Source organism: Callospermophilus lateralis, chromosome X, assembly GCF_048772815.1.
Source record: "Callospermophilus lateralis isolate mCalLat2 chromosome X, mCalLat2.hap1, whole genome shotgun sequence".
Classification (NCBI taxonomy): domain Eukaryota; kingdom Metazoa; phylum Chordata; class Mammalia; order Rodentia; family Sciuridae; genus Callospermophilus; species Callospermophilus lateralis.
The window spans coordinates 47,907,173-48,041,332 of record NC_135325.1 but is presented as its reverse complement, the minus strand read 5'-3'; the positions used below and the strand labels follow the sequence as shown (position 1 = coordinate 48,041,332).

The following is a 134,160-nucleotide window of genomic DNA, read 5'->3' as shown; positions in this document are numbered from 1 at the left end:
AACCTATTTGGGTTTACATTTAATCTGGGTTTCTTATAAGCAGTCTAAATTTGGTCTTGCTTTTTAAAAATTAAATGTGACAGTTTCTGACTTTTAATTTGGATGTTTAGACCATTCATTTATTTATTTTTTTATTCTAAATTGTTACATATTACAGCAGAATGCATTACAATTCATACTACACATAGAATACAATTTTTCATATCTCTGGTTGTACACAAAGTATAATCACACCATTTGTGTCTTAATACTTATACTTAGGGTAATGATGTCTGTCTCATTCCACTGTCTTTTCTACCCCCATGCCCCTTCCCTCCCCCTCCCTCCCCTTTGCCCTATCTAGAGTTCATCTACTACCATGCTCCACCCCCCAACCCCATTATGAGTCAGCATACTTCTATCACAGAAAACATTTGGCATTTGGGTTTTTGGGATTGGCTAACTTCATTTAGCATTATATTCTCCAACTCCATCCATTTACCTGCAAATGCCATGATTTTATTCTCTTTTAATGCTGAATAATATTCCATTGTGTATACATACGACATTTTCTTCATCCATTCATCTACTGAAGGATATCTAGATTGGTTCCACAGTTTAGCTATTGTGAATTGTGCTACTATAAATATTGATGTGGTTTTGTCCCTGTAGTATGCTGTTTTTAAGTCCTTTGGGTATAGACCAAGGAGTGGGATAGCTGGGTCAAATGGTGGTTCCATTCCCAGGTTTCCTAGGAATATTCATACTGCTTTCCACATTTGCTGCACCAATTTGCAGTCCCACCAACAATGTCTAAGTGTATCTTTTTCCCCACATCCTCACCAACACCTATTGTTGTTTGTATTCTTAATAGCTGTCATTCTGACTAGAGAGAGATGAAATCTTAGAGTAGTTTTGATTTGCATTTCTCTAATTGCTAGAGATGTTGAACATTTTTCATATATTTATTGATTGATTGTATATCGTCTTCTGAGAAGTGTCTTTTCAGTCCTTGACCTATTTATTGATTGGGTTATTTGTTTTTTTGGTGTTTAGATTTTTGAGTTCTTTAAATATCCTGGAGATTAGTGCTCTATCTGATGTGCGTGTGGTAAAAATTTGCTCCCAAAGTGTAGGCTCTCTATTCACCTCACTGATTGTTTCTTTTGCTGAGAAGAAGCTTTTTAGTTTGAATACATCCCATTTATTGATTCTTTATTTTAATTCTTGCACTGTAGGAGTCAGGGTCTAATCCAACATAATTGAGATTTGGGCCTACTTTTTCTTCTATTAAGGACTCAGTGTCTCTGGTTTAATTTCTATGTCCTTGATCCACTTTGAGTTGAGTTTTGTGCATGGCGAGAGATAGGGGTTTAATTACATTTTGTTGCATATGAATTTCCAGTTTTCCCAGCACTATTTGTTGAAGAGGCTGTCTTTTCTCCAATGCATGTTTTTGGCACCTTTGTCTAATATAACTGTAATTATTTAATGTGGTTATTAATATGATTGTTTTTAAATCTACCATCTCACTGTTTGCCTGCCTTCTATTCTTTATTCACTTTTCTCTCCTTTTTACCTTGAATTATTTATGATTCCATTTTACCTCTTGATGACTTATTAGATATAATGCTTTGTTACTTGGTTCTTTTAGGGTTTATAGTATACACCTTTCATTTATCATAGTCCACTTCAAGTATAAGAACTTAAAATAATGTTCTTCCATTCCCCCTACTAGCCTTTGTGCTCTTTTTGTTGTATATTTCATTCCATACATATTAAGCCCTATAATGCTTTATTTTTGCTTTCAACAGTTATTTTTTAAAAAGATACAAAAATAAGAAAAATATTATTTAATTTATTCATGTGTTTATCATTTTAGTGCTTTCAATTTTTGTATAGATCCAGATTTCCATCAGGTATTATTTTCCTTCTACCCAAGGGACATCCTTCCTATTTCTTGTAGTGCAACTCTCCTCCTAGTGATGAATTATTTCAGTTTTTGTATGTCTTTTTAAAAAAGAACAAAGTCATTTAAAAAGTCAATGAAATGTTTTTATTTCACCTATGCTTTACAAGGATATTATATTATCATAGGATTTAGATTGGCAGTTTTTTTCTTTTATTACTACAAAAAAGTTGCATTAAATCTTTCTTGCATTTCTTTGATGAAAAAACTTGTTATTTTTCCACTTCCATTTAATTTAATTATTGATAAACTAGGATTTATATCTGCCATTTTTGCTATTTGTTTTCTATGTCTTTTCTCTCCATTACTGCTTTCTTTGATGTTAACTAGACATTTTCTTTTTCCTTTCTTGGTTACTGGGGATTGAACCCCTAGGAGTGCTCTACCACTTAGCTATATCCACAGCCCTTTTTATTTTGTTTTGAGATGTTAAATTTAAATTGCCCAGAGTGGTCTTGAATTTGAGATCCTCCTGCCTCAGCCTCCCTAGTCTCTGGGATTATAGGCATGTATAACTAGGTATTTTCTTGTGTATCTGTGATGGCGATCCTCAAGACTACCTCCAAAACTCATAGGACTCAGAAGTCATTATACTCATGGTTTATTACAGAAACCAGATACAAAGCAAAATTAGTAAGGGTTTATGGGCATGTGGGGCAAAGTCTGGAAGAAACCAGATGCAAGCTTTCAAGAGTCCTTTTCTAGTAGAATTTCACAGAATGCACTTAATTCCTCTATCTACAACATGTGTGAAATATGGTCTTTCACATAGCTCACTTGAGCCTAAATATTCCAGAGGTTTTGTTCATGTGGGTGTCCAGTGCCTGCTTGATGGATTGTAGTTACCAAAACCATCAGAAGGAAAGCAGTCGTTCCCCATAAATCACATTGTTTATGCACACCACAACAAATTGTTAGTGTGGTTCAAAGCTCCAAGTATGCAAAATAATCTTATCAGAATTTTCAAACGCCTTAATTCCTACTTCCTAGACAAGGGCCATTTGTAAGAACAGATAACTCTGGGAATGTGTAAGGTGTGAGCAAATCAGACTTGCTGAGTCAACTCTTTGCTGTAAGTCCACCCAAAATAGGCAAAGACTTGAAGAAGCAACTAATTCATCCTATCAAGGTATTATATATAATATATATATATATATATATATATATATATATATATATATATATATGTGTGTGTGTGTGTGTGTGTGTGTGTGTGTGTGTGTGTGTATCCATATTTGTATTAATTTGATTGTTTCTTCCCTTGGTCTACCTTTATACTTTATGATAAATACATCAAGGTATTTAGCAATTAATTAGTTGATGGTTAACTTGATCTGGTCCCTCCTCAAGCCAAGCATTTTCCATTGATATCACGTCCTGAGGAAATTTTAGTTACATTTACTTTATATATAATTATCAATATCTGAATTATGTCTTATTTACATAAGGTAATTGAATCTAACCAGCAAATTCTAACATTACACCATATTACACAATGGTTATAGTACTGTTATGTATCATTCCACAAGTAGAATTAGCTATTTGTTATACCTTCCCAACATAATTGGCCCTTGACCACATGCCAGATGTTCTTTTTTTTCATGCAAGAGAACTTTATTAGAAATAAAAATAAAGTAAAAGTGAGGCTTAAGCAAAAAGCATTCTCAAGAGAGACAGTGGACCATCTCCAAGCTGAGAATGACAAAGGAGACAATGCTGTCCCCAATTTTATTTCTGTTTGATGTTTACCAGGAGAACTGGGAGCCACCTTCTGTGCTCTTTGCCAATCAGGTGTTCAGCTCCTTCATGTCAGGTGGTGGAGTTTTTGACCTTAGTTGGTCTTCTCCGGAACTGTCATGGTAGCCATCCTATTTAGGGGGTGCTACCAGATGTTTTTATAGAAAGGTGCTGTCACAATTTACCAGGATTTGGATACTTCCAGGTTCCAAATTAGATAGTATATTGGTTTGCTTGGACTGTCATTACAATATACCATGGACTAGGTGGCTTTAACAATGGACATTTATTTTGTCATAATTCTGGAGGTAAGTCCATGATTAAGGCATTGGCAAGTTTGGTTTCTTCTGAGGTCTCTTTCTCTCTGACTCTCAAATGACCACCTTCTCATTGTTTCCTCACATTGGTCTTTCCCCTGCATAATAGATCCACGGTGTCTCTTTATATGTCCAAATTTTCTATTATGGTACCAGTCAAATTGGATTAGGCCCTACCTAATGGCCTCATTTTAATGAAATCCCCTCTTTAAAGACCTATCTTCAAATATAGATACTAGTGGTTAGGGTTTTAACATTTGAATGGTGGGGGAGACACAATTCAGCCCATAATATATGGGGCAAAGCTAGTCATCCTGTCTCAATTCACATGATTTTACTAAGACAGTTTTCTTTGTGTGCTGTTATGTAGCAAGGCCCATCTGTTTCTTATGACAAGTATAAGGGTACAATTTAGAATGATTTCTACTGATAATTGCTGCAAGGTACAATTTATTTGATTCATTCTTGGGTTGAGGGTAAACAATATACATTTATGTAAATTAATTTTGCTTCTAGAGAACTTAGAAGTTTGGAGGTCAATAACATTTCCAGAAGTGTTGATGAAGGTCATTACCTATGGTGAAAGGTATTAACGTATTTCTAGTTCAGGATTTGTCTGTTTTAAAAGAGTCAGAAGACCCTCTTGGGTCAGGGTATAAGCCCTTTCTGAGCACTGAGTCCTAGAATTCTGCAACATTTTTCAATGAATCTGCCTGACTGAGTTTGCTAAAACTTCACCGTCTTTCTAGGCTGATTATCATCCTCTTCCTTTCTTCTGGAAGTGTATCCCTTCTAATTGGTTTATTCTACCTAACATCTTTTTTTCTTGTAAATACCATGCATTAAATGAGAACTCAGTTTGATCTAGCAAATATCACTACTTGTTATATCTCCACATAAAATCAGTGTGTTCAAGAGACATCTTCACTTCCATGTTCATTGTGGTACTATTCGCTATAGCCAAGAAATGTAAACAATCTAAGTGTCCATCAAATGACTAAAGGATTAAAAACATTGATACATATACACAATGCAATATTATTCATCCAAAAGAATGAAATCCTGTCATTTACAACAACATATATGGAACTAGAGATCATTATGTTAAGTGTAATAAGCAAGGTACAGAAAGACAATTGCTTCCTGATCTCTTATGTGGAATCTAAAAAGCTTAATATCATGGATGTTGAGAGCAGACATGGTGCTTAGCAGAGGCCAGGGAGAGTAGTGAATAGTAAGGGATTGGGGTTGATCTGTGGATACTAAGTTAGATAACAAAAAGTCCTTGGCATGCTATTTATTGCATGGTAGGGTAACTATAGATAATCATACTGTACATTTCAAAAAGCTAGAAGAAAGTATTTTAAAAGTTTTCACAATAAAGAAGTCATAAAAGCTTGAGAAGATAAATATGTTTAACCCAATTTAAACATTATACAATGTATACATCTATTGAAACATCACATGATACTACATTAATATGTATATTTTTATGTTTTTATATATTGTTAAATAAATGAAAAAGGATTCAAGTTTATCCTTTGATGTTTAAACTTGGCATCTATTGCTCATATAAGCTCTTTTCTGTCTTGTTGGCCAGTATTTAATCCATCAAGTGTGTGGTTGCCATCATGTACAAATTGCTTGAGTGCAATTAGGACACATTTTGTACCCCAAAATGTTGGGTCTCCATACAGAAGTTATGTAGCTAGTAATCACACTTACATGTAATTTACTCTTGAGTTTGACATAAAGGCCTTCCTTGCCTCAAGGTGGAGTCAATTCCTATGGGAATTTGAGCCTACCATGTGCTGCCTACTACCTTTCCATTAGAAACTCATTGTTTTTTATTTTATTTAATAGCTTTATACCCACAGAGACAAGGGTGAATTGCATTTATACATAATACACTTTGTTTTTAAAATATGTATGTAAATTTAATAATGAAGCTATAGGAAGTTGCAGGAGGTCTAAACAAGAAGCAACTAACTACTTGTAATAACAGAGCATCAGTGTGGTATCTCAAAATACCCTGGAGCCTCCTGAGGTTTATACATAATATGCTTTGACATCATGGGCAAGTGACTGTGACATTCTGTTCAAAATAACCAAAAACTTTTCTTAAGTATTTAGTGATCAAAGTTTGCAATTACACAGTGATCTGTGTGTCAACTATAAACTGCATGGTTCGATGATTTGACAGGGAGTAATTCCTAGAAGATTATTCTGTAATGATACTGTTTTTAGTATATTTAACATGAATTTTAAGAATCAAAAGATATTACTAGAGACCCATCAGAGAACCTGACCAGAATATTTCCCAGCATGATTCCCATTAGGGCATCTGATGTAACTGTGGTAAGAGAGAATTGTATTCTCTTTCTCTGAGCCTTGCTTGAAGAACTAATGTAATATTGTATTTCCCTCATTGCATAGTGGAAAGGAGCAAGAGGGCAGCTGAGTAAGATCTTCCAGTGATCACCCCTGTAGACACATCAAGTCAAACAGCTACTCATGCACCAAAGTACCTTCACAGAGCTAAGGAAATCAGATGAGAGACCATATTGCCTGCTTTTTGTAAAACAAAATGAAAAGACAAGAAGGCAGAAAGGAAAGAGTTGACCACGTAACCCCTCCCTCAACTCCAAGCAGCCCAGCGTGGAAAGAAGTGCCTCCTGCTTGGAGGGAGAGGGAATTAATTCCCTCATTGTATAATCCATCTATCTGTTCTTTTACCTGCAGCTATATTTCTTTTATTTGTCATTGATTTCTTTAAAAAGATTTTAATAGTTACTGATGCACCTGTATTTACTTATTTGTTTATATGTGGTGCTAAGAATAGAACCCAGTGCCTCACACATGCCAGGTGAGCACTCTACCACTGAGCCCCAACTCTAGCCCCTTGTCATTGATTTTAACCTTAAATATTTATCTTTGGAGGACAGAACTGACCCAGATTGATGGCAGCAGCAATGTGAGTCTAGTGAGTGCTTCCATTTTAGTCCATTCCTACCTATATAGAGTTACATATATATATATATATATATATATATATATATATATATATATATATATATATATATATATAACTAATGGCTTATCTTGATCACTGGGCAATACAACTGCTACCATTGTTGATCCCAATTTTATAAGATGGGTATAAAGTTTAATCCATTCCAAATTCCAATAGTCCCCCTCTTATCCAGAGGAGTTGAGTTCCAAGACCCTCGGTGGATCTTGGAAACCACAAATTTAATGCCTTTTTCTATTTGTCATGCTGTGCCCATATTTTTTTGCAGTTTAAGATGTGACAGCAAAACTAGCAGATTTCCTTTTCCTTCTTCACCAATTCACAGATACAAGATTCAGTCTTAATGTAGATCTTAGCAATTTCAGCATACAGATTTTTCCACCTTAAGTCAAGAACTGTCACCTTTTCATTAAAAGAAGCACTTTATGGCTTCTATTTGGCATATTAGAATTGCCAACATTTACTCTTGCACTGTGGGTCTCTTGGTAAGTATAATAAGGGCTAGTTGAATGTAAGCACTATGATAACCTGAATACTCCATCTGATAACTAAGAGAGCTACTCAGTGATAGTGTATATAGCATGGATAAAATGGACAAAAAGATAATTTATGTCCTGGGTGGGACAGAGCAAAACAGCATAAGATTTCATCACAATATCCAGAAGAGTCACATTTTTATTTATTTGTTTATTTTTTTTATAGTGCTGGATGTTGAAACCAGAGTCTTTGTACATGCCAGGAAATCACTCTATCACTGAGCCACATCCCTAGCCTAACTCCACATTTTTAAGCCTGTGAATTGCTTTTTAAAGAATTTTCCATAAATTTTTATCACTGCTTGTAACTTGAACCACCATAGAAAGCAGTGTGTTAAGGGAGAATGTTGTTTCTTGCTTAGGGATCAACACTGCTTTTCACAGGCATAATTGTATCTCTGGTCCCAAAATCATTACCTCAGGTAGGAAATAAGAATGGTAGGGTAATGTGTGGAAGAATGATATAGTTGTAATAGTATTCTCCCTGCCCTCAATACCCCATATCACCCACAAAAGTGGAGGAGTCTATCTAGTGGGTGCCTTTCTTTGGTCTTTCTCAAGTTGAGTGTGAGCACACACTTATAAATGGAAACTTTCATGCCTTTGTCTCCTGCCAATATTTTAGAGAGAGAATTAACACACCATAAAGTAAAAGCTTTAAAGTGTTCAAGTGGATGATTTCTAATATATTCACAAACCTAAGCAACTATCACAATCTAATCAAAGAATATTTTCACCAATTCAGTAAGAAACCCTGTATTCATTAGTAGTCATGTCCCATTCCCCCTCCCCCAGTCCCTGGCAACCACTAATCTACTTTCTGTTTCTATGGATTTGTCTATTCTGAGCATTAGTTATAAATGGAATCATATAATGTGTGATTCATTTCAGTTAATTTTCATGTATGATACAAGGAAAGAATTTAACTTTATTCTTTTGCACATGGATATCCAGTTCTTCTGGCACATTTGTTGAAAAGATCATTGATTCCCCCATTGAAATGTCTTGGCATCCTTGTCGAGAATCAATTGGCCATAAATATAAGGATTTATTTCTGGACTCTCAATTCTATTTCATTGCCCTGTGGGTCTATCTTTATGCCATTTTATTACTATAACTTTGTAGTAAGTTTTGACATCAGGAAATATGTGTCCTCCTATATCGTTATTCCTTTGGAAGAGTGTTTTAGCTATTTGGGACCCCTTGCAATTCCTTATGAATTTTAGGATCCGCTTTTCCATGTCTGCAAAATGAACCATTGGGATTTTGATAGGGATTACAAAGAATCTGTAGATCACTTGGAGTAGTAGTGACATCTTAATATTAAGTCTTCTACTCCATAAACATGGGCTATGTTTTCATTTACTTAAGTCCTCTTTTATTTTTTCAACAGCATTTTATAGATTTTAGGGTATAAGTATTACACATTCTAGATTAGATTTATTATTAAATATTCAATTTTTGATATCATTGTAAATGGAGTTGTTTTCTTTATTTTCTTTTGGATTGTTAATTGCTATTGTATAGAAATAGTGATTTGTGAGTTGATCTTACGTCCTGCAACTTTGCTGAATTAATTTATTAGTTTTTTTGTGTGTTTATTCTTTGGGATTTTCCATATATAAGACCATGCCATCAACACACAGAGATAGCTTTACTCCTTCCTTTTCAATTTGGATATAATTTTTTCTTTTTTGCTTACCATGGCTAGTAATAATGTTGAATAAAAATGGTTAAATTAGATGTCCTTGTCTTATTAAAGGTCTTAGGGAAAATAATTTCATACTACCATTATTGGGTACCATAAAATGTACCTTTTTATCTCCATTAACATTTTTTTGTCTAATGTCTATTTGAGCGATAATAGCACAGTTATTCCAGTTTTCTTATGGGTGTTCTTTGTCTGATACATTTTTTCAACATTTTGCTTTCCATCTATTCTCATCTTTGAATTTAAAATATCTTTCCTATAGACAAGATATAATTGGATGTTATTTTATCTACCCTAACAATCTCTGAATTTGTTGGATTGCTTGATCCCTTCACATTTAATATTATTATTGATATAGTTGGATTTATGCCTGTCATTTAGTTTTACTTTTCCATATATTTCATGTCGTTCCTGTTCCTCTGTCTTTCCTTCTCTACTTTCCTTTACATTAAGTGAATATTTTATTCATCTTAATTATTTTTCATTATTGTAAAGTTATTTTCTTATTGACTACTCTAGACCCTAGGGGCCTTACCATATGCAGATGTTCCTCAACTAATGATGGGGATACATTCTGATAAATTGTCAGTTGAAAGTATTATAAGTTGAATTTACATTTAATACATCTACCAAACATACATTTAATACATTTAAAACACCTACCATATTGAATATACCAAAAGTACATTTAATATATTACCATACATCCTAGCTTATAATACAGTAGACTTCAGAGTGTGGGTTGTTCACCCTTGTGATCATGTGGTTGATTAGGAACTCTGTCTCCCTGCCCAGCATAGTGAGAGAGTACTGTAGTGCTTATTGCTAGCCTTGGAAAAGATCAAAATTCAAAGTATGGTTTCTACTGATACATATCATTTTTTCACCATTGTAAAGTTGAAAATTTGTAAGTCAAATTATTATAAGTTGGGAACTGTCGGTGCATTTCCACTTTAGATTCTATTAGCAATAAGAAAAACCAAAGTATTTTTACTACTCTCAGACATCCAATGCAATATTTTTGATATACTAGACATGTGGGAATTTCTCACACACCAAGAAATCATTTCTCCCATGGACACTTGTGGAGTGTCCTCTAATGCAATTCAATTCTGACACTATCTTACCTGGAAATAGCACCAGATCCCACAGATTAAGGGCTCAGTTCCCACAAGACTGCTTCCTACTTCCCACTTCTCACTTCATGATGCCAGTTACAAGCTCCAGAATGTATTATCTATTTCTGACTAATGAGCTATAAACTGAGGGTTCCCAAGACCCCATCTTTGGGTTTGATTAATTGGCTAGACAGCTCAAAGAACTCAGGGAAATATTTATGTTTACTGGTTTATTATAAAGGATATTACCAAGAATACAGATGAACAACCAGATGGAGGAGACACATAGGGCAAAGTGTGTGAAGGGACATGGAACTTCCAAGCTCTTTCCAGGCCTTCCACAGTTCAGAACCTTCACTTGTTCCAGTCTGGATGCTCCTTGAACCTTGTTCTTTGAGGTTTTGTGGAGGCTTCATTGCATAGGCATTATTGATTATATCATTGGCCAGTGGTGATCAACACAACTTTAAGCCTCTCTTCTCTCCCTAAAGGTTTGGTTGGCGGAAAGTGGGATTGAAAGTTCTAACACTAATCATATAGTTGGTATCCCAGGCAATCAGCCTCTATCCTGAGGCCATCCAGGATTCCTTGGATATCAGTCATTTTATTAGCTTACCAAAGGACAAGAGATTCTAAGGGCTTTAGGAACTGTGTGCTAGGAACCAGAGGCAGAGATCAAATATATGTTTCTTATTGCATCACAGTATCACAGATTCATACTAACTTAATCCCAATGATATATAAAGACATTACCCTCTGTAGCTCTATTTCCTCTTCTTCCTCTTTTCACTGATATTATTATGTATATTATACCTATATATGTTAAACACCAAATAATATACTGTTACAATTTTTACTTTATTTAATTTTATGTCTTTTAAAGAACCTATGGAAAAAATAACAAGTGTAACAGAATGTGTTAGTCAGGTTGCTGTTGCAATGGCAAAATACCTGAGAAAATCAACTTAAAAGGAGGAAAGATTTATTTTGGCTCACAGTTTCAGATTTCAGTCCATGGTCACTTGGCCTTATCACTTTGGGCCTGTGAAGAGGCAGAACATCATAGCAAGGAATATGCAGTGGAGCAAAGCTGCTTACCTCATGATGGCCAGGAAGCCAAGAGAAAGAAATGGAGGGAGAAGGGCAGGGGCCAATGCCCACTTCATGGGCATACCCCCAATGACTGAAATTCCTTTCACAAGGCAGCATCTCCTGGAGTTTTTGCCACCACCCCATAGCACCTCAGGATGAACACATATGCTTTCAGAGGACATTCACTATCCGGACCATAATGCAGAAATGATTATATTAACTTATTTGCCATTTCTTGGTATTTTTTCATTGTTTATTGTGAAGTTAATATCATTTCCTTTCTGACTGATACAGCTTCACTCCTTCCTGTCGCGACCCCTTGCCCGCAAGGAAGACGCAACTCAGGAATCTTCTTTCAGCAGTTTATTCAGGCCCTTGATATTTCTTCTAATTCCTTTCTCTGGTCAGATGCCCCTCCCAGCCTTAATAAAGCATCCCAAGCCCCAATGCAAAGCTGCCACGTGGAACTTTCTCACAGGGTGCTGAGAAACCATGCACCAACTCTCCCAAACAAGGAGTTGTTTGTTACAGACCACAGTGGAGCCAGCGCCATCTTGCAATGGCGACCATAATCTGCAGAAACGGCTCACCACACCTTCCCACCACCTTTTTTTAAAAAAATGTATTTATTCTAATTTGTTATACCCACAGCAGAATGCACGTGTGTGTATGCATGCATGCATGTGTGTGCGTGTATGCTGGTAAAATAGGATAATAGGCCAAAGATGCATCTTACAATAGTTCTTTTATAATTTGCATGTGTCTCAATGAAGCTTTTACCAAAAAGAATCTTTGATAGAGCTGGATAAGATTGAAAAGGGAAAGAAATGTGAAAAGTGTAGATCATATTTATTTATTTGGTACTGGGGATTGGACCCAGGGGTGCTTTATCACAAAACCTCATCCCCCTTTTTTTAAAAAAAATATTTTTTAAGTTGTTGATGAATTTTTATTTTGTTTATTTATCCATAGTGCTGAGAATCGAACCCAGTGTGTCACACATGCTAGGCAAGTGCTCTACCACTGAGCTACAGCCCCAGCCCCCATATCCCCTTTTAAAAAAAATTATTTGTTCCTTTTAGTTATACATGACAGTAGATTATATTTCGATAGATTTATATAAACATGGAGTATATATTATTCTAATTATGATCCCAGTCTTATGATTGTATATGATGTAGAGATTCACTGTGATGTCTTTTATTTTTTATTTTGAGACAAGGCCTCACTAAATGACTGAAACTGTTCTCAAAATTTTGATCCTCCTGTCTCAGTCTCCTGAGTTGCTGAGATTACAGGCATGTGCCACCATGCTGGATAGTTCTCCCTCTTCTTTTGTGCTGTTATTGCCAAGTTAATTTATTTATGTTATGAGCCCAATGATACAATATATACTTATTGTTTTATAAAATCATTTCTGAAATCAGTTAAGAAAGGAAAGAAATGGTATGAATTATACTTACCAGTTATATATAATTATAATTAATAATAAATAATGGTGTTTATAATTTATATACATCATATAAATATAATATACTATATTAACCTTTATGATGCTGTTTGATTTTTTCATGTGTGGATTTGAAATACTCTCTGGTGTCAGTTTTTTCATACCAAAGAAATTTCTTTCATATTTCTTATTAGGTCATATTAGCATATTCTCTCATGTTTTAATCTAGAAAGTTACTTCTCTTTGGTTTTTAAATACCTTTATCTATCTGTCTATCTATCTATCTATCTATCTATCTATCTATTTATTTATTTATATGTAGTGCTGAGGATCAAGCCTAGTAAGTACCTCACACATGCTAGGCAAGCACTCTGCCATTGAGCTGTTTTTTGTTGTGATAATACATACACACACACACATACACACACACATACACACACACATACACACACACACACAATTTGCTATTTTAACCATTATAAATGTACAGCTCAGTGTGCAATCGTCTCTATTATCCATTTCCAAAACTGAAATCTATAACCATTAAGTAATAATTCTTCATTCTTTCCTCCCTCATGCCTTTCCAGTTTTGTGTTTACTTTCTATCAGTATGGATTTGCCTAGTCTGAATATTTTATATAAGTGCATACAATATATGTCCTTGTGTATATGGCTTATTTCACTTAGCATTCTTCCTTCCTTCCTTCCTTTCATCTGAATGCTTTCATTGGTAAAATTTCATTTCTTTTTAAAATTGCTTTTATTTTTGTAAGTACATGACAGCAGAATACATTACAATTCTTATTACACGTATACAGCACAATTTTTCATATCTCTGTATATAAAGTATGTTCACACCAATTCATGTCTTCATACATGTACTTTGGATAATGATGTCTATCACATTCCTCCATCATTGCTAACCCCCTGCCCCCTCCCTTCCCCCCCACCCCTCTGCCCTATCTAGAGTTTGTCTAATCCTCCCATGCTCCCCCTCCCTACCCGACTATGAGTCAGCCTCCTTATATCAGAGGAAACATTGGCATTTGTTTTTTGGGGATTGGCTAACTTCACTTACCATTACCTTCTCCAGCTGCATCCATTTATAAGGAAAACTTTCACAACCAACCTTTATAACTTACCTAGGCACTTTGCTGAGATATTTCACACCAGTTTCTCACTGAATGAGTATCTTTGAGTAGTATGTTGCTATAATCAGCTCCGTAAATACCATTTGATGAATCTCTCACTGTATCCATAATATAATTCAAGAGTTCTTTACATTTTAGCCTGTGTACTCTCTTTGTTGCACATTTGAGGAAGCATCTGACCAAACTACTGATTTCTTGGAGCTTTTTCTGTATGGAGGTTTGTGTTGGGGCTGATACATTTCATTTTTCTGTTCTTAGACATTCTATTTCTTTCTGAATATATTTCTGTTAAAATCTAAAAACAGCATCCCAATTCAAATATTTTCCTTGTTTGGAATCTGAATGTCTATCTAAATGTTGAGCTGTTCCAGGATCCCAAATCAGACATTTACATTTCTGAACTTTTTTATTTCATTCTGTAGCTCTATCATGTTCTAGTTGTCAGAAGCAAATAATCAGATCATTAAGTGCTAAACTTGTGGTTTTGATTTTAGAACATATTATCTCTTCTTGCTTCTGGTTTAAATGTGGTATGCTAGCACAATAATTTCAAGGTTTATGCACGTTGTAGTGTATATCAGGGCTCATTCTATCACTGGTATTCTATTGTATGTATATGCCATATTTTTAATCCATTCCTCTGTTGATGGAAAATTTAATTGTTCACACTTTCTTTTGCTTATTGTTTGATTTTTATTTTTTTTAGTGGGGTCTCACTATGTTGCCAAAACTGGCTTCAAAACCAAAACACTTTCTTGCTATGGGTAATAAGGCTGAACTGAGCACTGACATACAAGTATCTGTCAAGTCCCTATTTTCAGTTCTTTTGGATACATTTGTAAGAGTGGAACTGCTAGGTCATATGGCAATTCTATAGTTAAAGGAATTGACAAAGTGTTTTCCACAGTGGCTGTGCACCATTGGATATTACTAATAGCAAAGTGTGAGTTCTGATTTATCCACATCCTTGCTAACACTTTCAATTTCCTGGTTTTCTAAGAATGTATATTGAAGCATTTCTAGTAGGTGTGAAGTAGTATCTCATTGTGGTTTTGATTTACAATTTCCTGATAGTTAATGATTTTGAATTTTTTTTCTTTTTTGAATATTTTTTCATGTATTCATTATTCATTCATAAATCCTCTTGGAGAAATTTTATTCTAGTTTTTGTTTTTTCCTGTTTTTGCCCATTTTTAAATTGGGTTGTGTGCTTGTTGTTCAATTGAAGAAGTTCTTTATATATTAAACCCTTATCAGTTATGTGGTTTGCAAATATTGTTGGTATTGTGTTGACTATCTTTTTGCTTTCTCAATAATGTTCTTTGATGCACAAAAGCTGTTACATTTGATGAAATCTGATTGATGTATTTTGTTGTTATTGCTTGCACTTTTTGTATCATATCTAAGAATATATTGCCAAATGTAAGGTCACAAATATTTTCCCTATGTTTTCTTCTGGTATGGTTTGTATGTGATTTGTAACTCAAAGGTTCATGTGTTAGAAGGCTGGTCTCTAATGGGATGATGTGATGATGGGAGCTTAAGAGATGGAACCCAGCCTGAGGACAGTTTGGTCACTGTGGGGAGGGGGAGACACTAACTTTGGAAGGAAATAATGCTGATCTTGCAGAATGAGTTCATTCTCTTAAGAATAAGTTGATATAAAAGAGTGAGATTGTTTCCTATCCTGTCTATGTTTTCCTATCTTGCCATATGATGCCTCCCTATTGCATGCCCTCCCTCTACTGTGATGCCATTCACCATGAGATCCTCACCAATGCTGAGCTGATACCAGCTCCATGCATGTGAGCCTCCACTATTGTGAGCTAAATAAAACTCCTTTCTTTATGAAGTACCTGTCCTCAAGTATTTTGTTATAGTAACTGAAAATGGATAAATACATCTTCTAAAATTTTTTGAATATAATTTTATGCTTAGCTCTTTGATCCATTTTTGAATTAATTTTTATATGTGTAAATTCAGTTATACCAGCATCACATTTGAAGGAACTATTCTTTTCACATTGAATGGATTTGGCATCCTTATGAAAAATCAATTGGCTACAGAGATATTGTTTATTTTGAGCTCCTCCTTTCAATTGCATTTTATGTAGGTCTAATGTGCTTTTAGTACACTGTTTTGATTATTTTAGCTTATTAGTAAGGTTTGATATTTAAAAAGATGTGGATAGGGCTGGGGATGTGGCTCAAGCGGTAGCATGCTCGCCTGGCATGCGTGCGGCCCAGTTCGATCCTCAGCACCACATACAAACAAAGATGTTGTGTCTACCAAACTAAAAAATAAATATTAAAATTCTCAAAAAAATGTTAAAAAAGATGTGGATTTCCTTAATTTCTTCTTCTTTTTTTAATACTAGGGATGTAGCTCAGTGGTAGAGTGCTTGCCTAGTAGGCACAATGCCCTGAGTTTGATCCCCACCACTGCAAAAATTATTTTGGCTATTTGGGCCCACTTAAAATACACATGAATTCATGGATCAGCTTTTCCATATTTGCATAAAAACAGCCATTGTGACACTGATAGAAATCACATTGAATATATAGATTGTTTTAGGTTTGTATTGCCATGCTAATAATATTAAGTGTCTCTGTGTGCATTAGATGTCTCTATATTTTCTTTTTTTTTTAAAGAGAGAGAGAGAGAGGGAGAGAGAGAATTTTTTTAATATTTATTTTTTAGTTATCGGCGGACACAACATCTTTGTTTGTATGTGGTGCTGAGGATCCAACCTGGGCCGCACGCATGCCAGGCGAGCGCGCTACCACTTGAGCCACATCCCCAGCCCAGATGTCTCTATATTTTCTTTCAACAATGTTTTCCAGTTTTCAGTATGGAAGTTTTTCATCTCAGTTAAATTTATTTCTAGGTATTTTCTAGATATTATTGTAAGTAAAATTACTCTATTTCCTTTTCAAATTATTAATTGCTGATTTAGAGAAATAAAACTGATTCTTTTGTATTGATCTTGTACCTTGCAATCTGGATAAATTCCTTTATTAGTCTAATTGCTTTCTTATGGACTCTTTGGGATCTTCTCTATATAAGATCAATTCATCTGTGATTAAGGATAGTCTTATTTCTTCCTTTCTGATTTGGATGCCTTTTATTTCTTTTTTGTCTAATTACTATGGCTATCCAAATATGACCTAGTTTCCTTTATGATTTCTTCTTTGACCCAAGGGTTATTTAATAGTACATTATTTAATTTCCACAAAATTGTGAATTTCTCTTTTTTTCTGTTATTAATTCCTAGTTTCATGACCTCGAAGTCCTTGTTAGACTCTTTGGGCTACCACAACAGAATACCATGGACCAGCTGCTTAAACAGACATTTGTTTTCTCACACTTCTGGAGGCTGGAAGTCCAAGGTTAAGGTGCCAACAGGTATAGGCAGGGTTGTTTTTTGGCAAGTTCTGTCATCCTGGCTTGCAGTCAGCCACCTTCTTTCTGTGTATCTTCTACTTCTTATAAGCACAACAATCCTGCTGGATTGAGACTCCACTCTAGAGGCCTCATTTAACTTTAATGACTTTATTTTTTCTGTGGTGGTGCAGATCAAACACAGTGCCTTGCACATGGTAAGCAAGTACTCCACAATTGAGCTACATCCCTAACCCCCTTAATTACTTTCTTAAAAGTCTTATGACCAAATACAGTCAGATCAGTGTTTTATAGCTTCAACCTACAAATTTTGGGGGTACACAATTTAATCCATAACATCAGGGTTTTCTGGTGTTCTGTTTTGAAGGCAGTAGTAGTCCTTTTGTTTAGTGACTTTTACAAACTTTTTTGTATAGACTGTATTCCTTTTTGGATGTGGTCAGTGAAATCACTATTTAGCTCATGTCCAACTAATATTTTGACAGACATTCATGAATAGCAATAGCTTAAAATAGGAAAAAACAAACAAAAAACTCCAAAAGAAACAAAAAAGAAAACCAAAATCAATGCCCCTATACCAAAACACCTCATTTAGTCTTTGCAGATTGGCTCTGGGCTAAAGCAATCCTTCAGCACTTAACCAGGTTTGTTCTGAGCCTAGGGATAAGCACAACATGAAAGTTTAGATTCAAGTCTTTTCTGAGCATTCATCTTGCCAAAGGCATGCACCTGGGTTTCTAAATTTCTTCCTATATGTGGATGCTTCTGAATGCTTTATTTTTTCCCAACAATTCTCCCCAGGTTTTTCTCCCAGACTTTAGATGGTCTATTATCTCTATCTTTTGCTTCAGGTGTCTGTGGATTATTCTCTTTACAGTATTTTCCAGCAATACACACCACTTTTCCAGCCTGAGTTCCAAGTTTGGAAAAACAGAGAATAGCACCTTGCAGTAATCTTTCATGTTGCTCTCAGACAGGTTAGAACAGGCATACACAACAATTTGTGAATAAGCTTTGCTCTGCTCCCACCAGAATCAGAGACCAAGATCCTACACTGGGAACATGGTCTGCTGCCACTTCAAGGCACAAAGCTTTCCGCCATTTTCAAGTTTGCTTTTTCTTCATTCATGTTTGGTTGCTACATACATGTGACTGTTTTCTAGATTTATGACAAAATTGGTCCTGACAGTTTTTGCTTTTTTCAATATTTCTGTAGGGGACAAAAGAATGGAGCTATTCTGTAATTTTGTTGATACTATTTTTTCTTTTTGAAAGATAGTTTTTCTGCTCTTAAGATTGTGATTCTGCAATCTTTGTAATGTTTTGAATAACCAATAAAAAAATAAAAAAAAGATTGTTGATTGATAGTTTTTTTTAGCACTTTGAGTATTTCATTCTGCTGTCTTCTGGCCTATATTGTTTCTGGTAAAAAAAAAAATCAACTGTTATTCTTACTGAGATTGTCTTTCAAGTGATGAATCATTTTTTCTCTGTTTCTTTCAAGATTTCCTTTGCCTTTGGATTTTGACATTTTGGTGTGTCTAGATCTCTTGGCCTTATCTACTTTGAGTTCATTAAAATCATAAAGTTTTTCATTATATATGAGAGGTTTCAGTCATTTCTTTGGACATTTTTTCCTGCTTCTTTGCTTCTCTCCTCTCATTCTGGTACTTCCATTGCATTTATTTGTTGGTGTGATTAATGATGCTCCACTTTACATGACTCTATCTACTTTTCTTCATTCTTTTCTTCTCTGTTCTTTGGATTCCATAATCTTCATCATCTGTCTTCAAGTTTTCTGATTCTTTCATCTTCCAGCTCAAATTTACTATCAAACACCTCAGTGAATTTTTCAATTTCTTTTACTTTTCACCTTGAGTTTTCATTTTTTAAAATATCTGTCCATTTATTGGTTTTCTTTATTTGATGAGGAATTATCATCATACCTTTGTTGCTGTAAGCATAGTTTCCTTTAATTCTTTGAACATACTTACTGCAGGTGTTTGAAAGTCTTTGTCAGCTAAGTCTGACTTCTAGGCCCTCTCAAAGGCAGTTTCTGTTATGTGATTTTTTCCCTGTGTATTAGTCATTTTTTCTTGTTTCTTTGTATGTTTCATATTTTTAAGTTGAAGTTTCAACATTTCAGATAATATATCGTAGCAAATTTGGATATCATTCACTTTGCCTTTTGAGCCTGTTTTTGTTTTTTGTTTTTTTTTTTAGCTTAGAAATTCAGCAGGACTATTTTAGTACAGTACAGTCTATTTCCAATGTAATGTGAACATATGATGTCACTCTTCAGATTCAGCCTTGGGCATGCACACAGTCCCCATGGGATTATATACATTAAGCAAAGCTCTTTCTGACTGTGTCTTTCCCTGATCTTTCTGTTAAGCTGTCTGCCTCTGTTAGCAATATACCCAACCATTAACCTCTACTAATTGCTGGCTGATCGCTCTATTTCTAAATCTGTGACTTGAGCAATAAATTGTTTTACAATCTGATCAGTTTGGGCATTTTTGCAATAGCAGTCTCTGGTGCAATTTTTGGGAGGGTGCTGGCATTGAACCCAGAAGCTTAGACATGCTAAGCATACCCTCTACCACTGAGCTTTGCCCCAACCCTAGCAGTAATCTTTGAAACAAATTCTTGAAGCTTGTTTCTACCACAGAAGGGCTTTTATTCACTCTCTGATTTTCTGTTAAACATCTATGATTTAGCTTGTTGCTCTATTGATGCTAGAGTCTTCTCTTAATTGATTACCACCAAAATTTTCATTGTTTTTAAGAGCACCCTTACACTTGAATTCCCCTATACTCTGTTCTGAATAAATTCTCTTCTTTTGGGAGAACTTTGAACTACCTGTTCCAATGGTCCTGCCTCTCCCTTTGGGCAAAACATCTGCATAACTCTTCAGAACAGTTCACACGGAAAGTGCCCCACTTGTCTGGAGTGAATGCCCTGCTTCATGAGGAGGGGACTGCTTTGGAATTGTAGCCTCTGGTCTTCCTTTTCCTCTCCTGTTATGCAACCATACTGAATGAGCAAGATTGTTTGAGGGTGACTGAGACACTGATATTTTCAATCTGTCTTGCCTTGGATGCAACTTCTGCCCCATGGCTATGGGCTGATGGATAAAGGGTCCCAAAATTACAAGTCCCTTTTGGCTAAGACAGAATTTCTGCCACATGAAATTAAAGGGATGGGATGAGAAATGTTAGTGGCCTGCCTCTCCAGAGCAGATCCTGGAGCCTTCACTGGTAACTGGAGGGGGAGAGGGAGCCCTGTGCTGCATCCATATGAGGAAGAGCTTGGATCATGCTAAGCTGGGGGTAGTGCAAATGGAAGGAGCAGGCTGTGTTTCAAATGCTATATATTATCACTGTTCATAGTGAGATTTCATAGATTTTCTGGAATCATTGTATGCTCTTAGAACAATTTCCAGAGATTTCAAATGGTTGTTTTAACTATATATATATATATATATATATATATATATATATTTTACCAGTTATGGTTCTTTTGCTGGGGAGAGCAAAAGATGATATTAACTCCACCATTCTGGAGTTAATCTCCTTTGGCCATTATTTCTTCAAAATATTTTTTTGCTTTCTCTCCTTCAGGAATACAATTACACTTATGTTAAGCAAAATGAAGATGTCCCACAGTCCACTGTCTGTTCTTTTTGTCTTTTTTCCCCTTTTCTGCTTAATTTTAGATAGTTTCTAAGCTACCTACACTTTCTGTGTGATAAAGTTCACTGATCATTTTTCTGCAGGGTCGAATCATGTGTTATACCATCAAGCAATTTTTTTATCTGTTATCTTTTTTAACTCTGGAAGTCAGTATTTTAAAATCCATGTTTCTTCTTAACATACTGAGGTTTTCTTCTACATTTTTGAACATATGAAATAAAGATATAATAACTGTTCTAATGTTTTCCTACAAATTTCTTTATCTCTGCCACTTCTGGATCTGGTTTTCCTGATAGAATTTTGTTTATTGGTTGTATTTTATGGCTCATTTGAACATCTGATAATTTTTATTGGGTGCCAGATGTACATTTCACCATGTTGCACAATACATATCTTTGTTACCATTAATATTGAGTTTTGTTCTGGGACACAGTGAACTTACTTGTGAATAATCTGATCCTTTTAATATTTGTTTTCAAGGTTTGCTGGGCAGATCCAGAGCACCGGTTAGTCTAAGCATATTTTTTCCAACCATTCACTGCATGAAATCCTTGTGAGTATTCTAGCCCTTCATCCACAAGCTATCAGGTTTTCCCACTCTAGCTGGATGCAAAATAGACTGGTTCTGGACCTGTGGGTGGGCCAGTGATTGTTTCCCCTGCTCCTTTTGTGTGGTTCTTTAGGTTCTCCACTTGGAGAACCACCATTGTGTAGCATTAGTTTATACACAATTAAAAGAGATATTAAAATTTTAGGCATGCAACTTGTGAGATCTAATAAATGACAAAGAGTTATTGAGTAAAAATGCCTGTTATAGAAAATTCTCTTTAAAAACCTATTTCTGACATTTAAAAACCAATGTCAGTATCACTAAAAATAACACTGACATGAGCTAAATATTCCAAGAGCTGTCATCTTAAGATTCATTTAATTTGATGAGAAGCATTTGGTCCCCTGTTGTCTGAAGAGAGGACTTTATATAGTACCTGCTGTGTACACAGCCCATCTCTCTGATATCCTTAGCAACAACCATACTGCTGCTCACCCAACTGCTTCGAAGCCTCAGGTAATGGGGTAGAGGATTATGGAAACAGAAAATTCTGAAAATATAATAAGCTCAGCAATAGACTTCGGATTAATTGGTAACTTGTAGCCAAGTTTGATTATGTAGCACAGCGTCACATCCAATTACACTTATTTGATTTGATGATTGTATAAAAGTGGAACACAATTTAAGGTAGGAAGTTCTTGTGTGTGTGTGTGTGTGGTGCTGAAGATCAAATCCTCCTATATGCTAAGCATGTACTAGCTACACCCCAGCCCCAAGTTAAAAATTTGAAACTAGGATATGTAAATGCATTAAAGAGCCTCTCAAAACCTTCTGAAATTATAAAATTTGTTACTTTATGTGGAGGGTGTCCATAGCTTTTTCCAGATTCTGAAAGGACTGTCTGACCAAACTAAGGTTTAAAGCAACCTCAAATGATTTTTTTTTGAGAGAGAGAATGTTTTAATATTTATTTTTCAGTTTTTGGTGGACACAACATCTTTATTTTATTTTTATGTGGTGCTAAGGATCAAACCCAGTGCCCCGCACATGCCAGACAAGTGCATTATCACTTGAGCCACATCCCCAGCCCTCAAATGATTTTAAATATTGTCCCTCTCTTCTTTCCTACCTCCTTCCTATTCCTCCTTTCTTTCTTGTCAACAGTGTTCACAAAGATGTTAACTTTTGGCAGCGAAAATTATTATGAAGAAGTCTATTTAAAACTATATTGGTAATCCCAGCAACTCAGGAGACTGAGGCAGGAGGATTGCAATTTTGAGACCAGCCTCAATAGCTTAGAACCTAAGCAACTTAGACTCTGTCTCAAAATTAAAAACATTTAAAAATGATAGGGATATGGCTCAGTGGTTAAAGGTCCCTGGTTTAATCCCTGGTACCAGCCTTCCCCTGACCAATAAAAGAAAGAAAAGAAAAGCTTGATTGGGCAGCACTAGAAAGACTCCACATAATAAATACATTTTTAAATTGATCAACCACGACAGTAGTGTCTGCACTCTTTGAAAACAGTCATATTAATGCAAAGTTGTTTTTGATAACTTTGGCTGAACTGAGTTTGTCTGAAACTTTAAGATGAATAAGAAGTAGAAAAGTTCCTATGTTCATGATAAATAAAAGTAGTTAAAAATGTTTAGAAATAGGTGCTCCATGTGATTTCTGTTAAGATAATCAGAGTGATTGTAATTATGAAGTCATCTCTGGATTACTCAGCTAATAGGATAGTTATAGCAGAGGTGAATTAATGTTACTCTTGACTAAACTGCAAATTTTATAGACTAAAAATACCTATCTATAGTATGCTGTTTTTAAGTCTTTGGGATATAGTCCGAGGAGAGGGATAGCTGGGTCACATGGTGGTTCCATTCCCAGATTTCCAAGGAATCTACATACTGCTTTCCATATTGGCTGCACCAATTTGCAGTCCCACCAGCAGTGTATGAGTGTACCTTTTCCCCCACATACTCACCAACACTTTGTCTTCATAATAGCTGCCTTTCTGACTGGAGTGAGATGATATCTTAGAGTAGTTTTGATTTGCATTTCTCTGGTAGAGATGATAGAGGTGATGAGCATTTTTTCATATATTTGTTGATTGATTGTATATTCTCTTCTGAGAAGTGTCTGTTCAGGTCCTTGGCCCATTTGTTGATTGGGTTATGTGTGTGTGTGTGTGTGTGTGTGTGTGTGTGTGTGTGTGTGTGTTTTGGTGCTTAGCTTTTTGATTTCTTTATATACCCTAGAGATTAGTGCTCTATCTGATGTGTGAAGGGTAAAGATTTGCTCCCAGGATGTGGGTTCTCTGTTCACCTCACAGATTGCTTCTTTTGCTGAGAAGAAACTTTTTAGTTTGATACCATCCATTTATTGATTCTTAGTTTTAATTCTTGCACTATAGGAGTCTTATTAAGGAAGTTGGAGCCTAATCCCATATGATGAAGATTAGGGCCTACTTTTTCTTCTATTAGGCACAAGGTCCCTGGTTTAATTCCTAGGTCCTTTATCCTTTTTAATTTAAGTTTTGTGCATGGTGAGAGATAGGGGTTTACTTTCATTTTGCTACATATGGATTTCCAGTTTCCCTAGCACCATCTGTTGAAGATGCTTTCTTTTCTCCAATGCATGTTTTTGGTACTTTTTTCTAATATAAGATAACTGTAATTTTGTGGGTTAGTCTCTGTGTCCTCTATTCTGTACCATTGGTCTACCAGTCTATTTTGGTGCCAATACCATGCTGGTTTTGTTACTATTGCTCTGTAGTATAGTTTAAGGTCTGGTATAGTGATGCCACCTGCTTCACTCTTTCTGCTGAGGATTGCTTTAGCTATTCTGGGTCTTTTATTTTTCCAGATGAATTTCATGATTGCTTTTTCTATTTCTATGAGGAATGCCATTGGGATTTTGATCAGAATTGCATTAAATCTGTATAGTACTTTTGGTAGTATGGTCATTGTGATAATATTAATTCTGCCTATCCAAGAGCAAGGTAGCAGCACAATTCACAATAGCTAAACTGTGGAGCCAACTTAGATGCCCTTCAGTGAATGAATGGATAAAAAAACATGTGGCATATATACACAATTGAATTTTACTCAGCAATAAAAGAGAATAAAATCATGACATTTGCAGGTAAATGGATGGCATTGGAGAAGATAATGCTAAGTGAAGTTAGCCAATCCCCAAAAAACAAATGCTGAATGTTTTCTCTGATATAATGAGGCTGACTCATAGTGGGGTAGGGAGGGGGAGCATGGGAAGAATAGATGAATTCCAGACAGGGAAGAGGGATTGGAGGGAAAGGGAGGGGACAGGAGATTAGCGAGGATGGTGCAATGTGATGGACATCATTATCCAAAGTACATGTATGAACTGGTGTCAACATATTTTATATACAACCAGAGATATGAAAAATTGTGCTGTATACATGTTATAAGAATTGTAATGCATTCCACTGTCATTTATTAAAAAAATAAATAAAAAAGAAAATACTTATCTAAAAAATAGAAGGCTTCACATTTAGAGGAAATGACAATCAAGGAAAATAGGTTAACAATGTTATTTCCTATCTCATCTTGCTATTCTTTTTTTTTTTTAAATACCTTTATTCATTTGTTCATATGTGGTGTTAAGGACCAAACCCAGTGCCTCACACATGCTAGGCAAGTGCTCTACCACTGAGTCATAACTCCAGCTCTCCTTTTTGTTTTTCTAAAAATATTTTTTTTCTAGTAGATGGACGCATACCTTTATTTTATTTATATGTGGTGCTGAGAATTGAACCCAGTGCTTCACATCTGCTAGGCAAGCGCTCTACCACTGAGCTACAACTCCAGCTTCTCCCTCTTGATTTTTTACATCTTATAGAACCCTCAACTCTCAGAATCCAGTAGTCTGACATACATATAGTTTTTGTGACTCAAAAGCAATTTCAGGTTTGTATTTGTATTTGTTCCCTTGGAACCACATACTCTAATTGTCCAGGTGTGACTTAGATTGGTAAGAATAACTTAATGGCTTTTTAAAAACTAATTTATAACCTACATTCCTATTGTTCCAATAGCAAAACTTTTGTTTTCCCTGTACAGTGAACTGTTTTGTTTTCATTGAAAGTCTAGACATGCAAGAGCAATACATATTAGAGCATTGTCAGGATAAGGGTTTGAGATTGTGCTCATTTGTAAAATTGATTTGAGTACTTCATTTAAGGCTTATGAGGAAAAAGATTTTTCAAATATACTTTTTTTTTGGGGGGGGTGGTATTGGGGATTTAGCCCAGGACTTTGCACATGCCAGGCAAATGCTCTACAACTGAGCTATATACCCAGCCCCCAAATGTACTTTTTTTATCATAAAATTTCCACCCCTCTAGAGTTGGTAGTCTAAACACTGAAATGTGCTACTGTGTGAGAATATTTTAATATTCGAAAAGAAACTGACTAGTTTTTCAATGTCACCGCATATGGTGAGAAAATTAGATTTGAAAAATTCTGTTTCTTATAACATGAAGAAAATGCTTGTCAATATGTTTACATGTTCCTGTATAAAGCTTTATACATATATCTTTTTAATATCTATAAAGTTTCTTTTTAAATGTCTATGCCTTGAATTTCCTTGGTAACTTTAACTCAAATAAGATTATTGTACAAAGGTTTTTTTCTTTTATGCCTTTTTTAAAATCTAGAAATTAGTTGTTCTTTGTTTCTAGTATGATAGGAATATCTTTTTTACATTGTGTTTGTGATGCAAATTAAAGCTGTTTGTAGCTAATGCAGTAGAATATATTAAAAAGGATGTTCAACAGTGATATTTGAGATTTCTACCTAAGACAAAGTAAGCACTTTTTAAAATAAGCTTAACTGGAATAAAAGATTTCTTTTAGGTTTTGTGTTAAGCCTGACCTCTATGGGTTTGGCCTCTCTTACGTGATTTAAGTTCTCCATTATTATTTAGTCAGATAGTCACAGATGACTTTTCTAAACTTTGGTTTTCAATATTCTGCATTTCTAATGACTTCTGCCTTCTTGGCTGGCTAATTGGGGAATTTCTCCATTTTGTCTGTAAAGGACTTTTGTGCAAATAATACATCTATTGCAGGAAACCTTATTTGGGGATTACTTACTGAGGGTATTTTCAAATATTTCTCTGAGAGTAATGTATGATTTAGAGGCAAGTGGGCCAGAGTGTTCTTTTCTCAGGATCACTGTATGTTTTTTCAGGTGACATGCATCTAGATAAATAGTAAACATAATTTTTGGTGTTATAAAAGCAAACCAGGAGCTAGGGCTGTGGCTCAGTGGTAGCTCACATGCCTGGCATGTGTGAGGCACTGGGTTCGATTCTCAGCACCACATAACAATAAATAAATTAATTAAATGACGTTCTATCAACAATTGAAAATATATATAATATGTATTTATTAAAAAAAAGCAAACCAGAGCCAGGCACAGTAGTGCACACCTGTAATCCCAGCAGCTTGGGAGGCTGAGACAGGAGGATCGCAAGCTCAAAGCCAGCCTCAGCAAAAGCGAGGCGATAAGCAATGCAGTGAGACCCTGTCTCTAAATAAAATACAAAATAGGGCTTGGGTTGTGGCTCAGTGGTCAAGTGCCCCTAAGTTCAATCCCTTGTAGCCCCCACAAAAAAGCAAACCAGAGTTCACATCACCCTTAGACCCCTAATAACAACTCCTTCTTTTTCTTTTTAGTTCTCAACAATGACAGAGTGAAAGTCAAAAATGTGTGAGACTGTGCAGAGACTGAACATGATTAAATGTCATTAGACTGGTCAGCTTTCTATGTAAAAGCCATTGCTGTTAATTTTCCAACTCACATTCATGTAGGAACTAAGAGAGAAATACTGAACACATGGGACTGGGTGTTCAGAAGATGAGATGTTACAGAAGAGTCTATATACCACACATGCCAATCAGCCGGGGAGTGAATAATCTTCACTATACACCATGACATGAGATGTATACGCTTCCATTGGAGCAGTCTAAAACTTCAGGCTTTGCCAACGTTGTTTAACAAAACCACAACATAGAAAAGAAACAAAAATTTTATGCATATACTTTTAATAAGGACATAGGAAGATAAAGCTAGACAGCATTTGTCAGTATTTCTGCAGCAAGACACATGGTTTTAAGAATACTATATACAATCACTTTGAACAGATTGGTGGAAAAAAAGATTTGTAGCAAATTGGCAACTTGAGCTTAAATGCTGAGGTCCCCAGTGCCTTTCTTTTTCTGGTTCTCCAATACATTTCACATATTACCAAGACCCAGTCCCAGCTTTCCTGCTGTGTTCCTTTGCTGATTTAGCCAGCAGGGTGAAAGCAATTATTCCTTGAATGCATCTTATCTTATTGTTTTTTTCCCTTTAATGCCACTCCCTACTAAGAATCTATTTCCTGATATATTGAATCCATTGTATGTTTTAACTCATTCTGCTGATGGCTGTGTTCCAGGCTGCTCCAAAGAACACATTTAATGATTTTGAACACTGTGCAGGACACAGCTCTAGCCCTTTTGGGGACGTAAACAAGTCATGGGTTGCATGCTATTAGGAGCCACCCATTCATTATTATATTACATAATAGTCACATGCAAAAGACTATAGTTTAATATGGCACATTGTAGCTATGGTTAAATGTGGATGTACCATACCTCATCAACCATTTCCTACTGATTGGATGGAGCTCATGAATTTTCTGAGAACATGGAACTTGTGAAAGGGTCTGACAATCTTGTTAGATATTCTCTGTGCCTCTGCATAGAACTTGTCTTTTACGCCAACTGAGTCTCAGCCACTGTGAAAGTGAGGTTTTAGAATGTATACATGAAATGTTCTTCACTTTCTGTGATTATTAGACATGTTTTTAGAAGTAGAATCACTACTTTAAGGTATTTGCTCCTGATGACCAGGCAGCCTGCTTTGGAAGGAGTGTGTGTGTGTGTGTGTGTGTGTGTGTGTGTATGTGTTTATGTAGATATATGTGATTGGAGATGAAAGAGAAACGCTTTGATACTGTCATATTCTTATTAATTGGGGCTTTGTTAAATTTCAGGTATACATTAAATTAATGTATAATCAATATTCTTAAAACATACCTGCTAGCATTGTGCTTAAATCTCCATTAACCTCAATGTCTACACTTCATGTAATTTGGCATAAACATGGGGGAGCACATTATTTTCCCTGGCAAAGCAGCCCCAAAACTGGGCCTTATGGATGCCATAGGAGATTATGACACTGGCTGATGCCATGTCACATGGGGCCAATGGGGGAAAGAGGCACATAGTGCATTAGAAAATAGGAGTTGTATAAATTGCTTACTTAAGATTTTGGACAAAGTGCAACTCTTCTGGAATGTACTTCTGTCCTAATTGCTCTAAGCTGTTCCATGGTGATTTCAGTGCTACAAAGCCAAATCACTCTGTGTATTGGACATGATGACTGTGAGCACATCCATGTGCTTTTGGGAAGCATTTCATCTATTTTACATTTATTTTCCCCTATTGTGGAACAATAATTTACATTCTCTTTCCAAAGACATTGTTAAACAAATGGAAGAACATTAACAAAATACTCTAAGCTATGCAATAAAAAACCAGCAATGAAAGTATAGAAGAAAGAATGGAGCATCTTGGTTTGCTTAGAAATACTGTCATGGTTAAACTTTTCATTCCAGTCCTGCAATTAAAGACATATAAGAGCACTAGGAAGTTAACATAGCACCTTTTGACTGTAGGATCTTAACAATGTATATCTTCATTTTGCAAATGGGGGAGAAGAGTACCAGAAATTGGAAAATGAGATCCCACAGAGGATATTGGGCAGGACTCCAAGGAAAGAAAGCAAAGGAGCAAGGTCAGCATATGCTAATTATTAAACAAAAAACTGTCTTCTTGATCAATAATCAACCAGATATTTGACTATGTACAGTAATCAATTCCCTTATGATCTACAAATAGGGATAATATCAGAGTCTATGAACTAGTGGGATCAAGGTGCTAACATAGGAATAAGGTTTCTTTTTTTCTCAAGCCTTCAGGTAAAACCCTGAATCATTTGGCCTTCTGAAGACATTAAATAGTCTGTTTTGCATTATAGCTCCCCTGAGCTTTACCCTTCCAGAGGTTCCCTGTAGTTTACTATCATTTGTGACCTGATTTCTGTGAGAGCTGAGTGCTAATACAATCTATGCATCAAAGAAGTTCTTGTTGCCTTTCCTGACTCTAAACATAGAAAGCAGCTGCTCTGCCTAAACTCTTGGCAGAAGATGACAGACAGGAAAGGGGAAGATTGCTTTGAGGCCCACTGTACTCCATTGAATATTACATTTGTATAGGAATAGAAGGCAAACTTGTCCATCATAAAACCATGTGGATGGCCCAATAAGCTTTCAAGAGAAACCTAAGCAATAAAAGTGTTGTAGAAGAGTGGAAAGGGAAAAACCTTCCCGTCTGAACATGTAAGATCTCATCATGAAATCTAGCGTGCATAGTCTTTTGGGCTGCTTCATAGCTTCTGAGTTTAAGAAACAGACCCTGGCCCCTGGCCCAAATAGATTTAATAATGCCTACTATTCTCAAATGAAATGCTGACCACAATCCATTTATTTTATGCTAAAAATCTCACTTTGGTAAAAATTACAGAGGGGGTCCAAATTAACAGGTTTTGTCATTGCTTTATGTAGCTGAATTGCTCACTGTCTCAGTTGCATTAGTGCCTCAACACTGATTTATTTGTAATAGGCAACTCTATTTTTTAACTCAAAAAGATTTCAGGGAGGATAATTTAGTGAACTTAACCATCCCACAAGGAGCTCAATTCCTTGATATCTGTAAGATGCCTCTAACTCCCACTGATCTCTATAAGAGTTGGGGCTTTTATTGTCAGCAGCTGGGCACTAGAGTGCTGGTTGAAAAATGAAAAACATCAATACTCTTAGGTATTATTATTATAAAGAAGCAGCATTAGTGTCCATACTCATTGATTCAGGCACTAGGACTGAAAGAAAGACTGATTATAAATAAATGGGGAAATGGATATAAACTATCTTAATGGCTGAGCTACCACTGAGGCTTTAAAAAAAGGGGATTGGCATATTACTGTTCAGTTATCACTATCTGTACATTAACCCCTGCTGTGAAAATACAGATCTTTAGTTAATCCTCAGGCTAATGTCAGCTGTGAAACTTCACCCTTTGAACAGTATTGTAATTAAACCTGAAAATCACCCTAAAACCCTTTACAAAACTGATGGCCCATAACTTAGGCTGCTTATAATTTTTCTTTCATCATAACAGTACTTTATAAAAGCTAAAATAAAACTAGAGAGCAGAGAAATGAATAAAAGTAATTGGAGAATTTTACCATAGCCTGACATTAAAACTCTTTAAAACACTAATTGTTATGTTTCATAAAGTGGAAGTCTGATCTGATCTAATCTGATCTGATCTGATCTGATCTGATCTTTTCTATTAGCTGGGGTGCTTCCAGGAACCTCTGTGACAGAGAACAGGTTTTACATTATTGTTTGATTCTCAATTTGAGGACCTTGATCATAGTGTATTGAATCTCCCTCTCAAATTTGAGACATTTGATATATGGATGATTCAAAGCTCAGCAAATATTGAAATTGCTATTTAGGGAAAAGGCATGATTAATAAATCCTCAGGCTTTTTTAACCTTGATTTTTACAACTTTACAGCAGAATTTTGTATAGATATGCTGCACATATACATGTTTATAAAGGCACATGCACCAAGCAGCCAATGTATGCTGATTGCCCCCAATACCAAAAAGACCCTTGTAGATATAACTAATAGTTTTTCTGGGGGAATTAAAGATTCCAAAGAAGACATCTGAATTCCCTTTTACCTGACAAGATGAATGTAAAGATATATATCTTATATTTAGGCTTTCATCAATTGGGAGAGGATAGGAAAGGAAGAAAAACTGGCTTGAAGTTATTGTTACCAACTACAGAGCAGTCAGTAAATTAAATAATTTGTAAAGTCCTGAAACATCTGCACAGCAAGTATTTGATGCAATGCTTTCAAACTGTGAAGCTTTAAATCCAACATGGTGGCTTATTTTGAGAATGGTTCCCAACATTGAACTCTGTAAGCCTCATGAGAGATGGTGAGTCCTGGGAATAAAAAGAAGAAATTCATAGGTGAGCTGAACAACAGTAAAAATTCACATGGAAACACCCATTTAACAATAGTATGTAACTGTTAAAATTATGTTTATGAAGAATATGGATTGTACTGGAAAGTGTAAATTGAAAAGGATGAAATGCAAAATTAAATACATAAATTAGAGTTATTTTAACCCCCAAATTGGATGTGGAATAAAAGTCTGAGAAAATTCACTAAATTGTTGTAAGTGGTTGACTCATAGGTAACATTTTTATATTCTCTACTGTCTACTTGGATTTTTTCATATTTTCTTTAGAAAATATGTAATAATTTGTTAATTCAAAATGCTTATTTTTGAAATCTACAAGGAAATAACATGAGCTTTGAAATTGAGCAATTCCAAATTAGAATTCTAGCTTTGTCACTTGTTAAGTCGGTGACTCTAGATAAATTGTGTAAATGGACCTTAGTTTTCTCATCTGTAAAATTAACATAATAAAATCAGACTAAAGGAATAGAATACAGGATATCCTCAAGTAGCTATTATTAGTATAAGCTTTCTGGAAAACAATTCAACCATATACATTGAGTCTTAAAAAGTTCATAACATAAATTTGCTTCTAGAATCCTATCCTACAGAAATGGTTATAAATGAGGGGAACAGATTTCTGTTCTGCCTTATCATAATACTGGAAAATTAAATAAAATCAAATAAATAAAAATTAAATAAAACCTCAATGTTGGACAGCAGAGAAATGGTTAAATAACAATTGTTGCTTGATATAACTGAAAAATTACTTTTGGTGTAACTGAAAACAACAGAATTCAAAACAGAACACAATATGGTCTCAATGTTTAAAATATATCCATAGAGCCAGGGGTGGAAGTGCACCCCCATCAACTTGGAAGTCTAAAGCAAGAGGACCACAAGTTTGAGGCTAGCCTCAGCAACTTAGTGAGGCTCCAAGCAACTTTGCCTCAAAATTAAAAAAATAAAAGGACTGGGAATGTAAATCAGTAGTTAAGCAACCCCAGATTCAATCCCTAGTATATAAATATCTCCATAGAAAATGCTGGAAAGGATACAAAAAAATGTTAACAAGTTATCTTTAGGTGGTAGGGTTATACGTGATTTTTTTCATAGTTTTTTTTCTTTTTCAAGTATGCTTAATATACTTTTAGAATTAATTCAAGCATATTATTATTTTCTGGTTATAAAAGCAATACATTTCATCATAGAATACTTGGAAAATATAGAAAGAGAAAAAGAAGAATAGTGACCTCTAATCTTATAGACTGTTGCCCATCTTCTCTCCTCATCCATTAATCCAGTAAATATTTACTGAATACTTACCCCATGCCAGGTATTTAGCTGATACTAAAATGTCAACAAGACATAATCATTGCCTTCAAGGAGTGTACAATTCATTGTGGACAGCAGATAGGCAAATAGACTATACAACACAAAACAAAAGTCTCTTGTAACAGTATTATGATAGCATCCAGGAGGGATATATAGTTTAGTTGTGGGAGTTACTCAGTGATATCCTAAATAAGTGATGTGGAATGTGAAACCAGAGGATAAATATTATTTAGCCAGCTGAAGTAGAGCTGGGGTGGAAAATGTGGGAGTTGTCAAGAAAGAATTGCAGTCATGCAAAATAGTAGGGGCATGTTTGAGAGACTGAACAAAGTACAGTATGGTTTAAGCACATAGTTTGAGGATAAGACTGGTGGAGAGGAAACTTCAGGGTTGAGAATAATGAGAGATAAGCCTGGAGAGAGGAGTATGGGCTGGATCATGAAAGGAGTTGTAAACCATGTTAAAGAGTTCAGACTATTCAAAGACCAGTAAGGAAAGCTACTAAAAAGATTGAGCTTTTCACCATTGTAGTTATAATACAAAGAATGGACTAGAAGGGGACAAGACTGAAGACAGACCAGTGAAGAGGCTATTGAAGTAATACACGTGACATATGATCTAGCGGTCATGATAATTAAAATAGAGGAAAGTGCACAGCTTCCAGAAATATTTAGAAATTGTAATCAATGCACCTTAGTGATTAATTAGAGAAGGGATGAGGTGAAGCAGAGAGAACAAAAATGGGAAATTGATTTTTTGTTTTTGGAGGGAGTAAGGTTATTCAGGTCTGGAGCTCAGGGGAGAGTTCTGGGCTGGAGATGCATATTCAGTAAGCAGTATATATACAGTCTTTAGCCAAGAAATGACAAAAGGAATAAGTAGATTTATGTGATGGTCAGGAGAAAGCCTACAAAGTTCGGGACAACATTGTTTTAGGAGATTTCTGATGGTAGAGGGGAGGAAGGAGGGTATAAGAAATTTGAGTGTAATGGGAGAGAAGGTTTTTTTTTTTTTCTTCTTCTTCTTCTTTTTTTTTTTTTTTTTTTTGCAGTGCTGGGATCAAACCTAGGGCCTCTTTCATGTCAGGCAAATGCTCTAGCACTGAGCTATACCACCCATCCTGATTTAATTTTTTAATTTTAAATTTTAAATGCAGTAAAATTAACTTTTGTTTGGTCTACAATTCTGTGAACTTTTACACATGCATAGAATCTTGTAACTGTCATCACAGAATGCAGAGCCTCCCCTCACTCCTAACCCTGGCAACCACTGACATGTTTTCTCTCCCTATATTTTTGCCTTTTCCAAAATGTCATATGAATGGAATCATGCAGTATTGTAGCCTTTTGAGACTGAGTTTTTTTTCACTTAGCATAATGCATTTGAGATTCATCTATGTTGTTTCAAGCATTAATGGCTCATTCTTTTTTATTGCTGAGTAGTATAGTTTGTTTACCCACTCAAAAAGACTTGTTTTCCAGCTTTAGACTTTTGTGAATATAGGTGCTATCAATATTCATATGCAAACTTTTCTGTAAATACACGGTTTCACTTCTTTAGGGGAAATATTTAGTAATAGGATTACTGAGTCATATAGTGTTTAATTTTACAAGAAACTGCCAAATTGATTTTCAGAATAACTTCACAATTTTGCATTCCCAATAGTAATGCATGAGATTGAATTTTTCTGCATCCCTATCAGCATTGGTATTATTGCAATATTTAAATTTTTTTCTCATTCTGGTATGGGTGTAATAGAATTTTCTTATGGTTTTAATTTGCATTTCCTAATAGCCAATGATGTTGAGCATCTTTTCTTGTGCTTATTTGCCATTTGTATATCTTCTCTAATGAAATGTGCATTTAAACACTTTGTGCATTTTTATTATGTTGGATTTTCTTACTTATATGTAATGAGTTTTAGAGCATTTAACATATTATGGATATAGTGTTTTTATCATATATGTCTTTTGCAAATATTTTCTTCCAGTTAATGACTTATCTTTTTATTTCCTTACTAGTGTTTTTCATACAACAAATGTTTTTAATTTTGTTGAAGTCCAATTTGTAATTTTTTTCTTTTATTGTCACACCTAAATCCTTTTTGCCTAACTCAAAGTGAAGAAGATTTTCTCCTGAGAGTTTAGTTTTACACTTCTATTTAGGTTCATGATCCATTTTGCATTAATTTCTGTATATGTTGAGGTGTATTTTGTGTGAGGATGTCCAGTTTTTCCAATACCATCTTTTGAAATGATTGTATATTCTCAATTGAACTGACATTACACATTTGTGTAAAAACCAATTGACCTTCTTTATGTAGGTCTATTTCTGTATTTTATTCTGTTCCATTAGTTTATGGGCCTAAACTTTTGCCAATGTCACACTCTTTTGAGTCCTGTAGCTTTATAATATATCTAAATTGAATAGTTTTGAGTTCTCTGGTTTTGTTTTTCTTTTTTTAATTGATTTTTTTAAAGTAAATGACAGTGGAATGCATTACAATTATTATTACACATATACAGCACAATTTTTTATATCTCTGGTTGGATATAAAGTATACAATTGATGAATTGACACCAATTTGCATCTTTATACATGTACTTTGGATAATGATGTCTATCACATTCCACCATCCTTGCTAATCCCCTGCCCACTCCCTTTCCCTCCAATCCCTCTGCCCCATCTAGAATTTGTCTATTCCTCCCATGCTCCTCCTCCCTACCCCAGTATGAGTCAGCCTTCTTATATCAGAGAAAACATTTGACATTTGTTTTTTTGGGGATTGGCTAACTTCACTTTGCATTATCTTCTCCAACTGCATCCATTTACCTGCAAATGTCATGATTTTATTTTCTTTTATTGCTGAGTAAAATTCCAGTGTGTGTATATATGCCACATGTTTTTATCCAAATATCTACTGAAGGGCATCTAGGTTGGCTCCACAGTTGTTTTTCTGTTTTTTTTTTTTAACACAGTGTCATTTTTAATACCTTAATTTTGTTTATTTTTAAATTTATTTTTATGTGGTTCTGGGGATCAAACCCAGTGCCTTACATGTGCTAGGCAAGTGTTATACCACTGAGCCACAACCCTAGCCCTTGTTTTTCTTCTTTAGAATTGTTTTGACTATTCTAGTTCTTTTGCTTTTCCATATACATTTTAGAATAGGTTTGTCCATACTTATAAAAAACCTTGCTAGAATTTTAATTGAGATCTAATTAGATCTTCATGTCAATTTGGAGAGAATTAATCTCTCTTTTTTTTTTGAGATGGAGTTTCACAATATTTTCTGGGCTACTGTCAAACTCATAGGTTCAAGCCATTCTCCGGCCTCAACCTTCCAAGTAGTTGGGACTACAACTAACAACTAACCAAGTAGTTGTGCCCAACTAACAACTGAAAACTATTTGAGTCTTCTCGCTCATGAACATGGTATGTCTTTCCATTTATTTGGGTCTTCTTTGGTTTCTTTCATTAGTGTTTTGTAGATTTTAGCATGCAGATCCTATATAAGATTTGTTATATTTATGTCTAGTTATTTAACTTTTTTGGAGTACTGTGTTTTTAATCTTAGATTCACAGCTGTAAATTGCTAATATATAAAAACATAATAGATATTTGAGTGTTGGTCTTGTGTGCTGTAAATTTGCTAAGCTCACTTATTAGTTATAGTAGTTTTGTAGATTCTTTGAATTATCTACATATACAATCATGTCATCTGCAAACAAAGATATATAACTTCTTTCTTTCCAACTGGAATATCTTTTATTTCTTTATCTAGCATTATTGCATATGTTAGGACTTTCATTATAATACAGGACAAGAATAATATGAAAGAATAGATGAAGCTATAGCTAATGGAGAACAGAAGTACCATCTGTGGTTATATAGTAGTTAAATAATAAGTAGTTAAAAATTACCTAAGTAGGTAAATAATGAAGACTTATCAGGTCAGTTGAGGCTAGAGGCCACACATCTGTAATCTCAGTCATGATATTTGCAATCAGTAGTAATCAATATTTATAATGCATTTTTTTGTGGTAGTTTTCAGCAGCCTGGGTGTAGGAGTGGAGAAGAGAGACAGATGGACTGAATCTGGAATTTGGGTTTTTGCTGACTAGGGCAATGAATTTAGTGGCATAAGAATATTAGCAAAAGAATTTGAAATGCCTACGCTTGATGAAGATGTAGGTAACTCATATCAAAATTTTGTCTTCACTTATATTTTTGGCATATTTCCTTTCAATAGTTTTCTATATATATATATATATATATATATATATATATATATATATATATATATATAGATGTATTTTTTATTTAAAAGTTTTAAATTAAAATGTAATTTTATAAAGTTTTCAAGGCACATTCCTGTTGGAACCTGTATTTTTTTTGTTGCCAAATATATTTCATTGTATGGGTATATCACATTTTATTTATCTACTTATCAGTAGATGGACACTTGGGTTGTTTCTACTTTTTGAGCATAACGAATAATCTTATGAATATTTATATACAAATTTCTGTGGATGTACGTTTTCATTTTTCTTGGTTATATATCTAGGAGGTTTTGTGTGTGTGTGGTGCTGGGGATTGAACCCAGGGTCTTGTGCATGTGAGGCAAGCACTCTACCAATTGAGCTATATCCCCAGCCCTAGGAATAGAATTATTGGGTCATTTGGTAATTATATCTTTAATATCTCAAGGAACTGCCAAAATGTTTTCAAGAATGACTGCACCATTTTACTTTCCCAGCAGCAATGTATCAGGGGTTTGACTTCTTCACATCCTCACCAAAATTGTTTTCATCTATCTTTTTCATTGTAACTACACCAAGTGGATGTTAATTGATAGCTCATTGTGGTTTTAATTTCCGTTTCCCTAATGGCGAATGATGTTGAACATTTTTTCATGTGTTTAGTGGTTGTTTGTTCATTTGTATACCTTCTTTGGCAAAATATCTGTTTAGGTTCTTTGTCCAGTTTATAAATTGGGTTATATTCCTTTAATTATTGAATTGTATGTGTTATTCATATATTCTGCATTCAAGTCTCATCAGATATTTGACTTATAAATGTCTTCTCCCCAACACCACTTATTGTATGATACTATTTATATGAAATGTACAAAATAGGCAAATCCATAATGATAGAAAGTAGGCTAGCAACTGCTTAGGGGTGGGAATGGTGAGAATAGGGAGTGGCTGCTTATTTGTATAGGGATTCTTTTTGGGGTAAGAAATGTTCTAAAATTGATTTTTGTTATGGTGAATATATTGAAAGGCACTGAATTATAAATGTTCAAATTATATAGTATGAGAATTATATCTCAATAAAACTGACAAAAAATATCACTATTTATTTATTTATTTGGTACTTGGGATTGAACTCAGGCATGTTCTACCACTGAGCTACATTCCCAGTCCTTTTTGACTTCTTATTTTGAGACAGGGTCTTACAAGTTGCTGAGGCTGACCTCAAACTTGTGATTCTCTTGCCTTGGTCTCCCAAGTTGCTGGGATGACAGGAATGTACCACCTAGGCCTGGCTAAAATTATACTTTTGAATTTGGGGTTGGGGTGGAGTTCGTGGTAGCATGTGCAAGATCTGGGTTCAATTTCTAATACCATGTAAAAATGAAATTAAGCTGCATTCACACAGCTTTTTCATAGTCTTATTAATTATTCTTCAAATAATTATTTTAATAGTCACACAATTTTCTTCAGAATGATGTACCAATATATTTCACCATTCCTCTATTGCTAGATATTTAGTTTTGCTTCAAAATTTCTACCATTATAATAAATTGATGATAAATAGTTGTGCAGAGCTCAGATTATTTCATTAAAATACATTCCTAAAATGAATTAGACAAAATTATGCTCTGTGAATGTATAAATATAGCACAGTGAATTCCACTTTTATGTATATCTATAAAGCACCAATTAAAACAAATAGATAAATAAATAGAAGGAAGACCATTAGCAGAGGAAGGGGAATTGGGGGAGGGAGGAGGTGTTGGAAAAGGAGGCACCAGGGACTTAAATGGAGCAAATTAAATTTCACACATGTATGATTATGCCAAAATGAACTCAACTATTATGTATAACTAGAATGCACAAATAAAAGCATAAAATACATTCCTAAAATGGAATTAGTTACTAGATAAAATTGTATGAACAATTTAAGGCTTTTATACATGTCACCAAATTACTCTAAAAAAAAATGATCTATGTATTTAAACTTACATCAGCAGTGTAAAATAACATCTATTTCAACATGTCTTTGCCAATACTAGGTACCACAATTTGTAAGTACTGGCTGATTTAATAGACAGAAATTGCTATTTTAGGTTATTTTAATTTGTATTCTTTTATGGTGAAGTTGAACAATTTTCACACATCTTCATTTTAATTCATATGTTACTGATTTTTCATATCTTTTGTCCATTTTCTAACATTGCTTACTGATTTACAAGAGCTTTCTAATTTATGGATGTTTAATTTTGTGCACTGTATATTCTGCAAATGTTTTTATGAGTTTGCCTTTTCATTTTGAAAAAAAATCATCTAGAATCAGTGCATTTTTTTGTGTAAAAAATATGGCAATAATTTCTTTTTATACACAAAAATTTGAGACAAAATGAAAATAAAGTCAGCGTTTGTTAACTCTAAATGGTAAGCACATATGTAAATCATCATTCTGTCCTTCATTCTTTAACTAAAATATGTTTCAAAGTAAAATAAAGAAAAATATATAGACATTTAATAATTTGAACATATATAACTATTCACCTGTTCTGTTCATAGACATTAAAGTTGTTTTAGTTTGGAGTTTTTATAAATATCACTGTAATAATTATTTATATATTTTGTTTTTATTTTTATTATTATAATTATTATTATTTGTAGTGCTGGGGATTGAACCTATGGCCTTGCACATGCGAGGCAAGCACTCTACTAACTGAGTTATACACTTCCAGTCCAACATTTAAAAAAAATTCTCCATTTCTTGATAAGTTTTAAAATGTTCCAATTCTTCCCTCCTGTGTGCCCAAACACTCTTTTATTATTATCAGAACATAACTTTGTGTTTTTTTTCTATAAACTAATTGGTTCAGTTAATTGGGCAAATTGCCATGGAAAAGGTATGAAACATATAAAAATATATTTCATAGTTCAATATTCACTGAAGGTGTTCTGAAAAACGTAAGTGTTATATAGTAATATGAGTTTGGGAAATAATTTGTTCCACTTTGGGGGACTCACAATGTTCTGTAGCATGTTAAAAGTCCTGACAAATACCGCAATAAAGAAAAATGTCCATGATTTGCACAAAGGGAAGGATCCAACAGTCAAATTAGTTCAAGTGAATATTACAACCTCCTCTTGGTAAGTCACAAAATTCAGTAACATATTGAAAGCTTTAAGAACTAATACAAGAAAGACAACTCTCTCTCGGGCTGGGGTTGTGGCTCAGCGATAGAGCACTTTCCTAGCACTGTGATGCCCTGGGTTCGATCCTCAGTACCACATAAAAATAAATAAATAAATAAAGGTATTTGTGCACATCTACAACTAAAAAAATAAAATATTAAAAAGACAACTCTCTAACCCTTATATAGGGTTTTGTAGAATACCTTGATAACATACAAAAATCAGAAAAGAGAGATGAGCACCATAGATAACTGAAATCTAGATACTACTAGCATATGAATTATCTTAGCTAAATATTAAACATTTCATCTAGGCTGTGGATAAGAAAATAGATGGAATTCTTCCTTCTTTTAAATATTATTATTATTATTTGCTACCAGGGATTGAACCCAGAGGTGCTTTACCACTGAGCATATCCCTAGCCCTATTTATTTATTTAGAGATAGGGTCTCCATAAGTTGCTTAGGGCCTTGAAAAATTGCTGAGGCTGGCCTTGAACTTGCAATCCTCTTGCCTCAGCCTCCCATGTCACTGGGATTACAGGTATGTACCATCATGCCTGGCTTTAACCTTTAAATATTTTTTTAGTTGTATATGGACATGATACCTTTATTTATTTTTATGTGGTGCTGAGGATAGAACCCAGTTCCTCACACATGCAAGGCAAGTGCTCTATTACTTAGTTACAACCCCAGCCCCTTTAACCTTTGATTATGTGTGAAGATGGAGAGTAAGTACCCCAAGTCAGATTTTTAAATGTAATGCCATCATGAAAAGAGCACAATTTGAAGTCAGCCCTGGGTTGGAATCCTAGGTGAGCTACTTACTAGCATGTAATCTCAGATAAGTAGTTTAACACCTCTCTGCACCTCATTTTTCTCATAAGTAAAATGGGAATAGTAATATCTGCCTCACAGAGTTAACACGAGGATTAAATGAGATAACACATACAAAGTACACAGCAAAGTAACCGCATATGCAAAGTCTTATACAGTATCTTTACTTGTATATAGCTGACATTCTGTAAGGGACAGAATTGAGACCTCAGAATCCACAGGCAGATTGACAGCCTTCTGAATAATTGATAACTTTTTCTTGAGAAAAGAATTGGAAATTTTACCAGATTAGAGTTTTGAGCTTCACGGTATTTCTATAACTAAAAATCTCCTTTTAATATTAAATTCCACTTGGTTTATTTACCTGTGAGTGCTGCAAAGAGAAGTCTGTTTAGCTTTTCACTAGGCTAAAGAGAATCCTGTGTGTAAAGCTGCCTGCCACTGATTAAAGATTAGTAGCATTTTAGGAGGGTTGGAGTGTAGGGAGGATGCTTTTTGCCTATTAGTGGGTAAGAGTAGGTTATTAACTGACATAATGGAGTCAGGCAAAAGGAACCTATTTGTAACCCATATCATTTCAGAGGCCTGGAATGCACTGTGACAAGGTTTATAATTCACAGTATGAAAGTAGATAACCTGAATGGAATGTTTGGCTGTTTCAGTATCCCCTAGGGGTCTTTTAGCACAAGTGACATTAAGTGTGAGTTTGTAGGGAAAAAAGGAGTCTTTTTCAGTACACTGCACAGAGAAATTATGTGTAGAACATCTGCTTATGTGCACAATGAGATTGAAGAATTTAACATTCTGTTTACCAGAATGAGAATTATTCCTTTTGTAGTTATGTTCCAAAGGCTACTTCTTAGCAGTCTGGTGGCCCTGAATGTGCTTCCCTAGAAATACTGACCTGTTTGAGAGATTCAGAAATGAGAAAACTGCTACGTTTCTGTTTCCACTGCAAGAGATGATGAGACTTCTGGATAATCTGTAAGATAGAAAAATAAAGGTGAGTGCTATGATTTGGATATGGTTTGAGTCTCTTCCTGAAAAGTTCATGTGTTAGAAGCTTGATCCTTGGTGTGGCAGTGTTGAGGTGGTAACCCTTTAAGAGACAGTGCCTGGTGGAAGCTGATTAGGTCATTGGGGGGGGGGTGCCACACTCAGAAGGCAATACTGTAGTTATCACTACCTGGTTAGTTCTTATAAAAGCAGGTTATTATAAAGCAAGACCATGCCATGTGTTTGGCCCCTTCTACATGTGGCCACTTCCTTTTCTGTTTCTCTACCATGTTGTGATGGAGCTAGTGGGGCTTTGCCAGAATGCTGTTGTCATGATATTTGGACCCTCCAGCCATCAGAATTTTGAGTCAAATAAACCTCTTTTCCTTATAAAGTACTTACCCTCAATTATTTTCTTATAGCAACAGAAAATAGAATAAGACAGTGATCAAATGCCCCTGTGTCTCATTTGGGTAGCTATTCATTCAATGGCATTTTTTCTTCTCATCTACTCTGGAGACAGCAAATATCTACAAATATTTACAGACTGGTGTTCTACATGGGAGCATTTGTAAACAGTCCAGCTATTCACATTCCAAGAGCAATCAGCCTTCTATACTATGAACTAAGATTACTTTATTTATCAGCATTATCTGATCCATAATAATGACTGGTATTTGACTTAAATAGCTGTGATGACAGCTCAACATCATCTGACTTTAATGGAATGTTTTGGGTCTCGCTACTCACAAAATTACCCTATCTTGCTGTTATTCCATTGGACATAATTGAGATAGCTATTATAGTACTTTAGGTGTTGGTATATTTCTAAAAAGGAGTGAGGTTTCTAGAAAATAAGAGTCCCCAGATTAACAAGTAACATCATTTGTGGTACAAATGTTTTTGTTTCTGACCTCCAGCTTTTTGGAAGAGCAAAATATACTCTGAATCAGCAGCTTAATGCATGGATAATCACTTTCTTCATACATTCAGCATAATAACGTACTTGGCACTTGGAGATAAAAAAATTTGACAGTGGTCATCCCCTATAGTTTCTGCCTGGTATATTTTCTTTTATGAAATTAGTGTGTCATCCAGAGTACTTCCATAACTGGGAGATCTCTGAAGACTCAGGGCCAAGCAGTCAGGGTGGGTTACCTTTGCCATGGCAGGTTAACAAACCCTCATGCCACTGAGTTAACTGGGAAAATTCCAAACACAAGGCTGCTTTCTTCTAGGAATAGTGGAAAAGTAAAAATGCTTCTGAGAATGTTTTTCCTTTGAATCATGATCCCACGGTAGGCACAACATTCTGTGTTGTCTTGAATCCCAGCCTCATAGTATTCTTGCTATTGAATCTGAACAGAAAACAGCTGTAGTGACCAGGTCTTCAGTGATGGATATAGAGAATAACTCATATTTGTACAACAAAGGGAAACAGAGGCAGAAAGTGCTTAAGGATACAACTCATCTCACCTATCCAACATTTCTACCAAGAAGGCAATTGACAGAGGAAAAGACAATTCTGGAAGTATAACGAATTTCTTTGCCTTGCTGCTTCTGAGAAGTGATGTTAATCCTTTTGATGCTTACTCCTTGAAAATGGTTGGTTGTCTCAATATTTTTTAGATGTGGTTGGCAATGAACCTTTCCAGAACTGATTTTTAGGATTCTGCTAGTGGATTTTTTTAAAACTTTTTTTCCATTGCAAGTCACAATTTTATTTGGCACAAAACATTTCCACCATGCAGTTATTTGAATTAAAATCATGTGCTTTCAGACATTGATATTTGTGCTGAAAAACATGATTACCAATTTCCTTCATTGTTTTACTCCCAGGGTAAGATTAAGGTAAGGCTGCATAGGCAGGCTCATCTGGTAAGAACCAAATTGAGAAAATGCAGATACTTTAAAAAAATAAGGTTCTTCATAACAAAAGACAAATGAACAATCTAGGAAGTCAATTCACCCTCTCTTTTTTGCCATCTGCACTTATACTACTTCCCCATCCCACCTGCTTTTGCTGCCTATGCAGCAGTGATTTCACCATTATTCAATGGGTGAGTACTTGAATCAAGGATGATATCATTTCAGTCTTCTTGAATGCTGACGCTTGCCTTGTTTTTTTTTTCCTGTTTGTCCTAGATCTCCTCCTTTTCTTTAACATTCTAGGTTCCTAATAAACCCTTAATTCTATGTAAAGTGACTATGACAGCATATTTACATTTCTTTCTAGCCAGTGGTTCTCAAAGATTGGGAAGAGTAGAGAAAAGGATGCAATGTGGAGTCTGGAAGAACTTGCACTGTATTGTGACAACTTCATGACCTTACATAAATCATAAACCAGACTCAGTTATTTTTTAATCTGTAAAATAAGGCAATGATCTCTCATTTAGATTATTTTTCATACCTACCCTGAAATATGAGTGTTTGCTAATGTTCTATCTTTGAACCTCTGAATTTTTCTTTCATCATTCATTTCCTTGTCCACATAGATGCATGTCAATACTGCTTATATGATTCCCAATTTTTACTTTCTCTAATTTTATTCTCTCCTTTGATTTTCTCCTTTACCTTTCATGGGTTTATCTGCCATAATTCATATAACTACCAACGACTCCCAGATCTCTCTAGTTGGTGGGACTATGTCCAGTTATTTAAAATGTCTCTTGGCTTTGATCCCTCCTCTCCATTTTTAGTGTTACAACTACTCATGAATCTATTACGACACACACTGGGCTTCCTGCTGCTCTTTTTAGGTCTTATCTATCCAAATTGTAACTCATCCTGCTTATCAGTACCTGAGTAATATTTCTCAAATTTATCTTTCATTATATCAATATTAACTCACAACCATAACATTAATAGCTATTTCATACTTCATCAAGTCTACAAAGCCCTCCACCATGAGGTTTTATCTTACCTCTCTGAAGACTACTGCTCACAATGCACAATGCCTACCATGTGCTTCAGAATGGGTGGTCTCATTAGTCTTCTTATCACATTCACATTGTACCTCTTACTTGAAGTGTTATTTCCTTCCTCTTAGCATCTATGATAATGTTATCCACCCTAATCACATTTAAGGAAGTCCTGCCTCTTCCTTAAAACCTTACTTGTATTGACCATATCCTTTCCCTTTTTATTGATATAGTTTAAGCATCACTAACAATCAGTCACACACCATATGTATCACACAGTGCTTAGCATAAGGCTAAGCCTACATTAGGTATGTAATTAATAGCATCACTTTCATAGAAATGCTCATAATCAAATGCATTGGACTTAAGGGCTTTTCTCATCTTTCCCTGCAATTGTGAATTTCTTGAGGGCAGAGTCCTCTTTTCACTCATCTTTATATCCCTCCATAGTACCATTTTTGATATATCCCCTCGGAAGTGCCTTCTGACCTCAATGGTTAAAGACCTGCATTATTTCAGGAACACATACTAATTCAGAGTTTACGACTGGACAATGCAGGTAAAACAGTAAAATGAACATCCACGATACTACTGCATGAAATGAGTTTTCTAGGAGCCAAGGGCATGGATACTCTCTTCTTATCTCAAGACCATGGGGATAATGTTACTTGCAGATTGCTTACTTACCCAAAGGAGTAGCCCCACCCTAACCTAGTATATTATGTTTGATCCTTTCAGGGATGAGACCTAGAATTACTACTCTTGAGCAAAGGCAAATGACAGGTGTGAGAATAGGTCGTTGATAGACTGGTGGCCAAATGCTAGATAGAGGTGATAAGGGGAAAAACTATGTGCATATAGAGAATATATGAATAAAATATTTGGTTTCAGGACACATGAGGTATATTAAAATGTAAGTTTACAGTGTCCTTTAGTATATAATAGCATTCTTTTTTTACAAAAGAAAACTGGGAATGGAATCACCATCATGGCATTTGCAGGTAAATGGATGGAGTTGGAAAAGATAATGATAAGTGAAGTTAGCCAATCCCCAAAAAACAAATAACAAATGTTTCCTGTGATTTAAGGATGCTGATTCATAATGGGGTTGGCGGGGAGCATGGTAGGATTAGATGAACCGTAGATAGGGCAGAGGGGAGGGAGGGAAAGGGAGGGGGTATGAAAGATAGTGGAATGAGATGGACATCATTACCCTAAGTACATATATGAAGACATGAACAGTGTGACTCTACTTTGTGTTACAAACAGAGATATGAAAAATTGTGCTCTGTATGTGCAATATGAATTGTAATGCATTCTGCTGTCATATATAACAAATTAAAATAAAATAAATATTAAAAACAAATTAAAAAATCAAATGATATGAATTAGAAACAAAGAAAGAAACTATTTGGTGAAAAATAACAGGTTGTGGTTATTTAACTTGACTACTGAATCCTGAGTATTAGATGGGGCCATAAAACATCACAGCTTAGGGCTGGGGCTGTAGCTCAGTGGTCGAGCACTTTCTTGGAACAAGTGAGGCACTGGGTTCGATCCTCAGAACTGCATAAAAATAAATAAATAAAGATACTGTGTTCATCTACAACTAAAAAATATTTTTTAAAAATCACACCTTAGAGCTGAAGATAGCTTGGACACCATGGCATTGAAAATGAGGTCAGAGAGTAGAAGGTACTTTCCACAGTCTCAAGTCCAACCTAGTGGCAAAGCTGGGAAGTGTTTGCCATGTCAGAGCCCTATGTTTTTCCATTCTTTTATTTTTGGTGAAATAGTCACAGACACTGAGATAATTTATTTTGAATGGAACTTGAAAAGTCTATAAACAAAAAAAGGAAATAGGCACAAAGGAGAGCTACTGGGTTGTACAGTGGTTAAGAGTTTGGACTCTGGAACCAGTATCTGTTGCGTACTTAGTTGTATGGCTTTGGGTTTCTCTGAATGTGAGTTTCCTCTTCTGTAGAATAGGGTTGTTTAAAATTTACAGCTCACAAAGTGATTATGATTATTAAATATAACAAAGCCTGAAAATCATCTGGCACATAATAGTCATTAAACTAACAGCTGTGCCCTCTGAATGAACCCAACTATCATTTTCTTTTTTCAAAATTTTTAATTTGTTCTTTTTAGTTATACGTGTTCTTTTTATGATGTATTTTCACATATTATACACACATATAATTTCTCATTATTGTGGTTGTACATGAGGTGAAGTTACACTGGTCGTGTATTCATATATGAAGATAGGAAAGTTATGTCCAATTCATTCTACTGTCTTTCCCATTCCCATCACCAACCTTCCCCTCACGCACCCACCACTCCCACCCCATCCATTCTGGTGAACCTCCCCTTCTCCTTCCCACCCGCCTATTGTGAGTCAGCATCCACATATCAGAGAGAACATTTGGCCTTTGTTTTTTTTGGGGGGATTGGCTTATTTCACTTAGCATGATAGTCTCCAGTTCCATCTATTTACTGGCAAAGGCCACAACTGCATTCTTCTTTATGGCTGCTAACCATCATTTTCTATGTGCAACTGTGTTTTGCTGGGGTTGCAGAGAATAAGGAAATGCAGTTGACGAGCTCTTTGTCTTCAGAGGGTTCCCATCTAGGACCCTATTGTACAAACTTTTACTAGAGCCAAACTATTTTCTTCCTGTCCCCCTCACTTAGTTTGGGGTCTTATTAATTACAACCAATGAATCTCCTCGCCACCAATCCATATCCTATCTAATCATTAAGGCCCCAATTCTATCTACACTGTGACCAGCCTAGCCTATAGGAAATCACCCTTTGCCCCCCATTTAATTATCAATTTATTCTGAATTCCTATGTGGAAAGATGGAAAGAATTGACTGAAACTAAGGGCTTTTCCATAGCTGTCTGTATCTACTTCCATTATTCATGGGAATAAATAAGAGCAATTTGGTACCTAAGGAAGTATATTTTTGAGGCAGAAAACATGAATTTAAATTAGGACCCTAATTTCTGTGGCAGCATTTAAAGTTCCTCAGGCATAATCATAGGTCTGATTAGGCCTGAAGAACTAAGTGATAAAGTAAGGTTTCCTTCAAGTAAGATTCAATGGCTATCTCTCACTGGGAGATGATTGCACAGAATATCACCCAAAGAGGCTTCTTCTAAACAACAAAGCTCTTAATGTGAAAGACTTCTTGTCTTTGAACCAGAGCTCTTGTATACAGGATGTACTCGAAGAGTTTGAGTTCTGAAGAAGAGAAGGGCTCTCACTAGTCCTCTCAGAAGGTCCAGGGATTAGAGCAATCTCGGCCCTATAATGAAAGTGTGCTTTGATAGGAGTATCATTTCATCATCTTCTGAAAATAGTATTTTTCTCAGATCAATCCCCTGCTCAGAAACCTTCAGAAATTCATCACCCACAGAATAAAGTTCTTAGTCTTGTATCCGAGGTCCTACCCAATTTAATATCAATTTACCGGCTGAGTCAATCTAAAAATCAGTTCATCTGGTCAATAACATATCCTGTATTGTGTTTTATTGGACAGCTTTTCAGGTATATGTCTTATCTCCCCAGATAAATGTAAGACCTTTGAGTTTAGAGACTGTACTGTTTAAAACCTGTTATGGGCTCAATGTTGTAACTTTAACATGCTCTCAATAAATACTGCTTTATTTCTTCTGCTGTTCTTTCTAACAGGTGATTTGTCATGGCAGCAGAAACTATCAGATTAAAAATAAATCAAAAACCTGTTCTACATTGAGCAATAGTAATGGCTGTCAAACAAAGAAAGCTTTATCCAAATAAAGGAGTAGGAAATTAGCTACATATGAAACACTTCATATACTAGAAGATGAAATTATTATTTGTCTGGGTATGTGTTCAGCATTTGACAAGGAGAAGATTAATTCCTCCAAGTCCTAGTTATCATTAGCATCAGAAAGCTATATTGGTAAATTAAAGCAAATTTTTGGTTTTGTTTTATAAAGATTTTTTACTTTATAAAATATACCTCTTGGGATATACTCTATTAAAAATTATCAAAGGAAATCAAAGAGTTCATATCTAGTCTCATTAGTTGGAGCTCAAAGCAGTTATGGTTAGTTAAGGAAAGTTCAGTTCTTTTACCACTAGATTCTTGTTTTTTAAAGAGAGAGAGAAAGAGAAGAGAGAGAGAGAATTTTTAAATATTTATTTTTCAGTTTTTCGGTGGACACAACATCTTTATTTTATTTGTATGTGGTGCTGAGGATGGAACCCAGTGCCCTGCGCATGCCAGGCGAGCATACTACCACTTGAGCCACATCCCCAGCCCAACCACCAGATTCTTTTGAAACGTTTTTCCTCTTATAGTTGATACATTGATATCGAATAAATAAAATATGTTGTGCATAATTATCACATACTCTGGGGCTTGATCCTGTCTTGGAACTCTTTACTGGATTCTCAAACTAGGATAATAGAAGCACTGGTGAGAAGGAGAAAAGGAACAGACTCTACAGTCTCTACTAGGAAATAAAGTAAGTCTAATGGACAGAGGTTACGTAATTACAATTGGCAAATGCTAACCTTAAGTATTTATATCAAAGTCAAGACTGAGTTAATTTCCTGCCAAATAACCACAAAATAAATGTATTTGGTAATGTTTTTGTGAAGACTCAAATTTGTGGGTCTAGGCAAGAGATTCATTGAAAGGTCCATTACTATGAGTTGATATCTGTGCCTGAAAGTAAGAGGAACTGGGAAGTCCCTGGAAACTGTGGGACAACTTTTCTCTGAGTAGTTCTGATTCCATCAGAGTTAAGCCTAGACCCTTAAGTCTCATGAATACCATTCAGGGCTCAGGTGCCTTGGTTTCTTATAGTCTGGGCAAATCCACACCTGAGATAGTAACCTTATAGGAGAGTGTTAAGGAGAACCCCTACATGAGGGCTATAGGTCACTTGAAGTTGCTTATTTGAGTCAATGTGAAAATAAACCTTTTATGCCTCCTTTGAAAGATCTTCAAAACCAATTAGGGCTGTATTACTATTTATTATAAAGTATTTCTGGATAAGAACTTCTTAAAGACAGCTAATATTATTCTATCAGGGATGTTGGGGAAAAGAGTTACTTCCAGATGACATTAGCAAGATGGTAGAGTTGGAGATACTAGCCTCCCTTTCTTGCACAAAGAGCAACATTTTGGCAGCTATACATAAATGAAAATAACTCTGGAACAGCTCAGGAGTCCATTTAAAAAGGGTCTGAATTAGAACAAGATATATTCCATGCTTGTATAATTATGTCAAAATGGATTTTACTGTCATGTATAACCAAAAAGAACCAATAAAAAGCTGTATATACAGTGGAAGAAACAACTCAATAATGATCACAAAAAGGGGTGGAAAGGATAATTTCATTTTGCCTGTATCACCCCATCCCCTAAGCTGGTATCACTTTGCAGGAAAAGGGAATAAATTTAACCAAGGAAGTAAAAGATACATGTTAAAAACATTAAAACAATGATGTAAGAAACTGAAGAAGGCACAAATAAATGGAAAGATATCTTCATGGACTAGAAGAATCAATATTGTCAAAACATCCATATTACCCAAACCAATCCACACACTCAATGCAACCCATATCCAAATACCCAGGGCATTTTTCACAAATAGAAAAAAAAATCATAAAATTTGTAAGGAACCACAGTCAAAGTAGCCCTGAGAGGGGTTTGGAGGAGAACAAAGTTAGAGCCATCACATGATCTGATTTGAAATTATATTAGAAATACTTTATATACAGAGATATGAAAAATTGTGGTATATATGTATAATAAGAATTGTAATACAAAAAAACCCCAAAGTACATGTATGAAGACATGAATTGATGTGAACATTATTTATATACAAAGATATAAAGCCCTAGGTTCAATCTCTAGCACAACACAAAAAAAAAGTCAAAAGATAACAAGTTGGTGAGAATATACAGAAAAGGGAACCCTTGCATTCTGTTGGTAGGAGTGTAAATTGGTATAGCCAGTAGGGTAAACAGAGGAAAATGGAGGTTCCTCAAGAAATTTAAAATAGAACTTCCATATGACCCAGCAATTCCTCTTTTGGATATATGTACATTCCATGTTCATTGTTGCATTTTTCATGTTCACTGTGGCATATTAAAGATATGAAAATGACAAGTGTCTATGGATGCATAAATGGATTAAAAATTGTAAAATTCACACATACACAGGATTATTATTCAGCTTTGAAAAAGAGAAAATACTATCATTTGCAAAAAAGAAATGGATAAAATTGGAAGACCTAATGTTAATTGAAATAAGCCAGTCACAGAAAGAAAAATCCTGCATGATCTCTCATATATGAGGAAACAAAATAACAAAAAAAGTCACAAAAATAGAAACAGAACAGAAGGGTGATTACTAGAGGCAGTGTAGGTAGGCATGGTGAGATGTAAGCCAAAGTATACAAAGTGGAAGTTATAGAGAATGAATAAATCTAAAGATCCAAAGTATAGTATATGAACTATAGTTAATAGCATGATACTGTATACTAGAAAAATTTCTAAGAAAGTATATTTTAGGTGTTCTTATCACAAAAAAAAGAAGTTAACTAAGAGATGATTAAACTGCTTACCCATAGTGATTACCTATGCATATATATCTCAAAACATCATGTTGTACACCTTAAATTTTTGCAACAAAAATAAATAAAGAAGAAAATTATAAGAGTTATTCCTTTGTGCTACAGTTTGGATCTTAAATGTCCCCTAAAGACATTGCTTCTGAGAAGGCCAAGGGCTTCTTTAACATTTCACATAAAAGTAGGCTTTGACTCACAGCAGTTTCCATTCAAAAATATCCCTGACAGTCATATCCATTTTATTATTCATGACACTTAAGGATAGTTACCACAGATGCTACCTATCTATTTTAGAGGAAATGGATCCCAATTTTGGACAAATTTGTAGAAAGACTTATATTGTAATCTCTAATTTTTAAATGTAAGCTACAGGAATGACCACAAGTAGTAATACAACAGATGTTTCTGGATTACTTCCTTAAAAAGATAAAATGTAACCTCAAGTCTCTACAAAGTTTTTTAAAGATGCCTGTTAAATATTCTCAGGAGATTAGATGGATCTGTGTACTTGATTTACATACTTTTCTGTGCATTTGTACATTCATTAAAACTTTATTTTTAAGAGCCACATAAAACAAGCCCATTTAAATCCCTTTATTCATAAAGTTGTTTCTTTTTTAAAAAATATTTTTAGTTGTTAATGGACCTTTACTTTATTTATTTGTATGTGGTGCTGAGAATCGAACCCAGTACCTCATGCATGCTAGGCAAGCACTTTACCACTGAGCCACAACCCCAGCCCTAAAGTTGTTTCTTTACCTAGTACTTTTCTGTATTAAAATAAGGCAGGGAATTCAAAGAAGATAACTTCATATAGTTCCTGACTATGATATTATATTTTTACTTAACAGGCCACTATTAGTATATTTTAGCTGTTTTCATTATGTAATGAAAAAGTACATGATTTATAGTAAACTAAACAGAATATTTTGGGCTGGAATAAAACCCTGTCATCATTTCTAAAGGAAATTAAGTTCAACTCACATAAATTTACTTATAACCCTTTCCCAGGAATCTACGTTGTTAAAAGTACAAGGACTATTTGTGGATGATCAGTTATGCATAGAAAATGGAGAAACTGAGAGAAACATAGAATCAACTGGACAAATAGCACAGCCTGAGAACTTGTGTTAGAGAAAAGCATCCTTTTCTAACAAAATTGTTAGATGCTAAAATGAGTTCAATGAAGTTTAAAAACTCATCTATATGATATGACATAGTCTCACTAAAGAAGACTTAATAGTCTTATGATTTTATGAATTATGTAAGATTTAGTTGAATTCTTCAGAGAGCAATATGGCACCAAATCACATCACTGTGGTTCATATGTATTTGTTCACATGAGAGACATAACATCATATTGGGGGAAAAAATCCCAGGATTTAGAATCAGGATGCATTTTTTAGTCCAGGTTCTATCACCTTCTTGCTCTGTGATCTTGAAGAAGTTATTTAACACATCATAGTCTAAATTTCTTCAGTTATAAGATGAGGATGGTATTTGTAATAATGTTTACCTAATACAATGGTTGCAAAGGTCAAAGGTTGGAAAAAGCAGGTAAATAGTACTTTATCAAATATAAAATGATACACAATTTTTAAGTGATTGAATGTTTTTTAAAAAGTCTTAAATTGAAAACTGCTTCAAAAAGTAGCTTGTTTATGATGTGGTGCTACATCTATACTTAAATTTTTTCTGCTTACCAATACAATTCATAGATGTTTTTTTCCCACTGTGGAGTTATATCAAACCAGGTCCAGACTCCTTCAGATTTCTATTAGAATTTGGGTTTTTAAATGTCAAAATAAGAGTTTGTATTACTTGTGGACTGCAGTAAGCAAGTCTATTCAGAAAGACTGAAGGCTGAACTCTGGTAGGTCAAAATATAGTTAATTTTCCAGTAGTCATCAGGAGGTACATGAGGGAGTTTCTTCTATTGTAAATTCTTTGGGTTGGATGATTAACTGTTTTCTTTTGTATGTATGGATCCGGGGCTGTTTTGTCTTCCTTTGTTCTATAAATGTACTTTTTTCTAAAACTGGACTTTGAAGTAGAGAAGCTAGTCCAAGATAATCTAACTGGGTGAACATTGAGAAAGCTTTATTTTCTACCTCTGCTCCCTAACTCATTGCTTTTCCATGTCTTCATACAATCTCATTCATCCCAAGTACTTTTTGTGGTAACTATTATAAGTCTCTATTCAAAAGCTACTGTTTTATTTGAAACAATAGCTAAAAATTACTCTCTGGATGGCTGGTATTGGCAACATAAGCAAATGTTAGAGTCACAGAAGTAGGCCTACCAACAGTCAGAGAAATAGGGCTGGTAATGTGAATACATGCACAGCACTTTATTAGGTTTCCTGATTTATCTGAAAAGTTATAAATCATGATATTGCAAAGCTGGTAAAGAACCTCCTAAACTGCCATCTAATCCTATCTAAGCTACCCAATTCCACTAAACAAATCTGGTCATACTTACCATCTTCCATCCAGAGGGCACTTAAGAGGCTGACATGCTTATAAAATCTTTCTGGATATGATTTACTCACAACACATTACACTGGTTGTATTAACATGGATCTATAGTGGTCAGCCTGCTCAGCAGAGAAAAAACTTCCTTCTGAGACAACCCACCTCGATTATCATCCTCATTGTCTTCCCATCGTTCTTCATTTGCTAGTAGTGGGTTCTGTGACTCATTCATTGACCTCATAGGGAAGGAGTGTCCATCACCAGGGCTGAGGGAAAGAAAGGCAGTGAGATTTTGCAGTAGACACACACTTTTTGTAAAGGTCATAATCCTTAGAAATAGGATATATATATTTTTCTATAATATAGAAAATATACATATATACATATATACATATATAGTGTCACACTTGTTTTCTAAAACCTGAAATAGGCTGTTATAATAGCATCATTATAATGCTTTAAATTTCCATATCGTGTTTGCATGTCCACATCAGTGACTATTTTTGTTCATAAGAAACTTGTTGTCCACAATGCCCAGTACAGCAATATGCAAGCTTCATGATTATTTAATGATGGCAATGCCAATTTAAATTCCACTATCTTATTGTTTGATTCTAAACATTCATGAAAGATGAGTAGACTGAGAATGAGTGAATAGAGTGGAGATAAGCTGCGGTGAACTGGTGATAGGTAATTCCCCAAGTACCTTATCATTATTTGGCTTGCATAGAAGAAAGGTTATTAGGAACTATGAGAAAAAGCCAAAATGAGGTATCCCTAGAGTGTGGATTTTGGGCACAATTATCCACCTGTGGGTATACTTTGTGGATGTTTATGGTAAGCTAGGGTCACTTCTCTGGTTAATTTTTGATCATTAACAGATCAGATATATTGGAAGGAATTGTGGTGTCCTGGATAGACCAGGTTACAGTTTGTCAGATTTAAATTTGGAATGTATTCACTGATAGAGACTCAAGTGTTCAAAGTGTAACCTGGTCTAACACCTGTGTCTCTATATCTGAATACATTCCAAATTTAAATCTGAGTGATTTGGAATATTCATTTGATATGAGCTATGCCTTTTCTCCTGTTCATGAATGTGGTTAATCGAAAGGTGACAGAGTTTATTGATGTTACTGTACAGATAATATGTTACTGATTATAAGTAAATGAGGCTTTTGTTTTTATATCAGAGAAGGCTCATTTTAGACCTCCCTTTGATGTGGTAATGGTGTGCATTTGTGTCTGCATGTGTGTGAACAGGGTATAGATAATTGCTGGTAACAGTTATTAACCAACATTACCCAGGGACATAGTTTTGCCTTGTGATTTATAGTCAGGAGAGTAGAATATATCACATTTTAAACAAATGTGTCTATAAAACACTAACTGGTGCAGAGGAAGTATCAGGGCAATGAGTGAAGGGAAGGGGAAAATTTGCCTTAGTTACCACCTAACCTCAGCAAAGTTTCTTCAAATAAGTGAACATAAATGTATCCTTGTCTAAGGAGCATATCTAAAGGGGGATGCAAAAAGCCAGTAAACAAACTGTTGCAGAGCTAGTTTTGTTAATGGTTAATCTGGTTCACAAAGTTACTCAGAGGACACAAACTTTGGCTGTACTGATTTCTCATTCATTTCCTTTTCTGCATTCTTGTTGTGGTTTTAAGAATTACACATAATCTATAAATCAATCTTTCTTTCTTCTCATTTTTCCCTCACAAAAATAACGTTAATATTTCATCCAAAATATGAAAAATGAAGAAATGTAAACTATTTACTGAGACTATTTCCCTTACCACTTTTAGTATTTTTGTCATATTTCCCCTCTTTTGCTTTTCTTCTCTCTATATGTTTGTTCATATTTTCTTTTTTAAAATTTTTTAAAATATTTATTTTTAGTTGTAGTTGGAAACAACACCTTTATTTCACTTATTATTTTTATGTGGTGCTGAGGATCTAACCCAGGGTCTCGCACGTGCGAGGCAAGCGCTCTACTGCTGAGCCACAACCCCAGCCCCTTGTTCATATTTTCAATCAGCATACATACCATTTTGGATTTTACCTTTTCACAGATAATATACTATGCATGTCCTCTTAGTGTGACATCATCTTATAACCACTACTTTTGACTACATAATAATCTATCTAGTGGGTATATATATATTTTTTTCTATAATATAGGAATATATATACATATACGTATATATTCCTATATTGTAAGATATTTATGTTGTTTTTGATTTATTACCTGTAAATAATTCTACGAGAGACATTTTTGTACATAGTTCATCTCTGTCTTTAGGTTAGATGCCCAGAGATGTAATCACTGGGACAATAAATATGTACATTTTTATAGTTTTGATACATATAACCAAATTCATTTATAAAAGATTAGTACTAGTTTACCCTGCCACAAACAAGACAGGAAGATGTCTATTTTATCATATGCTTGCCTCATGATTTGTCTTTGCTAACCTAGAAATTAAAAACTTGGGAAATAGAGTGTCATGTTAGACAGACCTGCTGTATACTATAATCAAAATTGAATTTGGTACTTCAAATCATAGTACATCATCAACCTCTTTCAGTGGTAATAATTACCCACCTGGACCCAATAGGTATTAACCAGAACTTCTTATTATCTCCAAACACCTGCTGGATATTCTTGATGAAGCCAAGATTGAACCCATTTTTCTCTGGGCCACTTGTAAACACTGGAGTGCAGAAGGCCTCTAGAATATGGTAGGAAAGTTGGGGGGGGGGAGCAAGAAAGAAATAAAGGAACAAATTTCAGCAGTCATGATTTTATAGTTCCCCATGAATGTAACTTGCTTCTATGATATCTTTTTGCTGTGTTAGTATAGGTCCCTCATTCTTAGTTACTGTCAAATTACTTTGTAAAAATCAGTTTAATCACTTAATACCAGGTAAGTTTGTAATTCCATATGAAGAAATAGTACTCACATTTTGAAAAAAGCAGGGGAAACACATTATGGTAGAAATAATTAAGCAGCCATGGGAGTAGCATGTATTTGTACTGCTGGATTTCAGGAGTAAAGGAACAGATTTAACAACACTTTATTTGAATCTAAGTGGCAACAACAGCCAAATGGTTTCCATCTGTAGAGCTGGGACCAAAGTAATGACACATAAAGAGATGATAATGACATTGATTTGGTTTTGAAACATTTCAGAAATGAAGATGTTCACACTGAAGCCTGCAAGGTAAGAAACTGAGTTTTACTCCAGATAAAATGTCAATGGGTGAACTATAATCACCTCAAAGACTATGAGGAATTGGACCACGTTAGTGCACATTATTTTTAGACACACATTTATCCCATTAAGCAAACACTTTCACTGTGGGACTCTGGCTGCATCTGACCACTTCCCATTTGTGCTTTATTTCAGACCCTGTTATCATGAAGCTTTTAGTACTTTTCTACTCTGTAGCTTATCTCTAAGCCAAATGTGCTAATTTACCACCCTAGCAACTAAGTGCTACATATATATTTGATTTAGAAAATGAAGCAAATACTTTGTTGGCTGTTAGTATTATTAGCAAATGTATTCCCAAATTGCAATAGCTTTGCACCAAACTTTCCTCAAGTTTATTCTACTTAAACATTCAACTCTTAATCACTTTCACCTTACTTTTTGTGTACTGATTTGTAGAAATTTTAAACATTTTTTACCATTACTAAAATAACAACAACAACAACAAAATTGCACTGGAATCCATCAGAAACAAAATACTCAATAACAAACAAGGTTTATTTCTTACACTTCTTTTCTTTTTTGGGAGGATACAGGGGCACTCAAGGACTGAGCCAAATCCCCAGCCCCATTTTGTATTTTATTTAGAGACAATGTATCACTGAGTTGCTTAGTGCCTTGCTTTGGCTGAAGCTGGCTTTGAACTCGCAATCCTCCTGCCTCAGCCTCTGGAGCTGCTGGGATTATAGGCATGTGCCACCACACCCAGCACCTTACACTTATTTTCTAGAGACTAACTTGTTCAACATGTTTCTTGTTCCCATGCTCCCCGTTCCCATGCTACCTACACAGTTCCTTAATAACTACAGATATTCAGTTATTTGATTCTTTTTCAAGACTTTGAATTCACTCTGAAGGCTCTGTGTTGGGATGTACTCAATAAACTAGATACTTCTATCTTTACTGACATTCATTTCCTCCTTTTAACATTTTCTTCTGTACTGATTCTTTCCTTAATTTCCTCATGTGAACACATTTTTTAAGTCTTCTGAGTTGTGAATCTGGGGAGCTATTACCCAATACACACTCTAAAGAGCAATAGCCATTTTTGGTTTTGTGTAGGGTTTTATCTACTAATGCTCTCTTTAGTCTATAAGCTTCATTCACTATGGTTCTCCAGTTTGGTAAAATGTACTTTCATCTGTCTCAGATTGGAGTCAAAGAGATGTCACCATAGCTAAAATGTTTCATTGGAAGTTTTTCTTTTCCTCAGGGGAAAAAAAAACACAGATCAATCTGATAAACTCTAATATGTTTGGGGGGTATTTTTTTGGCAGTACTAGGGATTAAACCCAGGGCCTCACACATTCTAGGCAAGTGGTCTACCACTGAGCTACATTCACAGCCCAATGTTTTTTCCTAGTCTTAATATTCAGTCTTACCTAAGGTAGTTTTGTTTCTGCTGACAAGCCAACAATGGTAACCAAAGAGAATCACAAGGCTGACAAAAAACATGCAGGCCACAAAGAGGAGAAAAAGGACATGGAACTTAGAGCGAACACTGGGCAATTCCCCCTAGAAAAGAAATAATAAACAAAAAAAGATTAAAATGGGAAAGCTTGGCTACTTGTTCTACATAGGTTATAGTTTTTTGCATGTATAAAACATCTAGGTACAATTTTAAAAAATAGATTCTGTAAAAAATTTTTACAAAATTGTTCTCTGTTGATGATCATACCTCATTAAAGATATGCTCTTAGTCTAAAAAGCCTAGAATAGATCATTGCTTAAGTGCAGTTCAGTGTAAAATAGAGTATATAATGTACCAGTTAGAAAAGGAAAATGTGAAAAGGGAATATTTGGAGCATAATTGGCATAAAGGTCATATTTCATTTAGTTTGAGAAATATGAATTGTTGGTTAGAAGTGATTTTGATGTCATAGGGTCCATCCTTTTATCTCAAGGTGGGCTATTCTAGAATTCTTTATATGTCATGTTTCCTTGGACATATGGCTATTGAAAATGTCATAGTGATGAATGTAGGAAGTTAAAACACATACATAGAATTTTAAAATGTCCTACCTATAAGTCATGACCTGATTTTAAAGCTGCTGCACATTTTATATGGTTGTTTTTTATAGCTGAAGTGGAATGTGTTGGTATATTAGATCCTGTGGAACAGCTGTTTAGACAGTACAAATCAAGAAGGATTTTACTGGCAATGTAAAAGTAGGTGGCTAAAGATTTTTATAGTTATCTGGGACATCTTATTTTCCATGTGGCACCAATTTTTCTTTAAACATGTAATTCTAGACCAGAAAGAATGTTCTAAAGTTCTGTAGCATGCATATCATGTAACATTTTGTCTTCTGAAGAGAACTTTATAAAACATTTTTAATTTGGAGTGAGCAGTTGGAGGAATACTATTGCTTTAGTTCCTCCTTTCCCATGCTGGTCATTTTTCTGGCAAGATGAAACAATTTGAAATATTTCAAAATACTTTCCAGTAATAATTAAAAGTGTGTGTGTGTGTGTGTGTGTGTGTGTGTGTGTGTGTGTGTGTGTGTGTGTGTTTTCTGGTACTGAGGATTGAACCCAGGGGTGCTTTACCACTAGTCCTTTTTATTTTGAGACAGGCTTTTACTGTTTATTTTATTTTTATTTTGAGACAGGGTCTCATTAAGTTGTTGAGGCTTGCCTCAAGCTTGTGATCTACTGTATTGTGTATCTACTGTGTTATCCCTTGATAGAGTTCTTAATATTAAGCTTTTAATTTTTTTTAGTTTGAAGAAGGTTAAAGTCCTATGCTCAAAAATACCTTCTCAGGAGACAACCAAGCTAAATTGCTTAAAGCAATGATCACTAGAGGCAATTCAGAGGAATATTGGTAGAATGACGCTACTATCATGTTTCTAAAATAATTTATAGCCTCCGTGAGGAGATTTATGGCCCAGTGTGGGAGATATGTGTTACTACTTTTGCATAAGGCAAGGATCAATCTCCTATCAAAGTAGCTGTTGTTTAAATTAATATTGAGAGGATAGAGAAATTCTGACGGTCTTTGAAACCTTTATTCCAAAGGAGCTAAAGCTTTTCCATACCAGAACCCTAATGGGTAGTAGGACATGGTATAGTATATATGATCACTGGGCTTAGGATCAGACTTAGGTTCAATTCTCACTTTGAAATTTACAAGCTAGGTGATCTTTGGAATGTCACTTAACTACTATGATCCATTCTTATCACCTTTGAATGAAACTAATAATTCCTGCTTTGCTTACTTCTCAGGATTGTGCTGAGGATCAGATGAAATAAGGGAAGTGCTTCAAAAACCACAACGTATCATATAAATAGAAGTTGCTGTTCTTAGAAACACAGCTTGTCTCCTTGATAAATGGCTTTTAAAATACATGGCAGTGTTTACTTTTTATTTTAAAGAGAGATTTGATTTAAACTGAGAAAACCATCCTCAAACCACACTAAGGTGCTTTTTGGCTGGAAAGACTACAAAGAATCATTTTCTTGAACTGTCAATGCCCTTTTCATTATGAGGGCAAGCAGAGACAGGTTTTCTTGCCTCGCATATGTCAGGCACAAGCTAGGATATCATGGAGAAAAAATGAGGGAATAGGAAAAGGACAAGGGTATGTTCAGCCCTGGTACTGCTTGTGAATGCAGCCATGTTTCTGGTGATTAATTCATATCCAACTATCATCTTTCAAGAGTACAAAAAAAGCATGCAGCACCTAGCTGGCATTGTGGTATTTGATTATTGGCTGGCTAAGAGGGCTAAAGGCAAAATATGTGAAATGCAATCTTGTTTACTTTGTTATGAGGGTAAAGGGTGGTTTTTAAACAGTCGCCTACTGTGTTAAGTACCAAGAAAGGTCTGTAGTGAAGATCAAGGCTGACACTTTCCCTGTTGATTGGATGCAGCAGATTTTCTTCACATTTAGAGTAGTAGCTCAGTGTGTGGATAGAATGCCAAATAGGTCATGGAAACCTGAGCAATAGAAAATAAATCTTGTGCTGTGCAAAGGGGTGAAAGAGATGTTAAGATGTATAGCATGGTGAAACATTTCCTATTTGGGGAAAATGTATGAGAAAAAACTTCGTTATTTATGCTAATAGTTTCTTTGAGTCTTTGAATTGCAGATTTTGATATCTATCATATAATTCCCTATTCTTAATGTTATTAAATATTTGAATCGATTAAGCAAGTTGAAGGGGAATGGAAAGCATATATCACTATAATTTTGTACACTATATTTTCTAGACTACTAGGAATCAAAACACTAATTTATAATTTAAATATTCTCAGCAATTTACCTTCTCACTGCCTTGTCTTTTTCTTGTTTGCTCCGGTTTATTATAATTTATATTCTGACCACAGAATTCATGTTCTTTCCCACAGCTTTACCTCTCTAGCTAATGTGCTTGTGCAGTTCCTAAAGTAATAAATATTTTCTCTGCCACATTTGTCTTTTGCTATTCAGGATAAGTTTGGACAACCCTCATCATGGATATCTTAGTAACTGTACTGGAATTGTATGGAAGAGGGTTCTTCTGGAGTCCACTGGCATGAAATTTAAAAATAACATATTTCACTGTATTCTGCCAGACCCTATAAACATATGTACAGGGTCTGTACCTATGACTGATATCTTCAACTAGGAGAAAGATAAAAGCAAGGTTTTTGAGATTTCATTGTAATTATTAGAATTATATTTTGAAAGGCAAAACACTTTCAACATCTGTTTCATTTGATCTTGGCAATGAGCCAGTAAGGGAAGTAATGAAAGCAGTATTACATCTCAGTTCTCCTAATTTCCAACCCAGGGTTTATCATAAGTTAAAGAAGACTTTCCTGTTCATTTGGTCACATGAGAAGGTATGTCAGTGTATCTCTCTATATGGTAGGAATTTTGCAAGTCTCCTTTGACCTAATTTCATGTTCAAATGGGAGTGCTTTGTTAGCCTTTTTTTTTTTTTTTTTTAGAAACCAGGGATTTGAATTAGTTCCAACATTTTTCAAAAATATAACTTGTAGGAAGGAGGTTTTAAAAACTCAGTTGGGGCTGAGGATGTGGCTCAAGTGGTAACGTGCTTGCCTGGCATGTGCAGGGCACTGGGTTCGATCCTCAGCACCATATAAAAATAAAATAAAGATGTTGTGTCCACTGAAAACTAAAAAAAAATTAAACAAATATTAAAAATTCTCTCTCTCAAAAAAAAACCAAAAAACAAAAAACCTCAATTGCAGAAGTACATTTTAAAGAATTGGTAGGAGTCAAGAGGTTAGGTAACTGAGGGCCTTAGCAAGATTGTCATATACAAACAGAAACTTGTTTAACTAGAATCTTTAAACAGCAACTTCTGATCTCAGAGTATATAACATGAAAACTTTGTTTTTAGTGGCTTCCCCCTTTGGTTCCTTCAGTATTAGCTATTTCAAAATGTAAAATGTTATAGAACAAATAATGTCACAGACTGAAGTGTATGTTTGTCTGTGGGGGACCCTTCAGAATCTGTTTGTAACTTACTCTCCAATACTTGATGAAATAGCTGAAGACAGTTGTAGCAATGTACAGGCAGTAGAGAACAGAATAAGCTAAGAACTGAAGAAAGAATTTGTAGTTGGAAAATCCAATGCAGTTATTAACCCTAAAAAAAAAAAAAAGAAAAACTAATTTGAAATCAGGACCTATTGATTGAAAACACACTGACATATAAGTGGACTAAGCAATGGAAGCATGTTACTCCTACTGTCTCATTATGTGTCATGTAAAACCCAACAGAGATAAAAGTCCCTTAATAGGAACAGACTGGAAAAACAAGTTCACATCTCACTTGTTTCTCCTTTCATTTACAGGCACAGAAACATCTAATAGTTCTGGACTAGTTCTTGACACACCCGAGCAAACCTGGATCTTGGTTGCTAAAAAACTATTAAAGTCTTACATTTGGTAGAGTTGTGGCTTGTTCTTTTTTGTAATCAGGTGATTTCACTGGTTCTCTAGATCTGATGTACAAAATTTAACGAATTGCTGAATTTAACAATCTACACTATTTCAAACATCAAGCAAGCTAGAAACAAAATAAATTGTGTAACTTACAAGAGGAAAAATATTGTGCTATATTTCATTACTATGCTCAATTGCTAAAGTTAATGGACAGGAGACCATTAGCTTTGTGACCCCAGGAACTCTCTACTATACCTTTGGTGGTATGGTTATTCTTGCTCTAAAATTTTACCCCTCCCCTGTCCCCCACACAAATACAAAGCCCAGTGAATTATGGTGACAGAAAAAGGCATGGTACAACTATGCTTAGGAAAGTGAGCATATTGAACAACTTTGACCCTTTTAGAGGAGAGAAATGAATCAAAGGGACATACCAAGGGCAGTGATGGTCCATTTTTAAAACACACCTACAAAGGGGAGAAAATACAGTGCGATAAGTGAGGCTATGGAAATGAAGCAACATCTCAAAATTGAACTCAAGGTTTCACCAGTATTTTTACATAGATCCAGTATACCTGTTCCCAGATCTCCATTACAGCAACTGCAAAACCAGTGTATCTGTTATTCCTAGGATGAGATGATCATAACAAATACTTTATAGGATTATGCTGGCAGTAAGTTATACACTTAAAAGTTCAACCTTTAAAAGGGATTGGAATCTCCAGGATATTGATACAACAGAAAAGGTTCAAGGCATCCCCTCTAGTTTTGTTCAATACTCAGTTTAATAAAAGCACAGGAAAAAAGCCATATGGCTGTAGTCTGTGTTTGAATCAAAACTAAGAGAAATATGAATGGCAAAACCATCCAAGAAGAGGGGATGGGGTTGTGGCTCAGTGGTTGAGCTCTTGCCTAGCATGCATGAGGTACTGAATTTGATCCCTGGCACCACATAAAAATAAAAACAAATAAAATAATGGTATTGTGTCCATCTACAACTAAAAAAATTTAAAAAGGTATACAAGAAGAAAGGCATGAAGATTACATATATTAACATAAAATGGTTTTACAAAGCTAGGACTTATTTTTTGTTGATTAAAAAAGAAGCAGAGTAGTTTAATGCAATAAATACACTTCCTGTAATTTTGTATTGTATGGCACACAAGAGCCTACCAAGGCTCCTGAGGTAGAAATAGGAACATGACATATAGAGTCATCTGAGTTTTCCTTTCAAAGAAGCCCAAAGCTGGAAAAATTTGAGCCACAAATTAAATAAATACAGTAGTACTGGGTCATAGCACAAAATAGAAAAATGAATATTCATGCCTCCATATTGAGATAAATAAATGATTGACTAAATAAGTAAATGGGAGAGAAAATGCACACTTCCCATACAGAAGAATCCCAAATAATTTATACAGACACTCCATCTTCAAAAAATGGGAGGGGCTGAGGTTGTGGCTCAGTGGTAAAGTGCTTACCTAGCACATATTAGAACCTGGGTTCAATTCTTAGTACCACATAAAATAAATATAAATAAATAAAATAAAGTTATTGAAAAAAAGAAGAGGGAGTATAACTTCCCATTCCCGTAGTTGGGCTGTGCATAGTAACTTCCTTTTGAAGAGTACAGTAGAGGGAGGGGGTGGAGAGTAATTTTACAAACACTACTTGAGGCAGATGATAAAGATTAGCATTGCTGTGATAAGTCATGTTTCTTTGTACCCTTGATATGATGTAATCAGAATGGCATTATACTTCTATGGTCTTCCTCCCCAAATCACATTACCCCAGTCTAAGGATCACGAGGAAAGATTAAAAAACAAAACAAAACAAAAAACCTCATCTGAGGAACATTCTACAAAATACCTAACCATTAATCCTGAAAACTGTCATGATCATCAAGAACAAGTAAAGTCTGAGAAATTGTCACAGCTTAGAAGAGCTAAGGAGACATAACTACAAAATATGATGTGTTATTCTGGATGGGATCTTAGAACAGATAAAGGGCATTAGGGAAAAATTGAGGATCTCTAAACAAAGGATAGCCTGTAGTTAAAAATAATGTAGCAATATTAGTTCACTAATTGTAACAAATGTACCATACTAATAGAAGGTTTTAATAATAGAGGAAAGTGGGTGTTGGGCATATGAGAACTATCTTCATAATAAATCCATAAATCTAAAGCTGTTCTAAAATAAAAAGATTATTTTTAAAATGTGATTATATTTCTCTTTCTATCTTTAGAATAGTTTGAATCATCATCATTCCTGTGAGGGTGTTTGGCATGTACTCATTATGACTGAAAGGAAATGCTCTTATCTAGGCATGGTTGCATGTTAGGATCAGTCATTTTGTTGTCTAGGCAACCATCAGTAGCCAAGCTCAGCCCAGGGGGAATATTGCTGTCACTTACATGGCACAGACAGAGCAGTGATGGCAGCGGTCTGGCTTGATCAGATGGCACCGGTCACAGAATCGTACAGCTATAGGAAAAATAAGGTGGTTAGCATTTCTTAGGGCTCACTGTAAGACCGCATATCTTATTATTAGTCTACTGGGATGGCTTGTTATACACTACCCACAGATGGTCTCACTCATCTCAAGTTGCCAAGCAAAAGTCAATCATATAGAAGAATTGTGCTATGTATTTCTTTTCTTATTAAGTCAGTCTTGAAAGCACCTTTCAGGAGAATAAGGGAAAAGGCTTCATATTTAGATATCAGACCATAAGATTTTATATTATCAAACAAACTACTATCAACTATTTGAGGGGTCTGGAGAAATCATTTAGTCTCTATTTATTGAAACTCTCCTATCTGGAAATAAGGATTCACAATTTAATTCCTGTCTCATGAGGCTAAATTTCATAAATGCATAAAACTACAAAATGGTAAAGAAAGTGGTTCTTAGAATAACAATTTATGCTAGACCCTGGGTTCAATCCCCAACACTACAAACAAAACAAGACAATTTGGAAAATAGAAGAGAATTTTTCAATTATTTCAATTGACCATTTCACAGATAAGAAAGTAAAGTCTTGGTCCTTATCAAGTGATTTGCTCAAAGCCACATAGCAAGTAAGTGGCAGGGCTGTTACCTGTACAGTTTTTCTGATTACTTCATTCAGGTTTCTATTCACCCTGTAGGTCTGATATAAAAATCCCTCCTGCCCATTTGTTCCCTCCCTTTCCCCTTTCTTTCATTCCGTCCTCTTGGATTAAAGCTGTTTTCCTTTTCTTCTAATTTTTTTCATGTTCACTGATAGAGTATGCCTGTGTATAATGTAATTATATTAAGTATAAAAACTAAATAATTTAAGCTAATATAATAATTCCACTTAAAGTGTATATTAAGCACACATAACTGATTCAACACAATAGGCCACTAATTCAAAAGATTCCTGTGTTCATTCCTATTGATAAAGAGTATATGACAAAAGATAGAGGTATTATTAAGTCAAGGATGAAAGGAGAGAGGCTTTCATGTTTGGATCCTTTAGCACATTTTTAAAGATACTGCCAATGCCATAGATTGATCTACCATCATCTCTCCTGCAATAGTTCTGATCCATGAGGAGGTACAATAGACTACAAAAGAATTACTTGAATTTTGTAATTTGTACAGATAGAAATCTAGGGAACATGTGTGGGAATAGATACTGAAGATTTGAAATAATGGTGGAAGGAATATAAAGTTAGATCTAGACAAAAGTATTGATACAGGCCCACTGAGCAGATTTTGCATTAATGTTGCAGTTCAAGGAGTTTGGCTGGTTGATTGGCTGAAACATGGACCAAAATGTGGCACACAGTGAATGAATTTGAAATGCCATACCTGCCTTGGTTTAATGTAGAGGAAGGGATTCAAAGATTTAAGGAAATTGGAATGTTAGGATGAATTTGATATTTAATACCTACTCACTCACACTAAGAGGGTCTATAAGACATACCATTTACCAATACTGTGAGAAATAAATTTATGAGGAGAATCTCAGAATGCTTGAAGAGTTTTTTAAAAAATACCTTTGTTTATTTATTTATTTATATTTATGTAGTGCTGAGGATCAAACCCAGTGCCTCACACATGCTAGGCAAACCGCTCCACCAACTGAGCTACAACCCCAGCCCTTGAAGAGCTTTTTGACTGCTCTTGTCTCTATGTCAGTTCTCGCTGTAGTCACTAAACTGGGAAACCTAATGCGATGGAAGTAATTGGATCATGTGGTGGCACTCAGCCACAAAAAGCAAGGTGGATGCAGCTATGATGATGGTCATCAGAGTCAAAATAGCAATTAGAATAGTCTGAACTCATGCAGATTTATGGCTTTGGCTAATGAATCATGGTGTTTCTAGAAGTGAAATAGGTAGAAAGCCTACTAAATTCTTACTTGAGCTATATAAGCAAAAATGTTCTAGATTGAGTGAACAAAAGTCTTATTTGAATCATTAAAAAAAGTAGTCATGGCTTGAGCCAGCTCATAGACTCAGAGGCCCTTGAATAAAGGAGAGATTGTATTCCCGTGAAGAAAGACATTAGAATATTACCAACACTACTAAAATTTTATACTGTTCAACTTTCCACTATCCTTTATCAAAGGTACCTTTGGCCTTTTACCAAGGCAACTGTGCATTAGGAAAAAAGAAATAAAAGCATCATTCCAGGGGGCTACTGGACACTGGCTTTGAAGTGACACTAACTCCATAAGACCCAAAATCTTACTATGGTTCACCAGTCAGAGTTGGAACTTACAGAGGTCAGGTGACCAACAAAGTTTTAGCTCAGGTCTGATTCACAGCAGGCACAGTGGTACCCAAATGCCTCCTGTGGATATTTCTCCAGTTTCTAGAATGTATAATTGGAGTAGACATGTTTAGTAGCTGACAGAATTCCCACATTGATTCTCTGAGCTGTATAGTGAGGGTTATCACGGTAGGGAAAGGCCAAGTAGCAGCCAGTAGACTTGCCTCTACCTAGAAAAATGGTAAGACAAAGTAATACTGTGTTCCTGGAGGGATTGCAGTGGTTGGTGCCATCATCAAGGACTTGAAGGATGTTGGGTGATTACTCTTACTACATATCATTCAATTTACCTATTTGGCCTATGCAGAAGACATGTATTCTGAGGAATTATGATAAGTTGTTGTGACCTTAACCATATGGAGACCCTAATTGTCAGATATGGCTTCATTGCTTGAGGATACTGGGTATGCTGCTATTGATTTGGCAGGTTCCTTTATCTCTATCCCTCTCTATTAGATCCACTAGAGGCAGTCTGCTTTCTGCCTGGCAAAGCATCTTTACTTTCCTACCCTGAGGGCATATCAACTCCCCAGTGCTATGTTATAATTCAGTTTGCTGGGATCTTGATCACCTTTATCTTCCACAAGATATCACATTGGACAATTACATTGATTACATTATGCTGATCTGACCTAGTGAGCAAGAAGTAGCAACTATTCTAGACTTATTGGTAAGACATTTGTATGCCATTGGGTGAGATAATAAATCCAATGAAAATTCAGGAACATTTTACCTCAGTGAAATTTCTAGGGGTATAATGATACGTGGCATTTTGACATACCCCTTCTAAGGTGAAGGGTAAGTTGTTGCACCTGGCCCCTCCTACAACAAAAGAAGAGGCACAGTGCCAAGTAGGCCTTTCTTTTTGGATTTTGAAGATAACAAATTCCTCATTCGGGTTTGGTACTCTAGCCCATTTACTGAGTGACCTGAACAACTGCTAATTTTGAGTGGGTCTCAGATATAAGAGCAGGCTCTACAACAGGTCCAGGCTGCTGCGTAAATGCTTTGCTGCTTGGGCCACATGATCCAGCAGATAAAATTGTGCTTGAAGTACCAATGAAAGATAGGGATGCTGTTTACAGCATTTGGTAGAGCCCTATAGGTGAAATTTTAGTGCAGACCCTTAGTATTTTGGAGCAAAACTCTACCATTCTCCACAGATAGCTATTCTTTTTTTGAAAAATATTATTGACCTGTTCCTGGGGCTTAGTAGAGATAAAATCCTTACCCATGGGTCACCAAGTTACCATGTGACATGAGTTGTTCATCATGAGCTGGGTGTTATCTGATTCACCAAGCCATAAAGTTGGGCATGTAGAGCAATACTGCACATTCAAACTAAAGTGGTATATATATGACCAGATCTAAGTAGGCCCTGAAGGCATACGTAAGTAACATGAAGAAGTAGTCCAAATATCTGTAGCCCCTATTCCTGTTATATGACCTTCTGTCTCCCAGCTTGCATGGTCTCATGGGAAGTTTCCCATCATTAGCTGACAGAGGAAGAGAAGACTCATATCTGACACACAGAGGGTTCTATGATATGCAGACACTACTTGAAAGTAGACAGCTAAAGTACTACAATACCCTTCTGGGATATACCTGAAAGACAATAGAGAAGAAAAATCCTTCCAGTGGGCAGAACTTTAAGCAGTACACTTTTATTTGCTTGGAAGGAGAAATGGCCAGGCACATGAGGATATATCAATTCTTGGTCCTTTGCCACTGGTTTGAATGGATGATTGGAGACTTGGAGAGAATAAAACTTTAAAATTGGTGAAAAGGAGATCTGGAAAAGAGTTATGTAAACAGACCTCTCTGAATGCAAAAACATTATAAAGATGTTTGTGTCTCATGTGAATGCTCACTAAAGGTTGATTTCATGTGTCAGTCTTAACTTGCTGCTATAACAAAATACCACAGCCTGAATAGTTTCTGAACAACAAATTTATTTCTCACAGTTCTGAAGGCCAAGAAATTCAGATTTAGTGCTGGTGAGGGAGGGTCCTTTCCACAGATAGCACCAACTTGCTGCTTCTTCAACTGGTGAAAGGGCAAGACAGCTCTCTGGGCCTTTTTATTAGGGCATTAATCCCATTAATGAGTGCTTCACCCTCATGATCTTGTCACTTTCCCAAGGCTACACCTCCTGTTACCATCCACATTTAAGTTTTCAATGTATGAAGGGGTGGGGGCTCACAATCATTTATATCACAGCACCACAACAGAGCAGGATTTTAATAACCAAACAGATATGATGACTTGTTCTGTGGATACCAGTCAGTCTCTTTCCACAATCACCCCATTAATGCCCAATGGTCTCATGGACAACATGGCTATGGTGGCAGAGATGGAGATTATTCATGGGCTCAGAAACATGGCCTTTTTTTCACCAAAACCAACCTGGCTTTGGCCACTGCTGAATGTCCAATCTGCCAGCAGCAGAGAACAAAATTGAACCTCTAATATGACACCATTACCCATGATTATCAGCCATGTACTTGGTGTCAGGTTGATTATATTAGAATGCTTCAATCATAGATGGGGAAGCATTTGTTTTTATTGGAACAGAAAGTCTAGATAAAGATTTGGGTTTTGTACATGCAATATTTCTGCCAAAACTAACACTATGAACTTACAGAATGCCTTGTCCACTATCATGTATTCCACACAGCAATGGTGTTGATCAAGGAACTCACTTCACAGCAAGACAAATAAAGCAGTGTGTCCATGCTCATCAAATGTACTGTTCTTACCATGTGTATCACCATTCTGAAGTAGCTGGTTTGACAGAATAGTGGAATGGTCTTCTGAAAGGTCAGTTACAGAGCCAATGAGGTGGCAATACTTTGTGGGACTAGGACAAAGTTATTCAAAAGGCTACATATGATCTGAATGAACATTCAATATCTGATACTGTTTTTTTTCCTGATAGACAGTATCCATGTATCCAGGAATTAAGGGTGGGAATGGGAATGGCATCATTAATTATTATTTGTGGGGTGGGACCAGGGATTGAACTCAGGGGCACTTGACTACTGAGCCCCATCCCAAGCCCTATTTTGTATTTTGTTTAGAGACAGGGTCTCACTGAGTTGCTTAGTGCCTCACTTTTGTTGAGGCTGTCTTTGAACTTGTGATCCTCCTGCCTCAGCCTCCCAAGCCACTTGGATTACAGGAGTGCACCACTGTGCCCAGTTGTACCATTCATTATTACCCTCTGTTCCCCACTGTGACTTTTTACTTTGCTAGTCTAGAGGTCTTAGGTAAAAAGGGAGGAATGTTTCCACCAGGAGACATAACAATGATTCTGTTGAACTGCAAGTTAAGACTGACACCTATTCATTTGGAGACTCTCATGCCTCTAAATCAAGAAGGTAGCTGCAATATTGGCTAGGAAAATTGATCCTAACTACTTAGGAGAAATTAGACTACTAGTCCACAATAGAGCTAAGGAAGAAGGTACCTTAGGACATTTCTTAGTACTCCTATGTCCTTCTATTCTAGTACTTCTATTCTCCTATTAGAAGAATAGAAAATGATAACAAACCTAATTTAGGTAGGACTACTTATGGACTAGACTCCTCAGGAATGAAGGTTTGAGTCATCCCACCAGGTGAAGAACTATCAACAGCTGAGGTGCTTGCTGAAGGTAAGGGAGTACAAAATGGGTAGTGGAAAAAAGTAGTTATTAATGCCAGCTATGACCATGTGACCAGTTACAGAAATGAGGACTATAATTGTCCTAAGTATTCCTTCCTTATTTTGTTATGAATATCTCTCTGTGTGTATCTCAAATATCTTTCCTTTCTTCCCTCCTGTATTTGCTTATCATATAACATAAAATGAATTGACTTGATATCATAGTATTTGAGTATTGTTAATTTTATATTATAACATTGAAGTTACAAGGAGAAAAGTAAACACCACTGAAAGACTTTTACCTCATCTTATAGGGAAGGGTTTAGTTTGTTTTGGGTTGTACACAGGATAGTTGTAACATGTTGGGCAGAATTATTGTCTTAGTTTTTTTTTTTTTTTTCTTTTGTGGTGCTGAGAACCAGACTAGAGTCACCTGCCTGGTAGGTGAGCACTCTCCACTGAGCTACACCCACAGCCCTTGTTGTTTTTATTTAGAGATTAAGTATGGCCTAAGGAGATGTGTATGTATGCCAAGTTAGTAAGAGGTGATGATTCATTTTATGTGTCAACTGAGTCATGGGGTACTCAGGTATTTGGTTAAATATTATTTCTGGGCATCTATGTGAGAGTATTTCTGGGTAAGATTAACATTTGAATCAGTAGACTAACTAAAGCAGTTTGTCATCCCAAATGTGGGTGGGGCTTATCCAATTCCTTATGGACAAGAATAAAATAAATATATAGAGGAAGGGAGAATTTGCTTTCTCTCTGCCTGACTGCATGAGATGGGTCATCATTTTTCCTGACCCCAGATTGGAATATCAGCACTCCTGGTTCTTCTGCTTTCAGATGGCAGACCACAGGGCTTCTCAGCTTCCATGATTGTACAAACCAATTTCACACATATACATACACAAATACACTCACCACACATTTTACTGATTCTGTTTTTCTGGAGAACTCTGACAGATACACATGGTTAGTTCCTTTTCATCATTCAGATCTCAGCTCAAATAGCACTTCTTCAGAAAATCCTTTCCTATCACTCTATCATAGGGACTGCAAACAAATGCCTTAAGGATCTACGGAATTCTGAGTAGTAAATGAAGCAGCCTGTTGGGGATTGTGCAGAATCTGAGAATTTATGTTCTTTCTAAAAAGGACTGCCACTACTCAGATCCAGCTAATTTTTGCCATGTTGGAAGGCAAATTACTGCCAGACTGTGTAAGTTTCAAGAGAAGCCAGAAACCTGGATTTTTAAGTAGAAATATTCTAATCATTAAACAATAATCATTAAAAACTAGCAACAAATGCAAAGTTTTAAAAGTCACTTTAGACAGACAAAGAAAATGTGGTTGGTATACATTATGGGATATTATTTAGCCACAAAAAATGAACTCTTGTTATTTGTAGCAACATAGATAGAAGTAGAGGTCATTATGTCCAGTGAAATATGTTAGGCACAGAAAGACAAATACTACATGTTCTTATATGCTCAAATTTCAAAAGTTGATTTTATGGGCTGGGGCTGTGGCTCAGTGGTAGAGTGCTCGCATAGCATGCTTGAGGCACTGAGTTTGGTCCTCAGCATGACAGAAATGTAGAATAATGATATTGTGCCCACTTAAAACTAAAAAATACTTTTTAAAAAGTTGATTTTATAGTAGAGGATATAAAAGTGCTCAATAGAAACCAGGAAAAGTAGTAGGCAAGGATATAGAGGGAAGTTAGATAATAGGTACCAAAATATAATTACAAAGGAAAAATAAGTTCTAATGTTCTACAACATAGTAGGGTGACCATACTGAAAACAATTTATTATTTAATTTGTAAAGAGCTAGAAGAGAGGGGCTGGGGTTGTGACTCAGCGGTAGAGCGCTCACCTAGCACGTGCAAGGCCCTAGGTTCAATCCTTAGCACAACATACAAATAAATAAATAAAATAAAAGTATTGTGTCCAAGTACAACTAAAAAATAAATTTAAAAAAAATTTTTAAAAAAGAGCTAGAATAGAGGAGTTCGAAGGTTCCCAACACAATAAAATGTCAAACTTTAAAGAGAAAAATATTAATTATCCTGATTTGATATTACACATTGTATACATGTATCAAATATCACAATATATCTCATAAATATATAAAATTATTTTATGTTAATAAAAACACAGAGATAAAACAAACTATATCTCTGAGCCCAACTCACCCCATATGCATCTAGTTTGTATCCTCTGCACTATTATATAATTTTGTTGGCTACAAACTAAAATTATATAATTTTCTGTTTCTCTCTTCATTAGAATTTAAATACCACAAGAGACTTTGGTGACTCTATGTTCAGCTGTGTATTCCCAATGTTCAGAATAGTGCTCATACACATTGGTTACTTTTTAAAAATTAGTATTATGGAAGTTTTCAAATATACACTAAAAGTAGAGACACTATAATAAACCCCAGGTACCATATCCAACTTCAACAATTATCAACCCTTGTGCCATTTTTGTTTAATCTGTTTCTTCCACTGGCTTTTTACTTGAGCATTTTAAGTAAATCCTAGACATTGTGTCACTTCCAGCCAAAACTATTTCAGTAAGCATTAAGACTTTTAAAAAATCATAACTGTTGTATTACTACTCTAACAAAATTAACAATAAGTCCTTAATGTTATCTTAAGTCCTTAGTATGCAGACCAAATTAAAATTTCCCCAATTGTCATACAGTGTCTTAGTATAAACATTTGTTGAATAAATAGAAGATGAGGGAATGAACGTAATTGCCTTACAGTATACTTTTCTAAGGCTTGAAACATAATCTCCCATACTAGAAATATTAGAATGGTTTGGCCAGAGAAGTCTTGTATTCAAAATTTTAAAGGTGGAAAACTGGTTCAACAAATACTGTTCTAGTCATACCAATAAAATCTAAGAGTATAATTCCATAGAGAATATTTACCCAAATAAAATGAAGATATCTCTTTGCACAGATACTTGACCCATACTAGTTAAGTACTGGAAACAACCCAGATGTGTATCAATCAGTTAATGGATAAACTATGATATACAATGTAAATAAAAGGAATAAAGTATGCAAAATATGAATGAATCTCAAAAATATGCTGAATAAAAGAAGCCAAACACAAGTGTACATACTGTATGATTCCAATTTATAAAATTCTAGAGCAGAAGAAACTAATCTATAGTAGAAAACTATCAGAATAGTGGTTGTCTGTGGGTCAGGGATTGACTGGGAAGGGGCATACAATTTTCTGGGGTGGTGGTAATGTTGATAGGGGTTTTAGTTGCACGGTTGTGTTTACTTTTCAAGAAAAAATGAATTGTACACTTAAGATTTTTACATGTTTTGTATGCTAATTTTGCTAAAAAATAATGTTAAATTATTTAGGTGAGTGTGTATTGATGCATGGTATTTACTTTGAAATGTATCAGAAAAATAAGATGGTTTGGTAGAAGATGCTAAAGGAATGGATATATGGACAGATATGTCCATACATATGCAATATAAGCAATATAGTAAAATGTTAGTGGTAGATTATAGTTTTGGTGTTGCAGGTGTTTACGTTCTCCCAACTTTGATATGTGTTTTAAAACTTTTATAATAAAATGTTGAGAAAAAATTCCATAGTGGCTTTCAGAAGATGAAAGAGATAATGGGCTAGGTTGACAATATACATTACTTAATGTTTCTGAGATCTTTGCTGAATTTCCTCTCTTGCTGACATTGAATACACTGACCTCCACTCCCGGTTCTTGTGTAAACTGGTAGCTTCTTGGCCATATCAATAAGCATTTGCTTCTGGACCTCAGGTCTCTCTTCATTTTCATAGCGCTCCTTGTCTGTATAGGACAAGTGGAACTGGAAGCAGAAGTGATAGGCAAGACTTTATTTTACAATGTTTGCAGAAAGGATTTAAAACAATAAATATGTAAATGAAAATATCTTTACCTATCCTTGAAGATCAGGTACCAATTTTGCTTATAACCTGGATACTTATCTCTGTTATATTATCTGACTTTTATCTCAATTTTCATAATTCTATGATATGTAGTACTGTTGTATAAATACAGTAAAACTTAGATAAAGTATCTTGTCCAAGGTTGAACTCATTCAGCTCAGCTCATCTGACTCTAAGACTTGCACATTGTTCACTCCATTATACCATAATATGATGTTGCAAAGCAGGTTTGTAACACATTGCTTCCTAGAACCTGTTGAAGGTTAACCATGTTTATTAGGTTGCAAGTGTTTTTTTCAGGTGACACTGATAACAGTCTTGGAGAAGCTGGATGAGACCATGACATTATCTGCCTATTCTAGTCATAAAGTAGAAGAAATTTGAGTATTTCAAGTATGTATTTGAGAAGTTTTTTGATACGGACCTTGTTGTCATATTATGCAAAGATACTTCACTAATCTTGCAAACAATATGCTAACAATTTCCCAAAGTAATACAGATCTGAAAGCTTTCTTTTGTCTGGGCCAAAGGGTAGACAAAGGTGAAAAAGGGAATTTCTGGGTTTAAGCCTCAATGCTGCTCCTGAATATAAACTCAATTTGGAAAATCAGACACTCTTTACTTTTTCTTCATCTGTAAATTCAAAAGATCAGTGCAGATATGCTGGGTAAAAATAAGAAATTGAAAGTCTTATTTAAAGTCTAATTTTTAGATCATTTAAAAATATTAAAACATCAATCTTTTAACCCTTCTAATTGGTATCTAATATAGTATCTTATGCAACTTTATTTTATCTTCTTAAAAATGTTTTTTAATTGTGGATAGACCTTTATTTTATTTATTTACTTGTAGTACTGAGAATCAAACCCAGTGCCTCACTCACACCAGGCAAGTGCGCTACCACTGAGCCATAGCCTCATCCCCTTAATTTTATTGTATTACTGTTTTGTTGCTGTGCTGGAGATCAAATCCAGGGCCTTGTGCATGCTAGGCAAGTGCTAGGCTACTTAAGCTAAATATATGCCTATAGTGTATAATGACTCAGCAATTCCACTGTTAATTATATAACCAAGAGAAATTAGTGTGTGTGTACATGTGTATATGCGTGTGCATACATATAAAACACATATATGTATACAAAAGATGTGTACAGGGATGTTCAGTTTTGTTCATAATAGAAAAAATGGTAACAATTCAAATGTCCTTCAATGAGTGAACAGATGACCCAATTAGGATAAAAGGGAATAATCTACTTTAAGAACCATAGTGGTATGTTTTATGGTATAATGTCATTCTGAAGCAAAGTGAGAATTAGGCACCCTCTTCGATATATGTGGAAATGTATAGGAGCATTTTTGGATGTTACAATAAATGTGATATACTATAGGCATTTAATATTTAGCCCAGGATGCTAAGGATTCTGCAATGAACTGTACCAAAAGGCTATAAATCTATGTTACAAAGTAGTGATTAAATGTTGTAAATGAATATAAAAACATCTGATTATTTTATTTCTCAGTAGAACAATTATCTTGATCAACACAAAGGTATGAGTTCTTTAAAAATTCTTTTTTACTTTTGATAATTAAAAGCAGCACCTTGGGGCAGCACTTTAGTTTTTGAGATGTTCTTACAAATGTAACTTTCTTATGGTACACTGCATATACCTGAAAGGTGAATACAGGGTTGTTTCTACTTGTATGCGAGAAATAACTTGTGGTCATTCAAGAGGTCAGCTTTGGTTTAGAATGTCAGGCATGGATGACTTATTTCAGGAACTAACCAAGCCTTGTTGAGTATCAGAATGCAATGAGCCAATGAATGCATTTGGGTAGGACAAATGATGATAGACTGGGATGTATTTCGTATTAGAGAAATTAATATTGTGGAACTCTCCATTCTCTTAACAAAAATGATAAAAGATGTAGTTTTTAAATGTTAGACATTTGTGGTGCTTGACTAAATCCTGTCATTATCTGTCATGGTTTAGATATGAGGTGTCCCCCATAAGCTCATGTGTGAGACAATGCAGGAAAATTTAAAGGTGAAATTATGAGAGCCTTAAGCTAATTGATGAATTAATCCCCTGATAGAAATTATAACTGGGTGATAACTGAAGGCAGATAGGAGGAGGTGGGTCATTGGGGCTGTGCATTTTGGGTATATATTTTGTCCCTGATAAGTCAAGTTTAGTCTCTCTCTGCTTTCTGGTACCATGTTCTGAGCTGCTTTCTTCTAACACAGCCTTCTGCCTTGCTTGATGCTCTGCCTCACTTTGGGCCCAGTGCAATGGAGTTGGCCATCTATAGACTAAGTCCTCTGAAACTATGAGCACCAAATAAACGTTTCCTCCTCTAAAATAGTTTCTGTCAAGTACTTTGGCCACAAAATGAAAAAAACTGACTAGAACATCTCACCCAGTTTAGGCTTATAAAATTGCTAACCATTCAGGTTGCAAGTGTTTTTTGTAATGAGTAAGCAGTGTCCATTTCCATCTATCCCCAGACTTGCCAACCAGTAATCTACTTTCTGTCTCCATGGATTTTCCTTTTTTTGGGGGGGGGCAGTGCTGGGAATTGAACCCAGGGACTTGAGCATGCAAGGCAAGCACTCTACCAACTGAGCTATACCCTTAGCTCTGGATTTGCCTTTCTAGATATTCCATATAGATATGATCAAAACTGTGTGGCCATTGGTGTCTTGTGTCTTTCAATTAGCATAATATTTTCAAGGTTCATCCATGTTATACTACATATCAATACTGAGTTTCTTTTTATGACTGAATAATATTCCTTTACATGGGCATACTGTACTTAATTTATCCATTTTTCTGTTGACGGACTGTTAAGTTGTTTCCATAATTTAGCTATGGTGACTAGTGCTACAATGAACAGTTAAGCATGAGAATTTATTTGAACACTTGTTTCAAATATTTTGAGTATATATCTAGGAGTGGAATTTCTAGGTCACATGATAACTCTACATTTAACTTCATGAAGAACTGGACAGCTATTTGCTATACTAGTACTACCATTTTATATCTCTAGTATCAGTTTAAAAGGATTCTAATTTCCTCACATCTTCACCAATTCTTGTTATTTTTCATTCATTCTTTCATTCAGTTTTGACCTTCCTAGTGGTTATGAGGTTGTATCTCATCATGGTCTTTATTTGTATCTCTCTAAATAACTAAGGTATTAAATAATTTTTCATGTGCTTATTAGACATTTGTATATATTCTTTGGAGAAATGTCTGTTCAAGTCTCTTCTCCAGTTTTAAATTAGGTTGTTTATCTTCTGTTGTTGAGTTCTAAGAATTATTTATATGTTATGAACACTTGATACATCATATGTATAAATTGCAAATATTTTCTACCATGCTTTGTGTGATCTTTTCATTTTTTTGATAGTGTTGCTTGATGTTCAAAAGTTTTAGTTTTGGTAATATCAAATGTATTTATTTATTTTTTGTTGTTTGTGCTTCTGTTGTCACATCTAAGAATCCATTGCCAAATCCAAGGTTATGAAGATTTCCTCCTAAGTTTTTAAAATATTTTTATTAGTTGTTGATGGACCTTTATTTTATTTACTTATTTTTTTTATATGTGGTGCTGAGAATCGAACCCAGTGCCTCACACATGCTAGGGAAGTGTTCTACCACTGAGCCACAACTCCAGTCCCCCACCCCTAAGTTTTATTCTAGGAATTTTGTAGGTTTAGGTCTTATATTTAGGTCTGGTCCATTTTTATTGTAATAAAATATATATAACAAAATTTAACTATTAAAACCATTTCTATTAAGCTCAGTGGTATTAAGTATATTCCCATTGTTGTGCCACCATCACCATCACCTTCAGAACTTTTATTAATGACCCAAAATAAAATTTTATACTCATTAATTAACTCCCCATTCCCCACCCTGTATTTTTAATATGTTGTTGTTGATAGTAGGCATCCTAATGATTATGAGTTAGCATCTCATTGGTTTTTGCTCTTCATTTTCTGGTTAAGATATAAAATTAGACTATTTAAGATACTTATCCTTTTTAAACGTGTTTACAACTTTATTGAATCCCATGGGTTGTTTTTTTTTTTCATTTTCATTCATCTTTGTTATGGTTCAGATATTAGGTGTACCCTAAAAGCCCATGTGTGAGACGATGTAAGAAGGTTCAAAGGAGAAATGATTGGGTTATGACAGCCTTAACTCTAAATAAATGTTTCCTCCCTTAAAATTGTTCTTGTCAGGTCTTTTGGTCACAGCAGCAAAAAAGAGCTGACTAAAACAATCTTGACGAATTTTCTAATTTTTCTGTGATTTCTTATATGATCCATTGGTGAAGAGTGTGTTTAATTTCCACATATATGTGAATTTATAGTTTTCCTTGTCTTATTGATTCTAGTTTAATTCCATTGTACTCAGAGAAGATGCTTTATATTAGTTCAGTCTTGTAAATTTACTGAGATTTCTATTGTGGCCTAATGTGTGGTCTATACTGGAAAATGCACTTAGGAAGAATGTGTATTCTGCTGTTTTGAAGTGGGTATGTTACATGGAGCTGCTTTACAGTGTTGTTCAAATTTTTCATCTCCTTATTGATCTTCTGTCTAGTTCTTTTATCTACTATTGAAAATATGGTGTTGAATTCTCTATTATTGTATGACTTTATATTTTTTTCCATTAAATCTGTTAGCTTTTGCTTTTTATAGTTTGGGGTTCTCTTATTGATAACTTTCACATTCTTGATAAAGTGACCCTTTTTTCAATATAGAATGTCTTTGACTCTTGTTAAGTCTGACTTAAAGTCTCTTTTGTCTGATATTAGAATAGCCACCCTTGGTCTCTTTTGATTACTATTTGCTTATATATTTTTCTGTTCTTTCAACCTTTTTATGGCTTGCTTCTAAAGTTAAATTTTGTGGACAGCTTAAATATAGATCATGATTTTTTAAATTCATTCTGTCAATCAGCCTTTTACAGGGAAAGTTTAATCCACTTATACTTCAAGTAATTATTCATTAGGAAGGATTTCTGCCATTTTGCTCTTTATTTTCTCTCTATATTATATCCCCCATATTCCTCAATTCCTGCATCACTGCCTTTCTCTGTGTTTAATTTTTTCCTTTGGTATCATTTTGATCCATAATGGAGAAAATTTGGATCTGCATTTTTCCTAGTGTTTGGAAACTGGTAAAATCTCTCCTATTGCTTTTTTTTTTTTCTACTTCAGAATCTAACTTAGCTTAGATAAATGCTTAGTAGCATTTATCACATAATAAATGCCTGATATAACCACAAATTCCTTCATGAATTTCAAATACTGCATGAAATATGTGGATTTAAGAGAACACAGCTTGAAAATGATTGATTAAACAATTATATTTTTCTTCAGAATCTTGCTGGGTATGAAAATAATACGCTTTCATAGAACTGAACTTATTGAGGTCTCAGAATTGAAGTAGGTCCTTGTTTTTTTTTCTAATTAAATCACAGTACAGGTAGTGGTTTCCTAGTCTTAAGATATCCAGGACTAGTGGTTTCACAAACTCATTCAATAGTCTACCTTACCTTTAATGTACCTTTATCACTAAGTGTTCTTCTTTAAGATGAACTTAAACCAGTCATGGTGGTGTGCAACCAAAACCCAAGGGACTTGGTAGGAAGAGGCAGGAGGATCACTCAAGCCTAGGAGTTCAAGGCCAGTCTGAGCAACATAACAAGAGCTCATTAAAAAAAAAAAATGATTACCCTGATTTTATTTTTAATGGAATTTAATTGCTCCACTTTTGTCCTCTTCTTGCTTTATTAGCATCTCTACTTTCCTTTGTTCTTAGCATGTATGAAGTAACCAATATTCTTACCTTCTGGTTAGGTTGCTGTGGGAGTGTAAAGATAGACTTCCAGTAGGTCCACGCAAAGAACACAAAAATGGCATGGTAGAGTATGAGGTAGATAACTGAAATGAAAAAAAAATCAGGACTTATGTTAATTTTTTATCCATTTTGAGAGTTCAAAAAGACAAACTTCCATGACAAATTTTTATCTTGTTTTCCTATTGCCAAGTATTCTCTAGTATTATTATGAAATATTCATTTCTAATATTTTCCCAAGCAGTGACAGAAATAAGTCATAATGCCGAATTTTGAAGCAGAGACTTCCTGGAAGTTGTATGCTCTAAAAGTTGCCATGTGATTCTGTGAGTAAAACAGAAAATGTCCTTTATGACAATATAGGAAAAGCTACTTTTATTGTTATTATCCCTGACACTGGGAGTAATGAAATGTGACAGCTATATAATTTAGAGATTATAACATTCTCTCATTATAATATTCCATATTATCTCACTTTATTTTCTCAATAACATTGTGCAATAATAGTATAGGGTAGTTAATTAATTATCATGGGTAGTTGATTAACCAAAGTCACACACGTGGTGTATAAAATGGCATAGTGTTAATAGCCAAGTATTAGACATAGGACTTCTGACTCTAGGTCTCAAGCTCTTTTCAGTAGCCCAAAACATTACACATTTTTGATGTACCTCTAAAACAGTTGTACAAGTGGCTCTCCACTGCCTTCTTTTTCATAACCTTTGCCTCTTAGATAGCTCTTCTAACATGGGGAATTTTGGTATTCTCCACCAAAGTGGTTATAAAACTGAAGGTCAGTTTTTGTTTCATTGTGAGTCCTTGAATGGCTTGGTATTATTACTTCAATCCATCAGAAAGACTCAAGGGAATGATGTGACTCAAGATAAAAGTAACAGGGCTGAACCTCTCATACATTTATGGCTAAATTGAAAAATGCCTTATTCTCTGGCCCATGTTTCCTGCCCCACAGTACAAGACATTTTATATGTGCTTGACTTTAGTAATTATGAAATCTCATTTTAAAATTCAAGAATATAAAGTAAAAGATTAATGTTCACCCCACACATACATCTAACTTCCACTCTCCTCATCTTAAGGCATAACATCTCTTTGGTGTTGGGTATGTATCATTCCAGATCTTCTCATTTTTATATGCTTATAAATGTATTCATACAATAAACATGAAATTTTTATGGTATTTAAAATTTTTCTTTGTGTTGTTTTTGAAAAGTAATACATTCATAAGGTTAAAAATTTGAAGTTAGGGAAGTATACAATGAAGTCTCCTTTTTATCCCTGTCCCTCATCTGCCCAGTTCCTTTCCCTAGAAACAATAATTTATTGTGTATCCTTCTGAAGTTTTTTAAAAACAAAAATCACTAGTGTGCTTTCCATACAAATAGTAGTATTCTACACATTAGTCTGTATACTATTTGATATTAGTAGTAGTCTATACAGTATTCTATATACTATTCTGTACCACACTTGTTTTTCACTTAGAGTTGTAGATTATTTCACTTTATATAATTTGGAGAGAGTGAGCTTTCTCAATTCCTTTTAAAAGACTTCAAGAGATTCCATTGCATGAATTTACTATAACTTATTGAACCAGACTGTCTGATGGAACTTTTGGGTTTTTTCCTCTTCTTTTTCTAATAGAAACAATGCTTTAATAAATAATGTGTATGTATATTGGTTAGCACATGCACAAAAAATATGTGTAGGATCAACTCCCTAAAGTAAAATTGCCAGGCCAAAAGGTATGCCTTCTAGTAGATATTGCCAAGTTGCCAATGAGAAAAGTTGTATTTGATTTATGTTCTCAACTTTAATAAATGAATGCTTCTTGCTCCATAGTCTATCCTTTGTGAAGTGTTATCATGATTTTTTTTATCTTAGGCAACCTTTGTTTATAGAGATCAAGGGTAATGGGGTTAACCAATTTAGATCACCAGGCTGATAACTAAACTCTTACACTTGGAAGTATTTTACTGGCATTAACTACATTTTATTACAATGATTGAGATGGGAAGTGTGGGACTTTAACTTCATCCAGGTCCTACTACACATTATTGACTGGTTTGCTTATGGAATTGGAAATGGCTGGGTCTCATTTCTGTATTCCAAGGATTCACATAAATTATGGATGCTGTTTTTACAGACATGTAAAATGAAGGATCTTGTGGCTAATGAAATCAAGGTAATTCCATAGATTGATATGATAGTTTATACTATAGATTTCATAAAAATTTTAGAGTTGGTGGAGACCATAGAGATTATCTAGTTCAAACCACTCATTTTATAGAGAGGTAAATGATGCTAAGAGATGACAAGTGATTTGATCAGGGTTACCAAGTGAAGTTATAGAAGCAATAGAACCAGAAACCAGGTTTCTTCACTCCCAGTCCAGAACTCATTTTCTTAGAACAGAAATTCTCAAATTTCAGTTTGCATCAAATTTACCCAGAGAGGTTATTAAAATGCACATTGCCAAGCCCTACACCAAAGATCCTGAATCAGTAATCTGAAAAGGAGTCTAAGAATCTAGCAACTCCTCAAGCTCATTCTGAGTTAACACCATAAGAAAGAGAACCTCACAGGCCATTTGGTTGCCCAGTCTACCATCCAAAGGAGGAAGCCCATCTCTAACATCCCTGGCAGCCAATTACTTCATCTCTACCAATGTGAAATGACTATTTTTGAACTATGGGCAGGCCTCATTATTCTCAATTTTATATATAATTTTATATATAAAATATATGATTTTATATATAAAATATATATTTAAAAATATAATGTTCCTAAGCTATGGTCCCAAATGTATGCAAGTCCATTCTTTTCTGCCTTAACATGCAACATATTTCTTTTTGTTAATTTTTTTTAGTTGTTGATGGATGTTTATTTTATTTATTTATATGTGGTTTTGAAAATATCCAGTGCCTCATACATGCTTGGTAAGTGCTCCACCACTGAGCCACAACTCCAGTCCTGCAACATATTTCTTTACAATTAGTATTTATACCTAAAACTGTCATTTTTATAAACTGCAAGGACACTAAGTCTTTCTTTTAATATGATGTTCCAGTGAGGTTTCAGATCACTAGAGAAACTGAACAGTTTATGAACTGTATCCCTGAACTGTCATGACTCATTGACATTGGAATGAAATGGGAAAACATCTTTTTAAAAAAAGTAAATAAAAGCACAGTAGAGCCCTTTGCTTATCTGATAGTCGTGGGGCATCAGAAGCTGCAGGAGCTAAGATTATCTACCACATGAAAGCCAAAAACCCTTGAAGTGTATGTGTGTGTGTGTGTGTGTGTACGCGCACACACGTTTTTTTCTCTTTCTTTCAACAAGGTGAAAAGGTTTGCAAGAGGAGCAGAAATAAGCCATAGGGAACATGACCAACTGCCAAAGAAAAATCTACCTAAGTATGTAGTTTGTGTTTAGTCACTGTGTTGCAATGTGAATAGCTCATTATGGTAATAGGTTCTGAAATTAGAATGATTACTTGAGCTTTATTCCTAAAATAATGATTCATAAATACGTGGATAAAAATGATAGAATCTGAAATTACATGGTTGAAGTAGCATAAACTTGTTATTAGCAACATGTTTGGCCAGCGGGATGCCTTTTCTAGGTGTTGCTCCCAGGGACTACTTGGGAAATGAGTGACTGTGTGTGTGTGTTTCTGTATGTCTGTGTGTATGCAATGTCTGTGCACACATTCTTTTTTTTTTTTTTAAAGAGAGAGTGAGAGAGGGAGGGAGGGAGGGAGGGAGAGAGAGAGAGAGAGAGAGAGAGAGAAGTTTAATATTTATTTTTTAGTTATTGGCGGACACAACATCTTTGTTTGTATGTGGTGCTGAGGATCGAACCCGGGCCGCATTCATGCCAGGCGAGTGCGCTACCGCTTGAGCCACATCCCCAGCCCCTGTGCACACATTCTTGTGTGAATAAGAATGAATGCAGCAGATAGACTACTCTGAATGAAATAAGATGAGCATCAAAGTGGGAAAAAGAGGAAAGTAAAGCAACTTTACTATATATTTTCAGAAATACAAATGCTAAGAGTTGTTGCTGTGACAAAGTATCTAACATTTTCTCTTTAAAAGCTATGGTTGGAAACTATTTAGTTTAAAAACACAGGGCTAGGGATGTAGCTCAATGGTAAAGCACTGGTTGTATGAGGCCCTTAGCTTGATAGCCAATAGTGGAAAAAGTAAATTTTTAAAAAGGAAGTAGAAACACATAACAAAGACTGGCTTGATCATTTCAAAGTGACTTTCCTTGTAAGGCAGGAAAGAGACACAGAACAACAGGAAAATAGCTACTTATTAGCATCACATTACTTTGGGCTAGGGGTATAGCTCAGTGCTCAATGCTTGCCTGGCAGGAATAAAGATCTACGTTCAATTCCCAATACTGTAAAAAAATTGAGATTATTTTATGTAATACCTTTCATGCAATTGATGAATAAAAGCTCTTAAGTTGATAGAGGAGGAAAACGTGGAGAAAGAATCACCTTGCAATTTACACATTTTTATGATTTAGATAACGTGTCCCCCAAAAGATCATGTGTGAGAAATGGAAGAATTTCCAGAGGTGAAATTAGATTGTGAGAGGTATTACCTGATCAGAGAACTAATCCACTGATACATATTAATTTAGCAGAAATTGTAGGCAGATAGGATATGACTGGAGGAAGTTGGTCACTGGGGTTGTGCCTTTGGGGTTTATATTTTGTTCAGGGTGAGCAGAGCTGTTTCTTGTCGCAATGTCCTAAACTGCTTTCCTCAGCCATGCCCTTCTGACATGACGTGCTGCCTCTTCTTGAGCCTAGATATGGAGTCAGCTGTCTATGGACTAAGACCTCTGAAATTGTGAGCCAACATTAACTTTTCTTCATCTACATTGTTCTTGTCAGGTCTTTTAGTTCCACCAATGAAAAAGCTGACTAAAACACACACTATAATTCAAATAGGGACAGCAGTTGTAGCTTTAGCAATTGAAAGAGATCTCCCCTAAACTCCCTATTTTGGCTCAGGATAGAAATCCCCAGATTATGATCAGGGGAAATTTGTCAGCAAGTGACATCTCCCTTTGAGTTCAACACTTAACAATGAGGTGTTGATTCTAATGTTCGAGCTTACTGTCTTACTTACTTTCACTGTTTTATAATTTCTAACAAAGAGCTAAACCTTCTCTCTCCCTTATCTGAAGAAATGGAGAGAATGAGGTCAAGGCCCATAGGTTGTGCCCAAGGACCTAAGGACACTTCATGAGAATATAAGAATTGCACATGAGTTGTTTCTGTTGTAATTACCTCCTAGCATTAAGGTTTTTTCCAGTTGTTTCCAAGGTTTAGACAGTTATCTTCCAGGAGTCTCTCTGATGGTGGGATCAAATTCTGGTGCCAACATATAGAATTATGTTTTGAAAGGGCATAGTCTTCCTCATTAATATCAATTTCAAAAGTTGGGGTTATAACCTACGTAACCCAATCTCTCTTAATTATCCGTAAGGTATATGCCACTCATCAATTTATATAAACTTTTCACAAAGCTAGTATGTTTTCAGTCTATACCAGTTCTTGGGTGCATAATGAGTCTCATAAGTTTGCAAGCCACTATTGTGAAATAGTGCTTCAGCTTATTATACTGAAATTAAACTTAGCTTTTCCTTTCCTTTCCCCTCCCCCCTCCCTACCCCCCCCCCCCTTTCTTTCTCAGTGCTGGAATGGGATCTAGGGCCTGGTGCATGCTAGGCAATCACTCTACCCCCAGCACAAAGCAGAATTTTTAGGTTTCAAAGAGCTTTTTCAGTTCTTATGTATAAGAATTTGGTGAACAAAGCCAAGTTAACAAAATACACAGACTTCATATATTTGCGAACATGAATTATAGTCCCTTTCAGTTTTTGCTCTGTCCATGTTAAGGATGCTTCTGCCTTTTGGTCTATTTTGGACATTGAGGTGTTATGTGAAACAAAATGGATTTAGAATCAGATGACAGAAGCTTGAATTCTAGATATGCCACTTAATAGCCTTGCCAAAAATCACAACGAATATATGTAATCATATGTATATGTGCATAGGTATGTGTGTGCATATATGTAATATGCAAAATATATGCTTAACTACATTTTATATGATTTGCATATATATGCATATAATATAAAATGTAACATGCATTTATAAATATATAAGTATATATTTAAGTATATATTATATAAAATGTGCAATTTATAAATATATATATATATGTGTGTGTATATATATATATATATATATTTTTTTTTTTTTTAAATACTTGCCTGACAAGGTTGTTGTGAGAACTTAATTGACTTAAAAATGTGAAAGTATCTGACATACTTTAAGGACTTAAAAACAGCTATTTTTTCCTCTCCCTCATTTCCTCTCAAATCTTAGTGATTTGTCTTTTGAGATATAGTGATAAAAATTACACAGACTTCAGGGGCAGACACAAAATGGCTTTGTTAAAAGAGAGGAGAATAGTTTCTAGTCTTCTCTGTTATGTCTAGCTTTTCATTGATTCATTCATCTTGGGGATAAAGAACTACACAAAGCAACATACTTTGGGGAATAATCTTGGGCTGCTTTAAAATGTGTAGTTGGGATATAATTATTCCACATGTACAATATGGATTAAGTACAGCCAATTGCCTCCATGTTGTCAGGAATATTCACTGTGGATTCTAAAGAGGAACAGAGAATCTCTATTGTCTACATGGTTACATGGTGCTGGGGATTTTTTTTTTTTGGCAGGAGGATACCAGGGATTGAACCCATGGGTGCTTAACCACTGAGCCATATGCCCAGGACTTTCTATTTTTTATATGGAGACAGGGTCTCGATTTGCCTGGCTAAGTTGCTAAGGCTGGCTTTGAACTTGCCATCCTCCTGCCTCAGCCCCCCCGACCCCGATCCTCTGGGATTACAGGCATGTGCCAGCACACCCAGCTTGTGAATCAATTCTCATTGGCCAGGTTAATGAGAGGGGTTCTACCAATTGCAGGTTTGCTCCCTCAGAATGTATTATCTTTTGTTGATGCAACCAATAAATCCTCTGCCTGATTAACATGATGTTGACTTAATTTATTTCATTTTTTTTTGCAACGATGGGGTCCAAACCCAGGGTCTTGCACATGGTAGGCAAGTGTTCTACTATTGAGCCACATCCTTACACCTTTGATTTATTTTAATATCATAAACTGTCAAGAGTTTCAAATGACCTCAGATGCTATTTGGTGTAGTCATCTAGAATACACATAAATGTGCTTTACATTATCCCTAATAATCAGTTACCCAGCTTTTATTGTAACACTTGAAATAATGGGGAACTTATCAATTCCTGGGAAGCACATTCTATTGCTGGAAAACTCTGTTAAACACATTTTCTTTATATTATGGAGAAACATGTCTCCTGGAAATTCCCTCCCATTGATCCTAATATGGGAAGAAATCAGATTTGCTTAAAAAACAACTCACTAATAAGACTAACAATAAAAAAATGGGCAAAAGATTCAGCAAACTTCACAAAAGAAGATATACAGATGGCAATCACATGAAGAGATGCTTAACATCATTAGTCATTACAGAAGTACAAATTAAAACCTACAAGGAGATACCACTTCATACCCAATAGAATGTTGCCAAAAAACAACAAAAAAAAATGAAGCAATGAGATGATAACATCAAGCAATGGTAAAGATTTACAGAAAGTGGGATTTTCATATATCACTGGTGGGGAAGCACAATGGTAGAACCACATTGGAAAACACTTTGGCAGTTACTTGTAAAATATATAAAGTATATATAAACATATACCTACCATATGACTAAGAAATCTCACTCCTAGGTTTACCCAAGAGAAATAAAATCATATATTCCCACAAACGCCTGTACATGTATATTTTCATCAGCTCCATTCCCCAAACTGGAAACAACCCAAATGTTCCTAAACTGGTGAGTGAAAAAGTGAACTGTGATACATCTGTAGTATAGAATAGTACTCAGCAAAAAATAAAAGGAACAAACTATTCATATATGCAGCAACACAGACGAATCTTAAAAATGTATGCTGCTAAGTTAAAGAAGCCAAATACAAAAGGCTACATACTGTATGATTCAATTTATATAATATTAAGACAAAGGTAAAATGTAAGGGACAAAATCAAAAAACCAAACCAGTTCAGTGGTAGCGAGGTTTAGAGAGTGAAAGAATTACTTGCAAATGGGGGAGAAAGAAAAATTTGGAGTAATGTAAATGTTCTATACATTGATTGTGGTGGTGTTTATGTTATTGTATTTGTCAAAATTCATTGACTTGCACATGTAAAAAGGGTGACTCTAGCTGAGCTCTCCTCCTGCACTCACTCTCACTAGTGTTCTCTCTCCCTCTCTTCCTCCATGTTTGACCTTGTTGTTTCAACCTTACTTAGTTAGCTATAAAAATTTTAGATAATGTGGGCTGCCACTTACCCCCTAGACTTTACTTGATACAACTTTTGATTAATCCATGATTGCAGTGAACACACCTGTTTATATCCTAATATTCAATGGCCAGGACAAGCACTCTACCACTGAATTACACTCCCCAGCTCTGGATCTTCTGAATGAGAATGATTTCTATTTTTAAAAATTTCTTTAGAGTTCTCTCCCCAACCCCCCTCATCATAAACAGCTCTCTCGATGGTACCTATTAAATAAAAGAGCCCTTTCACCATTTAAAAGGCAGAAACTGGTTGGACCTCATTTAAAAATCCTTTTACTTTGGGAAGAGCTTTTGGATCTTCAGAGGCCTCTGATTTAAAATTCCCTTCCTCTGAGTCCAGCTCCATTTCCTGGGGTAAATTTCTTTGACTCAGGAGAGAAACATATAAGAATTAGTTTAAATTCTTTGCTTTGGATTTGGCTTTGTATGTCTTTTGACTATGGGTTCCCATTTTTTAGACAATTTTTTGTAGATTAAAGTTCTCTTATAATCCTTCCTTGTCTTGTTCTATTTTGTTTGAAGGTCTTATCTACCTTTGTTGTTTGCTTTTAAGAAATAAGCATTTCACTGAACCACAAATCATTTTGCATTTGTTAACAGACCCAAATATATTTCGGTCCTTTGTAATAAGAAACTGTAACAGGGATCTAAGAGAGTCTGCCTTTACTAATAGCAGTGGCTCTTTCCCTAGACCCATACAAATGCTATGAGTAACTGAAAGCAGAAGAAATCTTGCCATCTCTGCCTTCATTTTTACCTCTTTATGAAACTTAAAACTTTGTGACACTACTCAGTTCTGCATGTATGCAGTGTTAATCATTTAAGGAATGTTCATTAAAAACTAGCAGTACAAGTTTTGTCAGCCCTAAACTTATCTAACCTCTCTCCTCCTTGAACTCTGAGGCTAGATTTGCTACATCCTGTTTCAGATGCCCAGAGTGGTGTAGTCATCATGGGCTTCCAGAATTATATGAGAGGGAGGGGAGGAAGGGAGAGGGAGAGGGAGAGGGAGGGGGAGAGAGAGAGGGAGGGAGGGAGGGGGAGAGAGAGAGGGAGGGAGGGAGGGGGGGGGAGAGAGAGAGAGAGAGAGAGAGAGAGAGAGACAGACAGACAGACAGACAGACAGACAATCTCTGGAGCTATTCCCAGACACAGAACTGAAGGGATGGTCAAAGTCAACCAGACCACAGTCTGATCAAGACCACTTAATGATGCCCTCTGCACCAATTCTGCCTTTCTTTCTTTCTTTGTTGGTTTAACTACTTTAATAGCAAAGAAGATAAATTTTAAGGTACATACAATGTATTGCCAGGTGCAGAGAGGGATGAAACACAATGATAACAGTTAAATCTTTCAGGAAGCATAAACAAACTTGTATGCACCTAGTAATATAACCTCAACATATGTAAATGAAAATTAGAATTAAAATGAAAAAATGGATAAACTTATACTTATGGTAGAATATTATAAGACTCATTCCTTAGTAAGTGATGGAATAGGCAAAAAAATTTCAGTGAAGGACTGGGGTTGTGGCTTAGTGGTAGATAGAGCACTTGCCTAGCATATATGAGGCACTTGGTTTGATTCTCAGCACCACATAGAAATTATTAACAAGCCTCACCTAATTGACATACTTACAACACTGCATTCAACAACTAGAGAATGTGTATTCTTTTTGAGAAAATATGACCTGTTTACCAAACTTGACCATGAAGGGGAACACAAAGCAAATTGTGACAAATTCTAAAGGACAAAATCATACAGCAGCTCTTTTCTAAGCACAATGAAAGTTAAGCTAGAAGTCAGGCACTGTGGCCCATGCCTGTCTAGGGAGGCTGAGGCAGGCAGGAGGATTCCCACTGAAGGACAACTTCAGCAATTTAGTGAGACCTTTGGTGTCTTAATAAAAATTAAAAGGAAACAAAAAAGGGCTGCAGTTAGCTTAGTGTTAAAGTGGCCCTAGCATGTGTGAGACGCTGGGTTCAATTAGGAAAATTAGAAATCCATATGTAAAAGAATGAAATTTGAGGTTGGGGTTGTGGCTCAGTGGTGGAATGCTTGCCTAGCCTGTGGGAGGCACTGGGTTTGATTGTCAGCACCACATAAAAATAAATAAATAAAATAAAGGTATTGTGTCCATCTACAACTAAAAAAAATTTTTAAAAAGAATGAAATTTAACTCCTATCTCTCACCCTGTACAAAAGTCTCAAAATGGATCAAAGACCTAGGAATTAGACATGAAACCCTGCAACTGCTAGAAGAAAATGCAGGCCCAACACTTCAACATGTCAGCACAGGAACTAACTTCCTTAACAAGACTCCTATGGTGCAAGAAATAACATTTAAAAATCAGTAAGTGGGACTGTATAGATTAAAAATCTTCTTTACAGCAAAGAAAATAATCAACAGAGTGAAGAAAGGGCTTACAGAATGGGAGAAAATCTTTGCCACCTGTTCCTCAGGACAATAATATCCAGATGATACAAAGAATTTAAAAAACTTAATACCAAAAAGACAAATACTCAATTAATAAATGGGCAAAAGGCCTATATGGATACTTCTCAAAGGAAGAAATAGAGTCAACAAATATAAAAAAGGTAGACATCTCTAGCAATTACAAAAATACAAATTAAAACAACATTGAGATTTTATCTCACTCCAGTCAGGTGGCAATTATCAAGAATACAAATAATAATAAATGTTAGTGAGGATGTGGGGAAAAAGGTTGTTGGTGAGACTGCAAATTAATACAGCATGGAGATTTCTCAAAAAACTAGTAATGGAACTACCATATGACACAGCTATCCCACTCCTCAGTATACATCCAAGGATTTAAAATCAGGTTGCTATAGTGATGCAGCCACATCAATGTCTGTAGCAACACAATTCGCAATAGCCAAGCTATGGAACCAACCTAGGTGCCTTTCAATATATGAATGGATAAAGAAAAATGTGGTGTTTATATACACAATGGAGTATTACTCAGCCATAGAGAAGAATGACATTATGGCATTTGCTGGTACATATATGGATCTGGAGACTATGATGCTAAATGAAATAAGTCAGCCTCCAAAAGTCAAATGTCTTCATGATATATGGAAGCTAATTCAAAATAATGGGTGGGGTGGGGTGTGGGGAGTAAAAAAACAAGGAAGAAAGAGTAAAGGAAAAAAGAAAGTGGAGAGGAAATTTCATCAAAGTTGACGAAAAATAAGTAGAGTAGATGAAGGGGATTGAGGAGGAAGAAAACAGGATGGGAAAAGGGAAGAACAGTGGCATGAATCTGACAGAATTTTCATAAGTGTATGCATAGATATGGCATGGTGAGTTCTGGCGTTGGGTGCCACTAGATAGATAGATAGATAGATAGATAGATAGATAAAGTAAACTGTAAATGCATTGAAAAGGAATTGTGGAGTGGAAGGGAGCAGGGAGAAGGGGGAAAGTGCTGGGGACTTAATCAGAGTAAGTTGTGTTCCATGCTTTTGTAATTATGACAAGGTGTATCTTGGTGGTGATTATAACTAAAAAGAATTTTTAAAAACTTCCAAAGACAAAAATGAAGCTTAAAACCTAGTTAAAACACATTAAAAATGTTTACTAAAAAAAAAGAAGGGTAACTCCTACTGTATATAAATTTTGGAAGGGGGTACTAGGGATTGAACTCAAGGGCACTCGACCACTGAGCCACATCCCCAGCCCTATTTTGTATTTTATTTAGAGACGGGTCTCACTGAGTTGCTTAGCACCTTGCTTTTGCTGAAGCTAGCTTTGAACTTGTGATGCTCCTACCTCAGCCTCCAGAGCCACTGGAATTACAGGCATGTGTCACCGCACCTAGCTTGTAAATTTTATCTCAATATATCTGACCAAAACAACAACAACAAAAAAAAGATATCTATACATGGGCCTTTTCCTTTGATGTCTTCTCATCTTAGATTTTCTAAAATTCAGCAAGACAACTATTTATTCTGACTTCCCAGCTAAATATTTTAATTTTCCTTGATGGCCAGGTCCAAATATGTTTGGAATAATGGGCTGTAGGATTGAAAGCAATGTCAATAGATACACAACTAGAGTGGGAAGTAAAATCATTATTCTGAAACTGAGCATTTATTTCACTATAGCTCATGTCTAACATATAGATATCTTGTCATTTTAACTCAATATATGCCCCCATCCAGCAGCAAGCTGATGTAATTGGACATTGCTGGGGCCATGCTGGGAAGGATACAGGATTATGGAAGTTCTAGCCCAGCCCATGGAGAGAGATGAGGTGAAGAATAGCAAAGTTAAAGTTTTGAAATGGTATATTTATAAAAGAATTTTGTGAAAATGTAAAGAAGCACCGGGCACAGTGGCGCATGCCTATAATCCCAGAGGCTCCAGAGGCTGAGGCAGGAGGATCACAAGTTCAAAGTCAGACTCAGAAATTTAGCAAGGTGCTAAGCAACTCAGTGAGACCATCTCTAATAAAATAAAAATATAGGGCTAGGGATGTGGCTCAGTGGTAGAGTGCCCCTGAGTTCAATCCCTGGTACCCCTCCCCAGAAAAGAAAGAAAATGTAAAGAAGCATAATTACTTTTCAAAATTTTTTACCAAGAGATGTATAGGATAGATACCACTAAACCTTACTCCATCTTTAAACCTGCCAACATTATAAAGGACTTATAATTTCTACTCTACTCATTTCTGTATTATTTGTATTTTATGAAGTCCTATTACTTTTTTAAAAAAATTAGTTGTAGATGGACATAATACCTTTATTTATTTGCTTATTTATTTGTTTATTAATTATATGTGATGCTGAGGATGGAACCCTGTGCCCCACACGTGTTAGGCAAGTGCTCTACCACTGAGCTACAACCCAACCCTTCATATTTTATAATCATGAACAACAATAAAGTTTTATCTTTAAGTTCATTATTAGAGAATTGTTGAATGAATCATAGTATGTCAATACTCTAAGATAATCTAAAAATGAGATATATTTGTATGTACTAATATGGAAATGCATCTATTATATATTATTAAATGAAAAATCAAGTTATAGAATAATAGGCACAGTATCATCTGATTTAAAAAATCAAGTCCATACAAATATACATATTCATATTCATGTTTGTATGTAAATGTAGAGAAAAATATCTAGAAGAATACAAATTAACCAAAAGGTGGTAGTTGTCCATAAAAAGTGATAGGAGAGGAAGTAATGCGAGGAAGACTTGAATTTTTATCTTATATATTTCTGTCTTGATTCAATTTAAAAATATTAATATTAAAGGATCTTTTAGAACCATGTTAGCCTATAAAGGAGGATTTTGTCCCCAATCCTTCTTTGTCAAATAATTTTACAATAATAAATATAAAATTGTATAATTTTAAAGTTAAACTTATGTTAACTAATACATTGAAAACACAAAAATTGTACATACTAATGGGGTACTATGTGATGTTTCAATACACATATACATTGTGTAATCAGAGTAAATCTATTCCTCAAACATTTATCTCTTCTTTATGATGAAAACATTCAATGTCATTTCTTCTAGCTTTCTGAGATATATACCACATGAAAACTATCTCTCTAGTTATTCTATGGTGCAATAAGCACACAAGAACTACTTACTCCCATCTACCTGCAACTTAGTCCCATTAATCAACCCTTCCTCATCTGCACCTCATCCCTCATCTCTCCCTTTCTCTCAGCCTTTACTAACTATCATTCTATTGTTAATTTCTATGTGATTGACTTTTGTAGATTTCATATATGAGTGATATCATGTGGCACTTGTTTTCTGTGCCTGGGCTACTTTGCTTAACATGACCTGCATTTCCATCCATATTGTCACAAATGACAGGATGTCACTCTTTTTATGGTTGAATAATATTCCATTGTGCAAATGTATCACATTTTCTTTATCCATTCATCACTTGATAGACACTTCAGTTGTCTAAGCTACTGTGACCAGTACTGCAATGAACATGGGAGCACAAGATGTCTCTTTGACATACTGCTTTTCATTTCCTTTGGATATTTACTGAGGAGTGGGATTGCTGGATCATATGGTAGCTCAATTTTTAATTTTTTGAAGATCCTCCATACTGATTTCCGTAATAGCTATACTAATTTATACCAGCAATGTATAAGGATTCCCTTTTCTCCACATCCTCAGCAGTTCTTTTTGATCTTTTGTCTTCTTGATCATAATTCATTCTTATTGTAATGAATTAATATCTTATTGTGGTTTTGGTTTTACCATAATGATTAGTGATGTTGAACATTTTTTTCATGTACCTGTTTGCTATTTGTATGTCTACTTTTGTTTACATCTCTTAACCATTTTTAATTGCATTTTTTGGTGTTGAATTTTTGAAATTACTTACATGTTCTAGACAGCAATCCTTGTCAGATGAATAGTTTGAATTATTCAGGTTGCCTCTTCAAAATCAGTATTTTATTGAGAGCCCTGAGATAATTGCTCAAAACCACACTGAAGATTTCCTATACAATCCAGAACTGAATATATAAGATCAAGTTGTGGCCACAACTTTTTCTTCCCTGTACTCTTTAACCCTTTTGGTGTTAAATATTTCACTAATATATTAAGATTAGTATAACCAAGAAGGGGACAGAAAGAAAATATTTCCATGGTCTGGATTTTCAAATGGAATCCTGATTAAACTCTTGTATCAGTTTGCTTAGGCCATAATAAAGTACCATCCACTGACTGTCTTAAATGACAAAAATTTATTTCCTCACAATACTGAAGACTAGAAGTCTAAGTTCAGGTACTGACAAGTTAGCTTCCTTCTGTGGTCTCTCACCTTGGCACATAGATGGCCATCTTCTCCTCATATCTTCATATGGTCTTCCTTTGATATCTGTGTCCAAATTTCCTTCTCTTATAAGGGCATCAGTCATATTGATTAAGGTCCACCACAGTGACCTTATTTTAACTTAATGACCTCTTTAAAGGTCCTATCACCAGATACAGTCACATTCTGAGGTACTGGGGGTTAGGAATTCACATGTAAATTTGGGGGAACTCAAGTCAGCCGATAATAGTTTTATTATTAAGGAAGTCCATTGATTTTTGAGAAGATAAATAATTATAAGCATTTTGGTGTTTAACTTTTTGAGTTCTTTATATACCCTAGAGATTAGTGATCTACCTGATGTGTGAGGGGTAAAGATTTGCTCCCAAAACCTCACAGATTGTTTCTTTCCCTGAGAAGAAGCTTTGTAGTTTGAGTCCATCCCATTTTTTGGTTCTTGATTTCAATTCTTGCGCCAAAGGAGTCTTATTAAGTAAGCTGAGGCCTAAATTTTTTGTAGTTGTTGAGAATGCCTTTAGTTTATTTATTTTTATGTGGTGCTGAGGATTGAACTCAGTGCCTCACATGTGCTAGCGAAGCACAGCCACTGAGATACAGCTCCACCCCTTATGCATTTTGACTTTAAAGGAGAAACCTGAGAATTTAGTATGTAAACCCTTGAAAATGCAAATGAATTTATAAAGAATTGAGTTGAACTTCTGTTTAACATTATTAAAGGCCCTTCTTGAAAATCAGCAACCATGGGAAATGCATTGCTCTTAATTATATGTGAATTGTGTGATGGATCATGCCTGATGTCCATTTCATTTTTAAGTTTTTCTCTTAGCCTTTCCACATCCTTTGGCCTTATTAGATTTCTAAACTCCACCGCATCCCAAATCCAGCTAAGATCTTCAAAATATAGACAGTCTCATGCTAAAATGAGATCATTTTTGCAATATACTTATGAAAGCAAAAGGAATACATTATCATGGTTTTAGTATGCTCTATGGAAGAACGTGTGGAGTTATATCTTTAAAATTTTCTGAGTTCTGTATAAACAAGGCTGACATAATATGTAATATTTTGAGCTATGGCCAGATGACCTGGACTTTAGGTTTTTTGTGCACTAGAGTCAGAATGACTAGGAAAACACATTTTACTTCTTTGGATCTCAATTGATAAACCTATACAATATGAATGCATGGATTTTGACCATCTATTTATAAGAGGAATCATAAGGAATTATAATAGAGAAAAATGTTTCTTAAGAAAGACCTTTCAGGTCCTTTCCAATGTTAGTAACACTACCAATAGCAATCATATAGTAATAGTATTCACTACTATTTTTTGTACTTATCATATTCCAGGCAATATGCTAAGAAACATACATCATCTTATTCATGTTCAAAATAACCAGGAAAGGTATGTATCATCTCTATTTCACAGATTAAGAAAATGAGACTTAGATTAAGTTCCCCTGTTATGGTTTAGATATTAGGTGTCCCTCAAAAGCTCATGTGTGAGACAATACAAGAAAGTTTGGAGGTGAAATGACTGGGTTAAAAAAGTGTTAACCTAATCAATACCTTAATCCCCTGGTAGGTATTAATGGTGGTGACTGTAGGCAGGTCAAGTGTGGCTGGAGGAGGTGGGTTGATGGGGCATGCCTTTGGGGTATATATTTTGTCCATGGTAAGTCAAGTTTAGTCTCTACTTCCTGGTGCCGTATTCTGAACTGCTTTCCTGTGCCACGCCCTTCCACCATAATATTCTGCCTCACTGTAGGCCCCAGGGAGTCAGCCATCTATGGACTGAAACCTGCAAAACTTTTTCTCCTCTAAAATTGTTCTTGTCATATATTTTGGTCAAAGTGGCAAAAAAGCTGACTGAAACATCCCCAGTGTCATATACATGGAAAGTGGTAAAGTTGACTTAACCCCAGGTAGTTTTGACACCAAAGTCTTTGCTTATCTGCTTCTTTGTTACAATGCATTTTTTTCTGGTACTGGGGACTGAACCCAGGGAGGCTGTACCACTGAGCTACATCTCCAGTCCTTTTTATTTTTTTATTTGGAGACAGGGTCTTACTTACTAAATTGTCCAGGCTGGCCTCGAACTTGCCTCCTGAGAAGTTGGGATTTTGGAATGTGCCACCACACCTGGCTTTTATAGTGCTCTTAAAGGTATATTAGAGATGTAATTTAACAGGCACTGTATTCGTTTCTTAGGATTGTGGTAATAGATTAATAAATTACCACAAGCTGAGTAGCTTAAGAGAAATTTATTCTCACAGTTCTGGAAACTAGACGTCTGAAATTAAGATGTAGGTAGGGTCATGCTCTTGCAGAAGGCTTCAGGGTTGGATCTTTCTTTGCCTCTTCCTAGCTTCTGATGGCTGCTGATAGTCCTTAGTATTCCTTGGTTTGTGGCACCCTCACTCCAATCTCTGCCTCCATCTTCACATGGCTGTCTTTTCTCTGTGTGTATCTGTATATCCAAAATTTCTTCTCATAAGGACACCAATGAGTAGATATAGACTCAGTCTAATCTGGTAAGACCTCCTCTTAACTTGATTGCATCTGCAAAGATCCTATTTCCAAAAAAGGACACATGAACTCAGTTTCAGTTTCAGGTAGACATGAATTTTGGGGGAACACTCTTCAGGAACCCTAAATAGACAAAAAATGGAAAACCTGTTTTTATTTGTTCTTTTTAGATATACATGACAGTAGAGTGTATTTTGACATATTATATAAACATGGACAATAGCTTATTCTGATTAGGATCCTGTTCTGTGGTTTTACATGATATGGAGTTTCATTGGAGGCATATTCATATATGAACATCAGAAAGTTATGTCAAATTTGTTCTATTGTCTTTCCTATTAAAAAATGGAAATGCTTTTGCAGTATGTTTGACTATGGTTTTCTTAGGCTTTGGAGATGAATGAAAAGTTATGCAATTTGAGACTTTCATTTCTTTGACTTATATTTTCTTTGCCTATGCCAAACAATGTTCCTGCTGGTAGTCATATACTACATTTTATTCTACCTTAATAGTTCAGTGTTGTTTGAAACAAGTCAGGTTCAGAGGATTAGTGAGGACCTCAAATAGTCATTAGACTACTAGTCTGTTTCTAGGCAAGGCTCACTGATTTATGCCAGATAGTTGGGTATCTAATACATCCTGATTACGTAATTTCATAGCATTCCTTAGTAACATGCCCTAGTGTTATGTTCAGAAGTTTTTTTTATAAGTTAACCTTTGACTTTCTGGTTACAATTGAATGTTGGTTTATGTGATCTACTATTTTTGAAAATCCTGACATATAAACAAAGGTAACAAGTGAGATTGTTAATACTTAACATTTATAAAGCAGACTATTGCTACATACTTTCACTAGCTTAAAGGAAATCCATAAAATGTCATTAAACTAGCCTCATTTTATAAAAATTGAGATTCAGAGAAGTTGAGTTACTTTCAAAAGGTCATAGAGCTAGTAAATGACAGAGTTAGAACTCCAATTTAAATTTTAAGAAGCAAAATCTAATCTTATTTGTTACTGTGCTAATAAATTTAAGAAATGTCAGGAGATGCAATTTGGAATCACAGAATCTTAGAGTCAGAAGAAAAGTCATACACTTTTGTAACAATCTCCTAGAGAACCCAGATCCTGGTAACTGCATTGATGCTACCCAGAAGATATTTAACTGGGTTGGGCTTACAAATAATACTTCATACCTATGTAGTTAAGTACATTGATAACATGCAAAAATGAAGATATACTACTTTGTACACAGGAAAAAAGCAATTGAACATCAAGTTTCTGATTAAGGAGCTCAACTAAGCAAAAATAGGAGTTGCAGAGTGAAAAGTAAAACAAATGCAGATTTGCTTAAGAACACAGGCTTTGAGGTCTAACAATTTGAATCCTACCACTTATTAGATAGATAGCCTGAGATGAGTTACTTCTCTAATTTCAGTTTCCTTCTATATAAAATGCATATAAGAATATCTACATCATTGTGTTGATATAAATATTGAAGGATATATATATATATATATATATATATATATATATATATATATATATATATGAATCACACTTAACAGGGAACTCCACACAATAAATTGTAGTTTCTACTAATAAGAACAATATTATTGTCATTATTCCCCTTATTGTTGAGCATCATATCTAAGTCCCCATCTGACTTGTCTTGAAAGTTTTTGATGATTTCTGACCTTAAGGTAAAAAAGAACCATGCATAAAATTCTAGAGCAACTTAAGACTTGCTCTCTAATGCTATAACAATAATAGCAAATGTTTATTGAGTCACCTGGATGTGCTTTGTTCATCTCTATTCTACGTGCTTAATGTTCTTAATTCATTGTGTTTTCATAACAACTCTAAGAATTAGGTATTATTATTATTTCTATACAATACACAAATAAAATGAGCACAAGGACGTATAATAATTTATTAGGAAGTAGCAGAGCCAAGATTTTCATTCAGACATCTAGCTCTAGAATATACACTTTTTACTAGTATGGTCTATTATCTCCCAATCACACCACTCTGTTCTCTCTATAACAAATGCTTCTGTTAAATGAGTAATAGCAAACTGAAGCTTTAAAACAGCATAATATGAATGCCAGTAGGTTAATGAGTTGTAACAATTAATTCCCATGCAATTAAAGTGGCAAAATAAAGTAGCTACATACATACTCTGGCTATCATTGACAAAATAATATAAAGCTAAAGGTTTGTTAAGACTCATGTTTAGCTTATACTTTTTAATGGAAAATGCCTGAACATCTTAAAAAGGAGGTATAAATTGCAGGTAAAGCCAAAATGGTGGTGAGGAGTGGAGAAGAGCACAGTAAATATATATAGGAATTGTGATGGTAAAGGACTTAGCCCTTGTGGCTCCCTGTGGGTCTCTTATTCTATGCTCTAAAGAAGGAATGGATTGGAAAGAAAGCCCATGTATCTGGAACAGTGATGAACCAAAGGCAGGCCTAGGTCACATAACAGACAGAGTGGTTACCTCTGTCCTTCTCTACCATAAATCCTGGTAACTTTTAACCCCTGTCCTATAGCCAAAGGGGCCACTGAAAATATTTTGTGTCCTATTTCTGGTACGCTTCCTGAAAAACATTGTCCTAAACTTTCAAATCCCCTAAGTGTATTCCTGAGAAAGTCACTCAAATTTATGTAAATCTTTGAGAGAGAAAGAATAATACAGTCCTAATACAATTTGCAACATACACTTACCTTTTTCTGCTGGGCTCAAAACAGTCACTGTGGAGGGGGGGGGGAAGGGAGAGAGGGAGAGAGGGAGAGAAGGAGAAAAGAGAAGAGAGATCAAAATTAATATTTTAGAACATTTTTTCCTACAGTATCATCTTTGAGCAATTTATATAATGGCACTTCAGAAAACCACCAGCCTAGGATGAGAGAAGGGAAGGATGATTAAATTCCTTCCTTTGATATCTTCCTTCATCGTAAGCTTTTAGTAATTAAGAATTTCCACTCATTCAGCAAACACAGGTATAACTTGATTTTTTAAAAACACCCAATGAATAGAAACACCCAAGTTATATAACATGGCATTAAGAACTTAAAAGCTGATCAATTAGGAGATGATTACAAATGTCTCTTGACTGACATGAGGTTATATCCTTATAAATCTATCATTTAGATTGAAAATATAATTAAATTGAAAATGCTTTTAACATGCTTGACTTACTAAACAATATAGTTTAGTCTGCCTTAAACAGGCTGAGAACACCTACATTAGCCTTCAATTAGGTAAAATCATCTAACAAAAAGCCCATTTTATAATCAAATGGTGAATATCTCATGATTTACCTAATATTGTACTGAAAGTGAAGAAAAGAATGGTTGCATGGGTATGCTTTCACGTGATCATAAAGTTGAAAAATTTTAAGGTGAACCATTGTTAAGCTGGGGACTATTTGTATTACATTCATAGCTATTTTCTATAAGATGTCTTGAAATACAAAACTTCTCATTTATTTGGAGGTAAGACCATGTGGATGTTGCATGCCAGCTCTGATGTTAGACTGAGTTAGAAGTGCAGTTGTACTATTTTGTGACCCTGAGCAAGTTCCTTAATTCTCAAGTAACCTTGTGAGGTAGGTACTATTAAGAATTAAATGAGTTCATGTACATAAATGCTACTTAGCAGAATATCTAGCACATATTTATTATTATTATCTTTGAACTAATATTTCAGAGAATATCACAACTGGAATGAACTTTATAGTGGCTATCTGGTTTATCTATCTCATTTTACAAATGAATGGAAAATGTACTGAAGCAGTAGCAAATGATTGGTCTAGGCCTTAGAACAAGTTAGTGGTAGAGTTGGGAGTAGATTCTAGCCTCTAGAGCTTTTTCCACACCCCATTTGTACTTTCCCAATCTTTCCTTGCTAGCTTACTGTGAGTTATATATCACTTTTGTTTAGAATGCCATTTGTACAAAATGAGGCCTACCTGTCTTTACTCGCCACTGCCATCTGTGTGCACTTGTACTAGGTGCTAAGGTAAACAGAAATTATAAGCTCTCAGTCTTGAGAAGCTGTTAAATTAAGATGATCTTTATACATAATAATTAACAGTTAAGGGTCAGAGAAATGGGGAAAAAACCCAAATAGAGAATGAGACTGTTGGAGGTGCCATTTCTTCAGGCCCTTCATCAGTCACACTTTCTTTTCACATGCAGGTCTATTTTTATTGAGTCTTTTAAAATTCTCCTTTTAATGATTATTTGTATGGACTTTATTAAAATTGTTACATTTTCTCTGTGCTAAAAATCTGACCAGATGATGTATTTTTTTCTTTTTTCTTGGAGAAAAATACCAAGTCCTTATTTCTTGATTTTGTCCCCAGTTAAAGAATCCTGATTTAGAAATGCATGAAAGAAGGCTGGAGTTGTGGCTCAGTGGTAGAGCACTTGCCTAGCACGTATGAGGCAATGGGTTCAATCCTCAGCACCACATATAATAAATAAATAAAGTTTAAAAAAGGAATGCATGGGGCTGGGGATAGAGCTCAGTTGGTAGAGTATTTGCCTTGCATGCACAAGGCCCTGGGTTCAATCCCCAGCAACACACACACACACACACACACACACACACACACACAAAGAAAAAGAAAAAGAAAAAAAGAATGCATGAACGAAGTATATATTCTGACAATACAAATGCAAGAATAAATAAGAATATCTGATGGATCTGAGGGTCACCCTGGGATTACATGAATTTTCAAATGCATCTTACCTAACTGCACTGGTACCACTAGGCCTTGAATTGGACTTATCTCTTTTAAATGGAGTAAGAGAGAACAGAGTTGCTTGGAGACCAATCTTAATAAAGAATACCTGATAAGTTGCTTTTTGGCATATCTCCTCCTACCTCATGCTGAACACTTGATTAATTTATTTTAACTGCTACAAAGATACATGAAAGTTGTACATATTAAATGGGTACCATGCAATGTTTGATACATGTATACATTGCATAATGTTTAAGCCACATTAAAAATATTTATCTCCTCAAAAATTTATCAATTCTTTGTGAACACTCACTTTTTATGTTAATTTTTTCTTTTTTATTGGTTCTTTTTAGTTATATATGATAGTAGAATTCATTTTTGTAAAATTGTATAAGCATGAAATGTATCTTACTCTAATTAGGACCCCATTCTTATGAATGTACATGATGGTGGGATTCATTATGTTGTACTCATATATGCACATAAGAAAATTGTTTCAGATTCATTCCACTGTGTTTCCTTTTCCTATCCTCCTCCCTTCCCTTCATTCCCCTTTGTCTAATCTACTGAATATTTATTCTTCCTCTCTCCCCCTTTATTTTGGGTTAGCTTCCACATATCAGCAAAAACATTTGGTCTTTGGCTTTTGGGGCCTGGCTTATTTCACTTAGCATGATAGTCTCCAGATCCATCCATTTATTGACATATCATAAAATCATTCTGCTTAATGGCTGAATATATATATATACATATATACCATATATATATATACCATATATATATATATATATATATATACACACACACACACATATATGCCACATTTTCTTTATCCATTCATCTGTTGAAGGGCCCCTAGGTTGGCTCCATAGCTTCCCTGTTGTGAATTGAGCTGCTACAAACATTGATGTGGCTGCATCACTGTAATTTGCTGGTTTTAAATCCTTTGGATATATATATACATACTGAGGAGTGAGTTGGCTGGGTCAAATGGTGGTTCCATTCCTAGTTTTTTGAGGAATCTCCACACTGCTTTCCAGAGTGGTTACACCAACTTATAGTCCCACCAGCAAAACTCCAACCTTCACCAATATCTATTGTTCCTTGTATTCTTGATAATTGCCCTTCTGACTGAAATGAGATGAATCTCAGTGAAGTTTTAGTTTGCATTTCTCTAATTGCTAGAGAGGTTGAACATTTTTTCATATATTTGTTAATCACTTGTATTTCTTCTTCTGAAAAGTGTCTGTTCAGTTCCTTAGCCCATTTAATAATTGGGCTTTTGTTTTTGGTGCTAAGTTTTTTTTAAAATTCTTTATTTATCATAGAAATTAATGCTCTACCTGAGGTGCTGGTGGCAAATATTTTCTCCCATTCTGTAGCCTTTCTCTGCACATTCCTGATTGTTTCCTTTCTTGTGAAGAAGCTTTTTAGTTTGATGCCATCCCATATATTGATTATCAATTTTACTTCTTGTGCTTTAGAGGTCTTATTAAGGAAGTCAGTTCCTGAGCTCATACACTGGAGTGTTCGGCCTACATTTCTAGGTCTTGGGTCTACTTTGAGTTTTGTGCATGGTGAGAGATATAGGTAAAATTACATTTTGCTATGCATGGATTTCCAGTTTTCCCAGCACCATTTGTTGAAGATGCTATCTTTTCTCCAATGTATGTTTTTGGCACCTTTGTCTAGTGTGAGGTAACTATATTTCTGTGGGTTTGTCTCTGTTGAACACTCACTTTTAAATAAGAAGTGGGTTTCCTAATTCCCATTTATTTGGCCATTTGCTACAGCACTGTGGGTGAGGAAAGATAACCTAGAAATTGTGTACTAGATACTGAGATGAGACAATGTGCCTACAGAAGAATAAATAAGAACCAGTGGATTCTCCAGGTGGGGGACAGTTATCTTTAAGTAATTACAGGACTCTGATGTGTTAATAAGATTGGTTTATATGAGCTAAAAGCAGAGGGAAGAAATAAAATCAATGGATAAAGGTTGGAACATTTTAGCTCAATATAAGAAAAAATGGAAGAAAGGGAGGAAAAGGGAGGGTACTAGGGAATGAGATTGATCAAATAATTTAAGTGTATGTACAAATATAATATAATCAATGCCACTATTATGCATAATCATAATGCACCAATAAAAATGAAAAAGAAAAAGAAAAAAATCATAATGATGAGGTGGATGAAGAGGAGAAAGAAAAGGAGAAAGACTACCAGCAGCCTTGGGAGAGAAGGAGTTTCCCATTACAAACACTTGGAAATGTTGTACAGGAAATTCAGACATTAGTTTGGCATTAGACTTGACTTTCAACATCTTTTCACTCCTAGAATTCTATAAGGAGCCAATAAGTCTATGGGAAAAATGTTTTCTTGTGAAATCCCCTGTTGGAAGAGGGAAAACGGTGCCTTATTCTAAAAGATTGTGGCACTTATCTAGGTAGTTCTGCATTTCCTGTATTTTCCCAATATTGACTTTTGCACTATTAAAGGAAGAGACTAAAATACTTCAGTCACATTTAAAATGAAATGTTCTAAGATTTGTACTAAACTTTTATGAAATGAATCCTTTATTGTGAATCTTGTGGGTAAGCACACATTTAGCCAATTCTATGGGTAACTTGCCAGGCATAATTACAGAGTGATATAGTGATACATGCTATTACATCTGCTCTGTTTCTTCAACTTTCAGTTCACTACTGGGAAGTTAAATGACTCAAGTTATCATCAAATAGCTTTTTTCACTGACTCTCCTCTTTTGTCTCATCAATGTACTGATTCTTTGCAACCAGGTATAGAGAACAGTTATGGAAAGGGAGAGTATATGGAATGGTTTTTCATCACAGACATCTAGTGTTAAAATGAAAACATATCTCATGACTTCCTTTAAGTAGAAGCATATCATAGGTTCACAGAAGAATATGTGTAGAATAAGCCTAATTTGTGGCTTAATGAGAATGGTCGACAAATACAGAAATGACATGGAAACAGGTCTGTAGAAGTGCTGTCAAATAGAAACATAATGTAAGTAAATTAGTTTAGGTTTTGTAGTAATAACATTCTAAAATGCTAAAATGTGCCAAGAAAAATTAATTATAATAATATATTTTATTTAGTCCAATATATGAAAGTTTCATTTCAACATGTTATCCATATGAAAATCATTAATGCTATATTTTATATTCTTTTTTTTGCACTAAGGTTTTGAAAGCTAGTGTGTATTTTACGATCGATTCTAGAATATCTCAATTCAGAGGCAACCTTTGAAGAATTAATAAACACATGTGGCTAATGGTTACTGAATTAATGCAGTTCAGAAGGACTTTTGATATGTGGAAACTAGAGCAAAATAAGGGGAAAGGAGTGGGGGATTATATGAAAATTGAAGGGAGATCAGTGAAAAAGAGGGAAGGGATTCAGTGGGAAGGAGGAAGGGGAAAAGGGAAGAACTGCAGAATGAAATTTACAAAATTATGCTATGTATATACATGAATACACCACAGTGAATTCTACCTTTATGTATATCTATAAAGCACCAATTAAAAAACAATAATTAAATAAGAGTAGAAGTATAACAGATGAAGGGAGGAAGGAAAGAGCAAGTACTGGGCACTAAAATGGAGCAAATTATATTCTACTCATGTATGGTTATGTCCAAATGAACACCGCTGTTTTGTATAACTAAAATATACTAATAAAATCATCTTTACAAAAAAGGAATTGTGAAAGGGGAGTGGGAATTTTGAAAATATGTGAGTACAGTGAAATGACTACTCATTTACAACACAAAGTTATCTTTTAATTAATGACATGATTAGGAAGGGAATTTATTGAATTGATGTGCAGTATACCTTTGTATGTATTTATAATGTAGCTCTGACACTTGTGTGACCTTAGGCAAGTTAGTTAATTATGCTGTACATAAATTTTTTCATTTATAAAATGAGGATAAAATTATTTACGTTATCAGGTTGTTATAAGGATTAAATTATAAAATAAGTGTAAACTATTTGAGTGCCTGGCACAGAATAAGGGCTTGCTTATTGTTGGCTATTGATTATCATTTTCATGAGAAAGGTGAATTGTTCCATGAGGTTAGGTTTTTAGAATAAATTTAGGATAAAATATGTGTAATTATTAAAAAATGTTGTGGATAACCAATGTTGCACATGGTGGTTTTAAAGTAATTCGTTCAATGTGAAAATGAATAATTTGATTCCCATTTTTCCCCTTAAATATTTATTAAATACTCAGTAAGGAGAAGGCATAAATTTGAAATAGGGAACTGAAATACTCTACTGATTATTCTCTGCTTGTTGAAGGCAAGCTAATCATACCAGTCTGGATCCTCTGAAAGTTATCAGCCATATATTTATTTTTAGGCAGTTATTCTTAAATCTGGATGATTTTAACAATTACTTAGGGAGCATGATAAAAACATAGATTCCAGGACCCCTTTTACATAAATCTCAGGGTAGAGGTACAGGAATTTGCATTATAAAAATTTAGCAGATAATTCTGGTTATCATACAGGTTTAAGAACCACTGGAGTTATTTTACAGTTTTGATATGATATCTTGGCAATCAAGTGTGATACATTTAATTGTTTAACATATGGATGACTTATAAAACTACTGGTAATAGAGTGATTCCTATAGGTTTGAATGCGTAGCTTTTACCTCTGTAGAAACTTGGTTTCTTGAAAATGATCCTTCTACTTTTTTGTCTTCTACCATTTGAGGAGAATTAGTTCCTAGATCTTTTTATTTTTTAATCTCAAAATGGATATTGTTTTCACCAACAAGGGCAGAGTAAGGAATTTCAGAATTCCAACCCTCCCTAATAGCAACTAATAAGGTGGCAAAAACTGTCAGAATCAACTTTTGCAGAACTCTGGAATCTAGTTTTTTTTTTTTTTTAAAAAAAAAAAAAAAACAGCCAAGGGGAAGACTTGATGAAGGGGTCAATGCTTTGTAGTAAGAGAATGTTATGGCATTTTAAATTGGCTGCCTACCATCTTCCACATCCCGGATCTGCAAAGATTATGAGATCACAACCCATATTCCTGGCACAGGTTTCTAATGCTAGAGGGAGCAATAAGGATCTGGTGGTTGTAAGCTTCGTCCATCTGGTGGCTCCCTCAAAGACCAACGCAAAGGTTTTCCTGTGTTTAGTCTGACTCAGAATATTCCCAGGGCTGGGATGGCTTCCTGAGCAGCTTTTGCCAGAAGCATTTAAAGGAACAGATAATGACCACAGCAGCCTTGGACAAGGACATCACTTGGCAATAAACAGATGAAAAAACCCAGTAAAGACGACATTCACAAAGGAGATACATAGGGGGAAAGGGGAATTTAAGTGTTGTCATGTGTACCACAGAACTAAGAAGGGCATGAAGATACCCGGGATGAGATGCATGTTCAAAAAAGGCCTGAGAACAAAAAGAAAAAATAAAAAAAAATTAAAGGCCTGAGAAGACACTTCTCAGGCCGTGGGACATCAGGTACTCCACAGCAGAAGTGAAGACTAAGGCACAATTAATTGTAAATAGCCTAGTTAAGAGTTGAAGGAATACTCCAATACAGAGCGAATGTGCAAAGACTAAAAGATTGTATTTTTTTCTTTTCTAATTTTTTTCCAAATGGTCATGAAATCTCTGTCAAACCTCAAACCAACTACATATTTAAGGAACAGAGACTTCAGAGACCACACATGGCAAAGAATATGGTCTTTTAAAAAACGGTTAGAAAAGTCACTAAACAAGCAAACAATGCACAACTGGCAGCATAACAAACCCCAGAGAAAGAAGAGAACCTCATTTCTAGAGTTGCCACTTTGTAACATTCAAAATGTCCACTTTTCAATAAAAAAATACAAAGCAGGCAAAGAAGTAAAATAGTATGTCCCATTAACAGGAAAAACAAAAAGAAAATGTCTAAAAACTATCCATGAGGAAGCATAGGCATTGGATTTACCATATAAAGACTTAAATCAAACCAAGGGAAAAGAACTAAAGAAAACCATGTTTCACCAAATAGAGAATGCAAATGAAGAAATTAGAGGAACCAAATAGAAATTCTAGAGCTGAAAAGAACAATCAGTAAAATTAAAAATTCCCTGGAGAGGTACAACTGCAGATTTGAGCAAGTAGAAGAAAAAGTCAGTGATCATGAAAACAGGTCAATTGAAATTATAAAGTCTGAGTAGCAGGATGATAAACAATGAATAAAAATGAACAGACCCTATAAGCCCTGTAGGATACCATTAAGTGTAAAACACACACACACACACACACACACACACACACATACGACTTCCAAAGGGAAAGGAAAGAGAGGAACAGCAGAAAGAATACTTTAAGAAATGATAACTAAACACTTTTCAAATTTGATGAAAGACATGAGTCCAAACATTTACAAAGTACAAGAAACTTCACATGAAATAAAATGAAGGATATTCAAACTGATAGTCAAATGTCAAAAGTAAAAGATAAAGAGAAAATCTTGAAATCAAGAAAATAAAAGTGACTCATAACATGGAAGAAATGCTCAGTACGACTAATGGCTGATTTCTCTTAAGAACCTATAGAAACCAGAAAGCAGGGAGATGCCTTATTTAAAGTGCTGAGAGAAATACCTGTCAATCAATATTTCTATGTCCAACAAAACTATGCTTTAAAAAATGGTGGAGAAATGAGATATTCCCAGATTTAAAAAAAAAAAAAAAAAAAAAAAAAAAAAACAGGGAGTTCATCATTAGTAGAACTGCCCTATAAGGAAAGCCAAAAAGAGACTTTCAGGAAAAATAAAAGGGTACTAACTGTAACTCAAGCTATAAAAAGAGAAAAAAAAAGAACACTGGTAAAGGCAACTACATAGATAACTACAAAAACCAGTAGTACTGCATTTCTGTTTTTTTAATATTTATTTTTCAATTGTAGTTGGACACAATACCTTTATTTTATTTATTTATTTTTATGTGGTGCAGAGGATCAAACCCAGGGCCTTGCACATGCTAGGGGAGCGCTCTACTGCTGAGCCACAATCCCAGCCCTGTATTTTTTGTTTTTTAACTATTTTTATTTGCTATATTATTTAAAATACAAATGCATAAAACAAAATGATAATTCTATGTTAAGGGCAACATGATGCAAAAATATGTAATTTGTGACAATAACAATACAAAGGGGGAATAGAACTATATGGGGCAAAGATTTGTATACTATTAAACTAAACTACCAAATACTGTGTATAATTCTAATGCTTTAATTAAAATAAAGCAAAAAACTAAATTGGTATTAATTCAAACTTGATTAATATTAAGATAACATATTAATAATAATACTCATGGTAAACACTAAGAAAAAAGTTAAAAAATTAATGAAAAAAGAAAGCAGCAAATTAAGAATGCAATACTATTATATACCTATAGAATGGTGAATTCCAGAAACACTGACCACATGAAATGGTGGCAAGGATGGAGAGCAACAAGAACTCTCATTCTCTTCTGGTGGGAATGCAAAAATGGTTCAGCCACTTTGGCAGACACTTTGGTAGTTTCTTACAAAACTAAACACACTCTTACCATCCAGCCTAGCAATCACACTCCTTGGTATTTACACAAAGGAGCTGAAAACTTATGTCTACACAAAAACCCACACAAAGATGTTTTAGCAGCTTTATTCAAAATGGTCAAAACATGGATGCAGCCAAGATATCCTTCAGCAGATGAACAGATAAGCAAACTATGGTATATCCATGCAATGGAATATTATTCTCTGCTAAAATAAATGAGCTATCAAGACATGAAAAGACATGGATGAATCTTAAATGCATAATACTAACTGAAAAAAATTGAAAAGATTAAATACTATGATTCCAAGTACATGAAATTGTAGAAAAAATACAGCTATGGTGATAAAAAGTCAATTATATTCAGGAGTTTGGGGTAGGGGAGGGATGAATAGGTGGAGTACAGAATATTTTTAGGGAAGTGAAAATATTCTATGTAATACCATAATGATAGATGCATATTGTTATACATTTGTCAAAACCCACAGAATGTACAATATCAAGAAAGAATACTAAAGTAAATTATGAACTTGAGTGATAGTGATGTCAGTGTAGGTTCCTGGATTATAACAAATGTACCATCTGTACCACTCTGGTGTGGGATGTTTATTGTTGGGGAGGCAGTATGTGGCAGGACTTTTTGGATAGGAACTCTGTGCTTTCTGCTCAGTTTTGTTATGAACCTAAAACTGCTCTAAAAATAAAGTGAATTAAAAATTTAAAGGCAGAGAGGGATGGAAACACATACACACAAGAAAGATGTAAAATATACAGAAAACAAATGTCAAATGTCAGAAAGTAAGTCCTTAATTTTCACTAATTACTTTAAATGATTATGAATTAAACTTTCTAGGCAAGAGGAAGAAATAGGTAGAATTGATAAAAACATAAGGCTCACTTCATATACAAAGATATAAATTGGTCGAAATTGGAAATATACAAATAAATATCCATGCAAATAGTAACAAAAAGGGATCTAGGGTTGCTATACTAATATCAGAAAAAATAGATTTAAGCTAAAAATTTATATTAAGAGGCAATGAATGACATATATTTATAAAGGAGCTAATATGTCAAGAAAATGTAACAATTATAAGCATATATATACTCAACAACAGAGCCCCAAAATATAAAAAGAAAACACTGACAAAATTGAAGAGAGACATAGATGGTATTGCATCAACAGTTAGAGACATCAATCCCCATTTTTAACTATGGATAGAAACACTAGACAGAAGATCAATAAGAAGATAGAAGACCTGAACAAAACTATAAACCAACTACATTTAACAAACGTAGGGAGAACTCTCAATCCAAAAACAGCTGAATGTACATTTTTCTCAAGTACATATGGAACATTATCCTTTATAAACCATACATTAGGCCACAAAACAAGTCTCGATAAATTTAAAAGTACAAAATCATACAAAGTATTTTTCTCCAATCACAATGAAATGAAATTAGAAATCAGTAAAAAATTATGGGGGAAATTAAACAATATACTCTTAAAATGTCAACAGGTTTCAGATTAAACCACAAATGAATTATTAGAACAAACTAAACCTAAAGTTGGCAGAAAAAAGGAAATAATAAAGAAGAAAGAAGAAATAAATCAGAAATAGCTTCTCTTTCACTTATAATTTTATTTATTTGATTTTTCTTTTTTTATTGGTTATTCAAAACATTACAAAGATTGCAGAATCACATTGGTTACACATCCACATTTTTACATAATACCATATTAGTAACTGTTGTATTCTGCTACCTTTCTTGTTTTTCTCCACTGAACTACAAGGATCATAAATGAGTACTTCTGAAACATTTCATGCCAACAACTGGAGAACCTTGAGAAATGGATAAATTTTGAGAAACATACAAACTACCAACATGGAGGTAAGCAACATAAAAACTGAACAGATCAAGAAGTAAAAATGGAATATGTAATCAAAAACCTCCCAGCAAACCAAACTCCACAACCACATAGCTTCATGGTGAATTCTATCAAACATTTTAAAAAGAATTAACATCAAGTCTTACAGAGCATTGAAGAGAAGAACTTTTCCTAAATCATTCTATGAGTTTGGTTTGAAGTCCACTTTATCTGATATGAGGATAGAAACCCCTGCATGTTTATGAGATCCATATGAATGATATGATTTTTTCCCATTCTTTTACCTTCAGTCTGTGGATGTCTTTGCCTATAAAAATATGGGACATTTCACAAATTTGTGTGTCATAAAGTAGCAATTCTCTCCAAAGTACTATATAGATTTAGTGCAATTCCTATCAGAATCTTAACTGCCATTTTTGCAGAAGTGCAAAAGCTGAACCTAAAATTAATATGGTATTACAAGTGATCCTGAACAGCCAAAACAAAGAAGAGAAATAAAGTTGAAGAATGCCCAATTCTTGATTTAAAAATTTATCACAAAGGTACAGTAATAACTGAGTGCAGTACTGGTAAGACAGACAAATAGATCAATGGAACAGAATTGTAAATGCAGTAATAAATACATACATTTGTATCAACTGATTTTTGATAATTATGTCAAGATCATTCAATGGAGAAAAGAATCGTCTCTGCTACAATGGGTGTTCTGATAACTATATAGCCACAAACAAAACACAATGAAGTTAGACTCCTACTAGATACAAAAATGATTCCAGGATAGAGCAAATACCTAAATGTAAGAGCTAAAAGTAAAGAACTCTTATAAGAAATCACAGGGGTAAATCTTTACTGCCTGGCATTTGGGAATAGATTCTTAGATACGACACCAAAAGCAGGGACAACAGAAGAAAAATAAGTTAATTCAATGTTTCAAAATCAAAAATGTTTTGCATTAAATGATACCATCAAGAAATCAAAATGACAACTCATAGAAAGGGAAAAAATACTTGCAAATAATTTATCTGATAAAGACTGAGTATCCTGAACATATAAAGAAACATTACAACTCAACAACTAAGACAATCCAATAAAAATCCCAATATAAAAATGGCCAAAGGCTTGAATAGATATTTTTCCAAAGACACACAAATGGCCAACAAGTACATAAAAAGATGCTCAACATCTTTAGACATTAGGGAAATGCAAATCAAACCACAATAAGATGCCACTTTACACCCACTAAGATGGCTATAATTTTTAAAAAATGGAAAATAGCTAGTGTTGGTAAGGATGTGGAGAAATTGGAATCCTCCTACATTACTTGTTGGAATGTAAAATGGTACAGCCACTGTGGAACACTTTTTTGAGTTTCCTCAAAAAGTTAAACATAAAACTACCATATAGCCTACAAATGCCCACCCTTCTCCCTGGTATATACCCAAAAGAATTGAAGACAGATATTTAAACAAATACTTGCATGCAAATGTTTGTGTGAGCACTATTCATAATATACAAAAGTAGAAACAGCTGAAATCACCATCAACAGATGAATAGGTAAACAAATTGTGGCATCTACATAAAATAGCATATTATTCAACCATAAAAGGAATGAATTACTGTTACATACTATAATGTAGATGGATAGTGAAAATATCAAGGTAATTAAAAGAAGCCAGACACAAAAGGACACATATTGCATAATGCTACTTATACAAAATATCCCAGAATGGGTAAATGCACATATAAAATGCAGATTAATAGGTTAGCAGGGACAGGGGGAGTAGGGAACAGGGAATGACTGTTCAGTGCCCATGAGGTTTCCTTTTGGGGTGAAGAGAATGTTTTTGAAATTACACAGAAGAAATGGTTGTACAACCCTATGAACATACTTAATGGGCACTGAAATGAATACTTTAAAATGGTTAATTTTATATTATATAAATTATATAAATTTTACCCCAACAAAATGTATACAGTTACTTTTCTCCTTCTCTAAAAGTTTAAGCCTCTTATTTTCACAAGTCAAGAAGAACCCTTTACATTCTTGTTAACAAAAACAAGTTGGTATCTAATGAATTCTTACAATATGCTGTGAACTGTGATTCATGATTTTCAAGCACCATATTACTTATACCAAACATCAGCAATGCTTGGCATATAGTAGGTACTGAGCAAGTATTGTGGTATGTAGAAACAACTATATAGGTAAGGTATATGTGAGGCAACTGAGGTTGAGAGAGATTAGGTAATTTGCCTTGGGTCTCTTGGCTAGGAACTACCAGGATCCAAACTCTAAGAATTATAGTACAAAAACATCACTTTGGGTTTCAGCTGTAACTTGATATTGTGGAGAAAGACATCAGGTTCTATCCCTAGAAAGAAGTCAGTTCTTTAATGTTACTCTTTGAGTCAGCCTTTTCGCTGCCATAACTAAAAAGACCTGATAAAAACAATTTTAGAGGAGGAAAAGTTCATTTGGGGGCTCACAGTTTCAGAGGTCTCAGTCCACAGACAGCTGGCTCCATCCCTTGGGGCTCAAGGTGAGGCAGAACATCATGGCAGAAGAGTGTGGCAGAGGAAAGTGTCTCACATGATAATCAGGAAGCAGAGAGAAAGACAGAGACTCCACTTGCCAGATACAAAATATAATACCCCAAAGGCATGCTCCCAATGCCCCATCTCCTCCAGTTATACCCAACCTGCCTTCAGTTACCACTTGATTAATCCCAATCAGGGGATTAATTCACCGATTGGGTTAAGGCTCTCATAACCCAATCATTTCACCTCTGAATGTTCTTGCATTGTGTCACACATGAGCTTTTGGGGAACACCTTACATCCAAACCATAACAATTATGTTTTGAGTTGTATTGAAATTTGAATCTGTACTTTGGTTTCATTGAAAGAGGCATAGCCTTGGTAGGAGACAGCTTTGACTTCCAATTCTTTATTCTTTAGTAATGGTGTTACTTTAAGAAAATTTGAAATTCAGGTTGCTTATTTGTAAAATGAAGATGGCAGGATGGAATGGTGGAACTGGAATTGGAAGTCAGGGTTGCCTTATTCTCTTAATTTATTTATTTACTTTTTTGAGTAAAGACCAGACTGGTTTTGAACTCCTGGGCTCAAGCAATTGTCCTGCCCCAGCCTCCTAAGTGCTGGGACTATAGATGTGTGCCACAGTACCCAGCTTATCCTAATTTTTAATTTGTGGTAATTGGTGTCAAATGTTAAGAAAACAGTGTGCAAGCCAAATAAAATACCTCTACAGGTTACATCTGGACTGTGAGACACAAGTTTTGACCTCTGTGTTACTTGAGAGGAAGAAGGACGTTAAATAGTATGGGGGTTAAGAACATGGACTGTGGAGCCATACTACTGGAGTTGCTATCCAAGCTTGGCCATTTACTAGCTCCATGACATTAGATAAGCTACTTAGTCTGTTCCTCAGTTTACTTGTCTGTGAACTGGGCATAACAATAGTATGTATTTCATAAGGCTATAAATCAGTTATTTACACTGATTCTAACCCTTATTTACACTGACTTACCCTGATTTACACTGATTTTAACCCTGCCTTTACCTCAGTTTGCTCAGCTGTGCCTCAGTTTTTACAAGTTTGCAAAATGGAGATAGTGCCAGCTTCATAAGCTTGTGAGTATTAAAGAGGTAATATGGAGAGAGTTAATGTATCTGTTGTACTCAGACGTTTTCTGGAACAAAGTTAGTGTTATATGAATGTTAGGCATTATCAGAGCTGATTTTTTAAAAAGATTTCTTGGCAAAGCTCATATGAGTCAGTATTAAAGAATTCCAAAATATGTTTAATAGTACTTACAATATGGCACTGATCCTAGGAGCAATGTCCATACCATAATAGTGGAGCTGAACTTTTGACCTTTAATCAATCATTCAAAAAAGCCAAAGTGGTGAGGTCTGAGAATAGGAAAATTTCCCACTTATTGATTGCATAGTCTGCTTAATGTAACTCAATACCAGATTGAGATAGAAAAGAAAAACAGCTTAAAAATGTATCTATGAAAGCAACTAATGAAATTTATATTTAAGTACTCTTTGCATTTTCCATATTATCTCTATCAAGGAGGTGAGGAAAATTCAAACTCTGCTGTATATAGAAGAAAGTTCTATATTGGAAAATAGGGTCATTTCTTGCCTCCTTAGTACATCTTAGTCTACCTAGGATAGAATACTGCTTTATTAAATAAGAGAAGAGGTGTATAAGTTAACTCAGGTCCAGGGATTGAAAAATCAGTACCCCAACCATGATTTGTAAGGTGAGAAGTTCTGGTATGAAAAAAATAATGGAGTCTTGGAAGGACTTGGGTTTGAGAGAATGTCTGAGGATAAAGTAGGAATTCTAATACAATGGGACAGAGAACCTCACACTGAATGAACAGGGAACATTGCAGGTCACAAGTATAAGGGTACTGGCAATGGGATTCTAGGGTTAAAGTAATGATAAATATTAGTGGAACCTCTTTTGAGAAGAGATGGGGATTCTTGTAGAGGCAAGGGGAAATTTCACTGTGAAATGATTCTGTTTTGAGGAGACAAGATATAATATTTGAAAACTATTATGAGTTTATAAGAAAACTAGAAGGCCATTAATAAGGACAAGGGACTAGGGGCAATCCACATAGAAAAGGACTTGTACTGGGATATATTGTGGAATTTGGGGTCTGAAAGCACAAGATGGTGAGAACCATATAACAAATAAGGAAGGGACAAAGTGAGTCTTATTGTGACAGGACAGGGTACAAGAAAATACCACAGAGTCATACAAGTGTTGTTCTAATGAGAGGGAACAAGAAACAATGCTCCTATTGGGAGAACTAGGAAATGTTAGTAACTCCAATAGGAAAAGATGGGACTTCCCCAGTTTGAGAAGATGAAGACAAATGTAATCTTAACTCTAAACACCAGAGGAAGAGGTTGGCAGAATGTGGTGTTAACAGTAGAAAAGAACCGCAGGAAGTGGGGAGTGAGTCCCCTCCCCCCCCAAAAAAAAGGATAACAAGGATTCTGGAATCATGATTTAAACCTGTCCTTTGAAGGGTTATGATAGAGATTGTGGGATCCCTTTGAGGAAGATAAAGAGAACACTGTAGTGTGAGAAGATAGGAGAAAAGGCAAGATCTCAGTATGACAAAAGCAGATTCAGTAGTAGGAGGTGTCAGAAAATAACATGGGACCCCCAATGGAAAGGAGTTAAACTTTCCTCAAAGCAGGAAGGCAAGAAACTGGAGGGAACAGTTGCGTGATAAAATTAGGGGCTCCAGTTTGAGGGGAGAGATTTTTGTGTAGAACCCCTGTCCCATTAGAAGGGCCTAGAAAACAGAGAGAATCCACATGGAAAGAGAATAGAGGGCTTACATTACTATGTGAGAAGGGGAGGCCTCAGTGGGACAGAACAGAGTGTACTGTGAGATGGCAAGTGGATAAAGATATGAAGCACTTCAGGCAATGTGAGATTTCAAGAAAAGTATGGATCTCAATGTGGGAAAAAGGTGAGCTAGTGAGAAAGTACAGGAAATACTTTTGGATTCTTAGTTAGGAGTCCCTATTATGGAATCCTAGTAGGAGGGAAAATGGTAGGGGCTCGTAGTTGGATGCATGGGTGGGATTCATAGTGTGAGCAGACAGTTTAAGGACACAGGATTTGTTGTTTCCTCAACTGGTTAGGGTGGAGGCCCTTAGAAGGAGAACATAAGGCGCAAGTGGTTGTCCTGCATGAGTAAAGGGGGCCCCAGTGGTAAGAGCCAGGATATTACTGTGGGTAGGGCAAAGAAATAAGAAACCCTAGGTGGGAAGCGATGGCGACATGGTGGGACCCTCATGGGAGGGTGCAGGAGATATTGTGGAAAGCCAGAGGTTGGGACAGGGGGCTCTTCAGCGAGCCAAGGGAAAACCGCAGAGTGAGGGCTTGGAACACAGGGGACACCAGTGTGAAGGGTAGGGTAGACGATTATGCTGGAGCATAATTTCCCCACCTTAGGTGCCCAGCTCCACTTACCCAGGCAGAGTTCAAAGACGTAGGCATAGTAGGACCAGAGCACGACGAGGACAATAACGAGCACTGGCACCCAGGACAGTACTCGGCGGCAGCACCGCAGCCCCCCAGACAGAGCCATCTTCCAGCCCCGCCGCATCTTCGGCTCGAAGATCGACCTAGCAGGCCTGCTGGCGCTGGGTAGGAACTGCTTGGGCGGCGGCTGGGAGGCGGGAAGGCGGGCTGTGCGGCGCTCCACTGCCTAGCCTGGCGGGAACCCTCTCGCCTAGCCAATGCCACCTGTGGGTCTGCACTGCTGAGTGCGCCCAGCCTGGCACAATAGGCGTGAGTCACGGCGTGGAGGAACTGGTCCTGTTGGAGCGGAAGGTGATCAGTCAGGCAGTTGAGGCTGGGCACGCTCAGAGGGAGCGCAGTCCCTCCCCTTTCCGCCTCTCCCCCTATCCCCCACCCCTTTGCTTCAGCGCTTGATGCAGAGCTAGACCTCTGCAAAACTGTAAAGCGGAAGAAATTTGGGTCCGCCCATCGGCTCCTGCTGCACTGCGTCCACCCTCTTCTCTCCAATTTCATTTCTCTATGTCTCTGTCTATCCTTGCCTTTCCCTTCCCGTTTTCCTCGCCCTCTCCCTGACTCCCCCCTCCCCCGCTCACGCACTCATACGAGGACACATACTGTGTGAAAGATGCGCACTGTAGCATCTCATGACTTAAAGGTCATCCAGCCCCATCCTCCCACTGCTGCTTGAACAATATGCTTAACACGTAGTGCTGCAGTCGATGCTGGGGTAAGTCCTTTGACAGGGCACTCCCTCTTTTTCCTCTCTCTTTCCCTTCCTGCAGAATTAATTTAGTATATTTTCAGAATAAACACAGTGGTACAGAGAAACAAATGAGGGAGATAATGATTCTGTAAGGGGCCAGGGAAAGCTACAAAGGCAATGATATTTGAACTAAGCTTAATTAATAAAAATTTTTTAAGCAGATGAAAGCAGGAGAACCTTTCAGACAGAGGAGACAGCTTTTAAAAAGGCATGGAATAAGAAAAATCCAAAAGTGTTCCAGGAACATATCGTGTGGCATGAGCTAGCATGTAAAAAGGAGAGGCTGGAAAATAAAACTGGGAATGTAGGCTGAGGCCTGGATGTGAAGGTTCTTACATGCCTTCCAGGGTGTGAGAACATAGTCCTGTAATGAATATTATGAACAGCCTGAAAGGTTTTAGGGGCAATGAAGTGACATTAGATATGTGTTTTTGCAAAAGAACTGGCAGGATTTGGGAGAGGAAGATGTCCTGGAAGCAGAGACCAATTAGGAGGTAATTTAATTCAACAAATGTTTTTGGAATGGTTCCTTTCTGTTAGGTCAGCTTTGGTATAAAAAGAGGCCTGTTGCCAAGAAGCTCATGTTCTCATCAGGGTGATAGGTGTTTTTTTTAATGCAAGTACAATAATAAATAGAAGTATGGTAGCCTCTTGACATTTATGGATTTGACACTCACTGTTTTAATGATTTCCAAAGGTCTGTTACATGAAGACATTGTAATTTTGCTGTGATCAATGTTTGATTCACATTCTGCATGACAGCTGTGTGGGAGCAAGGGTTTCTATAAAGTTGCTCTCTGTTCTTGATTTATGGTTATGTATGCAATAAACTTCCTAAAATGATAAGATCTTTATTGTTTCTTTTCAGATTAAGTTAAAGGTTGATGTTACTAAAGTAATGATGTAATGAAATGCAGTTTATTTTAGTTATAGTATTTAATAGCTCAATTAATTATTTCATCCCTACAGTTCTGATGGGGTACTTAAATTTTCCAATTAGTCATGAATTTGGCAACTGTTAGGACATATGTTTTGGGATTGTCAAGGGTATTCTCATTAAGCTAAGTAGCTTTCAGGAGGCATTAAGAGTGAAAGGGACAGTCTGAACTGGGTTTTGAATAATGACTAGGAGTTCATCAAGGAGATAAAAGGTGGGAGTAGGAGTTACAGGGGAGAAGAGCCCCCCCAAGCAAAAGGCAAAGCTATATAGATCATAATAGCATATTTGGTGGTTGAAAATAATTTGGCCTTGCCTAAATGTATTAGAATAGTCTAACCAAGAGACTGTAAGGGCCTGGGCCTATGACAGGAGATGAGGAGAGAAAGAAGAAGGAGACAGATGTAACAGTGTTTGGGGGAAAGAATCATCAGAATTTGTTGACCAGTTGGCAGTGATATATGAGATAAATTATAGCTAACTACCAGAATTCTAACCTCAATGCTTGAATGAGCAATTTGCTAATTAACACTGTGGTGAGAAGAGCAGATTTTGTAGGAGTAGGTGATAACTTTCATTATTGGACATGGTGAGTTTTGCCTGAACCTTCTGAAATTAGCCTAGGCACCAATCAATTAGTCTGGGTTTAGGGTTTATGACAGGGATGGCTCATATGCAGAGTAGCACAGAAGGCTAAGAAGTAGAGAGACAAACCATGTACAACAAGGTTTGGCAAACTATGCTTATGGACCAAATCTAGCCCACTGACTTTTTCCAAATGAAGTTGTATAGGACTCATTCATGTCCACTCATTTACCTATAATCTATGACTCTTTTGCACTGCAGTAGCAGAATTAAATAGTTGTGACACAGATTATTTGGCATACAAAGCCTAAATTTAAAAATAATTAAAGACTTTCCCCTTTTTTGGGCAATTTTAGATTAACAGCAAAACTGAAACAGTTAAGAGATTTCCCATATAACTCCTATCCAAAGGCATGCATAACCTCCTCTTGTATCAAAATCTTCCACCAGGGTGGTACATTTGTTACAATTTATGAATCTACATTGACACAAAATTATCACCCAAAGTCCAGAGTTGATAATATTCGCTCTTGGATGGACAAATGTATAATGACATATATCCACCATTACAGTATCATATAGAATATTTTCACTACCCTCAAAATCTCTGTGCTCCACCTATTTATCTCTTCCTTCTTCTAATCCCTGGAAACTACTGATTATTTTATTTCTCTGTAGTTGTGCCTTTTCCAGAATGTCACAGAGTTGCAATCATATAGTATATAGCCTTTCCAGATTGGCTTCTTTTATTTAGTAATATGAATTTAATATTCCTTCATGTCTTCTCATGGCTTGATAGCTCTCTTCTTTTCAGTGCTGAATAATACATTGCCTAGATGTACCAGTTTATTTATCTGCTCACCTACTAAGGAATATCTTGATTGCATCCAAGTTTTGTTATAAGTAAAGATGCTATAAACACTCATGTTAAGGTTTTGTATGGACATAAAGTTTTCAGTTCATTTCGATAAATACCAAAGAGTAGGATGATTGGGTCATGTGGTAAGAGTATGCTTAGTTTTATAAGATATTGCCAACGTGTCTGCCAAACTGGCTAGATCATTTTGTATTCCCACCAATAATAAATGAGAGTTCCTGTACTCCATCCACTTCCTTGCCAGTATTTGGCATGGTCAGTGTTCTGAATTTTGGCCATTCTATAAATTCTGTAGTAATATAGCTTTGTTGTTTTAATTTGCAAATCCCTAATGCTATGTAATGTAGAATGTCTTTTCATGTGTTTATATGCCATCTGTATGTATTCTTTGGTGAGGTGTCTGTTCAGGTTTGACCCATTTTTTAAACAGAATGTTTATTTTCCCACTGTTGAGTTTTAAAGTTGTTTGTTAACTTTGGACAACAGGCCTTTATCATACATGTCTTAAAATATTTTCTCCCAGTCTGTGGCTTCTTTTTTCATTATCTTGATTGTATCTTTTGCAGAGCAGAAGATTTTAATTTTAACAAAATATAAAATTTCTTTCATAAGTTGTACCTTAGGTGTGGTATTAAGTCATCACCAAACCCAGATTATCTAGATTTTTTACCTATGTTATCTTGTAAGAATTTTATAGTTTTGTGTTTTGCATATAGGTCTGTGATCCATTTGGGGTTAATTTTTATGAAGGGTGTAAGGTTTGTGTCTAGAATATTTTTTCTTCATGTTGTTCAGTTGTTCAAGTGGCATTTGTTTAAAAGACCCATAAAAAATGGGTCAAAAACCTGAAGAGACACCTCTCTATTGTGTTATGCTTATTCCTTTTTTCAAAGATTTATTGGCCATATGAATTTCTAGGCTCTCTGTTATGTTTTATTGATCTATTTTTCTATTCTCAACAATCACATTGTCTTGATTACTGAGGTTTTATAGTAAGACTTGAAGTTGAGTAGTATCAGTCCTCTTAATGTAGTTCTTCTTCTCTGATATTGTGTTAGCTATTCTGAGTCTTTTGCCTTTCTATATGAACTTGAGAACTAATTTGTTATATCCACCAAATAACTTGTTAGGGTTTTCATTGTGATCCATTGATTCTGAGATCAAGTTGCAAGCCTGATACCTTGACAATGTTGAGTCTTTCTATCCATGAACATGGGAATATCTCTCCTTTTATTTAGTTCTTCAAGTTTTTTGTCAGAGCTTTGCAGTAGTCTTCATACATATCTTGTATATATTCCAATAGATTTCTACTTAAGTATTTCATTTTGGGAGATACTAACTTTAAATGGTATTATGTTTTAAATTTCAAATTATACTTATTTATTCATTGCTGTTTTATAGAAAAGTAATTGACTTTTGTATACTAACCTTATGTCCTTCAGTCTTGTAATAATTGCTTATTAGTTCTAACTTTTCTTGTTGATTCTTGTAGAATTTCTGCATAGACAACCATGTCATCTATGAACAAGGACAGTTTTATTACCTCCTTACCAAACAGTATAATTCTTTCCTTTACTTATCTTATTGAGTTACTTAGGACTTCCAATAAATGTTGAAAAGGAATGGTGAGAAAAGAACATCCTTGCCTTTTTCCTGATCTTAGTGGGAAAGATTCTAGTTTCTTTCATATATATATATATATATATATATATATATATATATATATATATATATATATATATATATATAGTTTTAGTTGTAGTTGGGCACAATACCTTTACTATTATTATTATTTTTTTGTGTGTGTGGTGCTGAGGATTGAACCCAATGCCTGGCACGTGCTAGGCAAGCACTCTACTTCTGAGCCACAACCCCAGCCCAAACATTCTAGTTTCTTACATGATGTTAGCTATAGGGGTTTTGTTTTACTTTTAGATATTCTTAGAATGTTGAGAAGGTTCCCTTCTACTCCTAGTTTCCTGAGGGTTTTTTTTCATTATTAAATCTGAATGGATCTTGGATATTGTCAAATGCTTTTTCTTTTCTAAATTAATTTCTATTGGTGCATCTAATTATACGTAAGAGTGGGATTCATAACATTTTTGTCAATTTAATTCCCCAGTACCTCCTCTTTTCCTCCCCTCCTCCTTCCCCTGGTTCCCTTCCTCTCTTCTTGTGGTCTCTGTTCCATTTTCATGAGACAACCCCATTTTTTTCTCTAGCTTTCATATATGAGAGAAAACACTCAACTCTTTACTTTCTGAATCTGGCCTATTTCACTTTGCATGATATTCTCCAATTTCATCCATTTATCAGAAAATGCCATAATTTCACTCTTCTTTATGGATGAGTAAACTCCATTTTATATATGGCTGTTGTGAATTAGGCTGCTGTAAATATGGGTATGTGCCAAATAATTTTTTCTATATCTACTGATTTCATCATGTGATTTTTCTTCTTTAGCCTGTTGATTTGTTGAATAACTTTAAATGGATTTTTTTTGAGAGAGACAGAGAATTTTTAAATATTTTAATTTTATTTTTTTTAGTTTTCGGTGGACACAACATCTTTATTTGTATGTGGTACTGAGGATCGAACCCAGCGCCGTGCACATGCCAGGCTAGCATGCTACCTCTTGAGCCACATCCCCAGCCCCTAAATACTATAATTGACACTAAAATGTTGTACCACAATTGAATACCTGGAATAAATTTTGTCTTGTTGAAGTATATAATTGTTTTCATATAGGGTTCAATTTGCTAATATTTTATTGAGGATTTTCATATCTGTTTATTATAGATATTTACCTATAGTTGTTTTTTTCTGCTTTTAATTCTTTGCCTGATTTTAGTGTTAGGGTGATGGTGGCCTCATAAAATGAGCTAGGAAAAATTTTCTCTGCTTCTATTTTATGAAAGAAATTGGAGAGAATTGACATAATTTATTCCTTAAATGTTTTGTAGAATATTGATGTGGAAGGTTATTGATTCAGTTTGTTTTCAATTTTTTCAATTACTCTCTCCCTTCCTCCCCCCTTTCTCATTACTGGGCAACTGAGCATTGAACCCAGGGGTGCTCAACCTTTGAGATATATCTCTAGCACTTTTATCTTATTTCTGAAACAAGGTCTTACTAAATTGCTGAAGCTGGCCTCACACTTGCTATCCTCCTGAGTTATTGATTCAACTTATTTAATAGATATAGATCTTCTCAGATTGTCTATTTCTTGTGAGAGTTCTGGCATCTTTCAAGAAATTGGTCTGTATCATCTAGGTCATCAAATTTGTGAGCATAGAGCTGTTCATAATATTCCTTTGTTGTCCTTTTAATTTTCATGAGATCTGTACTTATGTCCCTTCTTGCATTTCTGATATTAGTAATTTGTGTTCTTATTTTCTTAGACTGGCTTTTGGTTTTGTTGACTTTTTCTATTTATTTCCTCTTTTTGTTGCCATTGATTTCTACTCTAAGTTTCTATGTCTTTTCTTCTACTTACTCTGTATTTAATATGCTCTACTTTTCCTAGGTTCCAAATGTTGAAGGTTAGGTAATTGGTTTTAGATCTTTTTTTCTTTTCTAATACATGCATTCAGTGCTATAAATTTCCATTTAAGCACTGTCTTTAATGAATCTCACAAACTTTGATGAGATCTATTTTCATTTGGTTTAATATTTCCCTTGCAATTTCGTATTTGATGTATTTAATCATTTTTTTTTCTTTGTTTCTCTCTTTTTCTTCCAAGACAGAAGGTCTTACTATGTTTCCCATACTGGGCTTGGAACCCTGGGATCAAGTGAACCTCGTATCTCAGCCTTCTGAGTAGTTGTGACTACAGGCATGTTATATATTCTGGATGTCATTTCCTTATTAGATGTATGGTTTCCAAATATTTTCTTCCATCCTGTACATTGTTTTTTTTCATTGTATTGATTGTTTCCTTTGCAATGCAGAAGGTTTTCAGTGTGATGTAGTCCCACTTGTTTTCCTTTTTATTCCCTATGTTTTTGGTGTCCTATCCAAAAATGATTGCAAACAGCCTTTTCCTGAAATTTCATGTTTTCATATCATATCTTCAATATATTTGAGTCCATTTTTGTGAATAGTTTAAGTGTCCTAATTTATTCTTTTGCATGTAGACATCCAGTTTTCCCAACATACTATATTGAATAGATTATCCTTTCCACATTTTGTAGTCTTGACACCTTTTGGAAGATCAGTTCACTATGTATGCATGAATTTATCTCTGGGCTCTATTTTGTTCCATCAGTCTATGTGTCTGATTTTATACCAGTATACTACTGATTTGTTCACTATGCTTTTGTAATGTAATTTGAAATCAGAAAGTATGAAGCCTCAAGATTGATTGTTTCTTCAAAATTGCTTTGGCTATTTGAGTCTTGTGTTTCCATATTAATGTCAGGTTTGTCATTGGAATTTTGATAGGGATTGTAGATCTCCTAGGGTAGTATGGACATTTTGACAGTATTGCTTCTTTCAACTCATAGACATAGGATAGCTTATCTTTTGTGGGTTCTTTAATTTCTTTCTGCAATATTTCATAGTTTCCATGTCCAAGTCTTTCACTTCCTTGGTTAGGTTATGTTTAAGTATTTTATTCTTTTTGATACTATTACAAATCAGATTATTTTCTTAATTTCTTTTTTACATAGTTTATTGTAAGAGGGTGAACATGCAACTGATTTTTTGTGTTGAATTTGTATTCTGGAACTTTACTGTATTCATGTGTTGTTCAACATTGTTTGGGGGTGCATTCTTTAGGGGTTTTACATATAAAATGTAATCTGCAAACAGATTTTTACTTCTTTCTTTCCAATTTGGATGTCTGTTATATTTTTTCTTACTGAATAATCTGGATGAGACTTACAGTACTACATTGAACAACAGTGATGAGAGTGGACATCCTTGTCTTATTTCTGGTCTTAGAGGGAAAGTCTTTAGCTGTTGAGTATGTTAGCTGTGGGCTTGTCATGCATGGTCTTTACTATGTTGAGACACATCTCCTCTATACCTAATTTTTTGAGTGTTTTTATCATGAATCAGTGCTTAATTTTTTTAGGCTTCATTCTGTTAATATGATGTGTCACATTTATTTATTTGTATATATAGAACTACTCTTGCATCCCAGGGATAAATACCACTTAATTATGTTGCATTTCAAGTGAGAGCAGAGTTTTCACCTAAGACATCTTGGGATGCCTAAACCAGAAAACAAGCTGAGCTGAAAAAAAATAGAGAGAAGGAGGGGGAATCTAGTAAAGGTGACCAAATAAAAGAAGGCTTAGAGGCAGGAATTTGAACCTGAGACTCAGAGGCAGGGAGATTAAAAGATGAGAGAAAGAATAAATGTAAATGAGTTGGAATTAATGGCAGCTGCATGGTGGGACTGCAAATTGGTGCAGCCAATATGGAAAGCAGTATGGAGATTCCTTGGAAATCTGGGAATGGAACCACCATTTGACCCAGCTATCCCTCTCCTCGGTTTATACCCAAAAAACTTAAAAACAGCATACTACAGGGACACAGCCACATCAATGTTTATAGCAGCACAGTTCACAATAGCTAAATTGTGGAGCCAACCTAGATGCCCTTCAGTGGATGAATGGATAAAAAAATGTGGCATATATACACAATGGAATATTACTCAGCAATAAAAGAGAATAAAATCATGGCATTTGCAGGTAAATGGATGGTGGTAGAGAAGATAATGCTAAGTGAAGTTAGCCAATCCCAAAAACAAATGCTGAATGTTTTCTCTGATATAAGGAGGCTGACTCATAGCTGGGTAGGGAGGAGGAACATGGAAAGAATAGATGAATTCTAGATAGGGCAGAGGGGTGGGAGGGAAAGGGGGGTTAGTGATGATGGTGGAATATGATGGACATCAATGAAGACATGAATTGGTGTGAACATACTTTATGTACAACCAGAGATATGAAAAATTGTGCTGTATACATGTAATAAGAATTGTAATGCATTCTTCTGTCGTGTATTTTTTTTAAAAAAATCAATTTAAAAAATGGCAGCTGCAATTGGAGTAGGTGGTTGCAGTAGTGAGGGAAAAATACGAGAAATATGAGTGTGTTTAGAGAGATGGTAAGGAAGGTCTGAGGTGATCATGAGAATGCTTGTGAGTATTTGTAGCTTGGTTTTATGAGTCAACCCATGTTTAATACTTAGGAGGGTCAGTTACATTAAAGGAACAATGGCAGAACAGACATTACCATTTTCTGGGTTTGAGCATACTGTTCTTAATTGGAAGGGAAATTCTGATATATTCTGAGTGTTTTGTAGTGGGAGGAAAGCTCCCATAACTGCTCTTCTTGCTAATATCTATCCAATTACACCAAGTATTACAACTGATTAGTATCAGTGGGAATCAGATACTTGTTTCACATGTATTCTGGTTCCCATTATGAAGCTTCTCAGGCAGGTGGGAGTCATGGGTTGACATTAGTATGACCTAGCAAGGAGTAGTAGAAGGAATATTAAAACTGAGTGGGGCACTGAGGTTATAACTCAGTGGTGGAGCACTTACCTTGCACATGTGAGGCACTGGGTTTGCTCCTCAGCACCACATAAATATAAATAAAATAAGATACTGTGTCCATCTTTTTAGAAAATATTTTTTAATATCTATTTTTTAGTTGTAGTTGTACACAATACCTTTGTTTTATTTATTTATTTTTATGTAGTGCTGAGGATCAAACCTAGGGCCTCGTATGCACTAGGCAAGTACTATACTGCTGAGCCACAACCCCAGCCCCAAAAAATATCTTTAAAAAAAAACTGAGTGGGAAGCAATTGGAACTTGAAAGGCTGCCGGGGTCTTCAATGGCCACAGAATATATTGGCAGGGTTAGATAGTGGTTATGTGTTTGAAAAAGAAAAGACAGCATGTCAAACTTTTATATCTCCCCTGGGGCTGTTCAGTATTCTGTCTTGTAGATCTTCTTAACTGGCTAGTATGCTTCCTGGGTACTGTGTGACCTGTGAGGATTGCAGTATTATCCTATGGTATGGGGAAATTACAAATGTGAAAGCCATTATTGTAAATCAGCATTTGGGTAAATATTATAATGAGTTGTTATAAACAAAGACAAATTAGAGTGGTAAAGTAGAACTAGACATATTATTTGATGAAGTATTACAGTGCAGATATATTTCCAGAACTTTGATTAAAACATACCTCTTGTTTTACCTATTGGTCCACATATATAGTTAGAATATGGAGAGCTGTGAATATTGCTTTCCAGAGTAAGGATTTTAAATGAGAGTCTTGGTCAATTTCAGGTAATGAGTTTCAAGGAAATGGATTCTTCTTTGATAAACATTAAGCGTCAGTTAGTAGTTGTGAATTGGAGTTCAGAAAAAATGGGATACATATATTATCTTAATGAGGGTTCTGCCACTTGTAATATTATATCATGCCCTTAGGAAGGATAAAGATCCAGAGAAGTGCTTTTTTGTGAAATCCACTGAAATGGAATTTCATGGAGAATTTGGTGCTTAAGATAGGATAGAGTAATACTTAGGGCTTTCCACACCTGTCCTCAGACTGAAACCACAGTATCTGACATACAGTAGGTGCTCAATAAATTTTTGTGCATGATAAATTTTTCACTTACTAGACATGCTCAGAATTTCAAATAGGCTTTAGTAGCTATTTAAGGTACTGTGGCAGAACCACATACCTGAAGTTTAGGCTACTCCTTCCAGGACATTGACTATTCATTGAACATTGGGTTTAGCTGTGAGGGGCTAGATGAAGAAGTGTCTATGTCAGAGATCCTCAAGATTACTCCTAGGTTTGGTGATTTGCAAGACTTCCAGAACCATGTATTTAATGTTGTTTATGGTTAAGAGTAATTATAATTATGCAGAAGGAAACATAGCTAGATCATAATGGAAAAAGACACAGATGGAGTCTGGAGAACTCCTTGTACAGGCTTTGTACGTTCTCTTTTCCTTATGAAGAGTTACATAGAGTGCACTCTCCCCCAACAAGGAAAACGCAGCAACACATGTGAAATGGTTTCTACCATGGCAGCCCATTAGAGACTCAGTGCCCAGGGGTTTTATTGGTGACTAATTACATAAGCACTCTCTGCCTAGCACGTACTGAAATGCCAGACTCCCAGAAGGAAGGCAGGTGTTCAGTATCACTTGCACAAATAGTCTAGGCACAGTGTGCCACTCTAATCAGTTAACTGTTGACTGGGAATACTCCAAGAACCAAGTTCCCAGATGCAAACAAAGGGCTAACCTTATAAGCAGGACCTTCTAAGGATAGCAATTTCAGGCCTGCTGCCTTAACCATCTGTCTGCTGTACTGTAGCTGAAATCAATGATCATAATGTTCCCAGGCCAGATAATTTCTTAGGGTAGGATTCTTCTGATACCTCCTGATATTTGGGGCCTGTTTTAAATCTAGATCATAGGAAAAAGAAAAGTTTTTAAAAAGGAAGTCTACCCCACTGGGTAGACTGAATTTTTCTAACCTCTGATGCTCTAGATTGTCATGATTTTATTAGACTTCCTTGAAATTTTGGGTGCCTTCAGTGTATCCATGTCTTGATGGTAGCCTCAATCATCAATTTCCTTTTCTCACATTGAATAGTTACCTTTAGCTATGATCAGTCTTTTTTTTTTTTTTTTTTTGAGAATTACAGACAAAGGAGAAGTTTCCCAAGGTAAATGGTTAGATCTGGGTAAGCCAATATTATGGGAGAAATAGTTTCAGCTCCTGGAATATATAACTGTTATATATAACTCTTTCCATTTCTGAACAACTAATTTAGTGGAAAGGTCATTAGGAAAGGATGACAAAGATGCTGTCAGTAACATCCAACAATTCTAGAACTCCCAGACTCCTTTGATTATCTGGAGGGCTTCTCAGTATAGAACTTCTGGTATTTTCTCTGGAATCATATGGATGCCTTGGTTTAATGAATATAGCCTTAGAAGTGTTCTTTCAGGCTATTGAAAGTAAAATCCTCAAGATTGACCTAGAGGTGGTAGTGTTGTACTTAGCCTAAAATAAAGGCATCATTCATTTTTAACTCAGATGCCAGAGCTTCCCTTTCCCTGGGAATTTAGGTAAATGTGACTTGACTCCTCAATCTCACAGTCTTCACAAACCAGCATCTTTTCCATGATTTCTTTGAATGTTCAATCCTATATTTTCACTTGTGCCTCTTTGCTATTGAGAGATGAAAGTAGGTATTATAATTACATAAAGCTAGGAACAGAGAGAATTGTGAGGAGAAATGAGGAATAACTGCTAATGTGAATGGAGTTTCTTTGGGGGATGATAAAATATTCTAAAATTCATTGTGGTGATGGTTACACAACTTTGAATTTTAAAGAAATCATCGAACTGTATGCTTTAAATGGGTTAATTGTATGGTATGTGGATTATATTTCAAGAAAGCTGTTATATTTAAAAATAAGGATGCGTGTCATTTTATTAGATATTGTGGATTTACTGCCAGAAGAGTTGTAGCAGTTTGCCTTCCCACCATCAATGCATAAGAGTGCCTAATTCCTCACAGCCTCACCAACAGAATGTGTTGTCATATCTTTTTGCCAGTCTGATAGGTGAGAAATGGTGTCTCAGTGCAGTTTTACTTTGCATTTCCCAAATTTTGAATGAGTTTGAACATGTTTTCATGTTTGAAGATAATTTTTTTTATCTTCTGCAAGTTATCTGTTCATCTCTTTTCCTCATTTTTCCATTGGGCTTTTTATTTTATTCACTCAATTCTTAAGAGTTCTTTGTATATAAGATATATCAGCCCTTGTCTGTCAGTACCCACACCCTTTTTTTTTTTTTTTTTTTTGGTAGAGGGGATTGAACTCAGGAGCACTCGATCACTGAGCCACACCACATCCCCAGCCCTATTTTGTATTTTATTTAAAGACAGGGTCTCACTGACTTGCTTAGGGCCTTGCTAATTTGCTGAGGCTGGTTTTGATCTTGCGATCCTCCTGCCTCAGCTTCCTGAGCCACTGGGATTACAGATGTGCACCACCTCGCCTAGCAGCACCCACACTCTTAACCATTACACTCTACTGCTTATCTGCTCTGACACTTTACCCATGAAGACACCACTTTTCCAACCTTTATCATTGAAAATGGCTCAAATGCTTGTCATACAATTATTTAAATGTAGTGTAGGCTCTTAAGGTACATGATCTAGGACCACATTTCACAGCAATGTTCCCCTGGAGTTCTGCCAGTTTTGGGAGAATGCAGGTAGGTAAAGCAGCTTGATAATCTATTAAGAGATTGTTTAGGAAGTTTTCCTTTTTGAAACTCTATTATTTATTTATTTATTTTTCTGCAGCCCCAGATGAGAAATCTGGCTGTCCCCAATGCTAATAAGTCAAGGTAGAATCCTATCTTTGGGGACAGCAAGACTTCTTGCTTTGGTAGTCACCTTTTGGGGAGGGCAGTAAAGGAGTTACACCCTTCTGTTTCCTGGACTATAGATCAGCTTAAGAAAAGAAGTTATAAAGATTTTTGTTTTGCTACATTCTCATCTGTGCCACTGTCAGGACCTTGTCCAGCATCCTAATTATTCTCCCTTTTGGAGTGATCCTACCTTATCATTATTATTTTTGGCTGCCCTTTGACCACCTTTGGCTGCCTTTCTCTTGACAGTTTGGAAGTTTCTTTAAAAATGAAACATGCAATTACCATATGCAATGGTTTGACCAACCCTCCAAAACTCATGTTGA

General features: G+C 35.3%; 1 protein-coding gene and 1 pseudogene across 1 annotated transcript; both read right to left on the bottom strand.

The window, feature by feature from the left end:
- Nucleotides 1–14,082: 14,082 nt before the first annotated feature.
- Nucleotides 14,083–17,689, bottom strand: LOC143638528 (serine-protein kinase ATM-like; annotated as a pseudogene).
- A 10,149-nt stretch (nucleotides 17,690–27,838) lies between these two features.
- On the bottom strand, nucleotides 27,839–120,567 carry Zdhhc15 (zDHHC palmitoyltransferase 15). The gene is made up of 12 exons (XM_077106341.1): nucleotides 120,186–120,567; nucleotides 102,659–102,685; nucleotides 82,032–82,126; nucleotides 75,949–76,069; nucleotides 66,168–66,237; nucleotides 64,185–64,217; nucleotides 63,331–63,451; nucleotides 59,230–59,362; nucleotides 57,177–57,303; nucleotides 54,731–54,834; nucleotides 42,446–42,523; nucleotides 27,839–31,911 (listed from the first exon to the last, which is right to left on the bottom strand). Exons 1-11 carry the CDS (start codon nucleotides 120,319–120,321, stop codon nucleotides 42,477–42,479), a joined length of 1,014 nt encoding a protein of 337 aa, XP_076962456.1. The 5' UTR covers nucleotides 120,322–120,567; the 3' UTR covers nucleotides 27,839–31,911; nucleotides 42,446–42,476.
- Between the last annotated feature and the right edge of the window lie 13,593 nt (nucleotides 120,568–134,160).

What these genes read in the sequence shown, in the direction of transcription:
- Zdhhc15 (XM_077106341.1), bottom strand. Translation starts at nt 120,321, where the DNA reads ATGCGGCGGGGCTGGAAGATGGCTCTGTCTGGGGGGCTGCGGTGCTGC. An exon ending in CAGAAACAAAACTACCTTAG is followed by an intron (nt 57,304 to 59,229) that starts GTAAGACTGAAT and finishes ACCATATTCTAG; the next exon opens with AGGCCTTCTGCACTCCAGTG. An exon ending in TTAATACCTATTGGGTCCAG is followed by an intron (nt 54,835 to 57,176) that starts GTGGGTAATTAT and finishes TCTTTCCCTCAG; the next exon opens with CCCTGGTGATGGACACTCCT.